At 40.8% G+C, this 118,510-nt stretch overlaps 1 protein-coding gene across 1 annotated transcript; it reads right to left on the reverse strand.

The window, feature by feature from the left end:
* Nucleotides 1-28,103: 28,103 nt before the first annotated feature.
* On the reverse strand, nt 28,104-64,631 carry LOC146512394 (heparan sulfate glucosamine 3-O-sulfotransferase 3A1-like). Its single transcript, XM_085170659.1, has 2 exons — nt 63,732-64,631; nt 28,104-30,271 (listed from the first exon to the last, which is right to left on the reverse strand). Exons 1-2 carry the CDS (start codon nt 64,301-64,303, stop codon nt 29,650-29,652), a joined length of 1,194 nt encoding a protein of 397 aa, XP_085026785.1. The 5' UTR covers nt 64,304-64,631; the 3' UTR covers nt 28,104-29,649.
* Nucleotides 64,632-118,510: the final 53,879 nt, after the last annotated feature.

A 118,510-nucleotide genomic window follows, 5' to 3' on the forward strand; every position in this document is an offset into this window, starting at 1 on the left:
AAAGAATTTCACATTTTGATTCATCACATGACAGGATCCTGCTTAGCTAGGTGTTTTAAATGAATTCTGCAACTGGGATTTGTTTATGATTTTTCTTTTGCGTGACAGAATTTTATCTATATTTTTATGCACTGAACAGTGTTGACTGTGCCTCGAGCACACTGGAGAGTTTTGAGTTTTAACATGGTGTAGGCCTGCAATTTTTCTAGATTCTCTAAGTGAGCTTTTTAGCAATTTTACCTAGAGCTGAAAGTCTCTTTTATTAAATACCCAGGTGTGTTACTAACCAAACATCGGGTGGTTTATTCGCTTCCATAACACAATTTTCCAGTCTTTTCTTGCCCCTGTCCCAACATGATGCTGACATTAAAGTTAAAAGTATGTACAGCATTTTAACAGTTAATGTGTACCATGTGCTATCTTCTTCATATAGGCTTTTATTTTTTATTCAACAAAGCTAGCACTTCTTTGCACAGTTTTGCAACTTTTCGGAAATTGTGCTTTGACCTCCTAACCCGTGATGCTGCTGTAGCATAATATTTATTTCAAGTGGGTTTCCTCCATGCAATATGCATCCTATCTATGAAATTATTATTCTGAAAAGCTTTGTACGTCTGAGCCAATGTGGGGGTTTCTTTGAAAGTCTGCAGTGTTTATTTCCTTCTCACCTTTATCCATCACAAACCGCCCACCTCGTGAAATACACAAACCATTCCCAATACATTTTCCTCTGAGCTCTGTTAAAACATTCCACCACGGCGCATTATGAAACACTGCTTCTCAACAAGATGGAATAGCCCTCTGTGATCAGGCTAATGTGTTGTTGTCTGCTGCGCCCTCTCCCCTCTATTCTCCTCCCAAGTCTCTTCTCTTGTGTAAATAATGAATGCCTTGTCCCTGAGTGCACCTACTTTAACCAGAGTATGAGTATTTAACTGAACATTTAAAACATTAGCCAGACACTTGGAGCGTTATGCCTTCAGTGACAGAGGAGGATGTATTGAAGAAGGAAAACAGGAAAAAGGAGGCAGGGAGGAATGACAAAAAGAGGGATTAGATATGGGAAATACATTGCAGTTGCTCATAAAATGGTGAATCCAGGAAAGAAAACATGTTCCCTCTGACCGCACAACGCTTTGATAGGACTTGATGAACTTTGCTGTGTGGGCGTGGGACTGAAACAGAGACAGAGAGGCAGCGAGAAGTAGGCACCACAAGGACTTTGGCCAAATTCATCACCCACATGGTTTAATCTGATGTGTTGCTTGGCGGCAGTTTTCCTTCATCATTCAACTCTTAGCTGCGCTCACGACACACCCCATCAACAGCAGCCGCCAACAGCGAAACAGTCTCTGCAATACTTGGTTTAAAGTTTCTTTTTATTCATTCCAGATTCTGATTAGCGTTCATTCAGTTAGAGCAGTCTTATATTAACAGTCCTTTTCAACGGCTGCAAATAGCAGAAGTCAGGAAGAAATTGCAGCGGAGATGTCATTACTCTCTATAATGTGACATGTTTCCAGATAGATTAAGTTTGATCAAAAGTGGTCACAACTTCTAAGTAGGTTTATTTCAGTAGGTTTGAGCAGTGGGAATTCAACACATCAAGCTTTTCATATCCTGCACACCTGCATTGTTAGAACAGCTCGGCTAAAGTCACAGAAATGAGCAAACAAAGTATTACGATGCCAACACTTTGTCTCCCAGGAATTTCTTTTTAAATCCATCAGTAATTTAAAATTTCAGCAACAAAAATTGTTCCAACTTGCTTACATTCTGGCATACTTCCTCCCAAATTTAGCAGACAAACTGACAACTGAAGATCTGTAGCCAAGCAGGGCTGCATTTAGTGGGACATTTGGTCCTTTAAGGCTCTTACTCTTTTGAAGTTGGACATAGTGAATGATTTTTCAGTGGCAACATAAAATATGTCTTGTCCATTAGACCATAAGCTTCTTTCCTCACTTAGTGCAAATTATTACACACAACCTGTCAACCTTTTTAACAGCTCCATAATTATTTTACCCAAAGCCATTTGCACTGACAGACATCCGTGCAAGTGTTGGTGCTAGACAATATTTAATATACTCTAACTACTCATCAGTGTAAATTTGGGTTTATTTTCCCCATCTATTTTCCTAACCACCTATCCTACTCACTGTTAAGTGTGTGTGTGTGTGTGTGTGTGTGTGTGAGAACATGCACGCTCTACATGGACGGGCCAACTGGTGGATTTTAATACAGGATCACTACCCCACCATGCTGTACCATCTATTTCCCCCTGTTAGGTTTATTACATTAGTGTTGTTCCGGCTCTGTGGTACAGGAATAAATCCTAATTCAGTCTCATTTGCGCCTGTCTCATATCCTGAGTGCCGGAGAAAGTAATCATCCTAAAACGTATATAAATAATGACATGGACTCCAAGAAAAGCTCGGTTTATACTGTGGCATCACTTTTTCAAGTTTATTTTCTGTGAACATGTAAACGGAAAACATAAAGACATTCATCTTTCTTTGTTTCAGTGCAGCAGTGAAATCACTAAAGTTAATTCCAAGCATGTGTAAAATGTAGAAGTAAATTTAAATGTAATTTGATACACAAAGAGGTGTTTACGAGGGTTATAGAGCTAGTTATGTACCCATTTGGTGGTTATGTGGTTTGATATTTACACGTTTACACATCTGAATGTTTACACATGCATGTTGAAAGCAGTAATAAGTATGTGTTATATCTACCTAGTTGGTTTCCCTACATTGATCTGAGTACAAGATTCCCTGGCTTCTGAGAGGCCAGTGGATTATTCATGAGGGCAGTACAAGGAAGTGTTTGGTTGTTGTTGCTGTGTGCTGAGAGTACAGAGGCTGCATCTCAATCTTGCTGTTTCTAATCCTTCAGAGAGATTCCAAGCTACCTTGCGAACCCTCACGTTACACATGTTATATTGGCAAAATAAGCATTGTTCTGTGACCCACCACACTGTCAGAAGTATGTTCCCATTTTCAGCTGCAGTGGCACAAAGACAAAATAACATAACGGCACTGAGGCTGAACAAGCCACTAAAATCCATCTATTCATCCATCCTAGGCAGGTTAACAGTCAGTGGCAAGGCTAACACATGGAAGCAAGCTCACACTCACACCTTTGGAATTATGACTCGAACTTACATACATGTGATTGGACTGTGGAAGAAAGCCTGAATGCCCAGACAACTCATGACAGCACAGGGAGAAATTGCAAATTCCAAAGAGAAAGGCCTCAGCATATTTTTGCTGGGATACCAAAGAGCAGTATTATTTGGTTTGAGTCATATATTTCTAATAGACTCCAGTTTGTCTATATAAATGAGGGATCTTCCTCACACATTAATGGTTCATTTTGTTCCACAGGGTTTTGTGCCGAGACCAATTATATTTACATTAAACCTGATTCCCTTAGGAAGAATAATTAGAAGACACAGCATACATTTTCATTGCTATGCAGATGATCCCCAGCTTTATCTACCTATAAAGTCAGATATCACTAATTAGTCAAACAGCAGGAATCTCTTAAAAGAGTAAAGGAGAGGATGACCTCTAATTTCCTGCTTCTAAATTCACATAAAACTGAGGTTATTGTACCTGACATTAAAAATCATGAAACATTGTGTCTAATCAGATACTTACGTTGGTTTACAGGAACACTGTGAGGAATCTTGGAGTAATTTTTGATCAGGACGTGCCCTTTTATGCCATATTAAACAAATATGTAGGACTGCTTTCTTGCTTTTGCACAAAATCTCTAAAACTAGAAACATCTCGTGTCAGAGTGATGCTGAAAAAAATTAGTTTATGAATTAATTACTTCTAGGCTGGATTAGTGTAATTCATTATTATCAGGTTGTTCTAAAAGCTCCCCGAAAGCCTTCAGTTGATCAAAAAAATACTGCAGCAACACTACTGAAAGGTCCTGAAGACCTCACAGTATTATTAGTAGAAATATCAGTAGAAATATATAAGTTGTATTTCAGTAGAAGGCCACCCACAGAGACCTCCTCCTCACCCCCATTACAACCCATTCTCCGTTTGCACGTTTAATGAGTTGTAAGTCCAGTGCTGTCTTTTAGCTTTGTTTTTTTTTTCTTATACCTCAAAATTGCTTTTGATGTTCGCCACATGGTAACTAAATGTCTGCTGTTTCATAGTGGGCAGGGCAGGTTGTGTACAGTTTGTTTAGTCATGGATTTCCAGCTGAAAACATCCACCTGCAGCTGCTGTTTGATAAGAGCAGTGAGGGAGAACCAAAACAGTTACGTTCTGGGCCATGAAACCAAAACAAGAATTACTGTCTTATACCACACAATCAAATGAATCTGTGTTATTATAGAAAAAAAAAAGATAGTTTGTGCAGCTTTATCATAGATACAGTAAATTGAGGATGACAAAAAAAAGCCACTTCACTAGCTTTAAACTGCTTACACTTGCCTCGAGCATGACAGTTCCCTCACCTCTGCTCTGTACTGTAATTGGACACAAAACCAAGTTTATTTGAAGAGAGCTCTGCAAACAGGAAGAACCATGAATCAGGAAATAAGATAACTTGTCACAGATGTGCTGGTGGGTAGGTTTGATGGTCAGTTAATTAGAGACTATAAAAAGCAAGTTCCTGAAGGCTTCAGAGAGGATGGGTCAGTGTTGCAATGAGATCAACCTCTCCACGGGGTTTGTTAAATTACTTAAATTTGGCTTGTAAATCTGATTTGGGTGTGTCTGACCTTAACATGAGTCTCCCAAACAACTGCTGCATGTATAATTAATATAAAGACCCTGCATAACTTTTCATTTTGTCTGAATGTCCAGTATCTACGGTAGGTATCCCATTATTCCCGCTTGACCTTTAAATTTGGGACTACTCCTCAAGTAAACACAGTAATCCGGTTTCCTGGCCTTCAGCTGAGCCTAATTGAAGATACTCAACTGCGAACTCAATTGTCTAAGTGTGATTTAGTTAGTGCCTGGCCTAATTAAAGTCCTGGAAATGACCTCCAAAGTTCTGTGTGGCATTAATCAGCTAGGACACCTCAACAGCCACCAGAGGAAAGTCAGCAAGAGCCTGCACTCTCACAGCATTAAGTCAGTGTACGTGTGTGTGTGTGTGCGCTTTCTGAGAGTGATTTCCTGGTCTTTAACCCCAGCCACAGCTCTGACAGGATCAGCCACACTGTGGTCTATTGACAGCCCTAATCCTACCTCCGTGTTCAAACCTCCATTGCCCGACACCATTCTGATACCGCACACGTTCCTCATTTCCCCCCCTCGACATGTGGCCTGCGCACGGCGACCCAAGTTGTTTTTAGAGTTACACCCCTTCATCCACTAGTTTAAGAGGCCAAACTGGAATTTGCTCACCTCCTGCCCCTCTGCAAATGTTTGCCGAGATTCTGCGAGGTAATGTATGCGAGTTTTGATTAAAGCGCTCCCTTATGGTTTTTGGCTCAGAGCTGCTCAACCATTAAGGCCTGTGCCATGAACAAATGGATTGTGTGCTGGTGCCAGGGCCCTGCCTCTCAGCCTGCTCCGACTCTCCTCCTTCCCCGTACACATTCAAAACGGCACCTTTTAATGCCTATTAATGTTCATGCTTCCCCTTGACCTCTGCATCCATATGTTCACTTTGACAACTTTTGAGCAGTTTAGCTGTTCTCTTGCCATTAGCTGATATGCAGGTAGTGTCCTGTTCTGTAACGAGTCCTTCCTTTAAAGTTCATGCTCAGCTTTAGTCAAATGCAGGCCTGACATGCAGTAATATACCAGTGAAAACCTGCTGAGTATTCTGCTAGTATAAACAGTAGCATCAGCTTTTTAAGCATTGCATAAAATGACAGGCTGATAAGAGGCAATAAGGAGGCTGAGATGTAGGGAATTGTCAACAGAACACTGGATTTTTTCTCTCTCAAGTGACAAATACCTGCTTCTTCTTTTTCTTCTTCTTCTTTCAGCTGGTCCCTTTAGGGAGTTGCCACAGCAGATTATCTGACTAGCTTATCTCATCCAGTCCCTAACATTCTCCTCTGTCACACCAATCCTCTGCAAGTTCTACTTCACTACATTCATGAATCTTCTCTTTGGTCTTCCTCTTTTTTCTCCTGCATAACAGCAGCAACCTCCTTTTGTCCAGTATATTTTGCTATCCCTTTTCTGCACATGTCCAAACCCTCTCAGCCTTGCCTCTCTAACCCTGCCTCTAAATCACTCAACCCAAGGTGTCCCTCTGATAAATTCATTTCTAATGATGTCAATTCTGGTCACTCTCAATGAAAATTTTAACATCTTCAGCCCCGCCGTCACTACCATCTCCTAAACCTCTCGTTTCACTCTTGCTGCTATCGTTCTTCTCGCAGTATTAGCTGTGTGCCTGGGATGCACATAGCTCAGGTGGCATGATTTTGCAGTGGTTAGCAGTGTCACCTCACATTAAGAACGTTTCCCCTTTCAAATTCCAGCAGTGGACTTTCTGTGTGAAGTTTGCACGTGCATTTTGGTTTTCACTCATATTTCATGTACAGTGGCTTGCAAAAGTATTCAGCCCCCTTGAACTTTTCCACATTTTGTCACATTACAGCCACAAACATGAATCAATTTTATTGGAATTCCACGTGAAATACAAAGTGGTGTGCATGAGAGAAGTGGAACGAAAATAATACATGATTCCAAACATTTTTTACAAATAAATAACTGCAAAGTGGGGTGTGCGTAATTATTCAGCCCCCTGAGTCAATACTTTGTAGAACCACCTTTTGCTGCAATTACAGCTGCCAGTCTTTTAGGGTCTGTCTCTGCAGTGCAGTCAGTTGCCCATAGACATTGCCTGATGAGTGCTAATGACTAAATAGAGTGCACCTGTGTGTAATCGAATGTCAGTACAAATACAGCTGCTCTGTGATGGCCTCAGAGGTTGTCTAAGAGAATATTGGGAGCAACAACACCATGAAGTCCAAAGAACACGCCAGACAGGTCAGGGATAAAGTTATTGAGAAATTTAAAGCAGGCTTAGGCTACAAAAAGATTCCCCAAGCCTTGAACATCCCACTTTTCAAGCGATCATTCAGAAATGGAAGGAGTATGGCACAACTGTAAACCTACCAAGACAAGGCCGTCCACCTAAACTCACAGGCTGAACAAGGAGAGCGCTGATCAGAAATGCAGCCAAGAGGCCCATGGTGACTCTGGACGAGCTGCAGAGATCTACAGCTCAGGTGGGGGAATCTGTCCATAGGACAACTATTAGTCATGCACTGCACAAAGTTGGCCTTTATGGAAGAGTGGCAAGAAGAAAGCCATTGTTAACAGAAAACCATAAGAAGTCCTGTTTGCAGTTTGCCACAAGCCATGTGGGGGACACAGCAAACATGTGGAAGAAGGTGCTCTGGTCAGATGAGACCAAAATGGAACTTTTGCCAAATTGCAAAACGCTATGTGTGGCGGAAAACTAACACTGCACATCACTCTGAACACACCATCCCCACTGTCAAATATGGTGGTGGCAGCATCATGCTCTGGGGGTGCTTCTCTTCAGCAGGGACAGGGAAGCTGGTCAGAGTTGATGGGAAGATGGAGCAAAATACAGGGCGATCTTGGAAGAAAACCTCTTGGAGTCTGCAAAAGACTTGAGACTAGGGTGGAGGTTCACCTTCTAGCAGGACAACGACCCTAACCATAAAGCCAGGGCAACAATGGGATGGTTTAAAACAAAACATATCCAGTGTTAGAATAGCCCAGTCAAAGTCCAGATCTAAATCCAATCGAGAATCTGTGGCAAGATCTGAAAACTGCTGTTCACAAACACTGTGATCACCATCTAATCTGACTGAGCTGGAGCTGTTTTGCAAAGAAAAATGGGCAAGGATTTCAGTCTCTAGATGTGCAAAGCTGGTAGAGACATACCCTAAAAGACTGGCAGCTGTAAGTGCAGCAAAAGGTGGTTCTGCAAAGTATTGACTCAGGGGGCTGAATAATTACGCACACACCACTTTTCAGTTATTTATTTGTAAAAACTGTTTGGAATCATGTCTGATTTTCATTCCACTTCTCACGTGTACACCACTTTGTATTGGTCTTTCATGTGGAATTCCAATAAAATTGATTCATGTTTGTGGCTGTAATGTGACAAAATGTGGAAAAGTTCAAGGGGGCCGAATGCGTTTGCAAGCCACTGTACATGTGGTAGGTTAATTGGTGATTCGAAATTGGCCAAATATGAGAGGTTAATGAGGTGTTTAAAGTGGTAGGTAGGACTGTAATGATAAAAAAAAAAAATTGCTATTACTGTCACAGACTGACTGCATTATTTGAAACTTTGGCAATACTTGATTCAAGCGTCCAGACATTATTGGTCCTTAATGGATCCACTGTAGTTTTTCCTTACCTTTGCGCAGTATTCCTGCACTTAATGTAATCCTAATCCATAATCATAGCATTCTCATGTCATAAAACAGATTGATTTTTATCAGTAAACTGTTTTCATAGGCACTGAAATCATCCATGTGACCCATCCAAATGCCCAAACAACACTGAAGGAAATGGACAAGTAGTGTTTTGTCTCTTTTTCACTGTTTCATGAGATAAGATGCAGCTTAGAGGCTTAGTTTGCAGAGGACTGAGAAACAGGAAATGTGTGTGGGTTTCTCTTAAGTAGTATTGCACATTATCTCTGCACATCATTTCAGACACTTTTGTGTTTTACATGATGCACGGGTAGTGTTTTCTCAGATCAAATTTCTCAAATCAAGCAAGCTAATTTGTGCTCTTAAAGTAATGATAATAACATATGGCCTTGAATGTCACGCTAGCTGCTTCCCAAGCCTTTGACCAGACAGAATACTACTACAGTGAATACTACTATTGTTTCTACTATAAAGAAACAGTTTAGCAAGCTTAAATACCCAAACAAACAATGCAATAATACATGTAATGCCAATACTGGGTTAAAAAATCTGTTCCTTTTAGCTTTAGGTAGCATTACAATCACAAGTAATTATACATCCCCTCCAAACACCAATCTGGTGACCAGTGAGCGTCAGTGCAGCTGCTAGGTTTTTAGAAGTGCACCTCGTGTAGCCGTCGTGTTGTAGTGAAGGCCAATCGCAAAATAAAATGACCAGTTTAAGTTCAAAGGAAACCGATTTGAGACGCAACATATCTATAAACACTAAAGAGCGCTATGGGTTTTGTTTTTATTGATTGTCTCCTTTATGGCACAAGATCACAGAGCTAATGCAAAAAGTGAAGTGAAAATACTTTATTTAAAAAAAAAGCAATAACTTATTGTCTCAAATTAATAAAAAATTTAATGTTTGATTTGCAGTAAAGTGCAAAATCAAAGGCCAGACTTCCCTCAACGCCCAACAATTTTATACATCTCCAAAATTGTAGGGATTGGTATTTCTGTCCAGTTTATTTTCTGACATCACTCGCAAACAAAATCTGTCAGGACTCAAACACAGAGAGGTCTGTCTTTTTAGCTTCCAGAATTTCCTTTGTGCCCTGGTGCTTAGTGCAGTTGTTTTGTCTTATCACATTTTCACACAGTCCCCTCTGCAGCTTTGACAATTTTGAAATACTGCTTATTTTTTTTGCTGTAGCGCTTAAAACAAGAGAACGAGTGGAACGAGCCCTCAGAGAGTCGCTCTACCATCAGCGTTAATGCAGGCGGTCTCCATCTGTTGTTGAACACTGTGACACATGCCAAGGAGGCACTGGCACCGCACAACTAACCTTCTACACCACAAGTTGCATATATCTGAGTGTGTGTGTGTGTGTGTGTGCATACACCCATGTAGGTACATTTTATGCTTGATAAGAGCTAACACCACTGTGCTGCTTACTGCAATCGTGTCCAGCTCCAGGAACAACAGACTAAATCACGGGCTTCAGGTCATTAGCTTAGAGCAGCAGTAAGTGACGGCTGCAAAGCACCGTTTCCAACCAACCGGGGTGAGCTGCAGTGGACTTGAGACATTGCGCACCTTCCTGCATGTCCTGTTTTCAACATTTTACACTTGTCATTGAGCTTACTACCCATTAATGATGCCATTAGCCCCTGTGGTGTTTGAGATTAAGGAACGGTAAGAGCAGCTAGATTAATAGGTTTGTCATTTTATTGGCAATATTCTGTCAGCAAGGCAGCAGGGGGATGGAAGCTGAGGATGAAAACAGAAAGAGAAATTGTGCACGAGTGGCGAGGATGAACAGACAAAGAAAAGGAACATTTATTACTCTATTAATATACTATCAAATTTTCTTAGATTTAGTTCTCTTGCATAACATAAATTCATAAAGAGGGTATCGGTGATATTTCAGGTCACAGGAGACCTGGAAAAACTATTCAGTGTTTCCACAGCTGGCCTCAAGCAAGCTGGTTTGTAGCTGCACCAGTAAGTCGAAGATCCAGTGTGGCTGTAACTCCACATAGATTCGACTTCCTCCTAGATGCCATAAGCAGTTTTTATCTCTTGCACCCATTTCTGCTTCTTTTTTCCCACAAAGCTTCAAGTATCCCCCTGTTTTCCCACATGTGTGATCTCACCAAATATTAAACAAAAGGCTTCACAAGATAAACAGCTTAATCAAAGCATTATTTAGCATTACTATTAAGTACATTACTACTAATATACTTTAATACACCTCAACACTTTTGTAAGGCAACACACAATTTGTAACTCTTTACAAATTGAATTATATTCAACAGTGATTTATGAAGTCTCTCTTACCCGGTTCACAGATCCCCGTTGGGCTTGTGCCAGGAATGGCATCCAGTGTAAAACTGCCAAATCAAACATGTGGCGCTAACGCTTTCTGCGACCCCTTGTGACTAGAGAGCAATTGAAAGTAGCTAACTTTGTTGGTGCATAAACTGAGGCATTTATTCATGAATGCAGTCTAATATTTTGTTGGACCACCTTAAGATCTCATGCTTTCTGAACCACTTCTTCACAACTATAAGCTGATGAATTCTGGCATTACATTGGGAAAGGAAACATTGAATCCATCCATGGATAAACCTGGTTATTCAGAGTGTTAAGGTAGTCAGCTGACTTAATTCTTCTGGGCACATAATTTTCTGAACCTATACCTGATCAACTGAAGACACCCCAGATTATAACATTGCCCTGCATAGGCGTGTGCGGTAGGCACAAGGTATGGTGGATGCATTCATCTGCCTCTCTTCTAACTGTAATGCATCAATCTCTCTGCGTAAATCTGGACTCATTAGACCACATGACCTTTTTCCATTGCCCTAGTGTCCGATCTTTATGACTATCACTAGCAAACAAGCTTTTAGTTGTTGTTGTTGTTGTTTCAGTTAGCCTCAATAACTGAGTTTCTTAAGTCTGCACAACATGTAAAAATGCTCTTATTTTCCCTATTGAACATAGCGATTTATGATTTTTGATTTCACCAATTGGAGATTAAGTATCTGAATTTCAGGAGTGGGACCACGCCTCCAAACACCTTCCGGTTCACATCTATATATGTTCCCCCAGTTGTTCTCTCTCTCCCCTTTTTTAATTCTTTAACTTCTTCACTTCTGTTTAGTACATGGGGATCTGCCAGGCCCGGGAGCCGCCTCCAGTCCCCTTTGAGGCCTTCCCCAAACTGTAGCTGAATTCATGTCCAAGCCATTCAACTTATCTACTAAAACGCTGTCAAACTTCAAATGAGGTGAGTGAAATGCTTAAGTGATCTCTGTCTCGACCCTTAATTTTAGTAGTTTCAGCAGTTTCCTTAGATGTTTTCTTTACTTGATACAGGCCAACAAGTTCACCCTTCTGAGATGGAGTAATATTGTTTCAGATATGTTTTCTGGCATGGTTGTTTAAGAAATGAGCATCAGTTGGGGTTAAATAACAAGCTGCCAGCTGAAGCACACTACTGATATCATCCAGTGGAAGGATTTTATCAATGTGGTTTGATTAAATCCAGACAGTTTTTTTTCTTTTCTTTCTTTTTTTTAGCAATATCATTTGAAATATTGATTATTGATTATTTGAAGTTTGTGTTTTGCCCTGTTTAACATTTGGAGTCTCTCTGCTCTTCCTCCTCCTCCCAGCTGGTTATAACAGATATTTGCTCCTCCCTGATCTTGGTTTTGTTGACGTCTCTTCCTGTTAAAATAGAGCTCTTCCTTCTCACTGTTGCCCATCCTTGGATTCATGGCCTTTTCTCTAGTCCTGTATAAAACGTGTTGTTAACTGGTGGTGCATAAATAAAAATGAATTAATTATATCACTTACAAGTGATTCACAGAACAAATGTACCAAATTTGTGATATATTGTTAGAAATAAATAAAGGCATTGTAATGTTTATAATGATGACTGATAAATACTTTGATGTAAACAAACCAACAGGCAGTGTTTTGCTGCAGTGTTTTAAAGTATCGCCACCTTGGGTATGACTTTTATACCACAGTACCTTAAACCTAAATTCCTGCTGCCATGGAAACATTAAAATACAAATACAAAAGTAAAAGTATACAAATCAGTGCTTAAAGCTTTTTAAAACGAGTGTGTGCTGATGCAATGTGTACAAGAAAAGCAGGTATGTGCATAAAAAAATGTCATGGTTTAGTGCTTTAGAGTCTTTTTCTCATTTAAGTAAAGTTCTCTTATTGATTGTGAGGAAAAACAATCTCTGTTGGCTGGAACGGGCAGGTCATAGTGTCTGGTTCAGACTTGGAAGGTCACTGTTGACAAATTAGTTTGTTGATGGGTCAGTGAGAGGGGTCATGAGCCCGCTGGAAGAGGTCAAAGTTCAAGTTTGTGCAAACACAAACTCACTCTGCTGCAACTACTGTCAAGAGCTTTGCAGACTTCAGTTCTTCGGTCAGCATAACTGAGAAGTATTAGCCTTGCATTTTAACAGTCTGCTAAGATTATATGGGACAAGAAGATGGATGGCTGGATTGTTGATGGATGGTTCACATTTTTTTTATATAACTTCAGTCAGTCCTACTGATTTTCTTGTTTTCTTTTTAATGAAACATAATCCGTCTCTGCTTTATTATTTGTGAATAAAAGAATAAATTCAAGCTTTGTCTTATTTTGTCAAACTGGCCTACAGCGTGTCTATGGGATTGTGCAAAAGAGAGTGCTCGTGCGAGGGCAGCCAGTGCACAGACGTTTTCTATCGCTCCATTAACTCCCAGCTGATTGAAAGGCTGGATCTGATGTGTTAATCTGTTCTCCCTGGTGAAAGATTCCTATCTTCAGAGACACTAAACTCACACATACTCTCCATCTTTAGTGCTGACTGAAAAAAAAAAAACCCAACGTAATCAACTGAGATTTCTACAAGGTTCCTCATTCACCTCACAGTCTTCTGAAAGCCTTTGATCAAGAAGTGCTTAGGTTTCACATAAACGGCTGGATACCTTTCAGAGACCACGCTAAGCACACAGCTACTTGGGGGATTTAGGCTACTTTAATGCCTGTTTTCAGAGCTTCGTTGCGGTATTTGAACCAACACGTTAGCTGAGGTGCACGGGGACTTAAGAACTGCCACACACGTAGATATCGCTGAGGACAACGAATGTGTGATTGTCATGAAATATTGGCTCTGCTTAAAGGCTCTTCTTTGTTGGCTGGCAACAAAAAAGCGTGCCTTCAAGTTTTGGGAGATGCCATACCTTCTTATGTCAGCTTTTTCAAGTTCTTGGCTCTTGGTATTAAACAGAATTAATTTAGTTATAGCTAAGAATCGCAAATGGGATCAATAAATTCTATTTACCAAACAGCAAAATGTAATAGGAAGTCAAGTCCCTTGCATATATTCTGCAAACACAACGGCATCATCAGTTGTATTTATTCATAGATATGTAGTGCCCATATTAATTCCTTCATATCCTTTTTTAGCTTCTTCATCTGCCTTTATTTTCTTGTGCAGTTTACACTCTCAACCAAATCCTATGACAAATACACTTCATTTCCAATGACTGAGTCCCAATTTCCTGCCTGAAGACTGACTGATGAGACATCTTTGTTTGGAAACAAACCTGCGCTCTCTCTCAAGTCCTGAGTGAAATGAATCATTCAGGAATCTTATCAAATAAACATGTTTGTCAGGAGGCAGTTTTCTTCATATATCTGTCTGTGTCTCTCTCTCATTTTTATTACAGCATTGCTCTTTAATGTTAGAATGTTAGTCTCTTTGTCTCCTCTTTGACTTGCAAGTTTCTCCAATGTAAAAACGTAGCTCTGTGATGACACTCCAAACTGAGACTATCAAACATATTTTGCAGCACGAGATCTGCTTCGTTAAAGCCTTTTTTCCCCTTTAAATAAGCTGAAAGCCGATCAGTGGTGTTCGTGTCTGTTTGTCAGCAGGATTAAGTGGGCCTTCCTGATTCCCTTCTCCTTCTTTTCCTCTGGACACCGGGAATCCCTCGACTCATAGACAAGACAGAGTCAGACTTACTTTGTGGCCAAAAACCACTGGCTCCACATTTTCCAGTGGCCAGTGCACTACTGACAAAAAAGAAACACTCACAGAGAGCACCGCCGCCCCCATGAATCAAAGCGTAGAGCAGCGAAAGGTTAAAAGCTCCTGGGGCCTGCACACACATTTTTCAGGGGGGCGGGTAATAGGATCAGGGCCTCCATAACTCCCCAGAACAGCCAATCCTCCCTCGTTTCTGCCTGTTTAGCCTTCAAAGAGAAAGTTTGTGTGTCTGTGACGGCTGGTCAGGGGGTTAAGAGGAAAGTGCATTTTTTCGGTCACAAACTCAATTTCCTTGGTGAGCTGAAGAGGCCATGCTTTAAAACCCAGAGTATAAAGCCTGTTTAATTTGTCCCACATACAGCATCCTCCCGAACCTCTCCCTTTGGTATGGATAGACCTGACTGCATGAGCTGAGGAACTCGTGGCAGCCAGCTCTTTTTAAAGCTTTGACTTATGTCATTATTATAATAACACACTCTGCATTCTTCCATGCTTCTGTGTCATCCTGTCTTTATGTTGTTATCTTAATGTGGGCAAATTGTCAGCAAAGGAAATGAGGCCGAACAAATTAACCCTGTTTCACATTAAGAACTCCAGCATGCTCCCTACACATATCCCCCCTTTTTAGGGTACATGCCCTAGTCTACGAGGTTGAAGAAGTTAGTTAGATGATCCAAAAATGATCAAAGACACAAAGGATTTGCCAGAAATGGATAAAGCCCCACTGACACCCAGATATATCTGTATTCATTTGTAATATTCCCACTGTATGAGGCTTTGACAGCGTGGTAATCAGGGCTAAAAGTAACACTAAGGACCTGCATGGCCTTTGTATTGCGTACACAGTTCTACAACGTGATCAGTTATCGCCATGCCTCTGAAGCTACATGCCTGAACTGCTCGTCTCATGACTGGGCCGTACATTTTAGCTGTCATCGCTTGAGCGAGGGCACTGTCCGTGATAATTAAAGGAGCTCCATTGTCGTGCAGGAAAGCTGCTGTTCCCATGCATGCAGAAATGAGATCAGATGACTATGACAGGGTGAATGTGGAGAGGGAGTAGGTGACGAGGGGGCAGGGTCCCCGAGGGTGACCTCGGCCAGGCTTCGCTCGCCAGCTGCTGCCTGAAACAGGACACCCGAGCCCCTCTGCTGCCATCCACCTGGATAACTTACCTGACGCACACAAACACTCAGTCAGTGTTGCACATATGTGTAGATACAGATGCAAATGCCAACAGTATCCTATTCGGACTCATACTACAGTCTACTCGTGCACACAGGGCTCTCTGTCTGAGACCATACGTTGCTGTAGAAACTGAATGCAGTCTCAGTTGTGTGGCAGCGCTACGGGGCTTTGGATTAGGCTGTGTTCAAGGTGGTTTTAGGGTTGAACTGTCTTTGTGTGCGAGTTCTCTCAGTGTGATCTGGCCAGTTTTCTATTCACCGCAACCTGTTTCATTCTGCTGCTGGCCTAGGGGTGGTTGCCTGGGCCATTTTCTAGCTGCACATGGTATTGGCAGGTGTTTCTTTTCACCTGCCAGTGCTCAGTTTCACCAGAAGTCATAAGGCAATAGAGGTCCATGTTACCCACCTGCTTGGCAATGTTTGCATTTTAAATGGGCAGCAGCAGCGTGCAAGTATTGTGCTGCAACTAGCTGGTGCCTCGAACCATACATTATATTCATTTGCTATGTACCTTTTGTAATCTCATTATGTAGCTGCATAAAACAGGCTGTGTCTTGCAATAAATGAACTGGACAAACATACATTTAGCATCTTGACGTTGGTTTTGAAGGTAATGTTGCTTCAACAGGGTTTATCTTCAATTGTCTGTTTCTTCTCTGTTTCCAAAGAGATGTGTAGCTCATGACTGTAAATGTATTTTATACCTTTAGTTCTCTTTAATGGGGTTTCATTGGTAAACTTGAACCGGTGGTCACTTTACTAATAGACAATTTTATGAGGTTTCTCTTGTAAATGAGACAATGAGTCTCAGTGGTACTTCCTGTATATATAAAGGTTGAATGAAAAATAAAAATAAACCTCTCTTATTTTGAAAGATCAGGCCGAGCCCTTACCTTCTGGCTTGCTAGCTTGCTACAACTGTCTGCAACTCACCCATTTCCTTCTTTGGGGTTCTGTTCCACAGTTGCATGGATACTAACTCCACCATCTTGGACCATACCAGTGCACATTAGTGTCTTTTTTTTCTCTGGAGACCTGCAAACTGGAGGTGTTTCTACACTTGTGTGCTTCTGCACTGAATTGACTGAAGCTGCGGAGCAGTCCAAAAAAGTGGAGAAAGAGCCTTTTCAGAGAATTAGAGATTCATTGGAGAAGCAGCTGACAATATAGCGCCATCATTTGTCATAATGTATTTGGAAAGTAAGATTTTTTTATCAGGCTGAAATTACAAACATTTATAAACCAGCAGCTGCCTATAGATTGCAGTGACTTTGCATCTGATTGCCACCCCATTATTCAAATGAAGGGCGGGAAATAAAGCTATAGAGACGAAAACTGCTTCATAGCACGCAGTGAGCATATTTATTTCAGCTGTAAAGTTATGCACTTTCTCATGGGAGCCTTTGAGGATTGATTTTAAAGTGGCCATTAGAGAAACTTCTGTCTTTGGAACTGTTGTGCTCTCTTCACTTTTAGCTTCTTTTTTTTTTTCCCAGAAGGTAATACCACTATTAGGTTTGAACCCCATGACTTTGAAATGTGGACACAAGTCGGTTTAACTTCTGAAATTTTCTAAGATGCTAATTCTTCTTCGGCCAGTACTTGCAAAATACCTTCACTCTGTGACCAGGAGAGTCTTTAAATAATATTATTTATCATCTCATTGAGGTTTCCCCAAGTTAAATAAAGGTTACACACCATGTATCAGCGTGACCACAAAGCGTGCTAAGAAAAAAAGCACCATGTGAAGGAATGTCAACACGGTTTATGACTGTTTTTTAAGGGCCAGGCGGCATTATGTGTAGCAATACATCACACTTAAATGCACCTTAAAACGCTCAGTGTTTGGTGAAATATTTGACAGCATGTGTAAATGATCCTCTATGCAACCTTGCTGATTACTATGGTATCCCCAGAAACAGATCCATCACCTGTGCACACCTAAACCTCAATGGCAACACAGTTCTTTAGAAAAGGGTAACACACTGCCATACCTGTCATATTTGTGAGTCCAAGGGCCTCTGCTCGTAGCAGAGCTGGTGCGCACTTTACGCACTGACCCCTTTGGCACTCCCATTCGTCAGAACAAAACAGACCTTAAAATAAAAGGTTGAATAAACGGGTGGAGAAATCAGTGGGTTCGGTGAAAGAACAGGGAGTGGTCCGGCAAAAACACACAAAGTTTTATATGCCGCAGATTGCATGCTATCACTAATCTAACACAAGAAAAAGTCAATGGGCTAAACTTAATTTAGTTGTTCATGGAGACAAATGAGCCTCTTTCATGGTGGTGGAGGACCAACTGTTCAAATTTCCCATTGCTTGGTCTTTATCTTGACATCAACCCTAAGTATGACCTTCTCCACCGAAATATACAGTCTGAAAGGTAATATTGAATCTGTCTGTAACACCTCATAAGGGTCTCCTGTAGGATAGTTCATCATGTTGGCACTTTGTCTCCACAGCTATAGCCTTGGGTGATAAATAATTACTGAGTGGAACCTTGACTTTTCTTCTGTGGTGTTTGCATGCTGTCCCTTCACTCAGCACTGTGGCACTCTGACAACTTCAATTATTAACAAGCTCCTTTTGCTTTGGTGTGTACTCTTGGTGTGTTTCGATTTTTTTCTGTGTTGAAAAAAAAAAAAGGCAGAAAAGACGAACTTTAGACTGCAAGGGTAAGCACTGGCTGACTGATGGTTAGTTTGTTGTGTGTATGAAGTAGACAAGGAGACAGTTTTGGGAGTTTTCTTTTTTTTTTGAACGAGAACAATAATGAGCTCAAAGAGCCTCAGAGGACGTATTTTTCAGCAATAATACTGCTGTATTATTGTAAGTATGTGTGTTTGTGTAAGGGCCTCCGAGTGTGATGGGCCAGTGTCTGTAATCAGTGGGAGGTAAACAGGGCCGAGTTCTTATTTATTCATAAGGCAAACAGAGGATGTGCATTGAATGGGAATAAGTGTGTGATGATTTATTTAGAGCTATTTGTTTCAGGCCACACAGGCTAATTTCCTTCTAAAACAACTAGTGGTCTTTATCCAACTCTGCCCCCACTGTCTCTGGGTATGTTCCTCCTTTTTATTATCTCAAAAGAACAAACAGAACAATTTGTACTTTTGTGCAATTGCTTTTACAGTTTAGCACAAGCATAAACAGGAATAACTTGTGCAAAAAGGGTCAAGAAGTCACGAAAGAGGTCCAAAAAGAAAATATAAATGAAGAGGAAAAGTGTCTGTTGAGAACAACACAAGTTGTATAAAAGATGGACATTACCACTGTTATACTCGCTTTATCCTAGCAAGTGAGCTTCAAGGAGCAGATTATAGGAGCATTTTTAAACTTTGCATAGACCCAACTTCCAGTATTTATAATAAGAAGAAAGCAGTGTGTCCCAGCTTCCAAGAACCAACCCAGTTAAGCTATAAGATGCATAAAAATCATGAACCCCTCAAGTTCTCCGAGAGCTTTTACTAAATCGTGTGCGTGCATGAAAAAGAGAATGAGACATTGATAAAAGCTTACACAGGCCTAAATTGAGTTCATGTGGGTGTGAGAGTGTTGAAATCCTAACCCTTGGAATCACTGACTATCATCTGATGACCAGTGTTGGGAAGGTTACTTTTAAAATGTATTCCATTACAGATTACAGAATACATGTCCCAAAATGTATTCTGTAACGTATTCCGTTACGTTACTCAATGAGAGTAACGTATTCTGAATACTTTGGATTACTTAATATATTATCATGCTGTTTACAACTACATTAATGTACTATTGCTGTGATTTATTACTGTTACTGAAGGTCTGCGGCTCCGAACCGTAGTAAAGGGACCTCTGGCTAATACGTCAGGTTCCGTGTCGGGCTCGAAGCCGAAAACTAGCTTTACTTTGTTGTCTGGGTCAACTTTGCTAGCGAGAGACAGAGAGAGGCGTTGAAAGGCTGCTCCAACGGAACTTATTGTTTTTGGAGGAAAACACGAACACGGTGTACAGTCGAGTCTTAATAGCTTACTTACAACTGGGCTCGTCAGGCTCTCTTCTTGGCTGCAGTGGTTATTATTATATTTACATGCTTCCAGCTCCCGTTTTTGCTCGATGACAGCTCGTACTTTTCCTTTTTCTCCCTCTCTCGCTCACAGACACATAACGTGTATGGCAGTCCATTCTCCCTGCAGCACGGACTACACTGCCTATGATGCTACATTCTTTAGAGCTATACCTGTAGCATTCTGCCTATTAGCTTAGCACAACAACAACAAAAAGGCCTCTCTCACCCAGGAAACATGCAGAGAGAGAGCGTCACCCTGTAACCATGGCAACCGTAACGCTGCCACCTGGAACAACAGAACGTAGCTGTCAAACAAAACCCAAACAGTCCTGACCCGCCACAATATGCAACAGGGAAGTACCGCCGTGTAATCCATTTATTTCAACAAAGTAACTGTATTCTAAATACCACTTTTTTAAACTGTAACTGTAACGGAATACAGTTACTCATATTTTGTCTGTGAAGGTTCTCAGTCATCCAGGTCATTGTAGTCAAAGGAGCTTGCAAAGAAAAGCGTCTGGACTTCTTTAAGTTACTTGAAGACGTTTCACCTCTCATCCGAGAGGCTTCTTCAGTTCTAAGGTCAAATGGTGGAGAGTCCCAGATATAAACCTGGTGGGAGTGTCCCCCCACAGAGGGACAAAAGGACCCCCTGATGATCCTCTAATCGCCTGAGCCAAAGTGTGGAACTGGGTGTGGGTCCCAATCAGCCAGAGTTTCGGGTGAGTTCATTGTGAAACCTGGCCCCACCTTATCATGCGAATTCCTGAGGTTAGATGGCCCAGGGTGTGAGTGGGCGTTAAGGCGTCTGGGAAGGACAGGACCAACTTCACACCCGATCAGATTTGCACACTGTTAGACCTCTGCCTCACCACTACATATTTCAAATACAACGAAGGCTATTACAGACAAAAACATGGCTGTGCCATGGGCTCCCCCGTGTCACCTATTGTAGCCAACCTTTACATGGAGGAAGTGGAAAGGAAGGCTCTTGGCTCTTTCAAAGGAAGAGTACCCAGCCACTGGTACAGATATGTAGACGACACCTGGGTCAAAATCAAGACACAAGAAGTGGAGTCCTTCACTGCGCACATCAACGCTGTGGATAAAAACATCAAGTTCACCAGGGAAGACACAAAGGACGACTGTTTGCCTTTCCTGGACTGCGCTGTGCACATTGAAGAGAATGGCAACCTCAACATCGAAGTTTACCGGAAGCCCACACACACGGACCAGTACCTCCTGTTTGACTCCCATCACCCTCTGGAACACAAACTTGGAGTAATTAGGACCCTACACCACCGGGCAGAACATGTTCCCTCTAAGCCTGAAGGGAAAAAGAAGGAACACACACATGTAAAGGAAGCACTCAAAACGTGCGGCTATCCTAAATGGGCGTTCTTAAAGTCAGCAAAGAGGCACAGAAAAGAAGATCAGACACCAGCGAAGGAGGATAAGAAGGACAGACGCAACAACATTGTCATCCCCTATGTAGCCGGTGTATCAGAGAAACTCAGGAGGGTTTTCTTCAAGCATGACATCCCGGTGTACTTCAGACCCAGCAACACACTCAGACAGAAACTGGTTCACCCGAAAGACAAAACGCCAAAACACAGACTTAACAATGTGGTGTATGCTGTACAGTGCAGCGAGGAATGCCCAGACCTCTACATTGGAGAGACCAAACAGCCACTTCACAAGCGCATGGCACAACACAGAAGAGCCACCTCCACAGGACAAGACTCAGCTGTCCATCTGCATCTTAAGGATAAAGGACACTCTTTCGAGGATGCCAATGTTCACATTTTGGACAGAGAGGACAGATGGTTTGAAAGAGGAGTGAAAGAAGCCATCTATGTCCACTGTGAGCGACCATCTTTGAACAGAAGCGGTGGTTTACGACACCAACTCTCTACCATCTATAATCCAGTTTTGAGATCCCTTCCCAGACGCCTTAACGCCCACTCACACCCTGGGCCATCTGACCTCAGGAATTCGCATGATAAGGTGGGGCCAGGTTTCACAATGAACTCACCCGAAACTCTGGCTGATTGGGACCCACACCCAGTTCCACACCTTGGCTCAGGCGATTAGAGGATCATCAGGGGGTCCTTTTGTCCCTCTGTGGGGGGACACTCCCACCAGGTTTATATCTGGGACTCTCCACCATTTGACCTTAGAACTGAAGAAGCCTCTCGGATGAGAGGTGAAACATCTTCAAGTAACTTAAAGAAGTCCAGACGCTTTTCTTTGCAAGCTCCTTTGACTACTCATATTTTGTATTTTAAATACGTAACGGCGGTACATGTATTCCGTTACTCCCCAACACTGCTGATGACAAGCTTTTTTGTTTCTTCCATACATATGCAATATTTACCACCTGCAACATGAAGGTATCTGTTGGCTACATCACAAGTCCCAAAAAATAACCCCAGAGGTTTTCAGATGCTGCCCCCTTTGTTCCCTGATTAACCCACCGAGTCTATTTGGCTTTTAGAAACTGCTTCCACATTTACATTTGCAAAACACTCAAAAGGATTATCCCCAAACTACAGAAATCTGACCTTAATGTAGCATTCATGCAAATGCACTTCATGCTTCTATAAGAAAAAGGTTCCAGTGCGGTGGCACGGCTCACAGAACAACATTTTGGCTTTACCCCTAAGACAATCTGGTCATCTTGTTTAGAGTTCTGTCACCCTGCTTTTCTTTCAAAGGACGGAAAATTTGAGCTTAGCATGAGCACATCTTTAACCACGTGTCAAGATCAATTATCACCCTTTGAAAAGCAGCAACCCTTTTGAAGGAGGATCTCTTTAGGAGGGATGCGTGAAAGCTTCGAAGTCAAAACACACATGTCTGGAAAGAGTCCTGCTCCCAGACAATCTTAATTGCTAATTTTGTGAGTTGTCTGCTGTACTGTGGGCACAGAAGTGACAGTTCAAAGAGCAGTGCCTTGCTTTATTACTAGCATGCAAACCATTGGTAAAAAATGCCTTTTCATCACGAACAAACAATTGGTCATTTTCATGAGAATGTCTTTAAACATAAAGCCAGCAATTTTGCTGCAGCATAGCTAAACATTTCTTTCTGTATGTCTTTTGCAGGCCACAGTCTCTCTGTTCTGTCACAATGAAAAACTTCAGTGAGGGTCAAAATAAAATAAAGTAACGACAGCTCGGAGGATATGAAAAAGAAAGTCGTGAAGCACTTTCATCTCCAGAGAAAATATTCATGGTTATTATCCGTCATAAATATAAATCACATGCTCACCTGCACTCCTGGGAAGTTAGCATAAAACACAGGTATATTGGTTCAATCTGAGAGTAATAGACCACGTGAGAAAGTCCTTTTTTGAAATTTGGATATCTTTTTCAGTCTATGATAGATAAAGCAAACTTGAAACTGAAAAGACAACTCCATTGCCCCCCGGCTGTTTTGATTAAGACTGTGTGTGGAGCGTGCCTGGTGGATATATTTGCCCAGACTAGGCCAGGGATTAAGGGCTTCTCTTCTGGGAACCAAAGAAAACAGATCTGATCCCCTCCATGTCTCACCGCAGGGCAGAAGTGGGTGGTGACTGTGCTCATGTGTGGAAATCAATGGGTCAGTGTGTATGTATGCGTGAGTGATTTCATACGTTTACGACACAGAGTGAAGCCACATCTGCATATATGTGCATGTGATTGACGGCAAGTTGTAGAAACGATCCTGGGTGTGTGCAAATTCTCCCACTGCTGCCTTCCTCTTCAAAGTAATCTCTCTGATCCCTTTACGTCAACATTTTACATGGCCTATATGATGCTTAGGGCACTTAACATGCAAGCACACAAGCACACTCAGTCCAGCCATCTTTAGCTGTGCTTCTGTACCGTCTGTTGTGTGCAAAAACAGGCTCGGATTTGCGTGTGTGGACAGAGGGATCGGGATGAAAGAAGGTTTAGGTGGCTTACTTTAAGTCGAGTGGGCTGCGAGCTAATTGTGCGCAGGTGACTCCACGCAGGTGCTCCTGCGTGTGTTTGTGAGGCACGTGATGCTATTATGATGGAATGAGGATAATAACCATAAAGGATGAAATATAAGAAGAAAGAAAAAGACGATCAAAGAGATTTGCAACGCTACCAGAAATGCCTGTCTTTCTGCAGCAGCCTGCCGCACCCTCAAAAAAACAAAAAAAATCTCACCGCATGCGGTCAGCTGTTTTTCAAAAGACAGACTTAAAGTTCCCTCCAGAATCGTGCCATTGATATCGAGCTGAATACACTCTGGCAAGGGTGGTCTGTATGTTGTCCCACAGCAGATGTCGGCGTCTTTCATACTAAGCTCCCCTTTGGAGAATTGAGCTGATGGATGAAAACTGTCTCTGTTTATTACTGTGAGGAACCGTCACTAAGGAGGACCTGCTGACCCACTCAGGAAGGAATAACAAGCAAATTGAACGAGTCAACAAATGGACATCGGCCTCCGCTTCCACCCTGCTCCCGTGACACTGCGCAGGTCGTCGAAGTCACAGCATCATTTTCAGCATGCTGACAATCTCCTTCAGAGATTTTCAGAGACTTTCAACAGGTTTCCTCCTCTCATCACGGTTCATAAATGCTTGAGAGTGCAATTTCTCCAAATCAATCAGCAGACTGCGGGAGGAAAAGGCCAAGAGCAAAGAAAAACATGCAGGTGCAGTAGAAGAGGAAAGAAAAGACAGAGGTGTGGAAGAAAAAGGGAGACTGTCCCTTCAGGCACGGGCTCTGACTGATACACTGTTTATACATTCAGTCTACAGTTACTCTGTAGCTAGACAGAAGCATGTTGGCCATTTCAAGCCTTCAGTTTTACCTTAAAACCATCACAAAGAACAGCAGAAACCAGTCCCTATTGCTGTCAGAGGCCAAAAGGGGTTATTTGTCAGGCTGAAAATAGGCTTGACATGTGTTTTCCAGAAGTTAGCACTTCAGTGAATTCAATTCTTTATTCTTTAGAAGCTTTTCAGTCACCTCTGCCTTTTTTCAAAAAGAGGTGTTAGCCATGTGACAGATAGGTGCACCCTGCCTCTCTGACTGGATAAATGGACGGTTTATGGATGTTTGTTATGGCTTTTATTAAAGCCGTGCAGTCAATGTACAGACAGAACACTTTTTTGGGGTTCATTTGCACAAAATAATCACACTCCGTAACGTGGTGGTCATGTATCTGGAACAGATGAAGCGCATTTTTATTGGATGGTCCACTTTGAAATATGACATTGTTTCAGTAGAAACAGCAGTGAGTTTTTTGTTTCCCTTTTCTTTACAGAAATGGGTAAAAACTGAAGAAAACCTCAAGTCTAAGAAAAGGAATAAAAAAAATGGCTAAACATGAAACATATACTAGGAAAGTCTAACTTTAAAATGAAAAACTAAAATGAAAGATGACAACAAAGAAAACAACTCCGCAGTGGGCTGCAACACATTACTCTCCCGCTGGCAGTACAGTGGCTGATTCCTCTTCTCCACTTTCGCAATATGAAAGAATAATTACTTACACGGTTAACTTATAATGTTGCTTAAACTGTCACTCATCAGATACATTTTAACAAGTCAACTCTGGAAAAGCATTCATTAAAACATTAAACGTGACGCTCAGAATCAGCATATTCTCCAACATATACCACACATCTCTTTCTGCCTTACCACACTTGGCACTTTCCCCGAGTTAAAAGCAGTCCAAATGGTTGGGTACTGGTTTGGAAGTTCTTGGGTTTAAACCAGGGGAAGGCTTGTTACAGAAGCATTTTAAAACTCTTCTGTTTATTGTCACTCTGTTATTTGTGCATTGGTGCCACAGTCATGAGATCTTAGAGAAAGTCTGACATCCTTTAATCTGTACTAGCTGTCAAACAATGCATGCCAGCAAAATGCAAGAGAACAAGAGTCGACAAGCACTGTGTGCTCCTGTAATTTAGAGGTTATAAGAGTTGTTTCAGACTGCTATAAGACGAAAGCTCACCTGGTTTGCAGAACATCGAAACAAGGGTTAAAGCAATGTTTTGCACAGCACGCTTCTTTGAAACAGTGGGCACAGTAGATCGAAGAACCTTTGCTTTGTTGGGTGTGTCACAAGTTTAACCGGCCATCAGTGATGTGTGTATGAACCCAGATGCCTAAAAAGTTGGCATGCACAATGGATAAGCTTCGGGAGGTGCAAGCTTAGGTTACAATAGTGTGTTAAATGCATTTATCAGATTTTGAACATGGCTCACAATCTCCACATCAGCCTTTTCTTCTTCTTGTATCCTGGTGAAAGCAGACTTGATCCAAGTAATGATGTCTTTCTCTTTTCTGGCCAACCTTAGTGTTTCTGTGCAAGCACCAGGCCCGAGAACCTTACCTGCGATATTTCTGACATGCAGAACGGACGAACAAAGTTTGTTGTGGATTAACAAAATTGCAACACATTTAGCCTTATTCATCAAATGCAAACAAATGCAGTTTCCAACCCAAAGAGCCCCCCCAAAATTACTTCAACTTCCTGGACTTTATTCTACAATAAGCCTTTTCTTGATGCTGCCAACACACTAGAATATAAAAGAGGAAGAACTCACCAAGGAGCTGCTCAAAATGCATACTTACTGTTCGTGTACTTCTCGAATAAATACATGTGAAAAATAACAATGTTCTATCTTTTTATATTACTTTTGCTAGAAAAATGCAAAAAAAAAAAAAAGAAAAGTAAAGCAGTTATGTTTAATACATGGCATTAGCGTTTTTTCAAAAGCCCCTGGACACTATGTGATTTCACCAAACCACTTTAAGAAGCATAGCACGCAATATTCGTTTTACAGTTATGGATGTGCAGACTAAAAGAAAAAATAAGTGTCCAGGTAGTGCAGGTGTTTATTTGCTCTGTTTGTCATATGCGAACTTAATGCATTTTCCAACCCAAGGACCCCACAGGTACTACTTCAACTTCCTGGGCTTTATTCCAAAGAAAAAAGAAGCTTGTACCTAAGTTTTCAAAATGCTCCCCACACCAAAAAGGATTTCAGACTTTAACCATCTTGTAAAATCCCCAATGAGTCCTTTTGACACTCTTCCGTGGAGGCTGGGCAGAGATAAGCTGAGACAATATGGGAAGGTGTAACAGAGGAGACGGGAAAGCAGGAACCAATGGGTGTTATCATTCCGTTGGAGGCTGAGCTTTAGTGGCTCATCCTTATGAGTGTGGATATACACCTTATGCCTGGATTTTTGCAATGAAGTTACAGCCATGATTCCCCCCCCCCCCCCCCCCCCCCCCCCCCCAAAAAAAAAGAGAGAGACGTTCGGATACACAAAGTATTTACATATAACATCTTTTATTCAACGGGTGCGAAAAAAAACTCAACACTTTAAGAAAGAAACAGTCGCAACAATAAAGTTAGATTTGTTACATAATCTCCCCAAAGTCTATATAAGGTTCTTCTCTGAAGCTCTCTCGCACAGCCACGCACAAACACACACACACAGAAAATAACATTGTTAACATTGTTGATTGCGTTATCTTTTGAGGCACATCTGCTTTCAGAAAGTAGCTCACAATACAAGTGGACAAAGAAGGAACACAACTCAGTCATTGTTCTCATGCTCCCTGGGTTTAGCACAGTGTCCACACAAACACACACACACGCACACATTGCCTCGAGGCAAGGAAGGCCAGTGACATTAAGTGTATTCAATACACAAGGAGGCATGTTGAGGAAATCTGAGTCACAGTTTGGGAAGGCCCTTTTCCTCCATCGGAGTCTATGTCTCTTGAGTAACAGTGAGTGCTATCTTTGCTTGCAGCTTCATTAACTGAAGGTGGGTAAACGACCCTTGAAATAACAAACTCACCACTCTGGAACTGAAAGTGTTCCCACACCACATTCATCCATGTATAGTAAATACATAATGAAATGAACAACCTGAAATTAAAATGAGGATAACACGTTTTTAGCACACACAGTATAAAACAAACGAAACTCTAAAAGCATGGAAAACATAATAATAAACGAGGACACACTCACCGAGGAGTTGCTCAAAATGCATACTTGCTTCTCGTGTACCTCTCGAATAAATACATTTCAAAAAATAACTATGTTTTATCTTTTCATATTACTTTTGCTAGAAAAAATGTGAACATTTTAAAGCAGTCATGTTTAATATATGGCATTAGTTTTTATCAGAAGCTCCTGGACACTATGGGATTTTACCCATCCTCTTGAGGAAGCACAGCACACAATAATTTCCATTTCACAGAGGACTTGCAACGTGAAAGAAAAAAAAGTTTCCCCAGATAATGCAGACAGATATGATGCAAATCCTCACTCTTTTTTTTATTTTTTTTTGAAGAAAACATCTCCATGAGCGTGGATCACAACGAGCTCTGAGGATGGAAAATGTAGCAGAGAAATACTGCATATCAAAACTGCCACTGAGGTGAGATAGGGCATCTTGCTCTTTTTTAACAGCCCCGTATTGCTGCTAGTGTATTAATGCTGAGGATGGAGTGGTGGGAACACTGTTTGGAAAAAAAAATACAAGACTTTGAGAACAGATTTGGGAATCTAAGAGAACGGTAAACAAACGAGTGAATAAAAGTACTGGTTCTTTGAAAAAGTGTAAATATTCTTCAAAACTATTAGGAAAAAATGTCATATCTCTGCAAAAAAAGAATAAATGAGGCATTAAAAGTGGCAATACTAATATTGATAATATAATAATAATTATTATAATAATTTTACATATATAGTTTTTTAAATTTTGAATATTAATTTGCACTAATTTGAGAAAAATACAAAATTAGCATAAAGCTATGCCATTTATAAGGGGTTAAAAACCACTAGGGTAATAATATTTAGAGAAAGTGTAAGGAATCTCCATGGTTTTTGAACAAAAGTAGCAGAAAAAAAGTTTTTTTATGTTTTTTTTTCTTATACCATTTTGTATCACCCTCGGTAAGCTACTCGTAAAAAACAAATACCAAATGATGCATATGCAAGTTAACTAATAAAAGCTATCACTTCTTTTAAATCTGTATATTGTTTCCTTCTAACCAGGCTCAGTTCACAGCCATGCCTAAAGTCTGCAAATATGGAGATTCTGGGTTTAAATCCACGAATCCTTCTTCTGATATTTTAGGCTGTAGTCACACAGATCTAGAGACCAGCCAGCCCCTAGCAGCCATCGAAAAATGAGTATTCTCCGACCAGCTGTAAAGTGGTTGCTGGGATTTTCTGCCAGTAGCTAGGTAAAATTGGTTGCAAACAGGCAATCTCCTCGCAACTGCTTAGGTCGCTAGCAAGTTGCACCCATCTCATGCAGCTTGTAATGAAGATGCTTTGAAGCAGAATGTTTTCTTCTCAGTAAATGTTTGCTGAGTGTTTAGAGACAAGCTGGGGTCTTCCACAGGCAACGCTGCAATCTGTTAGCCTCTGAAACAATCAAGGTTTTTGGTACAACACCCTCAAATCTGTGGCCAGATTTCACTTGGCAACATCCAGCAACCTCTGGCAACCACTCACCAACCGGTTGCAGAACACACATTTTTCCCTAGTGACCTGTTTTTGGCAGGGGGTTCACTACTATAAATAAAAGTACTATCAATCAAATATATCTCAAATTATTAAGTATTGTTAAAAATTAATTAATCATTTTCATGTCATAAAATATATTTTTAAATATAAATATTTCTATATAATTTTTTTTAATAAACCAAATTTAATATGATAATTATATATGTTTGGAATTATCCATGACTTTTTTTTTTTTGCGCCAAAGTAGCCTTTTTTCCCCAATAACTATGTTATTGTAATTAATACTTTATTCTCATAACAACAAAACTTTATTCTCAGAATCTTATATTGATTTTCTGTCAGTTGTGATCCTTTGCAGTCTGATAGTTCTCAACTTCACGAGAAAAAAAACAAACTAAACTAAACATTCAGTCATCCCAACCAAAAAATCTTCCTGTCATCTGGTAGAACTTCATGTTGAAGGGCCTGTAGAAGTCTCGTAGTCTCTGCACCACCTCAGGGTCAATGTTTGGATGGGTTCGCCCTTTGGTTTTTCCAAGGCAGTGGGGCTTGCTGCTGCCTTCTGCTTTCTTCAGGCACGGGAATCCCTTGGTCTGGTTGAAATAAAAATGTTTGTCTGTGATGATCCTCTTGAGCCCGAGAAAGTCTTGCACACGGCCCAGCTCTCCAGCTGGGTCGCTGATCAAACGCTCGCCGCTCACAAACAGGATCTGCTCCATGGGGAAGTACTGCAGCCAGTTGTCCAGGTGCTTGGCGTAGATGCCAATCTGGATGGCGCTCCATGACGTGTCAATGAGCCCTGTAGTCCTGTTTTTAAAGGTGAGGCTCTCAAACGAGGGAATGTCAGGCTTCTTAGACAGTGTCTGTGTGTAGTCGGAGATAGCTCTAGTGACAGGATCCCTCACTACGACGATCAGCTTAGTGTTCCGGGACATGGCGGAGATTCGAGCAGGAGCCTCCCTGGTCACAAAGTAGCTGGGAGTTTTCTCCATTGTGATTTGACCCTCCAGGGTTTTGGGCATCAGCTCTCTGAGAAGAGAAAATAGTGAGAGAGAAAAAAGGAAGTGAAATATTTATTTGACCTGCACTCTTCACCGAAACCTACTAAGCAACTGTCGCAGTTACACAACCGCTCTTACAACAATAAACATTAAAACTGAATGAACTCCAGCTAAGTCATCAAAAACATTGAATCCAATCAATCAAGAATAACACTAGTAACAGTTTGCTTGCAGAAGTTTATTTATTTGATTTCTCTCATACGTGACCAAATGTTGATTGGCAGGTTTGCCGCCGCTCCGCTTTCAGGAACGCCTCTGGATGTAAAGAGATGTGGTGTAGTTATAAAAGAGGGGGCTCTCCCTTGGGTGCATTTGAAAGGGGGTATTCCTCACTCTTGTCCAGAGCAAAAAAGAGAGAATGTCAATCTCTATACCTCTACTATGGTAATGCCAGTTATAAAATATTAATACTCAAATCCCTCGCAGTATGACCACCTTCCTACCATTCTTTTTCAACAAATGAAAAAAAAAGTATCCAAAAAACCATTCAAGTGGACAGGGAGACTTCTTTTCCTCCTCACAAGGTTTGCATATGGTTCAACATTATGTTTATTTCAAACATAATTTGGAAAATTCCTCATATAAATGGTTCCAATGTGAACACAATGCATGCTGATCCTAAATGAAATGAAATCCTGGTGATAACGTTCAGCTAGAGCAGGGGTGGGCAATCTCAGTCCACGAGGGCCGGTGTCCCTGCAGGTTTTAGATATGTCCTCGAACCAACACAGCTGATTTAAATGGCTAAATTATCTCCTCAACATGTCCTGAAGTTCTCCAGAGGCCTGGTAACGAACTAATCATGTGATTCAGGTGTGTTGACCCAAGGTGAGATCTAAAACCTGCAGGGACACCGGCCCTCGTGAGATCCTGAGATTGCCCACCCCTGAGCTAGAGCAATCCCTGAAATTCTAATATTTGGTCGTAGTTATAAATTACATCTTTTCACCTTTTTCTTTCACATCTCTCTACCTCCACTCTCCTTCTGTCCAGCCGCCTTCAGGACAGCGACCTTAAGCAAAAGTGGGTAAAAGCAACCCATGAATGATTAACGTGTCCTCCCTCTACCATTTAGAGTCTCTGCAGAATACAGCTTTAAAATTCACCAAAGTACAGAATGCAAGCGTCAATTATTCATCTGCTTGGCTGCTGCGTAAAGCGACTGGCACCGACTAAGTGGCCCGGCCTGTTCCCAAAGTAGATGAAGTTTCCCACCTGTGACAGAAGACCATCAAAGAGGGTGGTCCTCATAAATTTCTGGAGAGTGCTCGACAACTGAATCTGTTGCGTGTAATACCGTGTAGTAAAATACATAGTAACATATACAATCAAAGTGCAGCTTCTGCCTGACAGTAGGCACGTTTTAATTTCTGATGTGACAGGCACCGTTTTTCATCCTTGCTAAGACACTGGTATACAATCATGCTCCGTTTAGCATGCACAGTATGAAATAAGACAGAGGGCATGTTTGCCGAGACGGAGCGCTAAACAAACAGAGTGCATTTCTAAAAGACACTAGCCGAGATGAACGTGATGGCTGGTTTTGCTCGGGGCTGTTTGCAATTACTCTTTATAATGACAAATACAAGCTCTTTCTGATCTAATGCTCTAACTGGTGGGTTGACAACAAACAGATAACAGGTGCAGACATTAAAGAACTGTCGGATCTGTCGCTGTTACGGCCTGAAGATTCAGATTTAGATTAATCTGCCATCTGCACAGGTACAGGAAAGTGCATGGAAATTGGAATAAATGTGTGCACGCTCAAACTTTTCGAATCGATTTTTTATAATATGCAGCAATACTTGTAAAAGAAAACATACTATAAGCATAATGAAAACAGTAAACTAGGTAAAGCTGCTGAATGTACTGTTTTTGTGAGTAAAGCTGCTGCAGGTTGGATCACCGAAATGACAGAACAAGAATGGCATTGTCAGTTTTCTTTATGGTTGTCTCAGGTTAAAAAACAGCGGCTGGCTGATCTCAGTGTGTGAGGTGAAATGGATCTAAGAGCTACAAGTCAATACCTTCAGGGCAATGTCAAAACACATCCAGTATCCTGAGTGAATCCCCTCTTTGAGGGACGATTCACGAGGTCAGCACAGTGGGGACAAGCAGGATGTGGTCGATAAGAGCAACAGCGTCAACACAGGTGCACCGATGTCTCGACATCTTCCTGCAACACTGACCGTCAGCTGACCTCCGGAGTCCTCTCAGTAACTGCGACCTCTCCTACAGCTGTGTAAAGAGGATCCCGGACAAGGCTCCTTTCCTCTCGCATTAGCTCTGCCCCATCGCACCGAGAGTCCAGAGCGAGGCAGTATAATAGTACTTTGAAACAAAATCAATGCCATCAGGGATTACAAAGGCTGCAGAGCTGACAAGTCACTGATGGAGAACATTGAGACTATTTATTGATAAAAGGGGACTTCCAGACGCTGGCATGCAGGTAGCCACTCAGAATGTCTTCCTGCCTACATTGGGAACATACTGATTTGGGAACCGCCAACCTTCCGAAGCAGTCCTCACAGGTTCCCGACGCAAAAGAGAACATTACTGCGTTATGAAAAAGAAATGAGTCTGTACTAAAGGAAGCATTCATATTTCATGGTGTGCGTTGAGCTGGTCCTGTGGTCGATGCGCTAACAGCAGTGGCGTGGTGCTGCGAGGCCACTCGAAACAGTGGGGGGAATTTACGGAGACGGGGACGATGTGGCATGGTGTAATGTAGATTACATGAAGACAGCCATGTTTGGAAGTTAAAATAGAGACGTCAAAGTAGTAGTCAGAGTGATATAAATTTTATAGTTATCTGAAAAATGCAATACGGGTTAAACAGCATATTTGTTTCTGTTTGAAAAATGAAATTTGAACACTTATTCCAGGATTTCCCCAATTTAGCTTTGGCTAACTTACACAGCTACACTATTTACTCTAAGCAAAGGATTTTATTTATCATGGGTTCTTGTCTCTCAGTGCTCTTTCCAGCTCTGAGTACCGACCAACTGAATGCAACTGTGGTTACAAGCGACTAAAATTAATTACTTTTAAAGAGTCAAGTAAAGGTAACAAGTCTAAATATGCAGAGGGAGTTTGAAATCAAGCCATCGCTTGTTACCTTTTTGCAACTTCTCCTGGGAGTCTAGAGGGCACAATTAGTAGGTCAGACCCATATTGAAAAGATATATATAAATCTTATAAAGTTTGTATCTGTCTTGTATGAAACTTGTATGAAAACATACAAGAGTGAAAACACATATAAGATCCCTTGAAAAATTATATAATGAAACTTGTATGTTTTGGATACTTACTAACAAAATATATGAAAGTAATGAGAAAGTGGCCACTTTCATGAGTAAATCATATATGTTTTTACTATTTCTTTTCCATATGGGGAGGCCCAGGCTAAACCCAGAACTCAGTTAAATGTTTATCCATCTCATGGCTTTGTGGGCATTACTGAGGAGAAGGACTGTTGCCACAGTGACCCAACTCTGGATAAGCAGTAGGCTGCAGCCAGATTTGCATCTATATGAAATGATGCAGCAGAGCCAGTTTCTGTTACTTTGATTCCAACCAATTCTCTTTTTGTCTATATTACCTACAATGCAACTCGAGCAGATCAGGCGTGTTTTTGTGCTTGCAGAGATCGTTAAGAAAATCCATGCTCATCTGGTGTATCTCGGAGTGTCACAGATTTTGTACTTGTGATGACCTCCAAAGCAAATCCTCAAAGCTGTCAAAGGTCTAACCAATAATGTGACTAATACACAATAAAGTTATATAAAGAGAAGAACTTTAATTCTCAACATTAAAGTTTTACTTGGGGAAATAAATTTTTTTTACAGTAGGGGAACTGTAGTAGGACATTTCTTTCCATTGTAGAGAAGAAGCATGCAGCGCTTTCTAATGAAACTTTACTGGCAGTGGTAGGTGATGTAACAGATGACAAACCGTCCAAGCGCTTGAGATTTACTGCAGTTCCAGATTCTGCTTTGATGTCTTCATCACGCTGCTAAAAAACGACTCCCTAAGCATACTGACGCATGAAACGCAGGCAGCGGGATCGACTCGTGAAACAAGATGCAGACCCAAAATGAAATACGAAACGGAGCACGCAAACCCAGGCTTCCCTTTAAATCAAATTCAATGCTTTGGCATATGTTTGAGTACAGAAGACAAAACAAGAAAAAAATACAAAGGCTGACTACAATGTTTAGAAGATGACAAACAAACAGTTTGTAGACATGACACAACATCATACAAGTTGTAAATGTACGTCATTCCTCTCATATGGAACTAACTAGCTGGAAAGAGAGGCCAGGATTCTTTCAGGAAACTCTATTCCCTATTAAAAAACCAAATCCAATGTACACAGTAACAGGCAGTAGATCACTAAATGTGCCCTTTGTAAGCTTGTCTATAAAGCAACCACTTTGGAATAAAGGGCCTGATGCATCAATGCTTTCCCTTCCCTGCTGAACAAATTACACTTGCAAACCGACTCAGCTCTGCCCTCATATCCAGGCTGTGACTCATGTCTCTTAAATAAATGGTGAAAAAAAAGTCTGAATGTGTCATAGGTCATATTTACTGTAAATCAGGTGCACACACAATATGACAGCACGGCATATGAATTAGCCATGTGAAAATACTCACAAACTATCAGCTCCAAATGGGCCATTTCCTGGTGTTATCGTTGACCTTTTAGAAAGGGGTTTGGATGGGAGCCAAAGTCTGTTAATAAACGGGAGTTGTAAAGAAATAAAGGCAAGTGGGAATGAGTAGTGTCCACTTCTCTCCCAAAAGCCTCTGATTCATTTTTCCTCTCTCAGCAGGGAGCACTGGCAGGCATAAATACACTCCCACTGTGTTCCCCTGCCACTACCACCAGATAATAATCTTGTAATTGGCTCAATATTTCTGCTGTTTGCAGGCGACGCTAGGGCCGGTGCCGCTCTTGGTGGCTTGGACTCACCAGATATTTTCCAGGTCAGTGAATTCTAACGGAGGTCAGGGATAAAGAAGGAGGAGGAGGAAAAAGGGGGGTGATTTAGAGTAATGGCTGCTGTGCGGTGAGGGGAAGGCCCATTCCTTTGAGCCCAGAGCTTTTCTTCTCTGTCAACCTTCTGCAACAACACAGCCCTTTACCTGCCCTGCGGGCTGTAATCGCTGGCAAGGCTGCCAACATAAAGGCATCCGAGAGGAAACTCGTGAGGCGGGATGTTGTTGTGCAAATTTCTCTAAGATCCCATAGGAAAAACAATGAATGGCAAAATAATATGTTTTCTTTAAACTCCAGATCACCTCCCTTAGTGTTAATGAAATGTTTAATGGTAGTAGTGTGAAGTAAAATGTTTCAGACTTTACTAAGTGGAGGCTAATCAAGAACTGTATATAAAGGATGGGAGTAGCCACATGATATCATATCTTAAATTAATTTATATTTTATTCATATAGCACCAGTTCTATACAGAGTTAAAGAACAAGTGTTTTACGGAGCCATAAGCAAACACTTTTGTTCAAGAGGATGGAGTTTAAGTCAAGTTTAGCTAGCTTTAATTTGATATTAACTAGCTCAGTTGATACCTGCTAGCATACACATGAAACAATATTAGAATGTCATTCACTTAAAAAAGGTGCAGACTTGTTCATGCCAAGGCATTAATATGTTTACTACTATTCTAAATTTGAGAATTTTAAACTGAAGCTCTATCATAACTGGTAGTAAACCTGGTTCTGAAGCCAGTCTCTAGTGGCTGTTTGAGGAAATACAGTTTTAGAATTTCTGCATTTGCCCTAATTTTTCAGCTCCAGAAGGTTTGGTGTAAGAAATACAACTACTAGATTACAGGTGTTATCCTCCCAGCAAGTCCCAGTCAGGATTATTGTCCTTTTAAATCCCAGGTACTGAAGGATCTACCTGATCCTTTCCCCCCCTCTATTGGATTTAGAATAATCCCATATAATGTCACTTTTGCCTGCACTTACAGTTTTAAGACCTCACTTTGTTTCACCATGGCAACAGAGGGCGAGTGTGAGTAGGGGGTCAGGTGTTAACTTTTGTGTATGTGTGTATTTCTGCTTTTGTGTTTCTCATAGACCAGGAGTGTCCAACTCTAGGCCTCGAGGGCCGGTGTCCTGTAGGTTTTAGATGTGTCCTTGATCCAACACAGCTGATTTAAATGGCTAAATTGCCTCCTCCAGAGGCCTCATAATAAACTAATCATTTGATTCAGGTGTGTTGACCCAGGGTGATGTCTAAATGTTGCAGCACACCACTCATGAGGCCTGGAGTTACCCACCCCTGTCATAGACAAACACAGTAAATCATTAAATGATTTAAATTGTTGTTTGTCCTTCTGAGTTCATGCTATAGTGTGCATCCCCTCAACATAAAGACCGTTTCATCATTTCTAACCTTCTTTTGTGTTTTTTTTTTTTCTTTACTGCAGTCACAAATATCCTTGAGTAAATCTCTTGATCAAAATACGTTCATATAATGAAGCTGGTTACATTGATTTCAACTAAAAAAAAAAAGAGGGGGATTTGTAAAAGCACAGACTACATCAAAATTATCCACCAAAGCTGTCTAATAAATAAAGAGCTACACCAAAGTGATCCATGGGAACCGTAAGACGTAGGAAGTAATTCTGAGAGACATACAATTTCCAGATAACAGCGTCTATTCTTGGAAAAACAAATGGGAGGACATAGTCAACTATTCTCTGCTGGGAAATGACAAGGTTTTGATAAAGAGTAAGTCGGAAAGGAAAGAAACTCTGCAGGACACTGGGGACGCACAAGATAACGGCGTCATGGTGGAAAGAAGAAAAGTTTAAATGAATTAAGTAAAATGGCAACTTTTAAAAAATAGGAAATGTGGTGTCTGCTTGAAAATTAGTAGATAAAAGGGATACAAACAGATTTCATGTATTGGCTCTGTTGGGAGAAGAAAGCAGGAAATTAGGTTGAAATATTAAAATATAAAAATGTTGGTTAATATCAAAGAGGTCTATAAAAATATTTGTTGTTAATAACTTCTCATTGAAAAAACTGAAGAATAAAACTTTCAGCCGCTCCTTAACGGAGATGGTGAGGGAAACAATAAAGCAAAGGAACATAAGATCCAGTCACACTGGCTATAAATAGACTGGTTAAAGCACTTGAACACGTTTTTTTTTCTACTCTCATACATAAAATCTGAAAAAATATATGCTGGCCTATTTCCATTGCAATTCATATAATGTCAGGCTGAACTTGGAAAATGTTATACACATTTAAATATTAGAGACCTCATAAATAATGCCTGGAAAGAAAAAAAAATCAGACCACTGCGAGTTGTTACTGAGTGTACCTGATTATAAATAGACTACAAGAATAATATTGTATCATGCACTGTAGTAAAAACTTTTCTTTTTTCATATAATCTTGTGTAAATAAATCTCTCTGCTGGACACTCGCCCTACTACTGAGCTGTGAGGTTTTCCTCCCTTTTTTTTCTTCTTTCCATACAACAACCACCATACGATTTAGTAAAAAATTTATAGGCTCAGCTTTGCAATATGTTCTTATAAATTTGTCAGCAGTATTTTTAACAGAATCCTTCTCTCTTTTTTTCGCTGGTGCTGAGTGTCCTCCAGTTTATTGCATATGGGGGAAAAAATAAGCTTTATCCTTATGGCAACTAGCTTGTGAATTATTGAACCTTTCTAACTGCGTTTGGAAGAGTTACTGAGGGAGGCAAAGAGGTTGCAGGAGGCATTCAAGCCTCTGCTGATGTATGAAACATTTCAGACATCAGCAGAGGCTTCGACATCCAGACTGCACATGAGCAGAGAGGAGGTGAGGTAAGGAAATGAATGAGCGTCAGGGTGATGAAGGATAGAAGATCACTCACTTTTGCTTTATTGCCATATAAACTCATTTAGGTAGGATGGCTTATGCACATGCTGACTTATAATCTGTCTGCTAGTGTTTTATTCTTCTATACAGTAAGGTGAAAAAGAAAGGTTTGACAGGACTATGTGCAGACCTGTAAAAAACTACACAAACTGTTGCAGCTTCTATAGGGATTAAGAGAATAAATTGCAGCCAGGTGCTCGTAATCAAATGCACTTGATTAACTGATCCTCCGCATGTGTGAGCACCTATAAAAGCAGAGGTTTGGGCAGTTTACTTATTTAGAGAACTCAGGTGTGTATGTTAAAACAATGCCAAAATTTTAACAGGTCTGAACACCCTAGCAAAGTCAACTCATGCAATGCTTAGAAGAATCGCAATAAGACCAAGAGCTACATCTCAGACTCCACAGGCCGCAGTTAGCATGACAATGCAATTAGAGAAAGAGTTAACAGGTGCAGCTTTTTTAGAACTGCTGACAGGAGAAAAGCCTCTTCTCTCTAAGAGGAGCAAGGTAGCACAGCTTTGGTTTGCATCTGACCAAACCAGAAGACTTTTGTCCTGAACTCCTGTATACCAAAGTACTTTAGAGTTAAACGTGAGGCCATCTAAGAGACTGCTAAAGCTGGGCTGAAACAGGGTAAAAGGCAGGACAATGATCTCTAGTACATTGATTACTCTACAAGCTAAAAAAAGAGAAGAATCAACGTGTGGAAATGGCCCAGACCTCAAACCTGCTGCGGCCGGACCTTAAAAGACATCTGCATAAAAATTCCTGGAAACTCGAAACATAAATCATTTCTTCAAGTTATTGTTGCCAATGCTTTCTTCAAGCTTTTGGATGTGATATACTTGATTTTTCTTTTTCAAAGGCTTGTATATCTTTATATGCCTATTCTAATTGTTGAGTTATTACAATCTGAATCAAAGACAAGGTTGAATTAACTTGTCAAAAAATGTATTTCTGTTGTGCTGCTAGTCCAGGTTAAGCAAAAAGGTTGAACATTGTGATGAAATAAAAATTTAAAAAAACCCAGAAATGTTAATGCACGTAAAGATTTCTCACTCTTTAATTAGGTTACACTTTATATACAAATAGTGTAATTTCTCTTTATAATCTTATAACATTAAGACAAAACTTTACAAGTCTCTGCATGGTTCAAGCCAGTCATTCTACTTCTCCTGGCAGATGCGCATGTGCCCTGTGGTGATGTCATGTACTGGATAAACGCCATTCTGAAATGGGTCTCATTTCCAATTATCACATAGAAGTTTATAAAAAGACCCCCCAATGTCACAATTAAACACACCGGGTAAGTTAATGATCAATGCTATGAAGGGGTATATTTTAATCCAAACCACAACCTTTTTCCTAACCCTAAACAAGAAGTTTTTGGTTTGTAAAATTAAAGTTTGCGTCCGAAGCAGCTGGGTGATGTGGAACCAATTCTGATTATTGCTTTGAGAGCCTGAAAAACCAACTCAAACTGAGAGCAGCCAACAGACATGGGGCTTAATTTTGCATTTAGTGATTCATGTTCCATTAAACCAAATTGCTGGAGAACCTAACCATTAAATATAACCTAAGATGTATCTCTATATTGTACATAATGTCATCACATTGTATGTAGCTTTGAGTAGATTCCCCCACAGCACTTTTTTTTCATATTTCTCTGACCTACTTATTTGAAGTTACATGGAGTTTAAAACAGAGCGTGTGGAAATGACACTTCAGTGGGATCGGCTTTGGCAAAAGCTCAGTTATTCTTCATTCTGCTAAGTCAGCTTTTAGAGACTCGGCAGCTAGTGAGAGATAAGACACCTAAACTTGGGTTTAATACCAAAGCTCATTTTCAAGGTATTGTGTTTTCGAATGTTCACTTATATGGGGAAGGTGGCTTCGTTAGGAAATTTCAAGTGGCCTTTCTATAGCCCTTCTTATCCCTTCTCCATGGTTCCAAATATCGAAATAATCTGGAGAAAGAAAAAGCAGAAAGAACTACTTGCGTCAAACAGAACTCATTTCAGTCAATATTTAAATTCTACATCTAAGCCTGATTTGAATACAAAAAAGCCCTGTGTCAAATGCATGAGAGCAAAATTAAATGTGAATTTGTTCAGAGCCAAATGGAAGGCTTTAAGGGGCCTACTCTGTGATAATTACCCATGACAAAAGGCTTGGGCTTTTGTCTTTGGAACCATTGCCATGGTGATTTTCAAGCTTCTGAAACATTCAATATAAACATTTGAGGATGCTGAATATGCCATAGACTGTCACTAAAAAGAGAGCCGTTACAAGCCACGTCTTTGCTGGCAGAGATCCCGCCTGCATGCCTCCATGCTGCTCCTTGCAGAAAAAATTAGTTCAGATATTACGACACAGAAAAAAAAAAAGGCTTGTGATTTGAACATATAAAGGCTAAACTCTGATAACTACAGACCCTTCTATGAGCACAATGACAAATACATTGGATTGGCAAAAAGACAATCCTTTCTGTTTGCAAAGGCATAGATACAACAATGCTAAATTTCCTGAACATTTCTGGAGCTCACTCAAAAATTTACATTTGTAAAAGGTTTTTAATTTGTGGCCTTCAATCGAGAAACGGCTCTATAAAGACATTTTCTCTTATTCTCTTCTCTTATTATTTTATCTGTTATACCTTATTCCTTTTGGGCGTGGCCCTTTCTTTATCATCAAAAAACAGTAACAAGAGATGACAGTTTCATTATAGTTACCATTGTAAGGAAACGTGACATTAAGATGTTTCGCGTACAGGAACACCACTTGGTCATCAAACTCTGATCATTGTGTAGTGTTTCCCAAAGAACTAGATTCAAGTTGTGGCAGATGTAAATGTGTGTTCATGCGTCTGAGAAGACACACTGATGCTTTCTTAGATTAATTATTAATGAATACTATATAAGGAAGTTTTGTGCCTACATTTCAATGCTGAGCATTTTGTGACAAATTTAAAAAATCTGAGTAAAATATTCAGGCGCTTCCCCAGTGAGTCCTACAGACAGACCCCACCGCCATCCTTCTAGACTGCAGCTGGCAACAGTCGTCCTTGTTCTGCTCTGCAGTCTTGGTGAGCTTGCATATAAACTTGTTGCAAGCAATAGTTGGACTGACACTCCAGATTGCAGTGAACAAACTGCAGCCCAAAACAGACAGCAGGTCTTGAGACTGTCTTAAAATGAGGCTGAATTGATGCTGTAACTGGTCAGCCTTCTGGGAGGACCCCCATGCTAGATAAAGATAAGCAGAACATCAATGACACAGTTGGGATTTAGCGATTGTTGACCACAATTTGGGTAAAGACCCATTAGGTGAGCCCTGCAAGTTTCACCAATACTCTGAGGAGTATTACTTCTGGATTGACATACCGACTTTTTACGATGGCATGAGGTCACTGGCCCTTTAGCTAGATGTGCTTAAAAAAATACAATTAAAATTAAAAAAAATTCTAAAATCAGTCACCAAATATGTTTTGGCAGCTGTTCATAGACCTGTGTAGTAGAGCCAAAATGGGATAAGACTAATATAGATACTGATTTTTCTAAAATAAAAGGGGGAAAAAATAGGCTGACCAAGTTCTGAGTCTTCACAGAGATATGACAATCTTGTGTTATGCCTTCTCGTTGGAGGGGGTAACACAACAACTTCAATAGGTCAGTACAACTGTTGTAGCAGAAGAGTTTTAATGGTTAATTTCTCAACAAAAAAAAGTCTCAAAGCCATACAACAATGTGGGGGAGAAAGGGAGCGTTTGTTTGTGCCGAAGAAAAAAACACAAAAAGACAAACCCAGATCCTAGCTGAGCTTTACTTTAAAAGAGAAACAAAAGAAACAAAGCCCTAATCCTCAACTCACAAAATAAGCTCAAACATTACATGGGTGGCACCAACCTACTTACCTAGTGTGTTTAACAGAAAACATCCTACGTGAGGAAATGTACAGGGTCTCTCAGACTTACCTAGTCCTCTAACTCCCACCACAAACTTTACACAAACAAATGAAATGCTCCGGGGAAGCTCAACGCATGTGGCAAATGATCCTTAGCAAGGAGGAGGAGGAGAGAACTGCCTCTAGCCACAGGTGAATTCCCTTTTATAAGGGTGTCCTCAATTTCAGCTTGATGGCCTTGTTATTTCATTTTGTCTTCTCAGACTGCTGACTGGTAACCAAACTTTCGAAATCTTTGATTGTGATGTGAAGCTGCTTGACTTCCTTCTCCAGCTTCTATCTCCAACTGGCAAATCTGGAGTTCGAGATCAAACTCTGCTTTACGCACTGGCTCCCCTTCCCGTGCTTCCAGCTGGAGGCGAGCTAGATGAACCTTAAGTCTGGCATTACCACTAGATTCACTGAAGTCTCGCGACACGGGTTAAAAACGAGTTAAAGTAGGAGGCTCCTGAGGTTCCACCAAGACTTTTGGGGGAGCTGCCATAACAGCAACCCTTTCCTTTTTTCAAAAGTGAGTACCGAATGGCAGTCAGGCTACCTCAGGCAAGCACATGGAGGGCTGTGCTGCCCCTCCAAAGAAATGCCACCCCACACCATTACTGACTCACTGCCAAACAGGTCATGCTGGAGGATGTTGCAGGCAGCAGAACGTTCTCCACGGCGTCTCCAGACTGTCACGTCTGTCACATGTGCTCAGTGTGAACCTGCTTTCATCTGTGAAGAGCAGAGGGTGCCAGTGGCGAAGTTGCCAGTCTTGGTGTTCTCTGGCAAATGCCAAACGTCCTGCACGGTGTTGGGCCGTAAGCACAACTCCCACCTGTGGACCTCGGGCCCTCATGCCACCCCTCTGGCAGTGCTCCTCCGGTTCCTCCTTGCACAAAGGCGGAGGTAGCGGTCCTGCTAGGGGGTTGTTGCCCTCCTACGGCCTCCTCCACATCTCCTGATGTACTGGCCTGTCTTCTGGTAGTGCCTTCATCCTCTGGACACAACGTTGAGAGACACAGCAAACCTTCTTGCCACAGCTTGCATTAATGTGCCATCATGGATGAGCTGCACTACCTGAGCCACTTGTGTGGGTTGTACTCAATCTCATACTAGAGTGAAATCGCCACCAGCACTCAAGTGACCAAAACATCAGTCAGAAAGCATACGTCCTGAGAAGTGGTCTGTGGTCACCACCTGCAGAAACACTCCTTTATTGGAGATGTCTTGCTTGCCTGTTGTCTATTCTATTTGCACAACAGCATGTGAAATTGATTGTCAATCAGTGTTGCTTCTTAGGTGGACATTTTTATTTCACAAAAGTTTGACTTGAAGTTACATTGTGGTGTTTAAGTGTTCCCTTTATTTTTATCAGCAGTGTAAATCAGTCCACCTACTGGGTGGCCCCCCTAAACACTGAGGAACTTAAAAGCTTATTTGGCCTGCACTAGAAAATGCTTCTTCTGCACTGATACTGTGTTTTCATTGCTAATACTATTTTTTTGTATGTGTACTGTATGTCTTTTCTCATATTAATTATCATAACTTTTGTCAGTGTGTTTTGTAACCCTTACCTAACACTTTTTCTAGCATAAATGTCTAGGGACAGTTGGGGCTTGATAAACTGGAGCTTATTTCAAACTCTGGCAGTTAAACAATTAAAACTTCTGAGCTACTTTTAATCCTTTTAAGTTTTGCCCCACATCTGTTTCCCATTATACTGTAATACACATGGTAGTATGCCTTGATATGGCTTATGTTTCACCAGAACAGTCCACTAGCACTCAGCGGGGATCTTGCATATGAATGATTAGTGTCATGGTTGCCTATAGAGCATTTAAGAAGGCTGTGTGGCGGTTCATCATTCAAATTTGAGGATACATCTGCCAATGTAACAATGCTTTTATCTCTCATCAGTTACCAGCTTTCTGACTCTGTGGCTCTCAGCCCAAAGTCCTTTAATATCTAAGTAAAGTAGCTCTGCACTTTTTCCTTGCAAAATGCATTAGTTATTCACTACCTTCAGCCACAGATGAATACACAATTAGTATATGAGGGTTTGATTTAAAAAATAGGCATGTTCGGTTCTTTAGAAAACTATAGAGGGATAAAATTAGGTTTTAGTTGCACAGACAAGACTTGAACTTTAGGGGGAAAAAGAGATTTAATCAAGGGGCAAGAGAAAGGGAAGAAATGAGGAAGAGCTGGGTGTGGCGAGGACTGTGGTTAAGTGTGCATGTGTGTGGTTGGTTCTGCATTAGACAGTTTGCTCACTTTAACCACTCAAGATGAAAAGCTTGTGAAGATGTCTCATGCATCCTGAAAACTCTTAAGAGAGTCTGCTTTAATCTTTAACAGCATTTTCATCTCATACCCACTGCACAGGTAAGCACATCGATGCACAGACGATAATACAGTGGGATAACTGAACTCCACATCATACTGTACCACATCCACAATTAAAGTAAGAACTTGACAGGTTGAAAACCCAAGTCTGAGTCTTGTTGGCATATTTCTGAGAACTCTGACTGTAAACCGCCTGGGATTTTCTAAAATAGAACAACTTCTGAAAAGGAGTCATTGTTCTGTTCAAATGCAAGCATATAGAGAAGCCAAAATTAGTCAGGTAGAATCTCAGCCAACAGAGCTGAAGTAGACAGGCTGGCAGATTGTTTCGCTGTGAACTCAGAACATCATTGTATTTTTCTCTCAGACATTTAGGACTACCTCACAGCAGAGAGCCGGTGTTGGTTTCAGATGCCATCGTACAGAACCACATTCGTTTTCTTACACTGCTTTGTCTCAGGACCTATACGCAGGAGGGGTCAAAAGGCAGTAAAACATAATTTCCATATGAAATTTGATAGTGTGAACATAATGAAACCCAAATATTTGAGTTCAATTTAAAAAGCTCTGGAAGCACATGGAAACTAAGCTTACCTAAATTAACAAAAAAAGTTACAAGATAGCAAAACAGATCTGGACAAAAGCAATACTTCCAAAACGTGCGAGCTCAAGTTTCTGTTTAGACTGAGTAAAAAGGGAACGGCACACAGACAGTGTGAGATATTGTAGAGGGGAGTGCAGAAAAGGCTTGGGGTAAGAGTCAAGTGTCAGGCGGACAGCAGTATCGGGGGGTGTAAAAGTGATTACACTGTCTCTGTGCTCTCTTCCTCCCTGTCTCCTCTTCCTATTTCATTTTCTCCCTCCTCCCCCCCTTCTTCCTGCCTCCATCCCTCTACTCCCAGGCTTAGAATACAAAGCGCCTGGCACATCACATTGCTCTCCTCATCGCTGTGCCAAACCACAAGGAGAGCACACCAGCACAGCTTGCACCCTCTGCGTTGCACTGCCACCACAGAAGAAGCAGAGAGGGGCAGGGATTAGCATATATGAATGCTCTCCCTTATCACTTCTTTTGACATGTACATGCTCACACAATCTTTTCGTTTTTTTTCCCCTTAATTTTAGTGCCAGAGCGACACAGACAGCGGCAGATGAAGGTTATGTTCCCTTCCTCACATCTAGGAGCTTTAAATATTTTATATATTTTTTTATCCTTCCCCTTAAACATCCAGGAGAATAAATAATGAGCTTGGTAATAGCAAGTTCCCAAAATGATTTATGTTCATCTGGTGTGAGAATGAATGCAGTTCAGGAAGGCAGGCAGGGAGGAGCCAGTGTTAAAGCCATGGTCGAATGCGTGATTTCCATTTTACGTCCCTTGCATTATCCATTAAATAAATAGCCTGGAGAAAATGGAACTTCGCGCCGATCGTTTCTGTTGAGGCAGCAGTGCCGTGCATAACGAACAGGTGATGCTGAGATGCGCGAGGCCGGTATGCTATCAGCAACAGTTGCACACGCTGATGGTGATTGTAAGCGGTGCCAGTGAGGTGGGGCGGGATGGAGAACAGGTTGTCGCTGAAAGAAAAGGTGAAAAATGACCCATTGTGGAATGTCACAGGAGCTAAAACGACACAGAATGGCTAAAGTGGAGCCAGTGGTTGCCTGAGGCTGGGCTGTGACCCAGAATTCCACAGACCCCCAGTGAGAAACCAGGAGGCTCCATTGTGGCTGAGTTAAACTGACTGTGTAACATGAAAACACCTCCTCTTTTTTTCCCCCCAGTCTGCCGAGAGGTAACTCCATCTGGGAAGCTGAGTTGAGGGTACAAGATAATATGAAATGTAACAGAGAACTGAGGAGACGCCGACAACGTGCTAATGTTTTAGCCTGTCAGCTCTCTGTGAGCAAAGACGGATGGTTTTAGAAATAGAATGTAATTACAGGGCAGAACCTCGTTGTCGGGGTTAGAACAATGCCTATACTGTAGTAGAGGTTTCTTTTTTCTCACTGCTAACAAGGCCAATCGGTTGAAAGTGATTTTGAGTAAAGAGACAAAAGTGACACAAAGCAACCTGAATGATGTACCTTTTTTAAAATCAAGTAAGACCCGCAAAATCCAAGAGATCTATATTTAATTTTTTTCCTGTTTTATTTCCCTATTTCAACAAAGTCTTTTACTTATGCATTTTTCATACCAGAAAGTAAAAGGTGAATATTTTATCGCCAAGAGGCCTAATGAGAAAGTTTGTTCTGATCCCTTCCATATTTAATATAGGTGTGCAGACGAACCAATGAGAACTGCGGGTGCAGGATAATGTGATCCCTCAGTGAAGCAAATTGTTTTCCCAGAGCAGTTACAAACAAAGTCTATGCAACAATGCGAAGGAATACAAATGCAAAACAGTTACTTTTGCTAGCCACTGTGTCGTGAAACTTTGAACTCTCCTGACACCACTGACAAGCAGAAATGGGGAGTTGGGGGGGACATAATTCAAATTTGCTTTTAGACGGGGGAAAATTTTGGAGAAAAGTAAGCAAAATTATAGGTCTCTGAAAAATTGTGAACATATATTTTTGTCCCAGCTATTGGTTACTCTTGGAATGGTATAACGGTAAATGTACTGATTCTTATATAGCGCTTTTCTACACTCCTGGAGTACTCAAAACGCTCTATACAACACGTCGCATTCAGCCATACACACCCATTCACACAAGCACTGTTATCTATGCTTTCAGTGCTTTCTAACTGTCATTCATACTCCGATGGATGCACTGGAGAGCAAGTCGGGGTTAGTATCTTGCCTAAGGATATTTGACATGCAAACTGGGGCAGCCAGGAACTGAACCACCAAACTTCCAATCAGCAGCTGACCTGCTCTCTCCTAAGCTACAGCCACTCCAGGAAGCAGGTCTTTCATTGACAAATATTTAGGGTTGGCACACTTCAGTGACTGCATTCGCACAAGGTTACACTCCGCATTGCGTTTTGTCTAGACACATTTTTTGAAATTCATGACAACTAGATACCAAAGGTACTTTACAAAGCAATGCCACACTTGGTATTTCTTTCTGAGAATGATCCTGCTAGCCAATTGAAGCTAAAAATGCTAATGTGGTGAATTGGTCTGTGAACTAGTTCATTAAAATGACCTATTACTTCAGTAGTCACTTGAATATTAGGTTAACTGAATTAATAATAATAATAATAATAATAATAATAATAATAATAATAATAATATTAAATAATAAAAATGTCTAAAGTCGAGATTATATTATCTAGCATCAGGGATATTGCACTGCTAAGAAGCACTCCCCATACAGTTTAAGTTGTTTGGTTATTTCAACATAGGTCAAATCTTTAAGTAAATAAGTGCAATTATAGTGGCAGAGTGAACCCAGAATATAATGCTTGACAAATTTATTAGATTAGACCACCTGTCATAAAAACACAAATATTTTATAAAACATTTAAAACTTGTTAAAGACTAAAAGCAATGTTGACAAAAATGAATTCATGTTTTTATAGCTACGACTGAATTAAATTCAAAATCCTGCTCTTCACATACAAGGTCTTGAATGATCAGGCCCCAATTTATCTTAATGACCTTATAGTACCATATCACCTCATTAGAGCACTTCACTCTCACACAGAAAGCTTACTTGTTGTTCCTAGAGTATTTAAAAGTAGAACGGGAGGGAGAGCCTTCAGTTTTCAGGCCCCTCTTCTATGGAACCAGCTTCCAGTTTGGTTTCAAGAAACGGACACTCTCTACTTTTAAGATTAGGCTTAAAACTTTCCTTCTCGATAAAGCATATAGTTAGGGCTGGATCAGGTGACCCTGAATCCTCCCTTAGTTATGCTGCAATAGGCATAGGCTGCTGGGAGATACCCATGATGCATTGAGTATTTCTTCTTCAGTCACCTTTCTCACTCACTATGTGTTAATAGACCTCTCTGCTTTTAATCACTACTTGTTGTTAATCTCTGTCTCTCTTCCACAGTATGTCTTTTGTCCTGTCTTCCTTCTCTCACCCCAACCGGTTGAGGAAGATGGCCGCCCCACCCTGAGCAGAGTTCTCCTTAAAGTTTCTTCCTGTTAAAAGGGAGTTTTTCCTTCCCACTGTCACCAAAGTGCTTGCTCATAGGGGGTCATATGATTGTTGGGTTTTTTTCTCTGTATGCATTATTGCAGGGTCTATCTTATAATATAAAGCGCCTTGAGGTGATTGTTGTGATTTGGTGCTGTATAAATAAAATTGAACTGACCTTGAAGTGACACACTGGACTTCTCTGAGAAGTCAGAAATGAATCAATCATAACAATTGAATTCTTTTAATGAACATCTGTAAGTAACTGTAATTTGGCATCATCATTTAAAAAATAATGTGCTTTACTGTTGTTGTTTTTTCCTGTTTTTAATTCTGTTTTCGCATTAAAATAAAATGATTTGCCAATTATCAATACTTTTAAATTAGGGCAGTTGTGATATAAACCTTGCATTGGGTAGTGGTCTAATACATTTGTTAAGCACTGCATATCTCCTCTGTTTAAATACTTGAGTCTTGAAGCTGACCTGGAAGCCTGAGGCTCATACACTTGAGCAGCTATAGATTAACAGTTAACTCCATGAGGGATGTTGCAATGCCCATGTAGGCAATTACCGGCATGTTGCCATGGAGATGCTAAATGAGGTGTTTAAGGGGGCGGAGACACAGGCTTGATGATTCATGTTATCAATCGGGTTATTTTTCAATATTTCACATTGATGTAATCGTCCTAAAAACACATTAACATTGAGGGAGCACGCCGCAGAGAGATAATGGCTGGATATTTGCACTGTTATTGAGTCAAACTCTTCCAGCCTTGAATGACTGATGCGCCTCACATGCAGATAGAGGCTGCGCCACGAATAAATATAGCCTGTCCGCAGCGCAATAAGAAAATAAATAAATTGGGTGTAAGACAATAACGAGGAGGGGCTAGGCGTGTACGATCGAGTCCACATTCACATACAAAAAGAAGCAAACCAAAACTAAATGCACATTAACGCAATTCATATTCATGACAGTTGAAATGGGCGTTATTATGAACCCCTTTCAATCACATTTGCATTTACATTACAGGCCTGTAGTTCAGTTGTATATCCATAGAATAAATTGTGGCATAAATAAAATGTGGTGCAAACAACAAGACTTCAATAAAAGACTTAATGACAGTGAATGCTTCCTTTAAAAAAACCTGTGTAACTGTATCTAAACATTGCATCAAATCCACTATAAGATTATTGACAGCTAGCATTAAACTGCCATTTTACAGTGGACCTGCTATAAATTACAACAGGAGTTCTTTGCAGTATTTTTTTGTTTACATTTAATACTGTCAGTTGTTTAGTTGCAATTATGCTGTTATTTTAGTGTTCTTACTATAATCACCACAAACACATTTAGCTATATTTCTTGCCACGTACCACAAAATCATTTTTTTGTCTTTCTTAAACTAAACTTTTAAATCAGCTTAGTAGCAATTCCATTATTCTCTGCATTGTACCGAGGCAGGAATGCTGCTATTGTTATAGTTTAACAACTGAATAACACTGGCAGATGAGATTAATTGGTATAAAAGTCACAGACATGGTGGCGCAATCCTTGCTAAACATAAATTCAAGTTTTCAGGAACACAAAGGCTTAAACCACATCACACATTCGAAACAACTTAACCATCACAGCATCTTTAAAGTAACGATTTAAAACAAAAAAGAAATGAGCATTTCCATGAGACTTCATGCTCGGCAGAAATATAGCAGTTTTAGATTGTAGCTCGCAGTATTTAACCATATTTGTTAAAGTGTAAATTTTAAGTTTATCTGCTCATGTGTGTCTTGAATGCGAACCTATTACATTTAAAGCAACCGTCTGCAAGTGCATGTTTTACACATTCACCTAGAGACTCAAAAGATCTCTTCCAAAAACCCACTTTTGCTACAATGTGCATTCAGGAGTTCATTGGGGAGAGCTAGAATCCCACATTGGCACTCGACTGCCTGAAGTAAAAGCTTTATGGGCGAGGGGGAAAACCCTTTAGCTGGATTTACGCCTTGCCAGAGCCGACCCTGTTTTAAAGCTAGTTGGATACAAGAAAGAGGAGGGGAAAAAAACCCATACGAGCAAAAACAGGGTGGTGAAAAAGAATATTCACTGCTGCTGGGCTGAGTGGAAAATAATATGATGTAATAAATGGGATGTCAGAAACAGACCTGCCCACGACAGCCGCTGAGTCTGTGCATATATATGCGCAGTGTATGTGTGTTTAAGTCTCTCCATTAGTGCTTGTGTGACACTTGGTGGGGCTAAAAAAAAAAAAAAGCACAGGCCTATCAATGAGGTAATAGTGGGGCGAACCCTTCACAATATAGGCCTAATTACGCTGTTGTCTCAGAAGAGCCCTAAATCAATAGCTGTGGTGAATCCCGAACAAGAAAATCAATGCAGTTGCGTCTCAATGAGAAGCTTGTTGAAGATTTTGAAGCAGCCACATATGGGCTCCTTTGAGTGAACTAAATCTCAGCTGGGTGCGAAACATATGTAAAATTACAGCATGGCGACACACATTCTCACCATTTAAACGTGTGGCTCCAGCAAGAGGATTTAAAGTGCCACAGCGACATTTCATCGTGAGTGCAGATTAATTTTGTTCCTCCTGTTTATTGTGATAAGGAGTTGTTATTTATAACTCAAGTACGCGGTCTGAGCCAGACGGAGTCAGTGTGACGAAAAGCATGTGTAGGGTAACGTGGAAACCGGCAGTGCCCCTGAACTCTCATTTGTGTTAATCAAACTTCTCTAAATTGTTTGTATAATGAAATTATGACTGTCAGGGAGGCCTGGGGGACATCAATTAAGCAGATAAGCAAAATGAAAATAAATCACTTTTTATCAAATGTGCAGCCGCCTGCTTGTGTGTCCGGTAAACACGGGAAAAACAGGAAGTGATTTTGTTCTGCGATTTGAGGGTCCATAAATCCCAATGACAAGCAGTGTTGCCTCTTTGTTTATAGAGCTCGGGGAAATAGCGGACGGACATGAAAATGCATGACTTCCTTTTCAGAAGAAAATACAAATGGAGTTGTGTTTTTGTTTTCTTTTTGCGACAGCGGGTATTAATTTTTGCCCCTGATTTACTTTATTCGTCTTGTTTTAATCAGCAAAAATTAATTGGTGAGCTTTGCATACTTTTGCTTTATTCTCATTAAGGGTCCAGCTGTCACCAACTCTGCTTTTTACATGACAGAGACATTGCACTATGCATTATGGGAAATCTATGGTAGAATTCCTTAACAGCAAAGATAGTGATTGTCACACTACTAGCTCTTAAAGGTCTTATTATTATTATTATTATTATTATTAATGAATAATAATCTATAAACTCAAGATTATATTATCTATCCATAAGAATAAAAGAGACCTACATTTTTTTAAAGGTTTTACTTATACATAATTAAAGTAAGGCTCACTTACTTACTTGATGCACTACTATATACTATACTTTACCACAAAGTAGAACTGTTTTCACTTGCAGTCAGTATGGGACATTGGTAAAACGTCCATGTAATGTTGGACTGTGCTGATGTGAGAGTAGCGCAGGCATTTGCTACTAGCGTGTGTGCATCGTGCATGCTACATTCATGCACATTCTACCCAGGCAGCTCCCTTGCCTAAATACCCAGAGTATTTCCTGTAGTGCGAATGCCTCTGAAGTGAACCCCTGCTGCATGCTACATGTGAGAAAGCAAAGATATTCTGAACTGATCCTCTTGTGTGAACAGTTGAAAGTCTGTGCTAAAAAAACATCATGTTAACTTTACATTCTGTGCTAATAACGCATAGTTTAGTCAGACCTATCGATTGTCTATAATTTTTTTTATCAGTTACGTGTATATTGTAATAACACTTTAATGAATTGTAATATGTTTATTCATCCTACATTTCCAATATCTTTTTTATTTGTGAATTTAGCACAGTAATACCACTATAAATAAAAATCTTTACCAAGGCATAGAACGCATTAAAAGGAAGCATTAAAGGGGTGTTTCTTTATTTGATTGGTGCAACAAAACAAAAGTTACTCAGTAATCCCAAAGTAGTGTAATAAGATGAGGTGAAGAAAGTAATACAGCATAAATACAAATACAAATACACTACAGTACGTCAGCTGGGTAGGAGGAACTGTGGGATCTGTGACTGCCACTTGGGAGAGCCACAATAGGGGAGACAGTGAAGTTAATGGATGTGATCACAGGTTCCTGGTGAATAATGCAGACTTGCTAATTGGCTGGATTAATAATTGATGGTAGCCTGTTTGAGGAGCAGCAGTAAGAACTGCAGTGGATAAAGAATAGCTACCATCTTATTAGAGAAGACACTGCATGGTATATCGTGTACATCTGTCTATGTTGGTGGCTTGCTCCGCCTATTGATGATACGACTGTATGGGAGGATGTGTCTATGTGAGACGAAGATGTCAGGATAAACAATCACCCTGACAACATAATGATATAATGAGCCCCAGCCCAACCACATGTTTGACGGTTAAAATGACTTGGGCTCATGACAAGTCCCACAGGCTCTACAATGTTGTTACACCCTTAGTCCAAACTGACCGTGGTTGACCCAGCTCTAGCCAGCTGCGTAAATAAAAATGACTGCAATAACGCAGAAATGAAACATAAGCTATTGATTTAACACGGTCAGTTTTTACAAATGCTTAGCATTGTATCTGGAGCTCGGTGACCCCCTCGCTTCGAATTAAGTGACGAGGACTAATGCTCTTCAGAGGCGTACTGAACAAAAGAAATAGGTCTGGCAAAAGAATGGGACATAGGAGGGTAAGAAAAATAGATTTTACTGTTAACTTGATTTATCTTGCTGTTCGCGAGCTATCCAGTTTCCAGAGAATGCATAAAACCAGCCCATAAAGAAGTCTTGTCTTTCTGTCTTTATGGATCAACACCTTCAAAGTACTGCTCTGCTCCTACAGGAAATAATAGGGTCAATATCTCAGGGTGCATCTCAAAAGATTTCTGACAATCCAAAAACCTTTGGTGTAGAGCTCAATAGGGGGTAGTCACAAGAGAAAAGAAAAACAATACACTGATTTGATCACAAAAGAATATAAAACACTACACTTTTTGTTTATCTGATGACGAGCAGAAAGGCACAACATGAAGCCGAGGATTTGAAAATGGGGCCTTCTGCTGTGGTTTGTCTGTGTTTCAGCAGAGAAAATCAATACGGCTGTCACGCTCGTCTGTTAAGTCGTTTGTTAGCCAAAACAGGAAGACGCAGGTAACCTGGCTCTGTGGAAAAGTCACTTCATTAAATCTCAATACATGTATTTAATGGATATAAGACATTAGGAGGAAAAAAATGCTTTTAATTTAAATAGCCAGAACTTAAAACACTGGTGTCCTCAAGGAACTTCAACTCAACTGGCTAATTTCGATGTGGAGCAGAAGTTTAAATGTGTGATGATTAATCTCTGGATGTCTTTTACAGTGTCTTTTGTCCTGTCTTCCTCCCATCATTCCTAACAGGGCGGCAGATGGCTGCCCCTCCCTGAGCCTGGTTCTGCCGGAAGTTTCTTCCTGTTGAAAGGGAGTTGTTCTTTCCCACTGTCGCCAAGTGCTTGCTTGCTCATAGGGGGTCATTTAATTGTTGGGGTTTATTATTGTAGGTTACTTACCTTACAATATAAAGCAGCTTGAGGTGACAAATGCTGTACTTTATCTCACAACAACAGAAATACAACAGTGATTTGCATTTCCGTATAAATAAAACTGAGTTGAATTGAAATTGAATTGACAGCTTCTCAAAAGGACATTTTCTTTATAGGTGACTGATGTAAAGCTTCTACTGGAATTTGAATCCTCATTTTCCCTGCCACGTTTCATCTCTTAATTATTGTCCACAACTAGGGCTGCCACGATTAGTCAACTAGTCACGATTATGTCGACTATTAAAATCGCAGACGACTGATTTAATAGTCGACGCGTCGTTTGAAGCTTTGTTAGATCCCAAAAGACGCAGGAATAAGTAGTAGGATTTAAGAGTGTAATAACAGACTGAAACAGAAGATGGCAGCACTGCATGTACAAGGATGCCAGCTGCCGTTAAACCCCGAAGAAGAAGAAGCTGTATCCCAGAATTCATAGCGCAGCGCAGCTCAGTTTCCAACAATGGCAGCAGCTAGTTAGTTTTAATATTACTCTTTTTATTCTTTCTGAGTCACAAAATAAACGTTTAACATATTTTCAGGCGAGAATGTAGCTGTGTAAACCTCAAATATCTGCTCAGTTTATCAAGACACCACATACTTTCAAAAGCGCTCTGACGTTTTCGGACACGTCTGTTACCCACCAGCTCGATAGCTAGCCGGGGTTTAAGGCTCACTAGAGCCGTGAGAACACCGGACTCCCGGCAAATCGTTTTCAAACCCACCGCTGTCTTTCGCTACTCAGGTTAAACATGATATACAAGTCACTTAGATAACTTAAAAATTATATTATTTGGCTTTTTTTAGTATTTTATTTGTTCCTGAGTAAATTGGTTTGGCTGAGATTAAAGTTATAGTTTTTACACAGCTGAATAAACATCAAGCAGACAACTGATTATCAGAAGTGTGAGATGCTCGAGAATATACTCCGGTGTCCTGTTTCATTTTAGATAGCAAGGAGCAGACGGCTGAGTTTATTAAACTCCACTCCATTTTTTTTAAAAAGCTCTTTTTTAAAGCAATGGGAGCAATGGGAATGCCCCTTCCTACTTCTATTAGCTAAACATGTTTCTTTGACAGCAATCTTCCTCCTGTCTAATGTACAGTCAGACCTAGTTACAGTAGCAATTACTAGTGTTCAGGTTAAGATTAATTGAATTACTGTGTGGCTTCTCTGCACTCCCCTGTGGGCACATCAATCACGGGCTCTGCGCTACACAGACCCTTTATCACCCTCTTCCATCTTTATGTAAAAAGACGCAGGTTGTGCTGTTGCACTCCATCTATCAATAAACGGGTCTTGGCTGGCAAACTCATTTTCTAACACATTCCTCTCCTTAATCAAGCTGCCAGACATCGGGCCGATAGTTAGCAAAAGCCCGTGTGCCATCTTTGCTCTAAATGAGCGGATTTAAAAACGGTATACCTGTGATTATAACGACTCTTGTTTGACTTGAGAGTTGAAACCTAGGCTCTGAATGAGGTCATAGAACATTTGTGATACATTTTATTCGATGATTTGTAAAGACAAATCCCGCTGCATTATATAATGAATGGCTCTTTTGTGACATGCAACCTTTTAAAATTGAAATACAAAAGACTTCACGTAAAGCGTTTGTTTGAACAGCTGGATTCCCCCTTGAGAAACCAGGTAGATTTCTCAAAACCGCACATGCAATGGATCTGCGGTGCTTCTGTCTGAATAAAGTAGCTCTCAAGTCAGATTATATGCCAGGCTGTCATTCTCTCTCCATTCAGCACCTCCGTTATTAGCTATTTTAAAAATTGTGCAGGATTTCTGGTCCTGGTCTATAGTACTGCCAAACCCTAATCTTCTGCATGTTTTATTTCACTCATCACTACCATACACCTCTTTGTTCAACATCTAGCAGGAATATACCGAATACACTGGATACAGAAGTGCTGAAAGCCTGAAAATAACATCTGAAGTAAATGATGTGTTGGCCTCTTAACTGGCCGTGCCAAAAAAATGCCAATCCCTCATTTTAGACGGCTCAAACACCCAGACAAGCACACATGTGCGCATTAAGTATACTGACAGTGTAATTCAATGTTCTGCATGGAGGCAGAGGTTGGGCAGTCAAACTAAAGTTGTGCCGGAGGTGCCGTCTGGCATTGCCCCTGCATGTCTGCAAGGCAAACTCTGCCAAAGCGACTGACACTGGCCAAGCCCCCGATGGAGAGGGGGAAAAGGTTGTTTGGTGCCATCCTATCACCACACAAGCAGCTGCAGATAGCACACATGGCAAGTGTGACAAAGTCCATGCCTTTAAGCACAGAGGCAGAAAGGGAAACGATTCCAAGTGAGCCAGCAAGCTTAAAATAAGACACTTGAAAAGACAAAAAGGCTTTCCTGCTAAGCGAACACAAGCAAAAGGGTGGAAAGATGAACATCCAACTTCCTTGAATGCAAGCACTATAAACACTTAGAATTTGTAGGGATTTCTTTTAATTTACATGGACCTCAAATACCAGTCTGAGATTTTTGCCAGAAAATGGCAGAAAAAACGCCACAGTTGGAACGTAAAATGGAGGACCCAGGAGGAGAGGGCTTCCTTCTTTTTATTGGTTCCCAGGCTTTCCATAGCGGTGGTTCCCCCTCTCTTTCTGTCTGTCTGTCTTGTTCTCTCTAGCGGACAATATAGAAGGCTCCCTGTCCTGTGATAAATCTGTAGCCTGTGAGATGGGAAAGAGAGATCCATCACAGAGGCGTTGGTTTACCCTGCCAATCCGCACTACTGAGGGCTGTAACACGTACATGCTCAATCCATGCATCATTTCCCAAGCCCTTCTGTGCCCAAATAACACGGTTTTGGCTGCGCGTTTCTAAAATCCTAAAGCACTCTGGCAAATCCTCTGAAAATCTTAATATGCATGAATTCTGGAGGTTGTTTTGTGGTTTGTTTACCTCGCTTCTACGAAGAGAGCAGACGGTCTAGTCTAAAACCCCTTGACTCTTCAGCACCAAATGATAGGGTTACAGTCTTTCTTTGTTCAAGGAAGGATAACTCTTAACTTCCATCAACCTTGAAGTGCCATGAAGAAGGAAAAAGAAAAAACACAAATGTAGTACAGAAAGAAAATTGCAAACACGACTTTTTTCCCCCATCCTTTCAGTCATACTGCTCAGCAGAGTGCCTGGAGGCTAAACTGCTGCGATGTTAGAAAACATTACCTGGCAGGTTTCCATGGAGTTGAAGGAAAATAAACATCACTGACATTCATGGGCATTGCTCTTAAAGCATTAAACCGGCAAAGGGCTTCAGGTATATTAGCTGAAAATAGAACAGCGGCCTTCAGAGTTAAAACAAAATGCTTTGAAAAGGTCAACCATCTCAACTGTACAATACAGCGATAGAAGTGATTACAGCGCTTCACAGGTTTACAGTGCAACGCATATTAGTACAGTCAAGCACGATAAAAAAAAAACGACACAAGTATTCCTTTTGAAATCTGAATCCCAGAATAATTGTCTAATGTACGGTTGAATACCTCGTAAAAAGGCCAACAGCTGCTAAGCTGAATAGGCCTGAGATACAACAGGGTCAAACAGGTTGCTGACTTGTGTACACATAAACCCAAATGTGAATAAACAACAGAATCCTAGAAACAATGTAATCTGACTCCAGTGTTACATTACCATCTGTTGGCTTTATGAACTCTGAGGGTGGCACATTCTGAGCCTGACCTTCCTGGCTGCGATCAATCACCCTCCCTTTCCGCACATGCTCATTAAAGCTCCAAGAGGACACCTGAAATATTTAAAACAAAGAAACTTCCAAGCTTCCTTCATCGTTGCTAGCTTTCAAGAAGACGGCAAACGCAACTTATTTTAGGTGCGTCAGGTGAATACATCAGGTGCGAGTGCCTAGTGGAGATCCAGGTGGTGTCTGCTGAGCACCCTGCACCTGCTGCCTGTCCTCACCCACCCATTGGAGGGCAGATTCCCAGGATGCCACAGGGCAGCTGCTGACAGGCACTACTTTGGATATTTCCCTTGCTTCTATCTACCTCCCCTTCACGGGGCCCCATAGGGTCAGCTGCTAAGGCCAAGCAAAGATGTTAGAGGGGGTGGCGGAGGTCAAGAAGTTGGCGAGAGGGGGATGAGGGGTGGACTGTCAACGTGCGCTGCATGCCTTCGGGAGGAGGTGACCGTCCCAGTTTTACAATTATACCACACGATAATCACTTTCACAATCCAAAGGCAGCTCAGAGCTCATACTCAGGTCTCTGGTGATCATGTTACGTCCACTATGTGGGAGTGTGTGCCCTCCACAACCTCAGCCATGACCCCTCCACCTCTGTGCGTCCCCTCCACTCCACCTGCCTCTGGCAAACCTGCCTTTATGTTGCAAATGTACTTCTGCTCTAGGAAAAACAAACCCTTAAAACACGCTTTTGTGAAGATTTATGCTGAAATTACAGTCATTCAGTCCTTAAAATATAATATAAAATAATAAAAATAATATAAAATAAAATATTTAAATTTAAACTCACAAGCTAAACCAACTGTAAAGCAGTTTTATGTATAATTTTTCTCTGTTGGGCAGGAAAAAAACATTTCCTACCAAACTAAGTTCCACTCTTACGTCTAATTATGACGAAAAATGTCTAACCACATCAGAAAATCAATCATTTCCACAGCCCTTTAACAAGGTAACTTATAACTGCTTAGTATTTTCCAATGTGGCGTCAAAACAAGATAAATCAAACAGGAATTCCATTTGGGGAAATGACTGAAATCTGTTTTTAAAATCTTCACAGAGCCTCGGAGAATAGATACAACAAATTGCTCCTTTCAAAGCATCTATAAAGAGACCATATTGATATATTTTTAAATGTCGCACACAGAGACTAATAAGGCCAGACAAACGGTCTAGGACGTTTCAAATACGATCATATTGCAAAATTCCAGATAGGCAAGTGAAGTAGAATTGGTATACACAGAGGTGCAAAGCTAGTGGGTGGCATGGCCAGACAAACGGTCTAGGACGTTTCAAATACGATCATATTGCAAAATTCCAGATAGGCAAGTGAAGTAGAATTGGTATACACAGAGGTGCAAAGCTAGTGGGTGGCATGAACCGAATTATTTTCAAGTGAGCAGATCTATTTACGACTCGGAGGAACATGTCATTCCTGACCGGGATACACTTAAAAGTATTTAAAGTTGCACATAAATATAAATGTATACACGTTCTCACACATGTTCGATTTTTCCTTATCTTCCAGCTGATCCAGCCGCAAAACAAAATGTTTGCAAGTTTTATGTTTTTTTTAATCCAATTTCCATTTTTTATACTTGCTAAATTGTATGAATTTGTGACAGGCTAAAGATGCTGACAGTTAGTTTTTCATTATTAACAGCTAACCTCTCCCTTTTTGAGCCGTGTCATTCTTTCCACTAGTTCCCCCAAGCTGCTTCACTCTCAGAGGGAAAGGGGGAATATCAGGCAGCAGCAAACAGGACTGTAGTTTAAACTCTGCCACACAACTCACTGAAACCCATTGTAAACACACTGGAAAGAACAAAGTTGGAAGTTGGCCTCATTTCAATTACTGGGAATTTACCAGCTTTTCACCATCAGACTTCACTTTTTAAATTTTATTTTAACAAACGGAGTTTCAAGATGAGTAACCTAACACAGAAAATTGTAATCAATTTAAAAAAAACTAATGAAGTCCATTGCATTCAGGGGATTAAAATGTAGAAAGGACGCATGTTATCACGACACACATTTACATCTGGACCTTTAAGTGTATTCAAAACAGAACGAGAATATTTTACTTGTTCCGTGTTCAGTCTCTACTGTGACTGCCGTACAGCAAAGAAACACATATCAGGCTACAAAACACGGCTCGTTTCTAACAGAAGTCCCCGCTGGGTCACTGCTTTTATGATTAAAACCTGTTTTATAGCCATTACAGAACTTCCTTTCAAATATGGCCAGTTTTATGAACGGGGAAATCCCTTAATTTAATGTGTTTCTTTTTAGCTTTGCTTTTTTTAAAAATCCGAGCATAATGTTTTCATTTGCTTTCTCGTGGCTTTAAGTATTACACGTATGAGAAAAATCATAGACGGAGACTTTAAAAATTTGCTGATACATAAGCTGCCAGTTTTTGGCCCTGTGTGTCCGTGTTAGTGCTTTAAAGACGAAATCCTGCATTTCTCCACTGAATACCGTTGTATTATGTATTCTTTGTAATATGAATATATGTGCGGCAAAGCTGGCGGCACATTGCCCTTGTGTTTACCCGTGCCCTTGTGGTCACACATGTTTGTAGGAAGGGTAATTAACCCATTAAGGGATCAGGTGAAGCCTAATCCAACCGGTCTGTGGACATCAAACAAAAAACTGCAATGGCAGGGTCTAGACAGGTGAAAGCTTGGGTGTTCAGTAACCTAAGTAGGGCAAAAACATAATAGTGACTACTCTGTAGCGCGGACCTCTGCTTTACTTCAGAGTACTTGTGCTTGACCTCCTTGTTCACTCTGAGTGTCCATTTCCACAACAAAAGCCTAATAGGTTGTGTGTGGTTATTCAGAGTAATGTGTAGTGAAATGTAACACTGACTGGCTGTGCAATTGGGCTGGGTGTTAGTTTCCTGTACAACAAAAGACCCAAATCTACCACGAGGACACAGCTGAGACATCTGAAATGCGCCTGCGGACGAGCATGAAAAACCAGATATGTTACTTATTAAAAAAGCTAAAGAAAATATGGTTTTGCTTTAAATCTATCATTAAAATCTATTCCATTTCATTTAACTGAGGTAAAGTCAACAAGTTGGATATGCTAGCTGGGAACACCCAAAAACACCCAACCAGAATCTAAACAAGTGCAAGATGGTGAGTCATAATTTTGTAAAAATACTCAGTTTTTTGGAAATGCGGTGAAGTTACAAGTTTAACCCCCCCATGTTTCATGCTCGTACAGCTGTGGTGTCAATACTAAAACTTTTGTCTTTCCTTGTAGACAGATTTTTGCATCATATCTTTTGGTGCGGAACCAACTTTTTAGGGCAGTTGAAGGAAATTCCAATAACAAGCCAGACAAGTATAATTCTGGGAAAGCTGGAAAAGGATGCCAGAGATGTTGCCATGTCACATTAAGAGCTTAGAGGTGTTAAAATACGTTCCACGCATTCCCCTAGGAGACAGAGACGAGGGATTCACACTGAAGACACATGGCGTCCTTGACAATAAACAAAGTCTTCTAAAATGGAAGCCCCAGTGTTTTAAGTATTCACTGTTGCTAATGAAAAGAATCACATAATTCAAGAAATTGGACACAGTGATTAGTCACACAAATCTAGTCCTGTTTTCTACAAACACCAACAGTTTTTGTGTGTGTGTGTGTGTGTGTGGGGGGGGGGGGGGTTGTCAACCAAGCAGTGTAGTCCTGGCACAAAGATTTCAGCCTATCGCATGTCAGACATGTTTTAAACATTCCCACAGCGTTGAAATCTTATAACCATTGGTAAAATGACAGTAGCTCCGAGGCAGAGAGGCTGCACCGATTTTCAAGAGCGGATGGCAGACTTTAGCAATCAAATCGATTCCCCTGTTTCAACAAGTGCTTCTGAAGTGCACAAAAACACCTTCAGATGACCTCGGGCCAGCAACTTCAAATGGATTCAGCTCAATCAAACGCTTCCAAAAACCCACAAAACAGGAAGATTCTCAGACTGTAGAGGAGAGCTGACAAGATGAACTCCCGTAGAGTGGGCCGTGCTGTTGTAACAGTTATTTATGCCTCTTTCATTTCAAGGGTCTTTCTGTTTTAAATGGGCAGCATTAAGGCGAACCGGCACTAAGGTCTGTCCTTGGAGGCACGGTCCAAATTCCAGAGAATCTTGGCAACTCCTCGGGATAGATGGGACCCTTATGGATATAAAACCTCACAATGGATGAATAGGTAAACAGAAGGGTGTGAAAGAGTGATGGCAAAAAGAGAATGTTCACTCTCAGAGAGGCACAAAGAGGGAGGTGTGTGAGTGGGAGATGGGAGAAAGCCAGAGTGTTTGGGGGAGGAAGGGTGGGAGGGTGAAAAGGAGAAGGGTCTGGAGGGAGTTGTTGGTGAGAGTTAAAGTTTTGTCTCCAGGCTTTTAGAGGGTGCTGCGTGTAGTGCTAACTCAATCAAAAGGTGAATTATACCTCCTGAGACACTCAGGTAACCTTTCATTATGGCCCTAATCCTTCTTAATAACAGAGCCGCAATGTCGGCAATGCCCCATTACACAGAGAACCACTGAGAGGAAGAGCCATTATTCCCCACGGGCCTGTGGAAATGTGAACACAAAACACTCACTCACACACACTCGCACTGACAGATGAAATCAATCACAAATTTGACTTGAGTGAGAAAAACGCATCGCACTCCATCACTGGGAAATTGAGACATTGAAGGAGGGTAGTGTGTTTATGCGGGATCTGTGTTTAGACTTCCACTTTTGCCAGACAAGATTTAAAGTGATCAGAATTAACACTCAAGTAATGCTGTGTGTCGAGAAAAATAAAGAAAACGTCGGCAAGGCAAGGAAGTTGTGGGTTTTTATTTATTTATTTTTTGTCTTTGTTTTTTTTAACATTCAAAGTTATTTCTTTTTTATTAAACACGGACAAACTTTGTCCTGATGCCACAAAAACGCAGTGAAAAACCTTCACTGCTGTAATTTTTCGTCAGTAAATTGTTTTTGTTTCAGCTTTTGTTGATGAAGAGTTTTTCACTTTCTCTGGGTTTTTATAAAAGCACATGAGACTGACAATCTTGGATAAAGCCTCATGTCTGAGTTTTGTTTTTTAAATCCCCTTAATAAATAATTAACTTATGAAATCTCCGTTTAAGGTCTTCGCTGAACTTACCACATACATTAAAGTATTCACTACTAAATTATTAAAGGTGAAAGAAATTGATTTTAAGCGCTAAGAGAAAATTACTCCTCAACACTCTGATTTTTTTAAATACTTTGATTTACCCTTGTCTTATTTCCCAGCCTCCACTATGGCTCGAACCAAAGCAACTTAAAAGGCAGTCAACCCCAAAATGTGAAACAAAATGAGCAGCCCGATAACATCTAATGAAAACAGGCCTAATGTAGCTTTCATAAATCAACAGACTGTCCTCAGTGCTTATTCCAGCTGCAATTAGGCTACCTCTATAAAAGCTGAGATGTTAAATAAAGATTTCTGGGTTATGAGGAACAGCCTTTATCAGTGATGTGGTTGTGGGGGGAAATAAAATGCTGGAAAAACACAATCTATCATCGTGGCAATTTAATGACCGAAAACATTGCACAGATTTCAATGAGACTGATAATAAAGTTAGGGAATGTTCAGGCGTAATATTAACTGAAGTGTTTAAATTGTGTGTGTGAGTGTGTGTTTTCTCTCTCTTTTTATAAAAAAAAATTACTTTATTAAATATTCACCTGTACCACTCCAGCCCGTTGTGGTAGTTTCGGTCGAAGAAGTGCGGCTCGGCTCCCACGGCTCTGATGTCAGGATGAACCCGAAGAAACTCAAGCAGAGCCCGGGTCCCTCCTTTCTTTACCCCGATGATGAGAGCCTGAGGTAGCTTCTTGCTCCCCTCCCCGAGCGGACTGACTTTACCTGCGAACCTGGGCGACACTCTCCTGGAAACTACTAAATCCGGAGGTGGCAGCACGAGAGCCTCTTCGGGCAGCTCCGAATCCTGCGTCGCGCGCTCATCCGCGAGGACCTGTGAGGTGCGCGCGGCGGTCCCGTAGCGGTTCAACTCCGATCCGCCAGTCCATTCATATACCAGTCTCTTGGTCCTCAGCGAACTCAGGTCCTCGAAAAGACCAGCAGTCCGACTAGAGGAGCCTCCGGGCGGTGAGTTGCCGGTTGTGGTGGTGGTGCAGCTGTCGGTGAGGAGGTGCAGGAGGAAAAAAGAGGCGAGGAGGGAGCACAGCATGACCACCGCTTTCCTGAAGATGCCTCGGGACGGGGGGTCCAGTTTAGTGATGCGGCTAAAAGCCATACCGGTCCCTTGGTGGTCGGTGCAGGAGCCACAGCCATGCTAGGCGCACATCACCGAGTCTTCTTGCCATGAAGGAACTGAAGGAAGTGTCTACATCCACATTAAGCTGTGGATAACACTTCAATCTCCTCCAAAAGTGCCAAATGATGGATGCCTGCTGTGAACAGGTGTTAAGAACTTGCCCCAATAACTGTGCCACAGTATCCCCTGAAAGGTGAGTGTACAGCGACTCATACACACAGGTAATAAAGTCTGTGCTATCCTTGCTCTGTAAAGGATGCTACCACATCTCTCCCTGACATACCAGCAGCACGTGTACAGAGTTGTAAACTTGTATCGCACGTCAAGTTTCTTGACAGGCACCTCTCTGGCCAATAATATCAAGAGAGAAGCAGATAGGAGCCAATGATATTCCAGGTGGGGGCGGGGACACTGTTGCACAGCCACTCTGCGAAATTAGATGGCATCTGCATGTGCAAATTAAAGTTAAAATTATCCGAGGGAGGGAATGCTACACACTAAAATACACGGTAAAAAAAAAAAGTACAAAGAGATTCGCGAAAATCCTAAATAATGGCAGATATGCGCATTTCAGAAAATGACCTTAAGGAGGTTAGGCTTAAGGTCATTTTCTGAGTTTTAAAAGAATGATCATATACACTATAACTAGTAAAATACAGTCAAATTCTCAAAACATTATAATGCATAATAATAAACTCTTAAAGGTTTGAAACACACATTACGCTAAACACACACTACTTCGTCTGTCATGCTTGCTGGAACAATTTTGCAAATGTTAAGTGCACCATTCCCTCTAAAATTACTGTGCCAGCATCTACCCAGATGACAAAATCACTCCTCAAATCCCCAAGACACTCACTTTTTTCTGCCAGTGAGAGGGAGACATGCAACCTAAGTGGGGCCACCAAAGAAGATGGCCTGCGCCATGAACTCCTTTTTATAACACATAGAAGAACAAAAAAAGTGAAATAATGATAACGGGACACATTATTTCTTTACAAGTGAACAAGAACAGAACCAAATGTTTCACATCTGCTCCTGCCTTTTGGGTATTAGCATGAGAATGTGCAGGCAGTGCTTCAATGCTGCACAGCTCACTGCTTGAGAAAGCCGATGGAGACCTCAACACTGGGCAGTATTGCCAGTGCCAGATGTCCCCCCATGTTGTTGAAACAGTACAAAGGGGGTGTCTCGCATTTAACCAACCACACCCCGTGTCTTTTCTCTGTCTCTCTGACATTGGAGGGATGTCCAACCCCTTCAAACCAACCATTATGACTCCCAGCATTCCCTAGCAGGGGTCAAATGGCTTCACATTTCTGTTTATCATAGACGGACACTGTTAAAATAATGATGCTCAAAAAGAGAATGGTCTCAGGACAATCGAAATGCTCAAAGTTTTTAGATTTATTTATTTACACACCTCCCCAAAATTGCTCCAAGACCAGAGGTCACAAGATAAATTCGAGGGGTCACACATGATTAATGGGAAAATAGATAATCCAAAATACATGTCCACACGAAGCAGTGCTTATAAAATCTGTAGCCTCACACTTCTAGTCCAGCAGTTTTATGCAGCAGTTAGACGATCCATAATCGTAGTAAAAAAATAATCATATGTTAGAAAACATTGTTATAACTAATATCTTGCATTCAAAACATTACTTAGTGTTTGAGTGAAACACAAAGTGTAAAAGTACTACTAGCAAAGTAATGATTTGCTTTCTCAAAATACAGCAGAATGTCCCCTTGAAATAATTTTTGTTTTTATTTTTATATATATATATATATATATAAATAATAGCAGCTTAGCACTGATTCATTAATGTGTAAAAAATATATTTTAGTGTTATTTTTAAAAAAACATTTTCATCTAATATTGGGCAGTTAATCCTTAAACAATCAAATAGTTTAATATTTGTATTTTTTTTTTTTTTTTTTTGGATCATTGTGAAATCAATAGAGTAAAGTCTATACTTCTTGCTGAAATGTGGCAAAAATAATGGCATAAAACAGAAAACCTCATGTAACTAATGTGTCCCTTAAAGGTACCATAGATACAATTTGAACACATTTACTTAAGTAATAATTAACTATTTTTTGGAATAATAATTTATTTATGGAATACGATAGAATTGAATTGACACGATAATTTTGATTATTTGGTTTTAATGGGCTGTTAAAAGATGACTATTTGATGTTCTCTTATATCAGCTTTAATGGAGGTAGACAAGGGAGAAGAATAAAAGGAACAAAAACAGTCAGGACAGTTCTTAAAAATGTCTTTTTCCAAGGTTTTATGTGTTTTAAGTTACTACACAGTTTGAGGAAGGGAGCTCATATTAGCTCAATACATCACACATATTAAACTTGTGACAAGGGGAAATACATTTCATAAGGCGTATCATGTTTCATTAAACCAACTAAGCTAGGAATCACTAATTCAAAGTCGTTGATTATTCTGATACTGCTGTTGTCATCAGCAGCTCCTGAGCAGGAGCTCTTTCATGGGCATATCATGTGCCTACTTTGAGTCGGGACTAATGTTTGTGTGGCGACACATACTTTCATTAAAAAAAAAAAAAAAAAAAAGCCAAAACAACAAAAAACAAAACAGCATTTGGTGTGTAATTACACACCCAGACATTTGGTGTTTTTAGAAAAATGTGCAAGCAGTCTGGAAGGCATGTAAAAACGTAATTCTGCTTTCATCTTCACCATTTATCCAAATTGCACCACTATGGTTGCACTGACGCAGCCTTTGTGGAATCTTGGATGCAGATTTTAGAGTTTCAAGTTTAAAAAGGGAGCACAAACACAAACTGTTTGCTATGCTTTGAATATATTTTTACTTTGCATAATGGATAAACTCTCAAGAAATGTTGTGAGAAAGCAAGCATGCGCCAGGAGACAAACCAAATAAGGAATGGCGGGGCTATGTGTTTCTGATTGTTGTTTCATAGAAATGTATTAACCATACCGAGGCTAGTGCATTAGCTCTCTCAAATGCACCATCAACGGTGAGAATATACTCATGCAGGAACTGTTTCCATTGCTTAGCTGGCCAAGTAGTTAGACTGTGTGTCTCAACCATACACATAATCTCAAGACAGGTTTATGAATTGAGGTTTGGGGGCTGCCAGTGTAGAGGAGACATCTTTACTGCCAGTATTACAGCTTTACATTTTTTTGACCTGAAACCTGTGGTGATAAAATTCTTTTTTTTTTTAATTAATTTTGAATTCACAGTGCAATATTTCTTTTTAGACTATAATTAGAAGTCTTCTTTTAATGGATAAGAGAGTGAGATAGATATTGAAATATTGTCACAAAAGTATAATGTTTCACAAGGCAAACACGGCTACAAGCAGATGCAGTGAGTAAAAATGTTTTACAAGTGGAAATTGTATGGAGATAATTTATGACATGCTCCGTGCTTGAACTGCAACCGGTGTTAAAAAGTTTCCACACAAGCAAAGCGCCTTGGCACCAAATGTTTGTCCCCTAAAACCATCTCATTTTGAGAGAAACTGAAATGGCATTACCTACTTAGGGGCTCAATTAGATCAATTAGTAGAAACATAAAACATACAGACTGTAACTATAATGACAACCTATTGTATATATTCAAATATAGCGACATTCACCAATTCTCCTAAGCAACACATTTTTAATATTACATAATGCATGCAAATTTCAAATGCTGTCCTTGCACGTATGTGTATGCTGTTTGAGCTCTGACTCAGTGTTTACCTGAAACAGGGTGTTTTATTTCCTCAGCGCGAGGGGAAATGTGCTCCCTCTATATACACAGCTGTTGGCCATTCATAGTGGTTGGGCTCTTCTGGTCTATTGGCAGGCCGTGCGCAGCGCAGGAAGGGTTTCTATTGAGCACGGAAACCCAAATAAATTGTGCTCTTAATCAGATTAATGCTCATCTGAAGTTGGTTATTTCTCTGAACAGACTCAAAATGTCAACATACATCCAATTTGAATAAAGCACACGAGTAATTACTCTCCACTCATCAAAGCATTATTGTCAGAGCTTTGTTTGATAATGTTTGGAGCAGCAGCAGCAGAAAGGGAGGAGATCACACGTACAGTAAAAATGCATTTTGATTTATAGATGTTACCATTATTTTAAAGGGAATATTGTAAAACTCAGATTTTTAAATATCCTACAAAACTATCATCATTTATATTTTAAAACAAAGCCAAACAAACATTTGGGAAATGGGAGGTGATAAATTCAAACTTAACGTCGTGCACTCTAGCTGAAATAACTCATCCTGGAGTTTGTGTATGGAGCGCTTCATTCTGTGTCACATTCCTTCCTCCAAGAGGCAGCAGGATGCAACTGATTATGAGAGAGGCAGGCAGGATGGGGAGGGGAGGGGCCTGACAGGGTCAGACTGTTGCGTGGCTGCGTGTCCAGATCTCTTGACTTTCGGCAATCAGGCTGGTGTGGGTAAAACAAGGTTAATTGTCCAGAACAACTGTCCAGAATAATCTTTGCTCAGTTGGAAAATAAAATCATGGTCAAGGCATGTCAGTGCACTGAGTATGAACCTAGAAACCTAGAAATGCTCCACATGGGAAATTTGTAGCAGGGATTAAACTCTCCACTGTTTCAACATGAGATGTATTCTCAGTACTTAAAGCCCCAGAAGACTTGGTTTGTAATCTCCAGTATTTATCTATAACATTGAATACTGAGCAACAATCAAAAACTGAAGCATGCTGGGGTCAGATGAAGGTTCTGCAGATGTGGCGGTCAGCTTGCAACTAAGTAAATAACTCCAACAAATCACATCAAATTCAGTTTGAGTAGATTTCACTTGAAACCAGCCAGACCAGCAAGAATCTAAACACAAATACAGGAATTAACCTGAAATGACCAAAGCTGTTCTAAGTATTTAGCATGATCTCGGATCGTTTTTGCACATCACTTCATACATTTAGCTGCACTGGCTCTCCATTAACTTCAGAGTCTGCTTAACGTAAGATTTTGACTTACAAGCACCAGCACATTCGGTGAACTTTTACATCCATACAGCCCCAGCAGGTCCCCGAGGTCATGTGATCAGCGCCTGCTTGCTGTGCATCCTGGAAGGCTGTGAACTAAAGAAGACAGAGCTTTTGCAACAATGGCCCAGAGACTCTAGAACTCGCTCACTATGAGCCCGAGATCTTTGGACTCTTTGATCTCTTTTTAAAAAAGCAGCTAAAATGACATCTTTTGAAACTTGCTTACTTTTTAGTAACACTTTCTTTTGTTTTTTGGAGTATTTCTGTTCTGAAGCACTTTGTGATATTTATTTCTTAAAGTGTTCCCTGACACTTTAGGTGTCTTTTATTCTTTTTCATCCCTCAGCATTACCATTTACAACCATTCTGGTGGACAACATCGATATAGAAAAGACTCATAAAAAGTCTTACTCTGTTGATGTCCTGACCCTGCTTAGTTCCTGGGATGAGGCCAAAATGTGGAGATGGTGCTGGGTAATATGGGATTGATAGTGGTGTCCAAATGACCAGCACTGATGATGCATCACACGAGCCCATTAGAGCATTATCGGACAACATGCTGTGTTCATTAAAAAGCAATATGTGAAAGTCTGATCTGCCATTTCCTGCAGATTAGTATCTGCTCATACATTCAAAGTCGACAGCTAAGCTGTGGGTTGTTTTAGCCTCCACAGGGCAGTGTAATCACAAAGCATAGCTCTACCAACTGTGAGTACGAATTAACCATGTTGCTAACTGAGCTTGAAATTATGTGGAATATGAGGTTAGGGCCTAAAATCTGGCCAAAATATCTTCATGCTGTTTTCTGTCTTAACGCCACGATGGAACCCAAGCAAAATCAATTAAAGAAACCATTTGTTGAATCAGGTGTTTTTCTGCATGGGTGCAACAATTGTATGAATTTTCTATTTTTTTTCCGTGTCCCACTGAATATCTCTGACCTGATGTATTTGCAATATATGCAGAGCAGAATCTGTCTTTTTGTTGGCACTCAACCATGATTCCTGTCAAGTAATTGACAAAATACAGTATCACGGAACATATGGAAATTATATTAGCGCTAGGAGTGAATATGTGATGTTGTGGTTTTAAGGCATGTTGTGCAACCACAACTGGGACTTAATTCATGTTTTTGATGATGTCATAGCAATCAGACTAATTTTAAGCAATTCTCAGAGTTGCACAGTAGATACAAATCACTAGCAATATCATCTTGTGCCTGTTCTTGTTCCCTCTCACCTGTTTTTCCTTGGAAGTGATATCAATCAGTCTTGACACTTCTGTTTATGAATGAGCTCGGTTTTGTGTGGTCCTCAGCCCACATGATATGTGAGAGTAACCCAGCCTTTCCCCCAATGGACATCCGAGAGTCAGAACAACATCCAAAACAAACAAGACGTCAGGTTGTGTGATTATTGTGCATAGTTAAATTAATTCTTTGTAAAAGCAAAGCAGAGGGTGACAGGCTGCTGTCATGGCAGAAAACCTGAAGGTGTGCAGCTTGATGTATGGAAAAAGACTGGTTTGGAGATCGTAGCCCACCCGCCGTCCCATTAATGAGCACTCTAAAGAGTTTATGAATGGAGATGCATCAACAGACAAGCCTGCAGTACTGGATATGGTGGATATTGCCTTACCTCTAGAGAGAGCTCAGTTGCTAATGACAAATGGACGGCTGAAGTAACTGGAAAGATATTTATCTCTTAACATTTTACCCCACAAATATTCCATCTTCTCCTAAGCCATCTGTGAAATGTGCTCATATATTAAAGTAAACGTTTTAAAGCTGTTATATAGAAAACGTTTTTTTTCTTCATCTGAGCAGCAGCCCGGCTGGAAACCACACACTCTGAAAACACCTGAGTTTGGTCCTCCTCGTCAGCGAGGTCATGAGAACTGGGATGACTGGCAGTGAGAGCGTGTCCGTGAGTATGTTTTGGGGTGACGTTTAAAGAGATCAGCTTACTTCTGATGTCGCCACCAGATGTCCTGGGGGGGCCTGTGGACGACTTATACAGAACATCTTAGATTTATTAAAAAGTTTATTGACAATGATTAAAACAGTATCTGCGAGGCAGCTATCAGATTATATGTCACATTAGATAAAGTCAAAGGAGGTAAGTATGACTAAATATTTCATATAACCACAAACTCCCATTTTAAATTAAATTACTTAGGAGGGTTGATGAGGAGGAAATCTGTTCCGAGGTGATTTTTCTTTGTCAGTTAGACAATAAACTTCCCACTGCTCATAGGGCTGTGCTTTTTTTTCTCCATACTTTATGCGTAGGTGAAGAGGTAACCTCTAACCCAACACTGGCAATATATACATCAAAGAAGATCTTGGAATGAAATCTACTTTGTTAGTGTCAGTATCTGGCCTGGTGGTGCCTCCTAAGATGATCTCAGGCTGACGCTATTTAATGACGTCTTTTTTCCCCAGGTACCTCAAAAGTCTAATTAAATTTCTGTCTTGAATGACTCGTTAATAAGAGTTGCAGCATGAAAAACACCCTGTTAGCTTTGTGCATAATAATTTTTTATTATCTATTGAGCATCACCACTTGAAAATGATACTTTTGGATTAAAAATTATTGCTTTTTTATTGAGTGTCACATCCTATTAGAGTTGCTGCTTACAATAGACACTAAAATATCAGACCTCCAGTTATGTTGTATGTAAAAACTATATAATTGATGACTAACCTAAAAACTGGTTTGAAATAAAGTCGTTGGTGAGTCTGTGTGAATTGTAGTCTCAGTTTCCACTTCTTAACTGGCACGAGTGGCAGCCGGTGTGCTCTTCTGCTGCTTCTGTAGCCCCTCTGCTTTAAGGTATGATGTGTTCAAAGACGCTCTTCTGTATCTATGGTTATAACAAGTAGTTATTAGAGTTACTGTTGCCTTTCTATCAGCTCATAGCAGTCTGGTCATTCTCGTCTGACCTCTGTCATCAACAAGGCATTTCAGACAGGAACTGTTTGCTGTTTTTTTTCTTTTTTGGAACATTCACTGGAAACCTTGGACATGGTTTTGTGGGAAAATCCCAAAAGATCGGAAGTTTCTGAAATGCTCAAAAGTAGCCCAACTGGCACCAACAACCGTGCCACATTCAAAATAATTTAAATACCCTTTTCTTCCCCCCCGACATAAACATACATATCACTTAAATCAGAGTGACATCACTTCAACAACAAGTGGCAAAATTATTCACTCCACCACTGATCCCTCCAGCTTCCAAATATGGACCTTTTTGTGTTTTAAATGTGGAGCATAATTTTATATACATGGACATGAGTCAGTATATATGAGACAGATGGAAAATCTTATTTAAGGGGATGAAATTAATCTTGGGAAACAGGGAAATCCATGTCAAGAAATATAAATTGATAGAGGTCATGATTATCTTACAAACTACTGTGTTGCTTAAATTCAGTCTCAAGTTTAAATCCCAGCATCCTCTGTGTTCCTATCACTTCATCTTGTTGTGAGTTATTTGTTACTGGGTTTAGTAGTTATATTTGGGTTGTTTCCTGTTTTATTTTGAAAGTTAGCTGTTCTTTGTGAGCTGCTTTGAGTTTTACATGCCACTTCTGATTGTCTTGATTTTCTGCACCTGTGTGTCGTTCGTCCAGCTGTCCCCACATCCACAATCCGCCCCTTCTGTGTAAGTAGTCCTGTCTTCATGAGGTCATATGTTGTTCTCTTTTTTTGTGTCCCCGAGCAAGTTCCTGGGTTCTGTTAGTTTGTTTGCAGTCTTGTACTGCTGGATTGTTTCTCCTTGCTTTACTTTGAGTATTAAGTCTGCTTTTGGGTCCACATTTTTACATTTTGGGATGTTTTTAAGATAAGACTTTACATTACAGCAGGTTTAGGGCTTGCAGAGCAGAGATACAAACAGTGAATCAACAAGAAAAGGGAAGAACTGCAGATTTGGCACATGGCATAATGCACATCACAACCATTTGAAGCATTTTTACATTGTCTACATAGACTGGACTATTTTTCTTTTTGTGGGTTTTTTTGTTTGTTTGTTTTTTGTCTTTGGTACTCATATGCACCACCTTGCTAGTTATAAATGCAATGGGAAGAGAGTGGGGAGACTCAGTGCTTATGCTTCAGCATTTCATCCAGTGGTTCAGAAAGCGGAATAGCGTCTTTAAATGCCTACCTTTACAACAAAGTCAGTTAAAGTTAATCACTGCTGAGTAAGTAAATGCATTAAAGCATTAAATATTGCTCAGCCGAACTGTAATCACCCCTCTAAAGGCTAGACACTTAAAGTGGTGAAACTGCTAAGGCTATTAACAGATGAGTCCCTTTGCTGCTAAACATTAACTGAGATCCATCAGCAGCAATGAGACTGGGGACAAATAGTATACTCTCAGACAAACATATAGACAGCCACATATGTTGGGAAACTAACACAGAGACATATTTATACAAAGTTAGACACATTTAAACACCCACACATCGAGACAGATGTGATCACTCTGACAACTCGAGCACATCTGGGCTAAAAGTTAGGTATGTGGAGGTTTCCCAGTGGCATTCACCTCAACAACCCAAATGTCCACTCACACAGACTACAATGGTACAACAATGCGTTGTGTATATCTGTGCATTTGGATACTGGGGGAAATCTCAGTTTTCTTCCATTTCTCAATCTGGCAAAACTGTTACATTCCACACATACACAGTATCTTAGATCCATTCTAACCTTGATGAGTTGCCAAAGGATGAAATGAGAATAAAATATAGTCTTGTAACACAGCCTTTCCGATCATTATTACTGCTGGTAAGATGACAGGCGGAGATAAAATCAAAGTCTGGCCAAGGTTGTGTCAGCTACCCATCATTTGTAATGAGCATGGGGGAATCCAGATGGGTGAAAGGAATCAGTCGCATTGCTAATTAGTGGGATAATTAAGATGCTTATGATGCCCAGGAAAGAATAAGCAAAACTGGATGTTTTAGTGTTTGAAATGTACCTTACCAATCTTTCCTATTAGCCTTAGCATATCAGCAAGCACTCAGAGGAAGCTAACAAGTACATGCTCTTTCTTTTTTAATTGATACCCAAAAATTGTAAGGAGTGAAAGACTACTTTACATAGAGACGGGTGGGGCGGGGGGCTATCATTTAATGGGAAAGAAATCCAGGATAGCTGACTCTCCCGCTCCTGAACTGCGTCGAACATCACCTCTGCCCCCCACCACAATGTCAGCACAACCTCATTTCGAAGTACAGATGGGAGAGATAGGGCCAACACCTCTGCCGCCACAATTTGACACAACTAATTTAAAGCTGGTCTTTTATGGAAGTCTGGAATACATTACCTTGCCAGAACATAATAATAATGGAGAAGCATCAATCAAACAGGCCCTGTGCATACATTGTGTAATAAAGCTTATCTCTGGTTGACACAGTCTGTCTGACTCAGCCTGCCCGCCAGAACGAAACTATATGTGAGCTCTGCCATCAGGCGCTGGTTAACACTGCATAAATTTGCAGTTTAAGAGTCAATGACATTTTAATAAGGTAAAGCTGACAGCTTATGGCTCGCACACAAACACCCGGTTGTTTCCAGAGACTCGGAATCAAAAAATAGACAAGGCCAGAAGTCCGTGTCTACACAGAGTCACGTTGTGAGAAAGAATGTTGTTTCTTTGAATATGTATACCCCCCTCAGCTGTCAGCACACACACACACACACACCTACCTCTCCAAATTGTCAGACACTGGTGCCCCCTCCTCTCCCGTCAAATGTTTCTATAATTTTTTCCAGGCGTTAACTGGATTCAGCTGCTTGTGAACTGCTTTGGCTCTCATCTCCACTTTCCATACTATTTAGAAGGGACCTTTTTTTCTCTCCTTTCTTTATTTCTGATGTATGGTTCGGAGCTTGTTTTGCTGACGGTTCTCACCCACCGGCACCTCTGAAAGTCCTCATTGTGTTCGGGCAATGTGATGTCATGCTGCACAGGCACCTGGGACTTTATGTCAGTGTGTGTTTGGATGTGGCTTTTCATGGGTGTCTTACATGTCCAGTGCATTTAAGACAGCTCAGAGTTTGTTAGCTATGATTCATGAGGATGATGGGTGGCCATGTGGAATTTAAAGGGTAACAAGGCTGTCTGATTTGTCAGCTATGGTCCTTAATAACAGCAAAGGTTGAACAAATATAATTTTGCATTTACACGAACTGAGCAAATTTGAGTATTTGTGCAAAACTAACATTCGTCTTAACATATACCAGAAATATTTCATATCTGTCTGACCCTTGTGGAAAATAACTGACAAATTACTGGAATATTTGAGAATCTATAACATAAAGCCTGAGCAATTTCAAACCAAAATCTAACCGCTGTTATTCTACAGCTACCAGTCCCCCTTGTCAGTCAAACATCTGCTGTCTCCTGGCATTGCATCAATTTTGCAGGCAGTCACTTGCTTCACGACAGAGGTCACAGACGGGACTATGACGGCTCCACATGGGCTGGAAAAACATCAGCTTTACAAACACACACATGCATTTTTCCGTTCTTCAAACAAAGCCTTTAGCTCTCTTCACTCTTTAGGGCCTTTTGCATCAACTGGGATCTCGCAGCAGTTGTCAGCATCCTTCTTTTAGTTACTTATTCTTTGGAAAGAATGTCCTTCCACAGTAATCCACCAACTCCAGCATGCTTAGCTTTTATTCTTTACTTGGATCCCCCATTAAATCCTGCTGCAGTGAGCCCTAATAACATTTTGGAGAGCCTATGCTTACCTGCTGGCACCTAATACATCACATTTTGCATAGGCTTGACACCCAGCCTACAGAGGAATGGAGGAATGGATACAGGCAGAGTGAGGGTTAATGGGGATGAGCCTCTGAATGTGGACTGTCACCCGCTGTCACTGTGGTTTGGGCATTCTTTGCTATTAGAAAGATCATTGGACTACATGGCTCATTGAACTACAACCATTTGTTGTCCTGCTTCTTCCCTTTGTAATGACAAAAGTCAGAGTGAGCTCAGAGGAACCTCAGCATGATGGATCTCAAATTCATCCTGCAAACAGTGAAAATAAAAACACGTCTTAAGCAAGTAAGGCAGAACAGAATAGAATAGCCCATCTGTTTTTTCCTTTACTCGGTACAGCTGCGAATCAGCAGCGGAACAATGTTAGACAGTCTCGACTAAAACATTGTTAACTGAGACACTTTGAACTTGTCTAAACACATCACTGGTTAGTCCACAGTCAGTTTGTGTATGCATGTATTTTCTGTCCTCCACGTTTTAAATGCTGGGTTGCTGATATCTCATTAAGTGACAGCCAATCCGGTGATAAGCTGCAGTCAGACAGGATGAATCCCCGTCTCGTCTGCAGGTCTTAGACGCCACGCCAAGTTCAAACACACACAAGCAAACATGGACCTTTGAGCACATGTGTACAGTGCATAAATGTACACACATAAAGAGACGCACACAACATCCTCAGCTGTCACAGTCTTCACAGCTGATTTACCATCTTGCCTTTGAAAATGTGGACAGCCATATACTTACCGAGCAAGGCAAAGGAAGGATAAGACTTTTATTTTAGGATGGTCGTGTATCACCTCAGACAGTAAAAATAACTTTTAACGGTGCTGGTTGATGCATTCTAACATCTAATTACTCCATGATGTATTCTCCTGGAAGCGTACAGTATCTGTCCTGTGCTGTTTACTACACTGTTGTTCAATACAGAGAAGCATATATTAATTTGAAATTCGATGCCAGACTTCTAGTCTGTGATGGCACCACTTTGGCGATGCTTTGATTATAACAAGCTGTGACAATATATTCACCGCCACTATTGTGGGGTTGCAGGGCCTCATATTATTTTCTTGTCAGTCATTTGATTGGTGGTGTTTGTACGAATTCAAAACTACCATGAAATTTTTTGTTGATATCAATCGCACCAAAAGCATGAACCCTAATGACTTTGGTGTAAACAGTCACATATCCAGTGTAATATCTTAGCAACTGGCTTCCCGCTGCTGCATTTCAACATTCACTTCATGTACAGAAGTCTTGGGGCACACCTCACATATGTTCAGTTCCCTTGCCGTGCAATCTGCCTTTGCAAACATTTGTGAAGGTTTCTAAGAGCTCACTGAATTCGAGCATTTGTTCGGTAATTAGATGCCACCGCTACAATAAGTCACTTTGTTAAATTTCTTCCCGCCTAGCTGTTCCACGAGCAACTGTAAGTCACGTTATTGCAACGTGGAAGCGTTTAGGAAACACTAAGTGGCAGACTATGTAAAGTTACAGACCAGGGATGCAGAGTGCTGAGGCACATGAAAAGTCTCCAACACTCAATAACTACAGAGTTCCAAACCACAACATCAACAGAAGAACTGTGCACCGGGAGCTTCACATGATGGGTTTCCATGGCTGATAATCTCTGGTATGCGTGATGTGTACGTGGCCCAGTATTTTTGTCCATACAGTGTGTTTTGTGATCTGATGTCCTTTCCTAAAAGCACCTACAGATTGTGAGATTTAATCAAGTTTGATATAAATAGAATCCAAGATCATGATTCAATCTTAACTGAATGCCCCAGTACATGGTTACAATTAACGGTTGTTTTGTTACATCTTGAGGAAAGCTACCTCCAGGGAAGTCGTGATATCCAGTGTTGGTATTTAACATAACCATGAACGATATCATCATTAATTATGCATATAAGGGTTTCATAAATTGTCCAGTATGAGTACTATTATGGCTTTCTAAGACTTTAGACTTTCAGCTACTATGTTGCAGTCTAAGCTTTTCTACACACTTCATGGCTAACGGGGCACACTTTCCTGCTGCTGTGGGAACAATACCAGGAGACTCTCACTTGCCAATTAGACTGAGTGACATACACAGGATCAGTTAAAGTGGTTTTATAGTCCACAAGTGGAAGTGGAAACTATAAAACCCAACCATCTCTTGGGTTTACAGAGAATGGTCTGAAAATATCCAGTGTGCGGCAGTTTTCTGTATAAAAATGCCTTGTTGATGGCGGAGGTCAGAGGAGAATGCCCAGACTGCTTCAAGCTGATAGGAAGGCAACAGCAACAGGAAGCAGAGAACGGAAAACAGAGGCTACAGTTTGCACGAACTAACAAAAATCGAACAATAGAAGACTGGAAAAACATTACCTGGTCCGAGTCTCATTTGCTGTTATGACAGTTGGATGGTAGGTTCGGAATTTGGTGTATAAAATGAAAAAGCGTGGAGTCTTCCTGCCCTGTATCAACAGTTCCATCCCTTTATGACTGTGTACCCATCTTTTCACGTCTGTTCACAGATTAAGAATTAAGGCAAAAGGAAGTCCATCCCAGAACTAATAAAATGTAAGTGTCTGATGAGTGCACACTATATGCTTAGTCCAGAGTATGATACATTTATGCAAGTAACTAAAAGTTACTAAATTTCTCTGGATTAGTTTTGTTGCAAATATGCAGACAAATATATGTGGAAGGACATAATGCAACACAAAGGTTCAAAAAGAATTTAATGAGGAAAAGGGAGCTTTTATTATATTCTGCTTCTGAAAATACTATCAAGAAATTTCAAATATACAGTACAGTGAAAAAATATTTGCCCAAAACAACATAGAAAGAGCTGCAGACCTTACTTACATCGATGTTCATGATTCAACAATAAGACACAAGAAAAAAAGGCACCTGCTGAGAGTTTGTAGGTACAAACCGCTGCTGACCAAAGAACTCAAAGGCTCATGTTTGCCAAAAAAAGATCAGCAAGACTTTTGGGAAAATAATGTGTGGACTAATGAAACAAAAGGAAACACTTTTGGAAGGTTTGCATCCTGTTACGTCTGTTGTGAAAGTAACAAAGCATTTCAGCAACAGTCAAACACGGTGGTGGTAGTGTGATGATCTTGGGTTGTTTGCTGTTTCAGGTCCATTGTATTGCATTGTAAGCAGGTAAAGACTGCATGTACTGAATTAATGAAGTTAATGTGAATGGATGGTTCTCACTGATAGTAATTATTTTGAGGTTTTTTTTTTAGGTTTCTAGTAAACATAACAATCCTATTATCATAAATGTTTTTGTAGTTTGTAATAGCTGTGCAGTAAAAATCTAATATAGTGACATCACTGCCACCACTGTTTACCACTGAATAAAAGAAGCAATGTCTTCACCCTGTTCTGTGCCGTTGAGCCTTTATTTTCTCCCGAGATTTCATACCTTTTGGCATGCAGAACTCCGTAGTGAATGCAGGGTTTACAGTCAGGCAATCTCAGATGGTGTGATAATTCTATAACAAACACACTGACTTATTTTTAAGATGTGAAAGCTGATTGCGCAAAGGAAAAGCATGCCTTTTTTTCTTTTTAGCGCTTACATGGGATAAAAAGTGAGGCTCTTTTATGATGCGTCTTGCCTCTAACTATTTTATTAAAAGCGTGTAGGGGGATCGACATCTGTGAAAGCCAAGGTTATGTTTTAGTGCACATTCGTGTGCTATTACGGATGTGCTATGTACACTGTGTATTAGCTCATGTTTACATTGTGCCCTCTCCTTATAACAGTCTTTATAGTAGGCTTGGATCCTTATTACTCAAATGAGTGCACTTTGGTGCAGGCAGATGGAATGTCTCCAACTGCTGCAAAATGGCAACTTCTAGAGATGTCAGTTCTCCCTAAACAAACCTGAAGGCTTTCGACTGGGGCTGCTCTGGGTCATGCACAGCTCTAACTCATCAATGTCAAGCCAAAATGCCTCTCTGCTCCTCTTCTCTCCTATCAAGAACCTAATTACAAGTCACGTATTAGGACATTACTTTGATCCAGACACTTTCCCTGACAAACCAATGTATTGAGCTAGCTAATTCCCGACATGCTAAATGACTACCTGCTTTGCTAACCTTTGATCTGTTGAGGTTAGTACACGCACTGGTCCAATTACACTCAAGCTTTTATGAGAGGGCAACAACGTGCTCTTTCAAAACCAACAGGATTTAAGCCCTTTTATTACAATGTGAGGCTTGTTTCTCAGACAGCACCCTAAAGTATTAAGGATTAGACTTTAAGGGGGAAAATTGAGTTGGCCACTTTTTTATTAATGTACAGCCACATTTTGGCTTGTTACATGCTTTAACCCCTGGCCCCAGTGGACCCTAAAAACCCACCACAGCCACTGGTAGGATTTCAGCCATGCTGTTTGAGGTTAATGATGTCTTGGCAAAAGAGAACAGCTCAGACTGTGAAATTAAGTTGTTAGATGCATCCTGCATAACGGAATTATGCTTTGTGTCGTACTATAACTGAGATTATACGTTGGTTAGCTCGAAAATCAGCTCGAGGTTTTGAGGTTTCGAATTTTTGGCGGCGAGGGCAGCTTAGCTTTTTAAAGTTAGCTTTTTTAGCATATTAGTATATGCATAAAATGTTAAACACCATATCTGCTACCTATATATTCCGGTATGATGCTTAAATTGTTTCAGCAGACCAAGAGATCTGTGCCGAACACACCTTAATGTGTTTGTGTTTTTCTGCAGAAGCAAGCAGCAACAGTTTCAGACCTCTGGTTAGGAGCCCCATGGGAACACTGAGCTGTAATGGACAGAAAACTGATGAAACCGCCATTCCCTGACAGCCCAGTGTTTAGGCATTGTGTTGCGTAAAGGAGGGGGCGAGTGTGTGTGTGTGCCTGTAGCAAGTGTATGGATAACTGCTCACTAGGGTCTTATAGTCAGGCTGGGGAGGACCGATTCTAATAAGAAACCTCTCCATCTGCTCTGTTCACCATTTCAAGCTTCCCCTGCTTAACTGGTCACATTGGAAGAGATTAAAAAAAAGCTGGGAAGATCCAAAGGACCAATTTCATTTCAAAACTCAATCCACCAGTGCACGGGATTTGCATAGCTAATTAGATGCTGTCTTACCCTCTTTTTTTTTCTCTCTCTCTCTCTCTTCCCCTCTTCTCCTCCTTCTCCTCCTCCTCCTCCACTGAGCCTGGCTTTGTACTGACAGCAAAGGGAGGCTGAGCCCCATGCAAAGACCTCTGAACTGAGCTTATCTGGCTAAATGAAACACGATGTTTCTAATGTAAACTATTTTGCAGCTCATCACCAAACCTCAGTGTCAGCTCAGGCTTCCTCTGGTGGGTTTTTTTCCTTGTAACTGTGAGTTTGGAGAACTTACGCCTGGCCTACTTTTACAGTAAAGAGTCCCTTATAGGTTTATTTGGCTATGTTTGTGCTGAATTAAGTGGGGATTAGTAGTGTACAGTAGATTAGGCCATTTTACTCTCCATCTAGCTACAAAGGGTGATTACGAGCCCTCACAGACAGATTTCTGCAGCTTTATTCAGCCTTCAGAGAGAAACATTTCCTCTTTTTAAAACTTGCAGTGGCAATTTTTATTTCTCCCCCTTTTCCTCCATGTCTTTTGTTTCAGCCCCTCATCCTGTTTCCTCCTCCTCGTCCTCACTCATATCTCAGAGCCCGCATATACTAGAGAGGGGTATTAAAACAAACTCCCCGGTGGTTGGTTAAATCAGCACACACGATGAAACACATTGTTGTTTCTCGATGACTGAGAAAGAAGAAGGGAAGTGCGAGACGCGGCGGAGAGACAGACACAGAAAGCGATGAGGACGGGCGGGGAGAAAACCGCACTAATATGCAACCACGTGTAATCCTGAGTCAAATGGGAATCACTCCATATATGGCATTAATTTCTGCAAAGCTTTACACCTAATCACCCCTAAGTGCTCTTTGGATCAGATGTGAGGCAAGGGTCTCGTAATCATAATGGGAATAATAACAGTCTGATGCTTATGTAAATGATCAAGGGAAGAACGATATTGTGGAGTGAGTGGAAATGGCTAATGAGGGTTCAGGAGTTCAGCAGGGGCATTAGAAAATAAAAATGTCTGTGTGCTTATACTGCAACTGCCATTCCACATGAACAATGTCTTCACTATTGATTTTCAATATTGTATTCTTGTCTAATGACATTTTAATGATTCCAGGATTGGATGAAGACAAATATTTTTCCTAATCTGTTTGTCCCCATTAACAGAAATCAGACACAAATGTCAAAGATTTGCAGAGTGTCTGTCAGTGTCTCCATCACTCTAATGAATGTAAATAACAGCTGCGCTGAGGCGCTCCGGTCTTCTCGGTGCAGTTTTGCTGTCTCCATGTCTGCCCGAGTTCTCCTTCCCCCATTCATTTTCACTGTCAGCCTCTCCCACATATGGACTCCCCTCTGAATCTCTCGCATCGCTGAGAGACTTTACACTGTGTGTTTTCTTAATCATCTGCAAATTAGCCCCTTGTCGCCGATAAAATCCTCAAATCCCCTTGGCTTCGATTGCCCCGTCCAGCCTCGAACAAGGCTCGAGTGAGCGCTGCTGGAAAACTCTGCCTCACCGTCGTCATTTATTTTCACTGCGCTGGAGGAAAATATGCAGTGTTTGTGTTTGTGGATGTGTTAAAGGCCCACAACGTTTGGGTTGTAAACTCTCCTCTCTAGGCTGTTAATTCCAAGTTCAACATCGGCTCTTGTAGCCGACTGTGTGTATGCTGTGCTACATGTGTGCACGTCCTGCAGCAGGGTTTGGACCCCGGCTGCATGCTGCCTTGCCGGTTTCTACGCAGGCCTCACACATCAGAACTGCTGATTTTGTTCATGGTAAGGCACATCAGATGAAATAAATCACAGTTACTTTTAATCGGAGTGAAGCAGCACAGGGAAAGCCTATAAATGATGGGCAAAAGTTAGCTCCTTTTCCTCCCATCTGTCTCCATTTTTTTTGCTCTGCTCTCTTCTAACAAGCCCTTTATCTTCCCTGCTTTCCCACTATCGCTTTTCCTCCTCCTCCCTTAACTTTTCCTGTGCTCACCACTATCTCTCAGTGTCCTTGACTGCTGGGCTCCTCCTGTAAACAAACTGGGGAATCACATTTTGGCATTCCTGAAACAACTCTGGATTTGATTTTACAACCCAATTAAAGTTGAGCAATAAATCAACGGGACCAGGGAACTTTCTTTCTACTTCTTTTTCTTTTTTCTGCCTCTCAGTGGGCACCTCTTACAAAATTTAGGACTCCCTTGAGCCACAAACCATTATGGGAACAGGTCCACTTTAGCAGAAATAAAGCAGAGAGCAGCACCTCTACAGAGTGTTTACTGAGCAGAGACGGCACTGTGGGTGTCCTATCTTTGTGTGGAATGCCAGCACACATGCACGGACACCCACAGGCACACTCGCTCACCAAGTCGTGCAATCACTCATTCGCACTGTAGCTTCCATCTCTTCCTCTTTAAATATGTCGCTTTCTCGCACACAAACACACACACATACACAAAGTGGCATACCTGACTAGATATATACTAAACCTGTCACTAAAACGGAGGGATTTGATTCATTAGAAAAAGAAAAAAAATCAATAGTGGAATATTCTCCACTCTACTAGTGTCCCATTAATCTGCTGCTAGATTAAAATGTCACGCAGAGTAGTGGATGTGAGCCGCCACAGAGCTGTTTTTCATGCAGCTCTGTGCCCCAGACAGTAATTGCACGTGCTAATCAATCAAAGGGATGTGCACAGTTGTCATTTTTCATTACAAAGACAACAAACCACAACAGCCTGTCAACTTTGTGAGAGAAATATGTGTTAATGACTTATCAATAACTGCCTGCAGCTGCGTTGATGCGTTGAGGCAACGGGATGGAAGATAAAAATGGAAGGTAGTGTGGGAAGAAAATAAACCTGTGAATTGCAATTTTTTATTTACCTTTTACTGGAATGCAGAAGAAAAGAAGATAAAATGATATAGATAAGAGTCACACTCTCTGCTGATTAACTTATCGTTGGACTCGCGGTTAAACATCTGGCAAAACGAGACACTTGTTGAAAAAATTTGTAAATTGTTTGTATCGACTGGAAAGCTCAGCAGAGAGGGAAAACATCGGGGGAATTCTCAGTGTGGTTTTAGATGAGCTGAATAAATGAATGTGATTCTACTCTCTTTACATCAGCTGGTCTGCCTCTGAAGAAGAAAACAGACTGTCATACCACGCAGCAACCTCTGGGACTGAAGAATTACATCAGAGCCAGAGTCAAAAGCTGCAGTTTCTCTGGTGGCCACTAGAGACTGGTTCAACCTTTTTTGCGCAACGGACCGGTTTATGTCCGACAGTTTTCACAAACTAGCCTTTAAGGTGTTGCAGATAAATACAACAAAATAAAACCAGTACCGGTATTAAAAAAAACGATTTATTCATAACCAGTGTTGGTCAAGTTACTTGAAAAAAGTAATCAGTAACTAATTACTGATTACTTCCCCAAAAATGTAATCCCGTTACTTTACTGATTACTTATTTTCAAAAGTAATTAATTACTTAGTTACTTAGTTACTTAGCTACTTTTTAAAAACACGATTTACAACCTGAATAGGTAATAAAGCGATAGATCTTTCAGCCCAATTCTACTTTTTCTACATAATCCATCATACAAAATGTAATCAAATGGAAAAGTCCTTTTTTAAAACTTGTTTTATTAGTTTTAATCTTTCAACTTTATGCATCAAGCAAAAATTTAATTATATGCAACATTCTCTGACTGGAAGAAATTTGTTTAACATTTAAACCTATTTTCTGCACATTCCAGCACATAAAATATTTATTTTTTTGTGTTTACACTCACTCTTTCAAATAGATGCTAGTAAAACACAGCAGAAAATAAATAAAGTCAAAGACTAGCGGTCCTGTTGCTCTATTTTCACCTGTAAAGCAGGAGTGGGGTAGGCGGAGGTTTGCCCTGGTGCAGATGTGCCACAGCGATCAGTTGAAGAATCCACGAGTTTCTCTGTGAATTTCCCATGACGTCGTTGTGCACTCGGTGCTTGCTTGGAAGTTTAGGGGCTTTTTTTTGCTGTAAAAAGAAGTTTTCTTCCCACGCACAACGGACGCTAATGTTTTTGTCACTTTTTATGGAATCAAACTCAAAGTAAGGTCGGTACTTCCACGCTTTAAACGCTGCACGCTCATACTCTCTCCTGCACTCGATATATTATCCATTGTTAATCTGCGCACAGCTGTTGTCACGAACGTCGCACTCGCTTACGTCATTGTCATGAGACATTCTCGCAAAAAAATCACGGTTTTAGTAACGCAGTAACGCAGCATTCCTATGGGAAAGTAATGGTAATCTAATTACCGTTTTTGCAACAGTAATCCCTTACAAGTAACGCGTTACTGCCCATCTCTGTTCATAACACATGGGAAAACACCCAGGGAAACTGAGTTAAAACCATTAAAAAAAACAAAAAAATGTCTGGGACTGTTGGCTTAGAGTTTAAAAGATGACCTTAAGAGAGCTGTGCATAAACATACCTGCAAACCTTAATGACCTACAGCTACACTGTAAAAGAAGGGAGGCAATGATAAAGCCAAACAGAAAACAATTACTTTTTCCACAGGACGGAATAAAGTGTAAAAATGTTTTTTCACCAAGCTGAAATTATAATAACAACCTATCCAAAATGTATTTGCTCCAGTTTTGGTGAGTGAAATTCTCAAATTTTATTCATATGTTACCTTCAAAACACAAGATGGTGTTAGACATATAAAGATGAGGTTTCAAAAAGTGAGTCCCCAAACTAATGAATAAATATTGAATATTGTCACAAGGCTTATACTGTCTCTGAGTCATGCAAACAATAAAAATATCATTACTGAAACACCAATATCCATCCAGCAATTCTGGCATACATACTTGATACTGCTAAGTGATAAATGTTGTGAGCACCTTTCAAAGACTGGATGTCAGAGTTAATTTGGCCCCAGCAGACACGTCAGAACGATGAAGTTCCATATTACTGCCGCAGCCTCACAAAGGAACCATTATACTGCGGTGAGAGGTTGTTCATCCACAGAGCTGCTTTACATGAACGCTCCCAGCTCCTTTATTAACTCTGTGCAGCTCACGCTGTAAAGTTGGAGGCGTTACAGGGGAAAGGTATGAGACTAATCAGACTCCAGCTCAACTCCCAGTGCCAAACAACTGCCAAAACTCTTTAACAAAAAAAGGACACAGCCTTGAAAAGTCCACATGAGAAATTTTTGCTGTATCTCTGTTTTTTCTTTGTTTGTGCAGGACAGCAGAAAGAAAAATTAGAAATGGTAGTTACTTATATATAATGGCCTGCTACTCATCATAGTTTTGTACTCGTGCTGAAAATGACCTCAGATACTAAATGATGTGTCTTTCTAGTGCAGGTTTTGCGTGTTAAGAAAGGAATTCCCTGCTAAGGTCAGTTTTAAATGGTCATTATGTCATGCTTCTCAGTTAGCTACAGTGTTCACCAGATCAGCCTGACAGTTCTTCTAAGGCTACCCTTAGGATTAAACAAAGGAGCGGAGTTGATAATATAACCAGGGTCAAAAGGCGAGAGGCATCAAAGACTCATGATTACACAGGTATCTCAACAATGTGCTACTTTGTCTCCAGTGAAGGAGACCGATATGGATACAGAGTGAAAATATGGTCACTCTTTAGGTAAGAATTAAATGATGGATCTCTTTCAAAGAGAACTGATTCTCCAAGGCTGTCAGGCACCGAATTCACACTATTGAATACGTATGATAAACCACCCTGAAGATATTTTGTATGCTTTGCAACTTCGGTGCTGTCTAACACCTGTAAGGCACTCAATTTATCAGACGGGATTTGTTTTTTCAGCTGCCACTTTGGAATATTTTTCCACAAAGTAAACCCAGGAATCCTACCTTAGAGAGCGAGAGTGTGACCATTAACAATGAATGCTTGGCTTTTAAAAGGCAAATACTGTGTGAATAACTTCACTGCAGCTGTGCAGAGACGTGAGCATCAACAATGATCTTTATGGAGGAGCTGACTAAAATTTTTACATTTATGCTGAGCATTTCTAGAGCTTGCATCATTTTTGGGGATTCTGAAAACAAAGGTTTTTTAATTAAAATATTTATATTTCATTCTACCTTTGATGAATAACTTGCCACTGGAAGGCACTTGTCAGATTTGAGCTTTGTATCGCTAAAACTGGTTCAAATAAACACAAAGAACAGACAATTGAGGCCACATGAATACAGGAATGTGTAATCACAACCAAAGTAGGAAATTTATATTAAAATAAAGCATAGACATGCTTTAAAGTGTCTATTGTTGTCATAATATCTGATTTTGTCTTTCTAAATAAAAAATGGTGTATTTACAAGTAAAGATGCAACAGCACAAGTAGATTCCTATATCACTCAGTGAGTGCACTGAACAAATGTTCATCTTCTTGCATACCAGCTTACTTAGATTGTTAATATACCAACTCAACCCTCTCAGCTTTTACACAAGGATTTTAAGGTGGATTTTGCACAATTCTCAGTATAATTAATGTTTTTTGGCCGTATAGTATGTGTTGCTATGTATAATCTCAGGTAATGTTAATACAACCGCCACAGTGTTTTTCTGCAAAGATGTATTTATTTATTGTTTAGCACTTTAAAAGGAACAAGCTTCCAGGGGATGTAGTCCAGGCAAGTAAACGCAAGGCAGGACACTGAGGTCATTGAGGGATGGACATGGTCAGCAGCAATATTCAAGTAGGCTGTACCGTCGTATGATCTAAAGAATGCACAAGAAGCACTAAGGGGAGCCCAGATTGTGCCAAGAAGATGTCCTCCACAACAGCGGTCCTCAACCTTTTTTTGCGCCACGGACAGAATAAAATCAGTACCAGTACCGAAGAAAGGAAGATTTATTCATTACACATGGAAAAAGACCCAGGGAAACAGAGTTAACGATAAAAACAATTAAAAAATAACAATAAAATCCCTGAAAACCATAAATTTCACACCCGAGCCTCAACTCTCACGGCCCGGCACCAAACTACTCACGGGCTGGTACTGGTCCATGGCCCGGGGGTCGGGGGCTACTGCTCCACACCATTATATCAACAGCAGCCAGAAGCAAAGCAAAATGAATCCTTTCCCTCACATTGTTTGCTTCAAATTCTGACCCCAGTGGAACACACTTACCTAATGAAGTGGACAGTCAGTGTATTTTTCAATAAATTTAATGCAACATAATTTACAGCAAGCTAGCTAGCTAGCTAGGTATCGCTACACAATTAGGAAATTTCTGTTTTAACACCCCCCCCCCCCCCCCAAAAAAAATAAAAAATAAACAAAACACAAAGAAATTAACAAATCACATACTCAAGACTGCATAACTGTAGGGTGACGATACAGTCATCTTTCTACAAGTCCATCTTTTATATACAGCCTATGTATTCCCAAATTAGGTGTAATTACTTTGGTGAAAGCTGATATATCATTATAAATTTGTTCAATAATTTGGATTAAAAACAAACACTTGGAAAATGAATCCAATTACTGCACAGATAGTAAATATTGTGTGTATACTTTCTCATTTAAATTCACAACTAAATGACATTGTCTAATCAGTTTGGTGTGATCGAATAGATCTTATTAAGTCTTCAGAAATAAAAATGAAACGGTGACTATGTCAAAGCATGGACAGGAAAGGTGGTTTGAATTTAAACCTTAGAAAATCCAATGCTATGTGAGAAAGAGAGAACAAACCGCCATAAATAACTCAAAGTACTCCATAACTGAATTCTAATGTAAGCATATGGTGACTCCATTCTCCTAACGCCCCACTGATGTCATGTCCAGCTGTACCTGCCCAGTGGTGGTGGAACCCTCCATGCTACAGTATATAATGCAGTGGAGGCTGTGACTCATCAGTGTGTGGCCCATCCCACTGCCATAATTATTACGAGTAGTAACCCACATGTTTGAGCCACTGGTGGCACTAAAATCTCATTGCAATGGCCGTGTGAAATGAAATCACCGGGGACAGCTGGGTTTAGCGGCACGGTCGGGGATCCACTTAGGCTGTAAAATAACAGGGAAAAAAAAAGAATTTGTGACTCTGTGAAGGGTTTGATGGTTGGATAGGAGGCGTAAAGGGGCTTCCTGAGGCTCATCACATGCAAACTGCTTTCACTAGAAGTTGTTTAAAACCCAGCCACACATGCGCAGTTTCAACCATTATATATACTTTAATTTTAAACTTTTAATTTTCAAGAAGAGAGACCAGGAATTGCCTAAGTATAGGCCAAAAAAGGTATGTTTTAAGGAGATATTTAAAATCTAATACCAGAATAGCTAATCGGATATCCACTGGGCCAGATGGGTATGCTCAATGATCTTCTAGAAAGAGCATTTAGTGCTTGGTGTGTTTTGTGAAAGGAAATGAAAAGGACCCATGGGAGGCATTTCTTGGAGTGAGAAAAACTGAAGCATTTCCACTATCTAGACTGAAGGGCACTTCAGTAGAAGGATGTAAATGACATCATTGTACTCTTAGGTAGATATTGTACCTAAATGCAGTTTTTAAGGTTGAATACACAACTTTAAAAAACCTACAAATCTAATCTACATTAACAGTGTTTAAATCCTTCTCATTCTCTGCTCTAATCCTTGCTTAGTTTGTGCTTTTGGAGCGTCAGGAGAACAAGTTCTTTGTTAGCATAACATGGGATTAAAGTGAGCGTGTAGCTGCTGAACCCACAGGATTACAAACTTTACTTATGCTTTAAGTCATAATGATAAGCAATGCTGGACATTACCCTTTTTTTCCTTTCCTTTTTTCACTCAGATCCGTTGTCTAAAATAAACAGCATACTTTTTCTATTTTTGTCCAGCTATTTTTCTTCTGAAAACGCTGACATGGCAGTGGCTTTGTTCTGAGGAAGAAGCTGTTTTTAATCTTCAGCAATTTATTCATTTTTCTTTTCTTTCTTTCTTTATTGACTGTTACGGAAGACTGCAACGTCGATTGTTTTGAAAATACAGGGAATTGGAAAAATGCTCAGCTCAAACTCTTGCAAAATTACTTCCAAAACAACACTGAGAATGGAAGGAATGTGAAGGAACTGGCAAATATATATATATAATGCAGTTTGGTGGAAAGCAAAAATGCTGTAAAATGCCATCTTAAATTCTACTGTGTGTAGTGGATTATGGGAAATCACAGTTTAAATATTATGCTAAAGCAATTCTGCCTTGGCATTCAGTCAGAAATTCCAGCAAAATGGTGTTATCACAACAGAGTTCTCACGGGATTATGCCCACTCATTATTAATACCTCACAGACAGGCGGGACAGGGAAAACCGTTGAACATTATTAAGTCTTCAAACATGCCACTAGCATGGTTGCAAAATGCCTCAGTCAGTTGGTCCTAACAAGTGCCCTAAAGCCTGAAACTAGTGCAGAAGTGCTGAAAACCTTTTTATTAATAGCTATCTCACCTGTATCTCAGTTCTACATGCCTACTTAGAGTAACAGACTTGTGCTGACACAACCCCTGTGTGCTAGGCATCGCCTCAGCTAATTTGAGTCACTGAAGTGACAAATAACATGGCTTGCTATGTGGTTTATTATGCTAACAACACATCCAAGAAGTCTATGCTCCATTGTTGGGTAGTGTAATTCCAGGACTTCATTTGTATCTTATCAGCAGGTATTTGTGTCTGGGTGATGCACCCATAGTCTACGAATGCTGGTAAGCAAACTGGTAATCCTTAACTGATAGCTTAGCACTCCACTGCATCCAGATATCTTCCAGCTCCAAAGAAATCAAAGATGCTGACAGCAAAAAAGGCTGAACTTTAGGAGTTAACAAACCAGTGGGTGAAATCATGAAGGCAGTCATGTTGATGATCAGCTCATTAAAACATACATGAATCTTCTCTGTGGTACAACACAGATCAATTAAACTACAGCAGTGTCTTAAAGACACAAAGACCTGGTTGATCTCTAATTTCTTGCTTCTAAATTCAGATAAAACTAAAGTTATTGTACTCGGACCTAAAATTTTTAAAAACATGCTGTCTAAGCAGATGCTTATTCTGGATGGCATCATCTTGGCCTCCAGTTACACTGTGAGGAATCTTGGAGTCGTTTTTGACCAGGATGTGTCCTTAAGGTGAGCATACTAAACCAAAATGTAGGTCTGCTTTTTTGCATGTGCATTAAATCTCTGAAATTAGAAACATCCTGTCTCAGAGTGATACTGAAAAACTAGCTCATGCATTTATTACTTCTAGGATGGACTACTGTAATTCATTATTATCAGGATATCCTAAAAGCTCCCTGAAAATCCTTGTGTTGAACTAAAATGCTGCAATGAGGGATCCAGAAAGACCAGACTAGAAAGAGCGCATACTGGCTTCTCTTTACTGGCTTCCTGTTAAATTCAGAGTCCAATGTAAAATCCTTCTCCTCACATACAAGGTCTTCAATAATCAGGTCCCATCTTATCTTTAAAGTCCTCATAGTACCATATCACTCCAATAGAGCACTCTGAGACTACAGGCTAACTTGTGGTTCCTTCAGCTCTGAGGCGCCTCTTCTTTGGAACCTGTTCCCAGTTTGGATTCGGGAGAAAGACACTCTCTCTACTTTTAAGATTAGCCTTGAAACTTTCCGTATTGAGTTTTCCTTGTATTATTGTAGGGTCTTTACCATTGTTGTGATTTAGCACTATATAAACAAAACTGAATTTCATTTAATTAGTCTTCCTGTTTTCCTCCTGCCTGAAAGTTCCATATTCAGCATCCTTTGTCCAGTATATCCCTACTCTGCACGTGTTCAAACCATCTCAGCCTTGCTTACCTTTGTCTCCAAAATGCTCAACCTGCTATCCTTCTGTCATTTGTCTCTATCCCCTCCAAGCTACCTGCACTCTCTTCTTCATCTCTATTGTGCACTGTTGGAGTTGGATGGTTGGTCCCATGCATTTCAACTCATCTACCATCACTACTTCTGCTTCTTGCATCTTCACTGTTACAGCAGTCTCCCCCTTATTCACACACGTATCACACACTTCTCTACCAGTTCCTTTCTCGGCACCCTATCATATACTGAACATGCTAAATCCACCTAGTGCAACTCCATCTGCTCTTGTCTGAAGTTATCCATCAACATTCTGTTGTGTTCTTTCACCTTTTCTTTGTTATAGTGCTTATCCCCAATTATCCCAATTATCTGAATATTAATACCTTTGTTATGGTAAAAATGGTAAATGGCCTGTATTTAAATAGCGCTTTTCTAGTCCCTAAGGACCCCAAAGCGCTTTACACAACCAGTCATCCACCCATTCACACACACATTCACACACTGGTGATGGCAGCTACATTGTAGCCACAGCCACCCTGGGACAGAGGCGAGGCTGCCGGACACTGGCGCCACCGGGCCCTCTGACCACCACCAGTAGGCAACGGGTGAAGTGTCTTGCCCAAGGACACAACGACCGAGACTGACCGGCAACCTTCTGATTACAAGACGAACTCCCAACTCTTGAGCCACAATCGCCCATTATCGTTATGAGTATGCTAACATGCTAATTTCACAACACCCAAACACAGACTGTTCTAACTTTCTTCTACTTGGCTGGGAGATGTAAAATATTAGTACACCTTCAGTTGTTTATGCCACACTGCACCTATAGGAGGGTCTAATTACATTCAGCTCCTCCTAAAACGCCTACAAATAGAAGAAACTGGCAACACGCCAACTCCCTTGGGTGTTTTGCGCCTTGACCACGAAACCCACAACTGACGCTTCACCCCTGCTAAGCACACCCACTACACAGTCTCAACAAAGACAAAGAACAACTGATCTGCCCTTTCCCTGGCCACTGTGCTCATATCTGTTTATCGCCATGCTCTACCAGACCCTCCTTCTCCTGTCTGCTGTTGAAAAAGACCAAAATGATGATTAATGTCTTTACTCTAATTAATATACAGCTGCGGACTGAAAAGAACAGACTCATGCCTCCAAAGGGATTTGGAAGGTAGAACGTGTGCACATAAGTGTGTATTTGTGTGTCGAAGGGGGGATTTTGGTGTCGGTGTGTGAGGCAGACAGGTGGTGCTGATGGGCTACGTGATTCACTTTGCTCCTTATTTGCATACATATGACAACCATCTGTGCTAATAGGCCTCCGCGATGTCTCTATTAGGCTCGATGCCACACTGTTTTGCCTGAGGACCGCGGCGTTGTACCAACATTGTGCTCATGTCCATTGGCTTTATGCAGCTCACCAGCTGATGCCACCCAGTGAATGGAAATTGACAGAGATGCTCTGATTTGGTGGGACAAAAACATCAGCAAAACATATGGGCTCTAAACTCAAATCAAATTGCGTTTTTAGACGTTGTTTACGACAACTTGTAATACCAGATAAATTGTGTTTTTCCTCATGGGAAAATACAGGCTACAAAAAGGTTAAAAAGTCAGGCATTTCTTACCTTAAAACTCATCTCAGCATAATAATAAAAAAAATTATTCATGCAGAAATAATGAAAACATTCCCAGCATTTATCAAAATGTTTACTACAAAAAGCTGAGGGCCTTTTCAAATACTGTATATTATGGTGCACATGCAATGTCAGCTGTTACATTAAAACACACACACACACACACACAATCGCCTTGCATTTACCAGTGGGGAAAAAAATCCATAGCGAAGGTAAAAATAAACTGAGGGCAATGGTGGCTGCCCCACACAAACCCGTGTAATAAGGCATTAGTCTGAGGAAAATGATGCGGAATTGTTCATGGCGGTGCTTTAGGAACTCCGGGGCGCTTAACTGTATTTCAGCTGAATGTGTCAGAATTGTTTTGCTATTTCAAGGTTTTCCCATAAAGTCCTTTATTACACACTGTCTGTGAACATTATGGCACTGACTGGGGAATACACACATCGGCAGTGTGCCGGTGTTAGTTAGTTAACACTGAGAAGAATCGGCATCTGTTCTTGCCTGATATCACTTGAGTTACAGGTAATTGACGATCATTCTAGTTTAGAAAGCTGATGATAATCGAAGACATCGTGCTGAGTATTAACTACTGGGGTCGTGAAGGATATATTTGGTTTTCCTGTACATTCAAGTGCATGATGCAAATGTGAGTTGTAAATTCGATTGCTTTTTTAGTACGACCTAATCTGGCTGAAAACATCTCATCAGTTACTAGACTCTTTTTATTAAAGGGGTTGTTACCAAAGACCATATTAAATATGGATATAGGCATGTGATATCACCCACTGAATTGGCTCTACATTTAAAAGACTGATGCAACTCACTAAAACTGATGCGGCTAGTCTCTATCACACTATAAGCTATTATATTAGTTAGATAGTAATTCCATTAAAACTGCTTCAGAAGGTTCCAACAGCACAAACACAGTGGATAAGTCACTTTTAATGATTTGAATAGTAGAGGTGAGGCCTAGCAGGCTAGCAGGCAGCTAGCTGCCTGTGTCAGGACACCTGTCAATTAAAGCAGCCACACCCCTAACTCCAGTACCCAGATGGATGGGTTATATTTTAAAAAAAACAAAAACAAAATTCCCTTCTTGAGAGTTTTTATTTAGGAGACAACAATCCATAAAGTCCAAAAAGGGTTCTTGGTCCCAGGCTACAAATATGTTTTTTGATACTGTAAAGGCAGCGCCTGTACCACCTACGACAACTGAGGAAGTTCAGGGTCTCTCCAGTGATCCTCAGGACTTTCTATACAGGTGCTGTGGAGAGCATCCTCACACAGAACATAACATCCTGGTATGGAAACAGCTGTGTCAAGGATACAAAAGGTCTTCAGAGAGTGATCCGTATGGCAGAATGCTGCTGCAGGACTGCTCTCACTTCCCATTTACATCAGGAGATGCTGGACTAGAGCAACTCAGATTTTGAAGGACTCGTCACATCTCAGTAGCGAACTGTTCCAGCTTCTGAAATCAGGCAGAAGGTTCCGCACCATCTGAACAAAAACAGAGAGGCTCAAGAGGAGTTTTTTATCCTCAGGCCATTCGTGTGTTGAATTAGCACCTGCTACCACAAGTTGTTGTAGATTTAGAATTTGTTTCTGAATCCATTACTTTTTAACTATAAAAATTACTTATTTTCCTTCTTTCTTGGTTTTCTAGGAAAATATTATATTCAAAAGTCAAAAATAAAGAAATAATGTTCTTGATTGATGGACTGACACACACACACACACACTTACACAATCCGAGCTTCCGTATCTTGCCCGAGGACATTTTGGCAGGCAAACTGGAGGAGTCGGGATTAAACTGCCAATATTCTGATTAATGGGCTCACCCACTCTACCTCATGAGCCCCAGCAACCTCAGCTATCAAATGAAACGAGGACTGAGTGACGAACCTCAAAATGACGGTTAGGTGACAGTTATTGGTAGTAATGGGACAGGTGAAACTAGTTGTGTGTGTTCACAAAGTTAAACAATGCAGGTTCGGTTTTGTAACTGTAAAGAAAATACATTTTAGCACATTTGTCAGGCCTCCGGGACATAACAAGGTGTTTTATATATGAACACATTTTGTTAATATGCAACACCACACGGAAATGGTCCTTAAAGACGGCAGAAAGGTGAGGAAATAAATGTTGCTAGTCTGCTGTGGATGAGCAGTCAGACCAGTGAAACAACGGGCCAACTTATCGTCTTACAGTGAAACCTAATCTGGAAGACGGAGAACTTATTGCACACTGAACAAGATTAGTGGGGAAAGGGAAACGGCAGACAGAAAGGGAAAGAGAGAAAAAGCGAGACAAAGTACCACATAAGTGAACACTGCCAACGTCAACACTCTATTTTATAGTAGAATCCAAGCTATTTTTCTTAGATTTTCCTCCAGCGTGTAGAGAGGAAACAACTCAGAAGTGTATGTCTTGGAAATACATAAAAGTTGCTGAACTTGTTGAGATGCTGTGGCGCCTGCAAGATTCCAGGCGCTGCACTTTGAACAACTGTCCTCAGCTTTTCCATAAATTTACCAATAGGAGCAGAGGAAAAAGAAGGGAATAATGAAATTGTGCCTGGTTTATTTTGGTTTTTTGGGTTTTTTTTGCCACAATCTACTGTCCAAGCAGAGAGAATAAATACCAGCAGATTCATAAATCTGTGAAATCAGCTGCTTCTGATAAACTGCAGGACGCTCTGTGAGAGTGCCATTCTTTGAGTGCTTAAAAAGGTCATGTAAATCACATAATTTCTCCCTTTTCTAACTAAATTGCTTCCTCTGCCTGCCTCCTTGTATAGTCCAACCCAACAACATTATGACATTCTGACATTTTCATTATGAAGACAAATGAACGGGGCCGACTTTGACAGCCCTGTGCAGTTCGTGCGAGGCATTCGTGTCACGAATACTGGAAGAGTTCCATCACAGTGTTTTGGTTTCATTTGCATTCGAGAGAGCATTTTGAAGCTCTTGGTTTTCTTTCATCTTGTAGTCATGCTGTCAACGGCAAGCTGGACAGTCACAATGATCAAGTGACTATAAAAGCAAGGACCACTGAGCTAAACACAACAGTACCACAGACGATTTGCCCTCCTCGGCCTTCTTTCTCCACCTTTAATTTGCTCTTCTCTCCCCCCCTCTGCTCCAGCCATTTGGCTCTTCCTCTCGCTAATTACTAAAAGCTTGCGTAGGTGTGTTCAGTGCAAACACAATGGAGCCATCCCCTCATGTAATTTTCTCCCTCGCAGGTCCTCGTTCTCACTTTCCCTCCCGTAGTTTCTCTTTCCTCACTGCTAAGTTTTGACTCTTTAATTTTACCGTCCTCCTCCCTGTCCTCCCATTTATGTTAGCGCCGACAGCTTATGTAGGTGTGATTGGTTAACCCATTCTCTTTTACACTTTCCCCCTTCGTTTCCTGGGATTTTTTTCTTCCCCGGTGCTCCCCTTTGAAAATTCTCTTCTTCGTCTTGCCGTTGAGAAGTGACAGCTTGCAGAAGTGGGATGAGCTTTGTGTGCAGCTGCTCCTCTGGCCCCCTCCGTCAGCGGCGTGATCCAGACAGCAGACTCCCAAGGCGGTAATGACCACAGAAGAGATGATGATGGTAGTAGCGAGACTACAGACACCACATAGCTCATCCTCTTCTCAATTTCACATTCTTCTTTAAACACTTGACATGTTTTGTGTGTCAGATGCACCAATTGCTCCGGAAGATTCGCCTCTTGTAAAAGCAGTGTAGTTCAATAAGCTTAGACGAGGAAGGCGAGTAAACCTGCAAAGACATAAACTCTTCTAACATCCTCCTGAGTGCACCAGTGACGCATATGAAAGGCAGAATATTATTAACACTGGCCGCCAAACTCCATTTTGCTGAGGAGAGATTTAATTGGAGGTCTCCCCACCTACAACCGCAAGTGCCCCCAGGCCTCTCGTTGGCCCTAATCCTGTTGCGTAATGTTTCCTTAACGTTGTGCCTGGCTGAAAATCAATTAGTAAGTGCTGCAATCGCACAGTGCAGGAAGACTCCTGGATGCCGTCCAAACCTCTTAATTTGTTTCTAAACAGACAAGAATTATACTGCTTGTACTTTTGGGCATTGTATGCTTTTCCGTGTTATTTGGGGTGGGAGGGTTATTTTCACAGACCCTTACACCCCAATCGGCCAATCAGTGTTGATTTTCCCCATCCAGCCATTTTCACTTGACACGTTCAATCACTCAAATGCCTCATCTCCTCTGTCTTCTGTCATCTCTCCAATCCAATATGCACCGCTTTTTCCTTCGCCCAGGAGAACTGGTGCTGAACCGAGGGACTCAGAAAGAAGGTCGTGCGAGGAGAGAAGGGCTGCTTAAATCCTACCCTCAGTCCATGGGTTGTTCACTTACTGTAGAGTGAAGGACGGACAGGAGATAAATCATATCACCCAACGGATTAATATGGGTCTGTCTCGATGAGAGCAACAGACAAGGACAAGCACAATGCCTTAGGTTTACTCACTGATGTTCATCTGTTGGGGAAAAGCTTGTGCTGCTTTTTAATGGGTAAATGACAAATGAGAGTGTTGCGTGAAAATTAGCAATTAAATAAGCGAAGCAAAGTGTTGTGTAACACACCGTAATATATAACCGCTTAACATAACGGAGAGACAAACAGGCTAACGCAGCCACACGTTGTCGCTGATGAGCTGAATGACCTCGCTGACACCAGGGATGCTTATCTTGGAAGTGTCATTTTTATGAGAGAAGGGATGCTGCCATTAATAAAGGCAAGTGCCAGTGTCTCATTAGACTCAGAGTACCACTGCCAGCTCAGTTGGCAGCCTTGCAAAAGAACTAACAGGGTCATCAAACTGCAGGAGGACTCGGGCCTGACACGGCACGCTAACGGCCGTAATGACGTCTCCACTCAGGCAGAAGCCCAGCTGCCTCCTGGACTCAGTCTCTTCTGCGACAACATTTGTCTTTGATGACAGTCGGAAAGTCACCAAAACTGCACTACCCATAATGCAGCACTATCAAGTTTCAGTTTACAGACATTTCGCCCTCATAGATGTAGGTTTTTTATTTTAACCCATAAACAAGAGAGAAGAAAATTGTTGTTCTGACTGTATGTTAAAAGGCATTCTCTGTGTCTTTGCTTGTTAGAATAGTAAATCTATTGGTACGTGTATCAGTAAAGCTTTTCGTGGCTAACTGTATCCATAGCAAAATAGCGCTTAGCATTTGTTCAAGTCCTCTGTTGAGACTGAATACGAGTTGCTGATGAAGCCATAGCATTGTGTAGCTTTGAGCAAGCTAGTAGAAGTATGACTAAGTATGCAAGGCACACTTATTTGCCTGGTTATTTTTTCTATAAATGTAATTTTTATGCCTCAGTCTGTTAAATTTGAGGCTTCTTTCATCTTAATTTAGATAGGGGCTTCAACATAACTGCCCAGAGGTTATTCAGGATGACAGCCGGATGGGCGAGAAGCACGGCACAACTGCAACCCTAAAAATGCAGTCATTTATTTGACTCTCCATTGGTGAGATGAAAAATAAAAAAGGCCTTTTAATCTGGATCTACTGACGTCACAGTGAAAGAAAAACTTTACTATTAACTTTTCTATTTGCGTGCTTGGATTACAGACCAACCAAAATGCAGTGTGCCAGTTAGTCGTCATTAGAAAGCATTTTTGAGCTTTAGAGATGGTGAAGCCCTGTTTACATGTGAGCATTACCAGGGGATGATGATATATTTTTGTTTCATGTTGTACGGTTACATGGGAGAAATAGAGTCTGTTTTTAACTTGAAGTTATCCACATTATCCTCAGATGTGATGAAAAATATTGAGTGTGCAGTTGCTATCTATAAACCTAACCTGAGCCTACTATAAATACACAAATGATAAAAGACAGCAGAATGTTCCTTGATGCATGATTCCATAAATATAATCCAGATGATCATCTTCTGATATTCTATTCTTTAGAGTTTATTTTTTCCATAAATATGTTTCCATGCTACATAGCAACCTGAATGTTCTGAATTATCAATGAGATTAGGATAATTGCCACTGAGTTTGGTGGAACATGGTAGAAAATCTGCTTTACATATGATAAATCAGATAAAGAATACAGATGAACTTTGCAATTTTTAGAAATTCCTAAGAGTTCCGAGCTAATACAAGTCCCATGTGACTTCAAACTGATTAATTAAGATCTGAGTTTTGAATCTTTGTTTGTGAACTGGATGATTTACAGTTCAAAAGAATCTTTATTTAGCTGTTCTTTGACTGGACCTTGGTACAGTCCCTCAGTTCATCCACTGTATGAAACGAGGTATTTAGCACCATTCCGTTTAAGCAACGCTTTTTTTTTTTTTTTTCAAACTGGCTGTCTCTCCCAAAGAGAAGCATTGAGAAGTCAGTGTTTGGATCTGAATTATTTTCCCAGCATGACGTGTTATGGATATCCCCTCTCTTTCATCATACAGAAAAAACTGTTGTCAACCAAGTGTTTAGAACAGTCTGAAGCCTGAGCTTTCAGCTCATATATATTACCTGAACTTTGATTTGAAAACCTGTCGATACTGCATATAGCCAGAGACCAGTGGCCACTTTAAATATTCCCTTTTTACAACAAAATCAGTAAAGTCAGAACTTGGTAGTTGGTGAACTTCTCTGGTGAACAGATAAGTGTTTCAGAAGTGGGACTGGAAATGTTAAGGGGACTGCCAGACAGGAAAAGACAGGTTAATGGCATGCAGGAAGAGTAGTCAGAATATTTTTCTTATGCAGATATTTTGAATTCCTACTCGTATTTCCTTTGCAGTTGGCACAGGTGGAATTTGACAGGCTGAGAGAATCCAAGGAGCAAGAGGAGTGGAGAGTGAACAGGCAGGCGAGAAGCAGCAGAGTCGTGAATTTTTTCATTTAATTTGCAGGAGATGTGACTGACTTGAGAGCAAGAGGTGAGACCTTCGTCCACAGATGGAAGGATTTTCTTAGTCATGTCCCAAATGGGCAGTTTCACTCAGGAGACAAATGAGGGGAAAATGGAGTGAAGAGGACATATATTTAATGTAAGCCTTTAAAAAAAACCATAGGTCAACTCTGTCTTGGTGCACTAATCACTTCAGCCTGATGCTGAGTAGAACTTTTAGATGTTAAGAAGAGAAATTAAACCACTTTATCAGTAAAATCAGAGTTTAAGTCACTTCTCATTTACTTAACATTGCTCTTTTCTGCACTGAAGTCAAGTTAACTTTGAAAATATATTACAGTGTGCTGTATTCTGCTGATAAGTAGAGCAGTTCCATGCAATACTGAGAGTGTCTGCATGTGGAAAGCCTCCGCTTACCTAATGTTTGGATTAATTAGGGAATCTCATCCTTTGGCGTCCTTTAGGAGGACACACTTTATTACTCCAGTCTGTGTCTGTTTACCAAAGGAGAATAAGCAATCCAAGCTGGAGGGGGGGAAAAAAAGTCCTGTCCTTCCTTAGTTTTTCACCAGAGTAATTGAGCAATTAGCAGTGATTGATTGATCGGGGAGAGCGAGAAGAAGGAAAGCTGCCCGAGGACATTGAAGGAATCCATACAGTAGCTTTAAATTGGTGAGAGAAATAGCAGTAAGCGACTGAGGCTGCCACACATCTGACTGCAAGTGTGGCTGGGGAGGTGCAGTCCCTTCAGCTTAGAAGGCAGATAAGAAAAATAAGACCGTGCGTGTGTGTGTGCATGTGTGTGTGTGTGTGTGTGTGACTCATGCATTTAACCGCCCGTGGGAGAGATAGATGTGCCTTTAGAAAAAAGAAATCTGTGAGGAGGAGGAGAGGTGGAAGGGGAATCAACAGTGTAATTAGTCTCTGAGTGATAGCGAAGTAGCGTCCAACCCGGGAACACTGCAGGTCCAGCGTGCATTTTGGGAAGATATTGCTGTTACATGCTGTTAAATTCATTCGTTATCTGGTCAAGAGACAACTGACACAAGGGGATCTCCTTTCTGCATAGTCGACCTGAGGCTTTAATCCCAACCTCCAGTGGACATTTTGAGGTCATTATTGATGAAAAGCTAAGAAATCCATACATTGGTTTATGGAGTGTTTTGTTTTTAATACCTGCCACTGAATCATGTCTAAATATGTCAGCCTTTCAAAGGGACTTCGTCTTGAATATAATCTTTGCAGAAGAATAATAAACAGTTACACTGACTTAATGTCTAAAGAATTACACCAGCGCCATGTGATACTGATTAATATTGGTTATTTTATTAGTTGCCCAAAGAGAATGAACTAAGAGATAGAAAAAGGACTTAAATGTGCAGACAATTATCTCTAGGGATCTGTCTGAGCCTGTTCTGCATGTATGACTCCTGCCTGTTCTTTTCCAGTCAAGTATTAATATATGGGCGTATTAAATATGACACCTGTGCCAGAAACAAATCTCCCACACTGGGGTTCAACCATCGCTAGTTTATCTGCTGCTGGTGGCAGCTGCGTGACAGAGATTACCTTGCGGTCCTTGGCCCACCCAGGCAGAACAATATCTATACATTAGCTGGGTCTTCACGGCTGCAGCTTCACACATACATACACTCATGCAGTCAAATGTTAAATGCCTGGATTTTACAAGGACTTGTGTCTGTAATTATGGAAAATGTGAAACTAGACCTGAAAGCTACTTTACATATGTTTAACATAACGTGATTCCAATCAGCAAGCAGGGGCAGAAATTACAGGCACTAATTCTCATTGCTGACGAAGCTCTTTGGTAATGGTCCCACTTTGAACATGCAGCGAAACTTGAAGCACAAACAAAGTGTGTCTTTTTTTTTTTTTTTTTTTTTTTTTTTTTTTTTTTCTTTTTTTCCGCCTGTCCCATTTGGTTCTTTAGCCGTCAGAATTGTTGTCTGAAGACCAACAAGGATACCCAATGGATTTATTTTGCCAAATGGATCATCATGGCATTGCCGTATTGGTCCATTTGATCGACCTTTGTTTTTATTATTTATTTTATTTTCAGTTGTTACAGACGGGACAGACATGAGTGAGGGATAGGAAAGGGAGAAAGAAAGAGGAAGGAAAAGAAAAACAGAAGGGGAGAGGGACAGTGAGAAAGGGGGGAAGAAAAAATATCTCCGGGATCACCTGTTGAGAGAAAAAGAATAGAAAACAAGCAAAAAACAAAACAAAACAATGCAACATACTATACACAACACCATCGCATTAATCTAGCTAAGTGAAAACAGCAGTAAATACTAAATATTGAATGTTGTTGTGCAGCACGCAGGACAGACAGCGCACAATGTGCTTTGAAGTAGCAGCCAAGAAAGGTGTGATTTAAGTCTACGAATAGTGAACACCCATGTGCACACCTGTGTGGATCGGCGCGCTTGTATTCAAATGGTTTCCCCATGTAATGGTCTGCTAGAGGATGTAGAGAGCCATAGCCCCGTCCCCCAGGGCATGAAGCAGGCATGGAGGAGATCCAGGCCCCAGACATCCAGAGGCCCCAGAGTGCAAGAGCCCAAGGAGGACCACCGGAGGGGCATCCGTGCCACCTTCATGGGAAGGGCTGAGGATCCCCAGATGAGGGGTCACCCAGTAGCCACCGGGCAGAAGCTAGAGGGGGCTGCACCGGCGTGCCCGCCGGCTCTGCCGGCAGCCAGCTGTGCCAGAGTGAACCGAGCCGCAGGCACAGAGGCCGGAGGCCCGAGGGCCCCCCGCGCCCCGGAAGAGGCCTGACCGAGCAGCAGGCGCCAGGCCCCGCCAAGTAGTCACCGGGAGTGAGCTGGTACATACCTGAGCGCCCAGCCCCGGACACCAAGAACCACCAACGCACCGACCCCTGAGGGCATCAGTCACCGGCAGGGAGTGTGGTGAGGGGAGATAGGCCTCCACACTTTGGAGGGCCTTGGAGTTCCCAGAGAGGTGAAGTCTAAGACCCGACCTGACATATAGACACAGACAAACAGGCACACACAGACACAGACATGCATTCCCACCCTCATGCACACATATACAAACACTCAGCACTCACCCAACGCAGGAATAAACGTAAATGGACATGTACACACAATCACACTCCCCAAACATACTCTATATCCCGGGTCCAGGTATCCTCACCCCCAGAGATGGAAATGGCACCCAGACCCAAGAGATGTTACCCTTCCCTCCGGGGTGGAGGCAAGCAGACCGCCCCAGGCTCCGCAGCAGCAGGGAGGCCAATCGGACAGCCAGCATCTCTTCCCAGCCCCCCCGCCCCGATGGCTAGCAGAGAACAGGGGTGTGTTAAGACCCCATACCTCCCTCCTCCCGCTCAAGTGTAGTGTTGCTGCGTGTTGCTCTAAAGTGTATTTAAAACAAGGGAGAGCATGGTGCTGCTGCCAGAGAGCAGCAGGTGTTAGCACGGCCCCTCCCGAGAACCCTCAATGTCTACATGGATTTAAAATTGAGAGGTGGGCACCGGCGCCAGAGGCAGGTTTGAATACACAGACCGTCTACTGGACGCCGTTAACGTGCCCACCCTCAAGGCCCTATATATATATATATGTGTGTGTTATGAGAGTGTAAGTAATGTGGATGTCTAAGTTGTGAGATAAAATTGAGGCACAGGTGGCCAGAAGAGGACAGAGGGGGGGGGGAATGTCTCCCCTGCACCCTGGTGACACACCCGCACCCCAAAGCCCTACCTGTGTGGGTGGGTGTGGTGGAGCGTGAAGAGGGAGGCAGCCGGGGATGGGGAGGAAAAGAAGGGAGGGGAGGGTGTCCCTCCCTAGGGCCAGCTCCCCCGCTGACCCCAATATGCACCCCCGTCCCCTGGTATCCACCAAGGCAAGGGAGCCCAGGCCCATCCAGACCGGGGCCTACGGCAGCAACACCTCCAAGCCCCACAGGACCCGGGGCAGCAAAGTGTGTCTTAAATGGGTGATAAAGGGGTAATAAAAGTAACAGACAGTTGGCATAAAGTGTGGGTCAACAACTTTTCGGAGATTGAATTAAACATGAGAAGACTGGCTGAGTTATTCATGAACCAGGGGGGAACAACCAGAAGGCTGAAGACTCACCGTCATGAGGATGTGCTGAGCGTTTAGCATGCAAGCGCTGCTTTTAGAGCATAATCGATATCTGGCCCAGTGAGCACTAGTGCAGATGTGCAAATATTGAATACATGGAAGGAACTCTTGTGAAATTACAAATGTTGCTCTTATTTGGCTGTAAAATATTTTATTTGAGTTCCTTACTATATATGTACATTTTTTTTTTTTTTAAAAAAAGATGGATCCCTTTCTAAACAGAGTGTAGCATCAAGTCAATTAAACGTCTAAGATATTGATCTGGTCAGTTAAACAGCAGAGGGGCTGTTGCAACTCAGTTTCAGCTGCTTTGGCGTTAAGGAAGGTAAACAGATGCACTAGAAGGACACCAATGAGACAGCCCCTAAAACAGGAAAGATTTAAAAGGTGGAGGCCACTAACGCTTTTTCCTTTACTTTTTCTGACTGTTTGAGTGAGTGATATGTTTTTATTGATTAGCATTCAAATATCTCAGTGAAGACAGAACAAAGATTTACCACAAAGCAAGAAAGCATGAGACAAGGCTAATCAAAAGGTATTGGCTGAAGCATTTGCTTATTACGCCAACCCTTTTAACAAAAGATCTTTTAGCATGCAGCTCCTGTACACAGGGCTCGAAGCAAATAATAAAATTCAATTCAATTCAATTCAATTTCATTTATATAGCGCCAAATCACAACAAATGTCGCCTCAAGGCGCTTCATAGATACAGAGAAAAGCCCAACAATCATATGACCCCCTATGAGCAAGCACTTTGGCGACAGTGTTTGCTCACTAGTTTTGCATTTGGCTAGTGTTAGCCTCACTACTGGAATGGTGAGGCGATCCCTGGACCCTGCTGAGGTTGTACATGTAGCCCAACTCTTCCAGGATGGCACATCAATATATACCACTGCCAGAAGGGATTGCTGTGTCTGCCAGCACAGTCTCAAGAGCATGGAGGAGATTCCAGGAGACAGGCAGTTACTCTAATACAGTTGGAGAGGGCTGTAGAAGGTCCTTAACCCATCACAAGGACCTGTATCTGTAACTTTGTGCAAAGAGGAACAGGGTGAGCACTGCCAGAGCCACAAAATGACCTCTAGCAGGCCACTACTGATGCTGATACTTTTTCACAGATGAGAGAGAGATGATTTAAGTTTTCGCTTAGTTTTGCCATTTACTGATTGACAATTGGTAGCACCATGTCCTGATCTTAGAGATATACACACACAATATTTTGACATATGGACTTGGTCGTGGCCTCTTGGAACCATGGTTTTTAAGCAAGCTATAAACTTTTTTCTGAACCCTACTTTTGGTGTCTAAACTTAATACTAACTGAAAAAAATGTGAAAAACAAAAACAAACAGCTAAAAAATGTAACATTAACTGTACTCTACTGTTAGACAGTCTTGTGATTTACTCTGACAGTAACAGTTGTATTTAATGCCCTGAGATGAGAAGAGTAGTAATTTAAAGCTGCATTAACTGTTGCTGTTTTGTCTTTTAATTTTGGAGGCAGCACATCAACCAACAAATACAATATTAAAATATGGATACAATAATGTAAAGATTTCATGACTTACTAGAAATAACACAGCCCATTTACCTATATAGCTCACAGAAACATCAATGTTCACACACATTTCTGGCCACTGGATGAATTTAAGTCCAAAATTCTGTCCACTTGCAGCTCTGTTTGTTCTCCATCACCTCCTTATTTCTTTAAACTCCTGAGGAAAGTGTTCAACAGCTAATCTCTGACTTTATCTGTCTGTTGTTATGTAATAAGCAGATAGCATACAGTGGATTAATCATTGGATTTTGGATAAAAACAATGCCTCATGCACATTTGTGGTCAAAAATTTAAATTCGCAATTCTCAATTCTTACATCATGTCTGAGTTCTGGACTATCCCACTGATCTGAGTATTCATCAGTCCAGTGAGTGCTGTCAAAAAAATCCTTTTCAGGCAAAGGGAATGAACAAGCTGTAGTCAATCATAATCACTAATGAGACGTTAATAGACCTAGGCTGTGTCAAAGTAAAAGTAAAAAAAAACCTTCTGCACCAATTATTAAAAGATTTAAGTGAGTTTATGTACATATTTGAACCTGTGTGTATACTTTTGACCCTTTATGGATCTGAAAAAATCCAAAATAAATTCAAAGTTGTTCACCCAATTGTTGTTTTCTTAAGTAATTAAAGATGTATGCTGTACATGGAACAAGAACAATTGAAAAAAATCATTAAAAGCCCGAAATTACCGTGACAATTAAGAATTAAACAGAAATGTGGGGCAGAAAACCAACACAAGAACCTCAAAGAGGCTAAAATGCACCACAAACGTTTTCATGAAAGTATTTTTCATATCAAAAATTAAAAGAATGTATATTTAGGGAATAAAAATTTATCAAAATTAAAGAATTCTGATGAAGACATATTGGAAATATTGGAGGTGGTGTATTATGTTGCAATTATTATTATTATTAATAATGTTGTTCATCCAAAGGTACGACCGTAGCTCCCAAAAGCAGTTTTGGGGTTGCCAGTTTTAACCCCAACTTTCTAGCAAAACTTTACACAAGCCAGGTGTCAGCATGGGAGGAAGGTTCTATAGCAGACAGCTCTTTACCACTCTGTTGTTTCTACTTTAAACATAACCATCAACTAAAATCTTCATTTCCTTGTCCAGACCTCTGTAGTCCTCCCTTTTGAAAGTGATACAAACCACTGGCAGAGAGTCATCCAGCACCTAATGATGGGCGAGTCCATAACAAGCTGGAATTCCAGCTGCAGTATTGCCCAATTAAACAGGCTAAACTGACCCAGTAATACCCATTTACAAACAAGCTTGCCCTTGGTTGAACCTTGTCTTTTTCATTTCTCTCCATCCAAAAACCCTGTAGAAACTGTATGTATTTACTTATTTAAATTTTACATCTGTGAAGATGCCGCATGTAATCACACCCTGCTTTGTTCTCAAGGCTGAGGTGTGACCATGGGATGTTTTTTCTTTCCTTTTACACTTGAAATTCTTCCAATAAATAGTTTTGGTTATGGAAATACTCTTAGATGAGTGTAGCAATGAGAACCACTTAGTGAGTAAATGTTTATACAGTAAAACTGTTGAAAAATATAGTATGGTTTTGGACTTAGCTACAAATAGCACAAAAGTTTTTTATTAGGTATACAAATGTTCCAGAGATAATGCAAGATAATAAAAGCATCATCTTGTCTTTCCAATTTCAGAGAAAAATATGACCCATGGGAAAAGGAAATCAATGTGTTCCCATACATCTGTGGCTGAGAAACAGCGATGGTCTGCGTGTGATTAGCAACACTTGTCACTGAGGGAATGACTGACATTACTCTCGCTTAGCAGCAAGGTCAAAACAAATCTTAACAAAATATGAATGATTGTGGCTTGTGCGTCCCATCACTGATGACTTGATTACAGGCCAGTAAAGGTCCCATAAGGGCATAATGTCCTGCAGTTGGAGGGAGAATAAATACACGCGTTCCCTCATCTTAATATCTGGACATGGATAAATCTAATTTATCATGTTAAATGGCCATGGTGGATTCAGGATTTTATCAGCAAATTTCATTTTGTGGAAGGTTTTAGATTAGAATTAAAATCAATAGGCAATATCAGGCGTGAAGCAAGTTAGTTAGACTGGCTTATGGTTCAGTAGATTCACATCATTTTGCAGTTATTTGGGAGGTTGTTGGGAGGTTTAACAGTGCATGCAGTAGATTCATGTCTCCAGTTCCAGACAGTACAAGCGTGACATTGGGTTCGTTTTTGCATACTTATCAGCAGCTCATCATTCTTCTTGTTTTAAGGGGGAAGATTATGACAAATGTTTGAACGCTCGTCTTTTCTCAGATCTAAAGGATACAGACTGTAAAACGGCAACATCACATGGAGAAGTATAAATCACAGCTCCATTTTTATTCATTAACATAGGAGCGGCATACCTGGATGTGTGCGTGTATTCTGAACCGACTGGCAATTCTTTAAGTTTTTATAACCGGGAGGAAGCCGAGATTATCAAAAGTGTCTGTATTTTGCTAAAAATGTATGGAAATGAAGTGCTGCTGGAGGCATTCGGAAAAAAAACACACAGAAAAAGATTGCTTCTCAACCTGGCTACCACATCGAGCACACACATGGTTTTCATTGAGGGGTCAAAACATGTTTTCCATTTTAGTTTAAATCAAATTAGTCGGACAGTATTTATAGGCCCTTCAAAGTGTGCGTACACCTGAATCTGGATAACAGACGTTTTTAACTGCGCACGGACATAAAATGGAGCATGCAATGACTTTCCTGAGCACATTTACATAGGAAAAATACAGCTTACATGAATGCGTGCTGTCTACGTCACCCCTTGTGATTTGTTGGGATACAGAATTCTGGATAAAGCTGAAAACCATTTGGATTCACAGCCGTTCTTTTCTTTTCCTTACATAACTCACAACTTGTTTTCTGGGCATTGTTTTTTCAGGAATGCTGATGGTTTAACGTATATTTACAGCACAGCAGACCTATCGCAACAGCTCTCAAGTCCTATAAAGTTTCCTGGGATTCCTGAGTACGGAATGTCCATCTAATCCTCTTGTCTTCCTTCCGCCCAAGTAACTATATAATGACTATTCCACCTGGCACAAATGGTCTGAAAAGGAGCAGAATCAAGTTGGGAATGAAAAAATAAATCAGTGGGATTCGTTATGCCGATGCTGATACAGAATCTAAAGGTATTAAGCAATTTCATATGGATTTCTCTTAAATCTACATCTGCGACTGGTGACTGTCAGATGGGGGAGATTTAGGAAGGAAGGCGTAAAAACAAAACGGAGCGTCTAAAGTGTTTGACTGACACTGTAACACATACATCCACATCATTTTTTTCCGCCCATTTGTTTTTAAGTAGCAGAGCAAGCGTTTGGCATAAGGAAGCACTTGATTCAGGCAGGGCGATTCAAGTCAAGACACCGGATGGGAAGGGGACATAAAAGAGACCCTTCATGAATCCAACTGGCCCTCAGATCAAGTTTCAAACAACCATCCCCGTCTTTCTACACACTCAAACACACACACACACCCTTGTGTATACACACATTTCCCTTTAAGATGCACAATCAAACAGGCTCACACAAAATATACTCCACTGAACACCATGTGTAAAATGTCTTTAGGCTGGAGACATGTACCTCTAAATATCAGGCGATTGTAAAAGTCTGTAAATTAGATGAACCCACTGAGCTTTCGAAAGAACAGGAAGTTAAAGAGATAGACGACTATAATGTTAAAGCTTGACAGTAGGGATGCACCGATACCGATACTGGTATCGGGTATCGGGGCCGATACTGTAAAATGTGTGTGTACTCATACTCGTAAAAGTTCATTGATACCATGAACCGATACTAACTTATTTCATTAATCAGAGGGTGGCTGGTCATTTCTGTTGTAGTTTTTTAGATTGGCCACTAGGGGGCCAATTATTATTTTATTTATTATTTATTTTATAATTTTTTATATTTTATTATTTATTTAATAATAATTATTTTGTTTGTTTGTTTACAATATGGACACTCTGCAATAATTTAAAAGTTTATTTTATTCGCAAACCTAATTTGTTTTTATTTTATTCCAAACAGAAGTGTTTATTTATTATTCTGAAAGCTCGAGACAATAGTTCAGTGATATTTTGTAAAATTACAATGTGGAGACTCTGCAATAATTTAACAGAAGTGCTTATTTTTCACTTGAAATTTTTTTGTGGTCATTTTTATTAAGATTTTATTTTTTATCGGCAGGGAATATAATAAAAACCTGTCTTCCAATTAATTGTATTTGTGTGTGTGTGTGGTAGAAGCATCGTTTTTTGTACTCTGTATCAGCAAGTACTCAGATCCAAGTATCGGTATCGTATCGGTTTGAAAAAATTGGTATCGTTGCATCCCTACTTGACAGTATAAAAACATTAGCTGTTCTGGGAATGTATTGTTTGCAAATCCAAAAACTGCATACTTATAGTCCAGGGACACTACTCAAGCTTGGTGCTCGCTTATTTGAGTGGTCTATTGACAATGTGTCTGTTTTTGGTGGCTAGAACATTCATCTTTCTCTCTCTTGCTCTCTCCGTATCGGCATCTGACACCACAGCAGTGGCTAATATCTCCAGTTTTCTTCCGATTGCACATTTACAGTAGAAAATTGATGCACAGACTAAATGAATCTCATATCAAGACATAGGAGTTTGAATCCTTTCTGTGATTGCTATTTTGAAGTTTCCATTTTGCTTTCATCTCCATCCAAACTGGTTTTGGATTAAAAAACAAGCATTCAACTTACAGAATCTCCCTAAGGGTCAAGAACCAGACATGGTTGAGTGGAAGAAATGTCTGGCTAGGGTCTGTCAGTTCTGTGCAATTGTTAAATGGCTTTCTGTCTGCTATTGCACTCTGTTGTAAAGGTAGTCCACTGTAATCTGGGCTCTGGTGGGCAGGCTGTGGTGCTCCTCTGCCATTTATTTAAACAGCAGATGACAAATTAGGCCAAGTGGGGGAGAGAGGGCATAACACTGAAGCTGATTTCAGCCACCTGTATTCCAAAGTGCCGTGCAAGTTTTCCCCCCAATGGTACACAGAGAACAGATAATTCCCTCTATGCAAATCTTTTTGGGTGAAAAGAAATTATTGATCATCGATCAGAGAAATGTGGCACCGTGTAGGAAATGCAGAGGAGGGGCGAGGAGGCTAGGGCAGGTTGAAATGAGAAAGGCGAAATGAATTATGCAAGTCTCTCGCACATCCACCTTTTCCTCATTATGTGGCGCCATCTGAGTGGTAATTAAATTCATGCACTGATAGGATTCCCTCGTTTTCTGCCACCATGCTTTTCTTATGCACTTTGTCATTGTGGCACTTTCCGAAAAAGGGAGGGGGAGTCATGTTGGAGGGTATGTTAGTAATGAAAGCAGCTATGGAAAGAGAATCGCCCTTCCATTGTTGTTCAAATTACTTACAAATAATAGTAATAGAATATTGCAGTGGACCGTAATCCCGATTGGAATCTAATACAAGAGCTCTAACTCAATGTTTGCAGCGCAGGCAGATCACAAGACATCTTAACCGAGGCTTCAGTTCGACACATTAGAGAGTTATAATTAGGATTTAATTGGGTAATTTTAATAATATTGCATTTGATTGCGATGACTGCAATTAAGAGTATAATCCAATCCAATCAAATGCTGTATTCGTGTAAGGATAATGTTAGGGGTTGGGTAAGTGACATTTAGACCACCACCAGAGTAGCTGAGAGGGAAAGTGTAACGTGTGAAACAACTTTGTCCCCACAAGATAAGAAAAGCATCCAGGGATGTTCAGTATTTCTCTGCCTTACAAAACCACTTAGACCACAGCTGCCAAGACTCTGTCATACACCCAGCCATGCACGCTGACCTGCAGAAAGGAAGGTCCTTCTTTGGCCTTGAGGCTATCACACAGTGTGTGTAAAACTAGCTCGTCTCCACTGAGAAAAGAACGTTTTCTCGGAGAATAAGAGTGGGTGATAGTCATTAACGAAAGTCATAAACGAAAGGTTAAACATTGAAAGTTTAAGCCATTTTATGGCAGAGAGATTGCGATAAAGCCACTTTACATGATCTGAAAAGAGGGCGAGAGAGAAAAAATGAAGACACGAGCATGACCGTTTTGAACAATTCAGAAGGAATATGCTGAATGATACAGTGGTGTGAAGAAGTATTTGTCCCCTTCTTACTTCTCGTGATTTTTGCATGTCACACTTTCATGTTTCAGATCATCAAATAAATGTTAATATTAGATAAATATAACCAAGTAAATACAAAATGCAATTTTCAAATAATGATTTCATTTATGAAGGGAAAAATTATCCAAACTTAGCTGCCCCTTGGTGAAAAAGTAAATAGTTGTAATGTGATGGACTTCAGCTGCTTGATTGCTTAAGAACTTGGATGAATTGCCGCAAATGATGGAACAGCGAATGTCCGGCCATCTGTTTATGCCCAGAAGCTAAAGTGCTTGTGGGTTATGCAGGAGGACAAAATACACCAACAAGTCCATCTTTCAATTGGCTCAATGTCCAGACTTAAATCAGATTGAGATGCTTTGAGATGACCTAAACCAGACGATTCATGCTTAAAAACCCTTTAATGAGGCTGAATTAATAATAATAATAATAATAATAATAATAATAATAATAATAATACATTTTATTTATAAAGCGCCTTACAAGACACCCAAGGACACTTAACAATAGAACGAAACACATAATAGAACAATGACAAAATGAAGAACAATAAAACAAAAGCACAAGATAAAATTAACAAACAGTGGGTTCACAGTGAACATGCAGATTTGAACAGATGGGTTTTGAGTTGAGATTTAAACTAGGGGAGAGAACCAATGTTTCTTATATCTGGGTGTAGAGAGTTACACAGCCTAGGAGCAGCTAAAAGCTCTGCTTCCCGTGGTGGTGAGGCGGAAAGAAGGCACAGCAAGCTGCATAGAAGAGGATTGAAGTGAGCGGGCAGAAAAGATAGTGCTTAACAGGTCAGAAAGGTAAGGAGGTGCAAGCTTATGAATGGCCTTGAAGGTGAGCAGAAGAAGTCTGTATATTATCCGGAATTTCAATGGGAGCCAGTGAAGTTCCTGAAGAACAGGGGTGATGTGCTGGTAGGAGGGGATTCTGGTAGTTTTGAACCAGTTGAAGCTTATGGAGGGATTTTTTCGGGAGACAGTGCAAGACAGAATTACAATAGTCAAGGTGGGAGGTAACGAGACTGGACAAGAATGGACGTAGACTGGGCAGAAAGAGAAGGAGGTAATCTGTTAATGTTGCTTAAATGGAAATAGGCAGAACGGATGAGATTATTGATGTGAGATTTAAAGGATAATGAACTGTCTAGGATGACACCAAGGCTCGAGGGAAAACTGTGGAGTTATCAGTAGTGAGTGAGAAATGACTTGTCTTCATTAGGTTGGATTTAGTGCCAATAAGGAGGATTTCAGTTTTATCCTCATTGAGCTTAAGAAAATTAGAGATGAACCGAGATTTTAATTCAGATAGGCATTCTGTAAGGGAAGAATGTGGGAGGGAGGAATGACAACAATTTTGCACAAGAAAGCAGCCCAAAATTCCTCCACAGTGATTTGAAAGACCCATTGCAAACTATCACAAACACTTGATTCCAGTTCTTACTTGCAAGGCTCGCACAATCAGTTATTAGGTTTAGTTAACTTTTTCACTAAGAGCCAGATAGGTTTGGATAGCTTTGATCCTTTAATAAATGAAATCATATAAAAACTTCATTTTGCATTGGCTTGGGTTATCATTGTTAAATGCTAAATTTAGTTTGATGAAACATTTAAGTGACAGATATGCAAAAAAATGAAAGGGAAAGAAGAGGGGAACGAATACTTTTTCACAGTCCTGAATATATAAAATACGCTTGAGATATATTTTTATGGTATTCCTTGTTTTTGTGTCCAATCATTGTACAGATGTCAGAGTCTTCTCAATGAGTTGGCATTACATTATATTATACTGTATTTTCTAATGCAAAGAATTATACTTCAGAAACGGATTCAAGCCTAGGACTAAGATTCAAATCTTCATCTGATGTTAAAAAATAGCATTTAAAGCCCTGCATTATATCAGCAGGGAGGAAGAGACAGTCCATTTTGCAAATTGACTCCTTCAGGAGACGGTGGTCTTGAAATATCCTCGCTTCCCCCCATATACTCCTCTGCTGGGAGATACACACAAAGCAGGAAACTGATCCCGCAAAGACGGGCATGGATTTATGATGCGAAGGCAAGTGCGACTGAACAAGGCCTATTCCCGTCTGGGCTGGGAGCCGCTGCTGCCCGGAGATTTACGACAAGGATGACACGGCTGATTACTCTTGGTTACTGAAGAGAACTGGACATGGACCAGCTACAGGGGTGTTTAGTATGTTTGTGTTTTTGAAAGGGCAAGGGGAACCACAGATTTGTTTGCAGTCCTTATCAGACTTGATCTTCAGCAAATCACCGTGACCTTCATCTGTTCCCAGGGACGAACATTAGGAAAGACAGCTTGTTGTGGTGAATGAATGAATGAAAAGTATTAGTGGGGGAAAAAGGAAAAGGGAAATGGAGGAATAAATAAATAACACACCAGGACTAATGGAAAAAACACACTGAGTGTTGCGCATGTTGTCTGTGGTTGTGAAGAAATGTGGAGGCTCTGCTGTGACCCCATAAACCGCATACACTGTAGACCTTTTTTTCCCTCTTGACAAATTTGTGGGCTCTGCATTACACTGTGGCCAAATCATGGACTTTGAGAGTTCAGCCAAACCAAATAACTGCTGCACATTGACTAGGGAGATGACCCATTTGACCCAGTCTGGAGTGTGCATATGGACTGTGGTCCCAGACATGATGAACCGCTAAACTACCAAGCATCAAGTAGTTGGATGCTCTGTAACTGGGCTTTTAACTTTTCAAGCACTGCTATTCCTAAATAATTGGATGAAAAAACTTTGGTTCTTTGGTCAACACCTGGTTAACAATTCAGCCCAAGTTCAATAGAAGATAGCAAGGAAGAAAAAGTAAAGCCACAGACATCCTCATCTGTTTTGATTGAAATCAAATGTAAATATACAATAAGATTTAGTTTATTGTCGGGGAAGGAATGTGTGCATGTCAGGAAAGACAAAGGACAGACACATACATTGCTTGACATGAGCTTGGAAAAAGCGTGGTTTTCTCACAAACCACTTGCCCCTCCCTAAGCCTACTTTTAGGCCTTTGGGAGACATAGAGTCCATTCCATGGGTCTCATTCCTCTTAGCTGTTTGGATGAGATTTTGGGTGAACGGGGTTGCGCTGTGTGATTGATGAGCCATGGCCAATTAGAAGCTTAACCGTGGAGGCCCACAAAGACACCCGCGATTTCAAACGTAAACACTGGTGGCCATAGGGCTTGAGAATACCTGTTGTTCATGGAAAGAGGGCAGGCATCCAGCAGGCAGCTGAGGATGAACACCGGTTCGTCTGAGGAGGTTTTGGATGCTTCACCAACTCAGACCGAGTCACCGTGTATTTTAAAATGGAACAAGTGCCTGTCCCAAAAGGAAATTCCATGGTTGATGTCAGTATTCCAGCATGGTGCCATCCCACTGGGGGTAGGGCAATGAATCGCTGGTACGTCTTACACTGTGTGGTTGACGAGCAACTGGGCGCCAGCCAGGAGCTTGTTAGACCCACTACGACAACAAAATGTTGCCCTTGAAAATCAATTATAAACACAAAAGTGTCTCTGCATCTGTTTCTGCTTGGAGTTATGTAGCACTGTCTGCCTTTTTCAGTTTTTTTAGAAGGTCTGACTCCACAGTCATTCAGATGGCTATTCCTGTGGGATTAGTGATGGCACTAAAACCTCTGGCACAGTGCTTATAAATCCAAGCAGATGAACTGAGCTGATGACAGGTCTGTGAGACCTCTGTTATTGGACTAGGCCATTTATTGAGGCTTGGGAGGAGAGTGTTTCATTATATGTGGTCAGTTCGTGCGCCAGTGTGAAACATGTAAAACCAGGGCCACATTTTTTTTTCCAGCAGGCCTATTTGTAAGGAGCAACTGGCCCTTGGTTAGTAATGTCTATTAATTTTCTTTTTTCCAATTAATCTGTCAATTTTCATGTTTGTGAGTATTGAAAGCATACCCTGTGTTCTTTACCCTTACAGTAGTGCAACCACCATAGCACTTTTAATGTTTCTGGTTGCTGATGATCAGACACCAGCCAAACAAAGTTAATAGATGACTCCAAATTGTTTTCCTTCCATGTACGTGAGGGGCTGAATTGCACTCTATCCCTGGCCTAAAAGGTCAGAGCCTAAAAGCTGTAATTGCAGCTGATTCAATCAGGAATTATAGTCTGCATAGCTTTGCAGGACTAAACCCCGTTGCAGTGGGTGTAGTACTTTCTTTGAAGCCTAATGTTCTCTGGCTGACATCAGCCTGCTCTCTGATAAACTATGTCACTCTGACAATGCAAGCCTTGACTCCTTTTGTTTACTTGTTTCTCCCCAGAGAAGATGTTTACAGCCACTTCATTCTTTTTTTTCAAAAAGCAGTGAAAGCATCATGACAAAAGCCCTCATACTGAGACCACCATCAGGGCTAGAATAACAGTAGAAATCCTTTGAAAGTCCCCAGTAGGTTGAAAAAACCCTTAGAAACCTATTGTTTCAGAACTATTCTACTCCACTTTGCCCATCTGTTCTTAAGATCCTGTCTTTTGGTCTGCCTTATGGACAGAAGGAGTTAAAAGCATGATTAGCTTTGTCTTTACCCACTGGAGTGCACCGTGCAATTATCTAAACAAGTGAAGCTTCCTGCCCTTCTGCCTTTAAGAGAACAACATCCAAAGTTTTATAAAACCTTATCAGTCTCGTTTTTCAGTATCTTAACACAAAGCCTGTATTTACCTTTAAGAAATGCCAAATTTAGCTGCCAGACTAATGATTAGGCAGAAGGCTATGCGAGCTGGCTCCTTGGCAGTTACTCCCCTGTATCTGTGAGTTTGTACTCACTGATAGATCTTTAATATTCTCAGGTGCAATGAAAAATATTATTCAGTTCCAGTCCAGAAGAGCAGTTTGTCTTGCTTGCCTATTTGTTAATATTAGTCCCTTATATTCTATTAATAACACTATTCACTGGTGGCATCTGTGACATTGCTGCACCAAAGATTGAATTTGGATGCTTTGCCATAAACTCGGTAGCTCTATACCTAAAGCATCTGTGTTCTTATAAAGCGGGCATGGAAAACTAGAGTTGTATAACTGTACCTAGATGTAAATTATAGGCCATAATATTAAGCAATAACCTCTTCTTCACCCCTCACAACGAAACCAAATGTAAAGCTGCAGGATGGGTCATTGTGGAAGGAAATATTGAAGAACAGAACATAACGGTTATATCCTGTAATAAAGGTGCTCTCATGCTGGTACTTGAATGGCTTTGTGTATTGTTGTCATTTATCAGCCATTGCATCTTGATGGTGCATGAAGATTACACTGTATAATCTTAGGAGGGAAAGAGGAGTTGGCCGTACAGTGAAATGATTGGGATGAATCAGGAGAATTGGATGCCTTGCTTGGATTGCAGTACGATTTCAGTCCTTCAACAATATAACAACTGCAAAGAATACTCACATCAAGGCCATTCATAACAGAAAACATGCTTGTCAGATGAGTCAATATACTCTAAATAATGACCCGGTCTTGTATAGTTCACTATAGTTCTTATAGTGCACAACTGTTAAGCAACAATGAATGTTTTTTCTTTACATTGAATATGAGCTCTACAATCCACTGACCAATCAGTGTCCTCTTCTGTGATTAAAACTGTTTTATTAAAAAGTATTGACTAAAGCCAATGTGAAAAATAAAGGCAGTGAAGAGTGCATTTGGCAATTTTTTACGTTTTTTAAAGCTTTTTTGTTCCGTTTTCTGTCATGATGATTCCACACTGCTTCAACACCACTCAGATCTGGGTACTGGGGAGGCCTATCCATGACTGATAGTATTCCCCAGTGTGTTTCCAGATAGGGTTTTACTGCATTGGCAGTGAGTTTGGGATCAATATCATGCTGACAAAAAAGAAGTCATTGCCAGTCAGACACTTGCCACA

The sequence above is a fragment of the Neolamprologus multifasciatus genome, chromosome 8, assembly GCF_963576455.1.
Source record: "Neolamprologus multifasciatus chromosome 8, fNeoMul1.2, whole genome shotgun sequence".
NCBI lineage: Eukaryota > Metazoa > Chordata > Actinopteri > Cichliformes > Cichlidae > Neolamprologus > Neolamprologus multifasciatus.

Coding starts and splice junctions, on each gene's coding strand:
- LOC146512394 (XM_085170659.1), bottom strand. CDS start 64,303: ATGGCTTTTAGCCGCATCACTAAACTGGACCCCCCGTCCCGAGGCATC. Junction 30,272..63,731: donor AACGGGCTGGAGTGGTACAG/GTGAATATTTAA, acceptor TTCTCTTCTCAG/AGAGCTGATGCCCAAAACCC.